The 104,950-nt window shown below is 50.8% G+C and overlaps 3 protein-coding genes across 3 annotated transcripts; 2 read left to right on the forward strand and 1 right to left on the reverse strand.

Annotated features, from left to right (window-relative positions):
* Positions 1-3,315: 3,315 nt before the first annotated feature.
* Ppp1cc (protein phosphatase 1 catalytic subunit gamma) lies at positions 3,316-19,842 on the forward strand. The gene is made up of 8 exons (XM_059249175.1): positions 3,316-3,514; positions 13,463-13,594; positions 14,285-14,515; positions 16,490-16,594; positions 17,362-17,585; positions 17,782-17,916; positions 18,645-18,705; positions 19,553-19,842. The coding sequence occupies exons 1-8, from the start codon at positions 3,460-3,462 to the stop codon at positions 19,621-19,623; spliced, it is 1,014 nt and encodes a 337-aa protein (XP_059105158.1). The 5' UTR covers positions 3,316-3,459; the 3' UTR covers positions 19,624-19,842.
* A 13,042-nt stretch (positions 19,843-32,884) lies between these two features.
* On the forward strand, positions 32,885-62,755 carry Hvcn1 (hydrogen voltage gated channel 1). The gene is made up of 7 exons (XM_059249078.1): positions 32,885-33,011; positions 38,572-38,715; positions 53,969-54,238; positions 58,649-58,753; positions 60,037-60,268; positions 62,145-62,257; positions 62,569-62,755. Exons 2-7 carry the CDS (start codon positions 38,695-38,697, stop codon positions 62,653-62,655), a joined length of 828 nt encoding a protein of 275 aa, XP_059105061.1. The 5' UTR covers positions 32,885-33,011; positions 38,572-38,694; the 3' UTR covers positions 62,656-62,755.
* On the reverse strand, positions 62,756-90,662 carry Tctn1 (tectonic family member 1). The gene is given in 15 exon segments (XM_059249079.1): positions 62,756-62,817; positions 63,645-63,808; positions 64,450-64,569; positions 67,980-68,142; positions 68,878-69,027; positions 69,918-70,003; positions 70,315-70,440; positions 71,293-71,427; positions 73,585-73,605; positions 74,176-74,285; positions 76,249-76,348; positions 78,158-78,309; positions 80,134-80,264; positions 86,359-86,479; positions 90,275-90,662. Coding segments are annotated over 14 exon segments (1,926 nt in total). The 5' UTR covers positions 90,642-90,662; the 3' UTR covers positions 62,756-62,817; positions 63,645-63,664.
* Positions 90,663-104,950: the final 14,288 nt, after the last annotated feature.

Genomic DNA, 104,950 nt, shown 5'->3' on the forward strand with positions numbered 1-104,950 from the left:
CAAGTGAGTTCCAGGAAAGGCGCAAAGCTACACAGAGAAACCCTGTCTCGAAAAACCAAAAAAAAAAAAAAAAAAAAAAGAAAGTATCAATCACGGCTTCCTCCTCCTGGGTGATTATAGCCTGAGACTGCCTCCAGTACAGAGACTTCCTACCTGGATTAGCTAACCTGCCTCCTCCTTCAGCTGTCTATAATAAACCCACCCCTTCCTCCTTCACCTGTCTATATTAAACTTACCCCCTCCTCATTCCGCGGTATATAATAAACAAGCTGAGTTTCTGAGCTGCTAGTGTGTCTCTATTGAAGCACATGCCCCACCCAATCCCAGCTTTTCTGATTAAAAACCTGTATTTTTAAGTAAAATTTCCTGAAGGGACTGTGATACGGCTCCGTTGGTAGAGTGGTCTCCTAGCATGGACTCTGTCTTCGGTACGGCATGGAGCAGGTTTGGCAGCTACTCCTGGAATTTCAACATTCTGGAGGCGGAGGCAGGAGGATGAGTAGCTGAATATCATCCTCCAACAGCTATGGGTTCCTGGATGCGGTTGGGGCTCTCAACTTGACCTTGGCCACTCTCAAGGGAGCCAGCTCTCTCTGAGGCAGGCCTGGTTATGGACTCTGGAGGGAGACTGTCCACTGAGGTTGCCTCATAGACAGAAACTCTCCCCTGTACCAGCTCGCCCTGTAACTTCCCTTCAGATATCACCACGTGGACTGCATGACCTACACACACCTACCATTTGGCAGCTAGAGAATTAGGACTGTGTGTGTAAACATTTAGATCATTCCATCGCTTTCCCCATGGTGATACATACAGCGTATGCCACAGTTTATTGGGCTCCCGAGGCCCCATTTGGGGATTTATAAAACAAAAGACTGTGGTTTCAGGCCGTCCCCAGTTCTAGCCCTGCCCTGGAACTTACCAGCTGTGTGAACCTTCAGCAGACAACCTAGCCTCTCTGTGCCTGACTTCATCTGTAAAATGGGCATGATGGGAATATACAATCTCCAGGGTTGTATTGGGGATTCAAGGGTGTGATTTTGTTTAGTTTAACATGGGTTTTGTTCTGGAGCCTTGGCCAGCCTGCAACTTACCTCAAACTTACAAAGATCTGCCTACCTCTGCCTCCCCAGTGCTGGGATTAAAGGCATATACAACCAACCATGCCTAGCCTTGACGTAGTTTTTTTCATTAAAATATTTTGTTACATTTTAATTTATCTTGTATATATGTCTGCTTGGAGGTCAGAGGACAACCTGAGGGCGTTTTCTCTCTTCCTCCATTAGGGTGTTGGGGCTGGAACTCAGATTGGCAGGCTTGGTGGCAATCACCTTCGCCCACAGAGCCGTTTAGCTGGCCCCCACAATGAGACAACTCCTACAGCTATGAATGCAGTGTGTTTATCTCTCCATCCCACTATATGAATCTCCCGGGAAAGAGAGGTTTTTCTGTCTTGCTCACCCTGCTCCACGCCTAGGAAATACTCAGGAACGGAGTAGGCAGTCTGTAAATATTTGCCTCCTGAGTGAACCTGTCATTCATATTCCTGCCCCCAAAGTGTCATAGGGAAGATACACCCTGCCCTGGAGGAGCCCAAGGTCCCAGAAACTCGGTGAGCGTCGCACACATAGATATTCACAGCAGGGCTTGGCACCCACCCCAGACGTCAAGATGTCTACTGAGCCAGGTGCCTTGGGCTGACGCATGACATTTGTGGGACTGGTGGGCAAAACCATAGCATGTGAGTGTGAGTTGGTGACTGAGCAAAGTGGAGCCGACAGCTGAGGGGAGCTGGGGTGAATCCTGAAGCTCCACCGTGGGCGCCAGCAGCAGGAAGGAGGCCAGAGATCCGGAAGGGTGCACGCCACGCCATGTTGCTGCGGCCTGGGAAGGCAACCAATTGCTTGCAGAAAATGAATCTCCAGATGGGGAAGACACCTTGCAAGGCACACATGGAAGAGAATCCCGGCATCCCTCTTGCTTGGAGAATCACAGGCTTCTGGAGTGGGGGTGGGGAAGAGAACTTTGTAAACTGTGAAGTGCGGCCTGGAGAGATCAATGGGTCAGGTGGGTGTGCATTTCCAGATCCAGTTAGCCTGCTGGGCGGCAGAGTTGGGGGCTCCCTGGGGAAGGGTGCTCTTGGGGAGGCGAGGAAGCCAGAGGCAAGCAGCGGCCGAGAATGTGCTGAATGAAGCCTGGCGCGCACAGCGGCCTCTAACCCACATTCCTCCGGCAAAATGTGCAAATTCCCATCTTATCTGCGGCCGCGCGCTCATTCAATCCAGCTTGGGCTAAATCCAGGGGAGAACGTCTCAGCTATTATATAACTTTCTGAGTTCAAGAAAGATCACTCCAAGGTAGGTGGCACCTTACAGAGTTCTCCCAACCTCCCCCTAAAATGTAAAATTGCAGAAGCGCACAGAAGAGGTACACAAGTTCCTGAAATAAGTGCCTCTCACAATGGATTAACGTTTTGGTTTATCTGGGGGGAGGCTTTCTTTTTTCAGATACTGGACCTCAGAGGCTTTATTGCAGTATTACGAAATCTTGGCAAGCGCTGGGGATTGAACCCAGGGCCTCACACATACGAGACAAGCGTTCTCACCACGGACCCATATATCTAGTTCTTCCTGTTCACCAGTATGAGCCAGCATAGTTGAACCGTCCACACTCCAAACCTCCTCCTCCTAATGATCCTTCCTCCATGGGCAACCCCAACCCAGATCGGTTCCGAGGGGTGACTGACTCCCTCGGCGGGCTCCCACCCCGCCAGGTCGGCCGACATCCGTCCCCGATGAGCGGGGACCGGGGAGGAGCTCTTGACCCTCGGCAGCGCGCGGCCGCCAGGACAATACCCCCAGCTCTAACTCGGCGCGCGCCAACTTTGCAACTTCACTCTCCCGCCGCGGCGGGTGTCCTATTTCCAACCCCCCCCCACCGCCCTCCCGCCCGTTTGGCGGAAGGATCCCGCGCGCGGGCCGCGGCGTCGCTCAACCGTCCCCGCCCGGGCCCCGCCCCCTGCGCGCCGCCGGCCCCGCCCCCCGGCCCGCCCACCGGCCCCGCCCCCGGCCCGCGCGCCCTTATGGGCCCGTAAAGAAGTCCCGGCCGGGCCGCTGCACTCCCGCGCGCGCAATCCGTGCGCCGCCCGAGGCTGGCCTGACGAGTCGGCGGCCATTTTGTTCTTCTCGTGGTTCCCGTGGCGAGAGGAGGAGGAGGAAGCCGGGAGCGGGGGCGGCTGGCGGGGGGTGGACCCGCCGCGGCTGCTGCTGCTGCTGCTGCTGCTGCCGCCGCCACCGCCGCCGCCGCCGCCGCCGCCGCTGCCGCTGCCACCGCTCGTGGGGCTCGCGGCGTGAGGAAGGAGGACGTGTGAGGCCCGGGCGCGAGCCGGCGGCGGCGCCGCTGCTGCTGCTGCTGCTGCTGCTGCTGCTGCTGCGGGAGGGGGCCGGCGGCGGGACGGCGATGGCGGATATCGATAAACTGAACATCGACAGCATCATCCAACGGCTGCTGGAAGGTGAGCGGCGCGGGGGCGGCCGGCGGGCCGGGCGGTCCTTCTCGGAAGCCGCGGGGATCTGGGGCGCGCACACAGCCAGCGCCTCCGGGTCTGGGGACTCCCGTCCTTTATTTTTTTTATTCCCCTTCCCTGCCCTTGCCTTTCCACATTCTCATAATCTGGAGTGCAAGGGACCCATCCGTGTGACTTGGCGGGGCGACGTCCCAGGGCGATGAGAGCCCGTCTCCTGCATTCTTCCCCCCCCCCCCCAAAAAAAAAGCCATCCTCTGTTTCCCCCTTGAACGTGCATCCTCTGCACACGGACCCAGCCCCGGCCCGGGTGACAGTGTGGCTCTCTGCTCATCCGATGGTTGGCCTGAGGATAGGGGCACGCCGCTGCATTCAGCGAGCGCCCTGCCAGGTAGGTGGTGCTGCTGTGGTAGCCTGGGAAGTGTCTCGCAGGAGAAACTTCAAAGACCTCGCTGGACCAAGGACGCAGCGAACAACGGTCAAGGGTTTTCAGACCCCCGGTAGCCAGGATCTAGAGAGAACCTGCTGCCTGCCGCTGCTCACCCCCGTGGGAGCGCAGGGCATGCCCAGTGGCCGAGGAAAGGTTAGGAAATAAAGCTTTGCCTTTGGTCCGACTTCAGACGGGCTCGGGTGGGCTGGGCGTGTGGCGGGGGGGGGGGGGGGGACGCTGCGGTGGGGTTCCTAGTTGTGAGAGATGAAAATCTTACGTTGAGACTCGGGATCCCGCTCCCCGCACATTTCCGAGCTAATGCCGAGGTGTTCCGAGCCCCCTTTTTGATTTGGGCTCTTAGGGTTAACTAGCCGGTTTTCACCGCTTCTGCCTAAAATACTGTTGGAGCGTAACGCTGTGAGTGCTGGAGAGCGGCCGCATAATGCTGCTGGTAGATGTTTTCAAGTAAGTCACTGAAGGAAAAGTAAAAAAGGCCTGTCTTTTAAAAATGTGTGCATTTTCTCCCTTTAATACTGTTTTGTTTAGATAGGGTCTCTTTTGTTTTTGGTTTTAGTGAGACACTGTCCTCCGGTCCTGGCTGTCCTGGAGCTAGTCTCAGACTCTCAGATCCGTCTGCCTCCCCTTCCTGGGTGCTCGGATAAAAGGCCCATATCACCATCCCCCTAGATAAAGCCTCACGGAGCCGGAGCTGGCCCTGAACTCCTTGATCCTTGTGCCTCCCCAGTACTAGAGTTTATAAGCCACCAAGCCTGGTTTATGAAGTCCTGGGGATTGAACCCAAGGCTTCTTACATGCTGAGTAAGCACTGCACCGTGACCTGGGCTGTATCCCCAGCCCAGCTTTTGATTATTATTATTTTTTTTTTAATGTTTACGACCTGTGCCGAAAGTTTTGGCAGTAAGGTTTGCTCATCTTTTGTTTTAAAATTTATTTACTTATTTTTTCCGTGTGGGATGTGTATGGGATTTGTGGAGGTGCACGCAGGGCACAGGTGGGGATTAGAGGACATTGAGGGGTAGTTGGCTCCTATCTTTGTGTACATTCTGGAGATCCAGCGGAGGTCAGGCTTGCCTCACCAGTTTCCCTTTCTCCCCTTTAAAAAAAGTTTCAGTTTTAGAAGCCGGGCGGTGGTGGCGCACGCCTTTAATCCCAGCACTTGGGAGGCAGAGGCAGGCGGATCTCTGTGAGTTCGAGGCCAGCCTAGTCTCCAAAGCGAGTTCCAGGAAAGGCGCAAAGCTACACAGAGAAACCCTGTCTCGAAAAACCAAAAAAAAAAAAAAAAAAAAAAAAAGTTTCGGTTTAGATTATACGTTTAAAGTTTTGACTGCATGTGTGTATGTGCATCGCCTCTGCCCAGAGGTCAGAAAGAGGCGTTGAGACCTCTGGAACTGGAGTTCCAGATGGTTGTGAGTTGGAAATGGAACCAGGATTGTCCCCAAAGAGCAGCAAGTACCCTTAGCTGCTGAACCACCACTTCAGCCTCCCCCCTCGCTTTTCTTTTCTTTTTTTCTTTCTTTTTTTTGGGGGGAGGGCAGTTCAAGACAGGGTTTCTCTGTGTAGACCAGGCTGGCCTTGAACTCGAGGTCTGCCTGCCTCTGCCCCCCCAAGTGCTGGGATTAGAGGTGTGCGCCACCACCATCTGTCCCCTACAGTTTCTTGACAGTTATTTTTAAAATTCTGAGACTTGAGTGTCACTACAAAGCAAAGGCTAGACTGAAATTCAGAGATCTGCCTGCCTCTGCCTCCTCAGTGTTGGAATTCCAGACTGTACCACTGTGTCCAGGCTGGTTTTTTATCTTCTCTTGAACTTAATAGAGTAAGGTACTGTATTTAATTGCGTTGAGAATAAGCTAGCTACACAGTACATGTTTCTTCTTATTTCTGTACATGAACTTAACAGAAACCACAGCCATCTGTTGAGGATGGGTGCACTTCTCCTTTAGAGAGAGTGGCATTGTGCTCTCTGTAACACCCTCGTCTCTAAACACGTAAGTAGTTCTCAGGCTGTAGAGACGGCTCTGCTGCTGATGGCTCTTGCCTTAACCCTGAAGACCTGATTGGATCCCTGGGACCCACACGGATGGAGAGGAGAGCCAGACTCCTGAAGTGTCCCACCTCCCCCACAAATGCTCCTGGCAGGTGTGTGCTTGTACACGTGCACACATAATAGAAGTGCTTTTTTAAAAAAGTTTAATTCTGGAAGGGGGAGGTAAAGATTTGTCACTTGAGGCATTTTTTTTCTCATGAATAATTGATCTTTTGTAGTCAGGGACACCTTGCTACCCCAACACTCTGGAGTCTGAGACATGAAAATCCAGATGTTCTAGGCCAGGCTCTGTTGGTTAGCAAGGGGTTTCTCATAAATGGAACCCTTCCCAAGAAATTCCAAACTTGAGGACTGTATGAACTAGTTGAGAAGGGGTTCTTTAGTAATAAAAGATGACATTGGGTGTGGTGTCACACACATTTAATCCCAGAACTGTGAGCTGGAAGGCCAGCCTGGTCTACAGACCAAATTTCACACCAGCCAGCTATACATAGTGAGACCCTGTCTCAAAAAAACAAGGGCTGGAGAGATGGTTAAGGGCATATATTACTCTTTCAGAGGATCCAACCTCAATTCCCAGCATACACCCCAGGCAGCTCAATGCCTACTACAGCTTTAGGGGATCAGACACCTGGCTTCTGAAGGCACACACATACATGTATGTATTTAAGCTGGGCATGGTGACACACACCTTTAATTCCAACACTGGGAAGCAGAGGCAGGGGATCTCTGAGTTCAAGGACAGCCTAATTTATAAAATAAGTTTCAGGCCACCAATGGCTAAATGGTGACATGGTATAGACCTATAGTCCCCTGGCACTTAGATGGAGTCAGGAGGTCAAGACTAGCCTCTGCTACATAATGAGTTTGTTAGAGGCCAGCTTGGACTACAGACCCTGTTTTTTTTTAAAAAAAAAAAAAAAACACACACACAGGAAATTGGGTTTGGATCAGAAGCACAACAGCTTTGCAGCACTCTCAAGTACAGTAGCTTTTCCCTGAGCCCAGTTCCCCTGTGTGGTCAGCCACTCTGATGGAAGAAGGTCTGTGTGGTGCTCCTTAGCACATTCTGATGTTAGCACATTGCTAGCTCCATGCTCAAGCAGAAGAGATTTAAATAGAAAATAGGCTAGCTGTGTTTGTTTGGACTTGGCCTCTTGCTCTGTTGTTTTGGTTTAAAAAAAAAAGGGGGGGTGGAGTTGGGGTGCTTTCTTCATGAAACTAGTGTTTTTCTTGATGAGTACCAAGTGATTGCAAGTAGCAAGTGATTGTAATTGCTTCACATCTTGGTGTTGCTGTAAAGGGATGTCATTGTCAGGGTGCATTAATATAGAGTGCTTCCCAGTTCTCATCTCTGAAGACTGTCTGAAGTCCTGAAAGTCTCTAAATCTGTGGCTTCTCAGTGCTCCTGCTCTAGAGGTTCCAGAAGGCTGTAGCTAAAAGATAAGTGTACAAAAGATAAGTGACGACCATGAGCTTGATGCAGATCTTCAAACTGAGCAGAGTGCACAAACAAGATCATTTTAACAAGGACATCCTGATTTAAAGCTTTGCTCTCCAGTGTGGACAGGTGTGTGTCCCCATACTTAACCTGGAAGGCAGGGCAGGGCTCCCTCATGATCTGCAGGTGCTTTGGGGCCTGTTTTAAAACCCCACTTTGGCAGGGATGACTCCCAGAGCCTTGACTGCCCCTTTGACTGGGGGAGGTGGGGCAGCAGGGCAGTCCTAGGCTTTCACTGACTTATGCTGGGGCTGCTGGAAACCCCACAGGCCCCTTAAAGTAAGGCAGATCCCATTTCCTTGAGCTGGAATTCTGGTCCATCCCCCCCCCCCCACCACACACACACACACACACACACACACACACAGGGTTTCTCTGTGTAGTTTTGGAGCCTGTCCTAGAACTCGCTCTGTAGACCAGGCTGGCCTCGAACTCACAGTGCCTTGTGCCACTACCACCCAGTGAGATGTTTTTCTAACATTTTTTTTTAAAGATTTACTTATTTATTATGTATACAATGTTTTGCCTGTATGTATGCCTGCATACCAGAAGAGGGCACCAGATCTCATTACAGATGGTTGTGAGCCACCATGTGGTTGCTGGGAATTGAACTCAGGACCTCTGGAAGAGCAGCCAGTGCTCTTAACCTCTAAGCCATTTCTCCAGCCCCCTTTTCTAACAATTTTTAAAATACTATGAAGTTAAAGAATTTTTTTTTTTTTTAAACAGGGTCTTACTATGTAGGTCAGGCTGACCTTGGACTCCCAGAGATCTGCCTGATCCTGCCTCCCAAGTGCTTGGCTGACTGCTGCTTGAGGAGGGCTGTCTTCAGACAGCAAGGGCCGCTGACTTGGTCCTTTTGGGCTGCTCTTGGTTTCCTGTGGCCTAGGCTGGCCTGGACACTTCTGTGTAGATGAAAATGACCTTAAGTTTCTGATTCTCGGTACCAAGTCCAGTTTTATGCAGGGGTGGACCCAGGGCTTGGTGCACTATGGGTATGGGTTTCACCAAACCTGTGGAGAAGGCTTTTCTAGCTGCAGTTATTCAGTGTCCTCCACCTCCTGTAATGCTGTTTCCTTTGCTTGTTGCTAGGCTGTGGAAAGTTACTGCTGTCTAGAGATGCTGGGGCTTCAAAGAACCATCATCAGCATCGCTTGATCTCGGGGTGTATCAGCTCCGGTTGGGCTTTTTGTTGACAGTGGGGGTTATGGTGAAACTTCTTTGATACACTGATGTTAGTGATGTTTGTTCTGGTAAGTAGTTTCTACAGAACAGCCTTTGCTGGCAGCTAGCAGCATGCCTAAATGTCCCCTCACTGGGAGGGACAGGCAGACACAGCAGCAGTGAGCTTGGAGCTAGAGCACCAAGCTAGGCAGACAGTAGGTCCCCCGGCTTAGCTTCGGGAAGAGTCATTCTCCTTGGGGACACAGAGAACTAAAGCAGATCTTGCTGATTTGGCAGCTTTTAGAACATACCCAGTGCTCACTGGGAATGCCTGGCAAAGCCCATTTTGAAGCGTGTAGTCCTGTGCATGTTGTGATTTGGGGAGCTTTTCAAGGTGGGGTTTTTCTGTGCTGGCCTTGGACTGCCTGCCTCTGCCTCCCAAGTGCTGGGATTAAAGGCGTGTCTCATGTTTTGATTCGAAGGTTTTTTTTGTTTTAAAGATTTATTTATTTATTATGTGTATAGCATGTGTGCCTGCAGGCCAGAAGAGGGCACCAGATCTCGTTACAGATGGTTGTGAGCCACCATGTGGTTGCTGGGAATTGAACTCAGGACCTCTGGAAGAGCAGTCAGTGCTCTTAACCTCTGAGCCATCTCTCCAGTCCCTGATTCGAAGGTTTTAAGTCAGCAGGAAAGATGGGTGAGATGTCCTACATCAGGTGTCCCAATGAGCAGGCCAACCAGACTGACCATTGGGGCTGGTTGGCAACCAGGTGTTGCCAGCAGTTCAAAAAGTGTGTGTTCTTGGAGCAGGGAGTGGCCTCTCCAGAAGTCTGGGCAGTCCTGGAACAAGAGCAGTTGTTATCAGCTGTGGAAGGTGCTGTGGCCGTGGATACTTTTAGAGTTTGTTTTCCCTTGAGTTACCTAGATGGAGTTAAGCTCTGAGGCCATGTGTAATGTGCACCAGTTTTCAGATAGAAATCTGTTATAAGATATGCATCTAATCTTTACATCAGAAGGAACAATACTCAACTCCTGTCCCATTCTGGTGGGGGTGGGGGGGGAGGAAAAGAAGGTGGAGGGGGTGAGGCTTCAGAAGAATTGTGAATTTCAGGGTTAGCCTGGGCTACATGGTAAGATCCTGTGTCAAGAATAACAACTGGTTGTGGTAGTATATATGCCTTTAATTCCAGCATTGCAGAGGCAGACACAGACAGATCTGAGTTTAAGATTGGCCAGGGCTACATAATAAGACCTTGACTCAAAAATCTTTAAAAAAAGAAAAGAGAGAGAGAGAGAGAGAGAGAGAGAGAGAGAGAGAGAGAGAGCGCGCGCGAGAGAGAGAGCGAGCTCATAAACTGTCTGAAGGTGGCGGTGGATGCTTTCAGAGTCAAGGAATATTAGCAACATCTGACTTTATCTAGTAGAATCCTGTAACAAAGCAAGCCTGTGGGCTGTACCAGGAGAAGCCAGATAATGGAGATCCTCATCAAAGACACAAGAATGGGTCACTCATTCACAAGTGTGGAGCTCCACTGAAGAAAATTCCTGTTGAAACCAGAAGCTTCCAGGAGTTTCCTCCTAACCAAAAATAAGTCTCCTGCTGGGCAGCCTGCCCAGATTTCTGCCCAGTAAGGCAGAGATCCCACCGTCTCTGCCCTGAGTGCTGCTTGTCTTGTCTGTGGCTCTGGTGGCGAAGGAAAGCTTTTGTGCTTGCCTGTTAACTCCTGCCCTCTCTCAAAGACTTAATGCTGGACTGCTTCCATCTCTCAAAATTGACCATGCCCGATGTGCATGCTAGCCTAGACTACACCAACATAGAAGGGACCGGTGACAGCTGGACAGTGGGTGAAAGGCCTTGTGTGGAAGCCTGGGGTCCTGAGTTCAGTCCCTGGAACTCCATGAAAGGGTGGAAGGAGAGAACCAGCCCGGCACATCTGTCCTCTGAGTCACACTCTCCCTCACCATAATAAAATTGGGGGGCGGGGCTGGGGAAGATGTCTCAGTGTAAAGATTGCTGCAGAAACGAGACCTGTGTTTGGCCCCACCAGAATCTACTTTTTTGTTTGTTTGGTTGTTTGGTTTGGTTTGGTTTTTCGAGACAGGATTTCTCTGTGTAGCTTTGTGCCTTTCCTGGCTCTTGCTCTGTAGACCAGGCTGGCCTCGAACTCACAAAGATCCGCCTGCCTCTGCCTCCTGAGTGCTGGGATTAAAGGCGTGCGCCACCACTGCCCAACCCAGCATCTGCTTTTTAAGGTTTCTGTAGCCTAGTACTTGGGGAGGCAGAGACAGGATTCTTGAGTCCTTCAGTATAGCCAAAAGTAAGGTAGAGAGTAGAGAAGGGAGGATCCCTGATGGCCTTGTCTTCAGTCCATCTCCATTGGGGTGGGGCGAAGCTGCACGTGGGTCCTCTCCCGACTGACCCCCTGCCCCTTCTCCTGTTGGTTTTGTTTTGTTTTTCTCCCTGCTTGGAGAGCTCACCCTCTCCTCATCTTTCCTTTGGTTATCCGAAAAAAAAAACTGATGCTGCTCTGCACACCATTCCGTTTCTGATCAGCTTGTTCCTTCAGAGGAGCGGGGGTGTCTGCAGCTCAGGCTGAAGGCCAGCTTCCCTGAGGCTCCGTTTTCTGAGCAGAGGTGCAGCCTTGAGTGGACTCCACTCTACATAGCAGGCCTCTTCCGGAGTGTCTGCTCTACTGCAGACCCAAAGCTACATAAGCCTTAGACTTTGTGCTGTTACTCAGCTATCAGGCCAAATGATTTTATGACTGGAAGACAAAGCCCGCAACTGAACAGAGTTTAAGCCAGTAAGATCATTCAGGTTTAGGGTTCTGCTAAAAAGAAGCCCGTTGACGCTGGCTTACGGTGGACAGGTGCAGCCTTAGCCTGCCTGAGGAACTAACTCAAGTGCCTGCTTCGGCAGTCTTCTGGACCAAAAAGCAGAGACTCAGATTCCAGCCCACGGAGGGGATCAGGCCCCTGGGCCAACCAGAGGTGCAGCAGGCGGGGCCTGTGGCAGCCCTTCCATGAACCGGAGAGTTGAGACCCTTGGCAGGTGAAGCTGTTTCTTCAGTCCACGTGACTGAGCTCTTGTCACTGGAACCCACACACCGTCCCCACTGCTGTCACGCTTGCCTCCTGCGGCATGGGCAGAGCTCAGGAGTCATGACTGGTGCTGGCCCAGAGTTGTTTTGGATGCCTGGGAAGAGACCTTTCTCTCAGCAGGTGCTGACATTTCTCATTGTGTGCAAGTTGACAGTGTGCACACCAGAGTAAACATGAGCAGTGTGTGGCATATTTTGGATATGGATACCAGAGGACAACCTCAGGGTTTATCGCATCATTCATTCAAGATAACCCCCTCCCTCATAGGATCTTTCACTGGCTTGCCAATTAGATTAGGTGGCTGCTACTGGTTGGCTGCCCAGTCCCAGAGCTGCCTCTTTCTACCCCTGCAGCCCTGGAATTGTGGATGTGGGCCATCAGGCATGGCTTTTCTGTGAGTTTGGGGCTCAAACCTGTCCTCATGCATTGCTTGCAAGGCAGGCTTTTTATTGACAGGGCCATCTACCTTCCTGGCTTCTAGTGCACTTTTTTTTTTTTTTTTTTTTCTTCGAGACAGGGTTTCTCTGTGTAGCTTTGCGCCTTTTTCCTGGAACTCACTTGGTAGCCCAGGCTGGCCTCGAACTCACAGAGATCCGCCTGGCTCTGCCTCCCGAGTGCTGGGATTAAAGGCATGCGCCACCACCGCCCGGCTCTAGTGCACTTTTTATAAGTTATTTTGTGTATGTGGTGGTTTTGCCTGCGTGTGTTTGGGCACTGAGTGCTTGTCTAGTGCCCTCGGAGGCCAGGAGATGGTGTTGGATCCCCTAGAACTGGAGTTACAGTTATAAACTGCCGTGTGGGTGTTGGGAATTGAACCTGGGTTCTCTGCAAGAGCAGCCATGCTCTTAACCAATGAACTCTGCAGCCCCTACTATGGCTGCAATGAAATGCAAATTACAAATTAAAATGAAATGCAACTAACACTCAGACCTCATAAATTAGAGACCATGGCATTGCACTTGATCCTGAGAAAGTAACAATGGGTAGATGATTCTGGACATTTCTGTTAAGTCAGGCTGCTCTGAGGACATGACAGGGTGACCTTTCCCACTGCAGAAAACTAGAGAGGCTTGGGAGTAGAAGGCACTGACTGTCATGATGTCTTGAATGTGGCACAGGGTAGGAGTGTGTTCAGGGGATCGCACTCTGACACATCAGATCCAGGCCCAGCCAGAGTGACCTTGAGACTACGCTAAAGGATTCCAATTGAGACCATCTAGGCCATCCAACTAATATCTGACAGGTGTTTAATTAACATTAAAAGGAAAATTATATCACACCACTCCTCCCTTCTCAAATTAAGTTTTGGTTTGGTTTGATTTTGGTTTTTCAAGACAGGGTTTCACTGTGTGGCCCTGGCTGTCCTGGAACTCCTTTGTAGTCCAGGCTGGTGGGGATCAAAGGTGTGCGCCACCAAGCCCAGCCTGGTTTTTAAGATTCTTTTTATTTTAACGCATGTGGACTGTGCATTTGAGTGTGGGTGCCAGCCAAGGCCAGAGACCTCTCTGGCCCCACAGATTTGGAGTTACAGGTAGTGATGAGTTGCCTGCTTGTGGGTAAAGGGACTGGAACTCGGGTCCTCGGCAAGAACAATAGAGGCTCTTGACCCCGAGGGCTGAGAATTAAATGTTTCTGTGTGAAGCTGTGTCCTGACTGCCGTTCTCTCCACAGTGAGGGGGTCCAAGCCAGGCAAGAATGTCCAGCTACAGGAGAACGAGATCCGAGGACTCTGCTTGAAGTCTCGGGAGATCTTCCTCAGTCAGCCTATCCTCCTAGAACTTGAAGCACCACTCAAGATATGTGGTGAGTGTGGCCGTCACTCAGCTGACCCTTGGTTGTGGCACCTTGATGGCCCTTAATGTTGAGTGAGGTTGTAGCTGTTGAAGAAGTTTTGAGTTTTAAAGTTGTTCTCTGAAGGATTATGGGTACTGCAGCGGGGATGGGGGTGGTAGCCTGGTCTAGTTTAGCTCACTGCTGTACGGAGCAGGTGCAGGTCATCCTGTAAAGCTGGGCAGTCTAGGTGGGTATGGGATGCATCTCTGACTCTGGATAAACCATGTGTGTTTAGAGTGAGCCGCCATTGGCTTTGATATGGCAGCAGTTAAAGATTGTGGCTGCGGCTGGTGCTTGGCTGCTAGTGTTGTGAGGGGCCAGGCTCACTGGACACTCAGAAGGAAGTGCTGACACAGGACCCTGAAACTGAGCCCAGTCTGAGAGGGACCCACAGTACTTGGCAGGAAGCTTCCTGAGACAAGATACTCTTTACTCTTTACCACAGATAAATTAATTAGTGTGTCTGTGGGGGGCTCTGGACATGTCAGTTTGCTTACCATGGTCACTTGAACTAAATATGCTACAAGGTTGGGAATTAGTGTTGGCTGTGAACTTGTTAGAGGCCATTGTCATGTGATGGATGTTTAAGGGGGTCTTGCCAAGGTTTTGTCAGTGAGCTGATGGCGTGCAGATGGCAGCACTGAGAGTTCTTGTCTCCAGGTGACATCCACGGGCAGTACTACGATTTGCTCCGGCTGTTTGAATATGGTGGCTTCCCGCCAGAAAGCAACTATTTGTTTCTCGGGGACTATGTGGACAGAGGCAAGCAGTCACTGGAGACGATCTGCCTCTTGCTGGCCTACAAAATCAAGTATCCGGAGAACTTTTTCCTTCTCCGGGGGAACCATGAGTGTGCCAGCATCAATAGGATCTACGGCTTTTACGATGAATGTAAGTATCTGTGAGTCCAAGGACAAGGGGTTGACGGGGCTGTGGTGGCAGAAGCTGGTGAGAGCGGAACTGCCTGCCTGCCCTTACCTGGTCTTGGGGAGTGCTGCCTGAACGCAGGTGCTGATGGGATTGGATGTGAAGAGCCACGGACTGTCTTGATGGCACACAAGGCTTTGTTCTTAGTGCAGCTCTGAGACTGTCCAAATGATCTGCTTTTCATGGCTCCGCTTAGATTGGTTCTGTCGAGCGTCTGTGGAAAGCATGTGAGTCAGTGACCTGTGAATTGAGAGCTGGACCACAGCCGCAGGTGATCCTCTGCTCTGTTGCTGGCTTGGCCTGCTAGAGGATGGTGTGTGGAAGTGGGGCTTGCCGTGAAACAGTTGGATTTGAAATGTATGTTGTGTTCTTTAAGCATACATCTTCAAGCATGTATTTAGGAAAGGGGCACTAACTTTTTTTGAAATGTGCTTAATGGAGAAAGAAATACTGTAAAAACTACATTTTGTGGGCCTGAAGAGATGGCTCAGCAGTTAAGAGCACTGTCTGCTCTTCGAGAGGACCCAGGTTCAATTCCCATCACCCACATGGCAGCTTACACCTGTCTGTAACTGTCTTACCTGTCTGTAACTCCAGTTCCAGTGGATCAAACCCCCTCACATAGACATACATGCGAGCAAAACACTAGTGCATGTAAAATAAAAATAAAGAAGTTGTTAGTTTTTTGTTTGTGTGTTTGATGTGGAGGGTGAGGAGGAATGGAGGAGGTCAGTTTGTGGAGTCGGTTGTCTCTACCTTTACTTGGGTTCCAGGCTTCAGCAGTGAGCATTTGACCCCTAGCCATCACACTGGCTCTCCATTTTATCTTAAAATAATATTTTGTGTATTTTCTGGTCCATTTTGGGTTATCTCATTTTACTTTGAGTTTTTTCTGGAATGTTCTTACTGAATAGCTCATGCTGGCCTCAGCCTTGTGGCTCCTGCTCCAGCTTTCTGACTGGGGGTCCTTCAGATGCCCACCCCACCCAGCTCTGCATTGTCTAGTGAGGCTGCACTTTAAGTTGGTCATTGACAAGTAAGATGCTTCCAGAGCCTTGAAAAGAACTGGTGTGGGAAAAAGAGACTGGTTTGGTGGAGGGTTTGGATTGTTTCACACAAACAGAATGTCAGTCTTGAGCCTTTGGTTGCACTGTCCTTTGGGCTGGAGTGGCAGGTGCTTGAGGGAGTCTGGTGGCTTAGCGCTTGGGAATGTATCACACAGTGCAGTGTTTGTAGTGAAGTCATGGGGGCTGTGGGCTGTGGAGGGCTGGCCGTGTGTCCTAGAAAGCTGCAGGCAGCTTGGGCACTCTCCTTCCAGGTGAGACTCTCCAAGAAGTGAGTCTGGGCCTTAGCTGTCCCTGTGTCCCATATAAAAGGCAGTCTTAGTGTGGGGACAGTACAAACATGGTCTTGAGTGTAGGATGGCCCAGGAGGCAGAGGTCCTTAGCCAATTAAGAGAACTAATCGGGTAGTTGCTAACTAAGGCGCCACACAGAAGGATGCTGAAGGGCAAGTGGAGGAGGGGCCAGAACCCTATATTCTTGCTTCTCCGGGGAGTTCTGAGTGTGCACCCATCCCCAGAGTCCCTAGACCTTCCAAATAGGGGTTCGGGTTCTGTCTGGTTGTCTGATTGGAGTGAGTGCCGGAGCTCAGCCCCTGTAGGAAGAGTGACGCACTTGAGGATGTGGTGATTGTCTTGAGCGTTGAGGTTCCCTCTAGGTGAAGATCAGACAGAGCAGCTGAGGCTTCAGGAGAATGGGTGCTGCCCACGAGCTATGGCGGTCTGAGGTGTCCCTGTCTAGAACTGTGGGGATGTGTTGTTGCCTCTCGATGGGCCAGCTCCAGGGGTCCTGCACCAGCCTCCTGAGGCTGCAGGGCCTCTTGATGCTGGCGTGTTTCAGGTATGGAACAGTGAGGTGACCTTCTGCATTCTCACAGGCAAAAGAAGATACAACATTAAGCTGTGGAAAACGTTCACAGACTGTTTTAACTGCTTACCGATAGCAGCCATCGTGGATGAGAAGATATTCTGCTGTCATGGAGGTATGTGGCTGCCTTCACCCAAGTAGTTTGTACCCCTTCTGAAAGGTAGACTGGGCATGATGGCCTCCCCCCGGCCACTGTGGTGCATGCTTTAGGGCTCGTCCGTGGTGACACAGCCAGTGTCGTTTGGGTCGAGTGTGAGGGAAGGTTGAGAGTAGAGCGTGTTTTTAATACCAAAGGAGTCCTAGTGCGTCTGCTCAGCTGTGTTTGCCTGGACCCTTCTGCCTGGGGCTCCTTCCAGAAGCGGTTTAGCTCTGCTTCATGGCCTTGCTGTGTGTGAGGTAGACAGAAATTGCAGAGATCTGGGGTTTGGGGTGACATTGGGAATGAAGCGGCTATCAAAACATACCAACTGCATTAAGGACAGTCTCTGCTCTGCCCTCATGAATAGGTACATGCAGTCACAGACTGTGTCGTGGCTGTTCCTGTCCACTTATGGTCTGTGGACAGCAGAGGCTCTGGAGCTGCCTCACCGCTGAGCCTTGTCCCTGGGCCTGCCTTTTCGTACTGATGGTGCACCTACCTGGTGTGTCCACCGGGCTGCCCTCTGTTGGGAGGCATGTGGAGTCGCAGTCACTGGGTGCTGACTCACCAGTGCGGCAGATTTCGGGCCTACTATTTGGTGGCGGGTTTTTGTTGCATTGTTTTCCCCGGAACCAAGTAAACAGAAGAGGCACAGGTTTGCCCGCAGCAGCGTTTGGCAGCAGCCTCTGCAGGCGGGAGGCTGCCGGTGTGCTCAGTGTTCTGTCCTCCCTCCCCCTTGATAGGTTTATCACCAGATCTTCAATCTATGGAGCAGATTCGGCGAATTATGAGACCAACTGATGTACCAGATCAAGGTCTTCTTTGTGATCTTTTGTGGTCTGACCCCGATAAAGATGTCTTAGGCTGGGGTGAAAATGACAGAGGAGTGTCCTTCACATTTGGTGCAGAAGTGGTTGCAAAATTTCTCCATAAGCATGATTTGGATCTTATATGTAGAGCCCATCAGGTATTGATTTTGAATTTTACATGTACACTTAGAGCATGTGTGTGAGCAGATTCTCCTTGTTGATTTTGGTGGGTAGGTATGGCTTGCCACACAGTGTGCCTCTGGGGAGAGCGAGCGGCAGGAGGCCAAGCTCAGTGGGGGACGAGTGGCATGGCCGGAGGTCACAGCCGCTCACACTGACGCTGTCTCTCCGCAGGTGGTTGAAGATGGGTATGAGTTTTTTGCAAAGAGGCAGTTAGTCACTCTGTTTTCTGCACCCAACTACTGCGGCGAGTTTGACAATGCAGGTGCCATGATGAGTGTGGATGAGACCCTCATGTGCTCCTTCCAGGTGAGACGGCGTTGCTGACTTCCAGGGAAACCGTTCTTGCGGTTGTTTCTGTGTTTGTCCATGGGGGTAACGTGTGGGGCCTTCCCCAGTGTTGAACTTGGTTGAATTAGTTGAATTCTTTAAGTAGGTGAAAGCAAATGATGGGTTGTATCATCACTTTACAGTTAGCGCTTTTGGAGAAGGGGTGGCTTTTTTGAAATAGTCTTTGTAGCCCTTGCTGGCCCAGAACTCCATGTGTAGGCCAGGCTGGTCTCTTAACTTAACAGAGCTCTGCCTGCCTCTGCCTCCTGTGTGCTGGGGTTAAAGGTGTGCACCATCACATGGGGCTCCTTTTCTCTGGCTCTTGGGCTGTTTCTCACACTTGCTCTGCGTAGTAGGCGTGATCCATTTCACATGTAGCCATGGAAGTCCTGAGGCACTCCTCAGCATCCCCGGAGATGGCAAACGCCTGTGCCTTCCACAGAACTCCCCAAGGTCGTGGGAGCTCTCTAGACTTTCTCATTTTACCCAGACAGGAACTTTTTTGCCAAGTCACATATTTTAGCCTTATGCCGTGCATGTCTCTACCACAGTACTCATGCACTAGGAGCTCTGAGGGTGGTGTGCTGGAGGGGTTTCTGAGTGTGGGGGTGGGGGCGGTGTTAGGCAGGAACTTCCGAGTGGAAGATGTGAAAAGACTGAGACCCCGAGTGTATTTCCTAAGGTGCCCGGTGTCTTCCTCTTTGCAGATTTTAAAGCCTGCAGAGAAAAAGAAGCCCAACGCCACAAGACCTGTCACACCACCAAGGGGTATGATCACAAAGCAAGCAAAGAAATAGATGTCACTGACACTGCCTAGCTGGGACTTGTAACATAGCGTACATAACCCTCCTTTTTAAACTGTAATGTGCTGGTCAGCCTGCCCGGGGGACCTGCTGGGCCTCCTCCATTTTGGTTACCGCTGGCACTTGCTGGTTATAGCAGCGAGTGAGAGGTACTTCATTCTCAAGAAAGCCTTTTGTTTTTAACCTGTTCCTTTGCAGACAACTGATGATGGTGTTAAGCTGTACACCTCGGCAGTTCACCTGTCCGAGGAGGAAGTGTACAATTGATCTTTTTTTAATTTAGTACAAATCATGAATAATGTAAATGCTTGTTTTCTTTAGGAGATAAAGAAAGCCCTAGGGTGCGTGAGTCTGTACATGTAATTGTCATAACTGCATTCTGTTGATACGAACCACTGTGAACCATTTTTTAAGTTTGTTTGAAAGGGACTGCTCTTCCTGTCTTGTCATGTACAATAATGTCGGCAGCGTCGGCCGCAGGAGTACCTGCCGCCGCCGCCCCACTGCCCAGACTGTCTGAAGCACACACACCCCCACCGCCCACCTAATGACGATTAAAGCCATTCTTTCCTTGTTTGTGACTCCTTCCTGAAGCCAAAGGTTCTGGTGGACTGTACTGGCACACCTTGGACACGAGGTGGCCAGGGCATCGAGGCTGCATGCACAGGCTGCCTCCATGGGGACTCAGAAGCAAGTTGTTTTTATTTTCAATAGCAGTAGTGATATAGTGCTGGGTAAGCTCTTAGTGATGGGAGTTAATGACACTTTGTACGGTTCCCAGATAGTCTATTCACTGAGTAATCTTTTCACAGTTGGATCAGGCCTGAACCCGTCCATTCAGAAAGCTTCAAATTATAGAAACAACACTGTCCTATACGAGTGACCGATAGCGCTTTCTTTGGCTACATTCTTTATTCTGCGGTGACGCTGAGGCTTATAAATCAAAAGGAACTAACTTGCCGTCCACCCGTTTATACAGAACTCACAGTATCTATGACTTTTTTAAACTACGACCTGTTAAAATGAATCTGTTCCACAGATGCCCGTGCACAATGCCATGTGCTGAGAATGACTTCAGACTTATTAAATGCAAGCTTGTTAATCTGTCCGTGTCTGTCTGTCTGGCGGCGGCCCCTCTGGGTCCACTCCTGTCTTCCCGTATGCGGTCAGTTTGGGTCAGGGTGGGCTGTGGTGGGGCCTGGCTCTGCCATGTAGCCTGGAAGAGGGAGGAGGGCTGCCCTGCGGAGCAGGTTAGTTTCTCACTGTCCTTTGATGGAGGGTGCTTTATCTCCCAGTTCTAGGGAATGAATGCTGTGTGCGTTAAGCTAGGTGCTTTGATTGAATTTGATTGAAGCTGGGTCCTTGTTGCTTGGGGACAACCTCTGGTCTCCTACTCTGCATGTGGTAGTGAGGGGGAGGGGAGGACCAGAAATGGGGGCTGGCCCTGGGTGCTTTTCTGTTACCCACCTACTCACCCTTGCATGCACTTTGGCTTTGTTGACTTGAACCTGATGTTCTGTAAGCCTCTCCTGAGCCATTGATTAGGTCAACGGCAGTTCAAGGGCATCAGACTGGGCCTTCTGACATAGGACCCTGAGCAGAGAAAAGAGCTTGAACTTGCTACAGGGTAACACACTTGAGGCTTTCCCCCTTTATCTGCATGCACCCTTGTCACCTAGAGAGAGTCCTGCTCCTCTCAACTCCAGCTGGCTACCTGGCCTTCACTGTCCTTTTTTTTTTTTTTTTTTTTGAGCTGAGGATCGAACCCAGGGCCTTGTGCTTGCTAGGCAAGTGCTCTACCACTGAGCTAAATCCCCAACCCCTTCACTGTCCTTTGAGGAAGCCGCAGTTGTGAGTGCGGGCATCCCTGCTGAGTAACACCTGCCGGACAGATATCAACTGTTCTGACACCCCCACAGAAAGGGAGCACAGAGGGAGGTCACGGTTCCCCCAGGTGGTGGAGTTGTGAATTCACAGCCTCTGTTGAAGCTGGTTTGGGCAGTATGCCATACTGCTCTCTATACAGTATGCCATAGACATAGAGCACACCTGTGTGGAGAAACCTGGGGTCAGGGACAAGTGCTAATCCAGGAGGGAAGGGCTGGCTTTAGACTTTGAGGAGGAAGCAGAGCCCCGTGTCCTAGTGGGGGCCAGCCAGGCAATTGAGAGAAGCCAAGGGTAAGCTGAGTATCATGGGCTCCATCCACAAGGGACTGAGGCAAGGGAAACTCGGGAGACAAGTGTGAGGGACTGTAGATCCAGTGTCAGATGGATTGGTAGGGAAAAGGCAAGGTGGGCCTCCTGAGGACAGGGATGGGATGTTGAGAATGCAGAGTTCAGGGGCAGAGACCAGCGGTGAGGTCCAGACCACCCATGTTAGGATGCACAGCTGCCCACAGCTCAGGCTCTAGGATTCCAACGCCCTCTTCTGGCCTCTGGTGCCCTACACACAAGACACATACCTAAATTTTTTATTTTTGACTGAAAAGGGCTCAAGTTGGCTTAGAATGCTGGTGGTTCATTTAGAAAATAGTTTTTTACTGGAAGGACCAACCAGCTGGTGTGTGGTTGGGGGGGGGGGGTGATGACTTTGAGAAACAGGGCTGAGTTCAGTTCTGCATGTCAGGTGTGTGGTTTCGGCAGACACCAGCCCAGACTAGCTTCCTGCCCCAGGCTGACAGAACAGCTGGAATATTCCCTGGCAGGATTAACTCAGAAAACTGGAGGCATGAGCACACAGAACAAGCAAACAGGCACCATCAGCCAGAGCAACAGCAGAGACCCCAAGATCCAAGTCAGTGATGTGGGTTAGGGGAAGCAGACAAGCAAAAGCCACTTTCCCGTAGTTCCCGGGAAAGGATGGCCCTGCGCAGGCTGCCACCTCGGTCCAGAGTGAACTGGAAAACATGCTTCCTGGGTTGCTGTCTCGTGCATGCCTGACCACAGGTCCCTCTGTCCCTTCAGAAGAGCACACCCACGGGCGTGGTGTTCGTATCGACTTCTGAGTGATTGCAAATATGGGTAGGTGTTTTCCCATGAGAGAATTCCATTTTTGTCAAAGTGAAGTACAAATATGTGACGGGTTCACTAAAACCTTCAACAGTTTAATGATCCAAAAGTCAGAAGGGCTGGGGAGACCCAGGTAAAGTGGCCGTACAAGCATGGACCTCCAGCATGACCCCCAGAACCGTTGTAAGAAAAGGCTGGTGTAGTGGCGTGTGCTTGTAGTCCCAACAGGGCGGGACAGGTCCTGGACGGCCTGCCCTCACTGGTGAGTGTGTTGCCGAGGAGAGGCCCTGTCAAAAAGGAGGGAAAAAGTCATGGCACAAACGACCAGCACCTGAGCAATGACCCCCAAGGTAGTCCTCTGGCCGCCACACGCATGCCCACCTGTGCTTGTACACAAAAAAGTTACGGGACGAGAAGGTTTGCAAGGATTTAATGAACTGCTAACCCAGACATTCAAGAAGTTTTAGCTTGAGCTAAATGAGATCTTACGTGGGGCTGGAGAGGTGGTTCAGCAGTTAAAACTGTCAGGTACTCAGGAGGCAGAGCCAGGCGGATCTCTGTGAGTTCGAGGTCAGCCTGGGCTACAGAGTGAGATCCAGGGCAGGCACCAAAGCCACACAAACCCTGTCTCGAAAAACAAAAAAAAGAGTTTAAAAATAAATTTTAACATGTATATTTTAATCCGAACACTCAGGAGACCGGTAGCTCTCTGAGTTCAAGGTCTACATAACAGTTCCAAACTAACCAGAGCTTCATAGAGAGATCCTGTCTTTAAAAACAAAGAAGAAATTAAGGGTACTGGGGCTGGGGAGATGGCTCAGCAGTTAAGGCCACTTGCTGTTCCTGCAGGGGACACGAGTTCATTTTCCAGTACCTATGTCAGGTGTCTCAACTACCTATAACTTCAGCTCCAGAGAGGGTCTGATGCCCTCTTCTGGCCTCTGGGCACCAGCATGCATGTAAATATATACACAGACCAACATACATGAAGTACATTATAATCCTATCATAAAAGATTTTGCCAAACCTTTAATCCCACCCAGCACTGGGGAGGCAGAGGCAGGCAGATCTCCATGAGTTCTAAGTAACCCTGGTCTACATAGCTCCAGGCCAACCAGAGCTGCATAATGAGACCCCGTCTCAAATGCCAGAAAGTAATTTTCAAGATAGAAGGCCTGCAGAATATTGGAAGTGGTTCTGTGGAAATAGCCAGGCGCTTCCGGGAATAGTCTGGAGGTATCATGGAGAGCTTAATGTCCAGGAGTTGAGGAGAGAGGTGAACATTCCCGGAGGTAGACAGTCCCCTTCATGGAGCACGGAGGAAGTTTGCTGTCCACCCCACCTACCACAGGAACTACTGACGAGACTAAGAAAATTTCTGCTGCCCGATGTCAAATGGGAAAAGCCTGGGACCCTAACACACAAGATAGCACAGATTTTTGAGGTAACTAAAACCTCAGATTCACCCTAGTACCTAAAACCAGTTCCCTGACTTAGGACCTCATAGTTTGTGTGTGTGTGTGTGTGTGTGTGTGTGTGTGTGTGTGTGTGTGTGTGTGTGTGATATGTGGGTGCACAGGTGGCGTGTGGAGGTCAGAGGACAATCCGTGTTGGTATCCTGTTCATTGCTGCATACTATTCATCCATCTTTTTTTTGAGACAGGGTTTCTCTGTGTAGCTTTGCGCCTTTCCTGGAACTTGCTTTGGAGACCAGGCTGGCCTCGAACTCACAGAGATCCGCCTGGCTCTGCCTCCCGAGTGCTGGGATCAAAGGCGTGCGCCACCATGGCCCGGCTTTTGTTTTGTTTTTTAAGACAGAGTTTCTCTGTGTAACAGCCCTAGCTGTCCTGGAACTCGATTTGTACATCAGGGTAGCCTTGAACTCACAGAGATCCACCTGCTTCTGCCTCCCGAGTGCTGGGATTAAAGGCGTGCGCCACCACCGCCCGGCCTATTCATCCATCTTTACATAGGAGCAAACCTTCCACCCACTGAGCCACACTCTCAGTCCACCTGTGTATCCCAGGTTAGCTTGGAGCTCACATCAGGCTTGCCTTGGACATGTGATCCTCCTGTCTTCTGTACCCCTTACCCTGCCCCGTCCAAGTTTGAAGGCATGTGACATGTTCCTGGGGACAGGTACTAATTTTAATACTCACTTGGCCAAGATGTAATTGGGAGGCAATTCAAGGTACCATTTAAAAACACTTCCTCCTTTTCTCTTTCAGCCGTCATCCAATTAACACAGTGGCAGATACTGTGTACCCAGTGAGGACCAGCCCACACACCAGTTGTTCAGGGCTCATGATCCAGTAAACCAATCATTATGCTCTTGGACAGCCTGGTGGCTTGGCCTTCCCAGCCCTTTCTCTTACCACGTACATGTGGTAGGGACAGTGGGTGGACTAGAAGGGCTTCTCGAGGCCCTGGCAGTGAATTTGCCATCTGCTGAGTTTAGCCATCAGCTCCTTGGTACTTGGGAGGAATCAGATTCTGAACCCGAACCCCAAGTCACTTCCTGCCAAGTATGGAGTTCCCTTACTCCCCCTCACAGCCATATAGCTTCCTTCTGGTCCCTGGTGCCAACACTGGAGATTAAGAGAGAGCTGAGTTTGACAGGCTGTGGACTCCATCCATCTCCCGGGTGAAGGGATTCGGAGCTGGGCAGTGTGATAAGATGCAGGCTCCACCATCCACTGGGTGGGTGGATGTAGCTGGGAGCCTGACTGGATAGGTTTCAGGTCTGTTGGATGTCTCCGGTTTGTGTGTATCTTAACTCTATGTCAAGGTGTGCACATGCGCAAGGTGTGTTTTAGTATTTTATACATTGCTCTGTTTTATCTTTGAAGGATTTTTTTTTTTAAAGAATTTTCATCATTTCCAAGTATGTATATAGGGGGTGGAGTTGTGGGCACATGAATGAATGCAGTTGCTGCAGAGACCAGAGGCTTTGGATCCTCTGGAGCTGGAGTTACAGGTGGTCTACAGCCAGCTAACTCCACAGACAGCGAATATGGCAGAATTCTGGGCACTTCTTACCTCCTCTCACAAGTTTACCAAAGACAGCATGTGAGCCACTACCCTCAGCTCCCAGCCCCCTTCACTGTGGTCAGGGGTTCCTCCTCAGCTAGCAGCACTGTGGGGTGTGAGTCCGACTCCCATCTCGTGGCTGTTAAGTGGGAGAATGTGTTTTTCCTTCTCCATCATTTTCCTCTCCACTCTTTTGTTTATTTTCTGAGACAAGGTTTCTCTGTGTAGCCCCTCCTGTCCTGAAACTCACTCTGTAGACCAGGCTGGTCTCGAACTCACAGAAATCCACCTGCCTCTGCCTCCCTGGTGCTGGGATTAAAGGCGTACGCCTTCATGACACCAATGTTGTAAAATGGCGCGTGAGAGGCCAGAGGGACACGGCAGAAAATTACTCACACCGTGGAAGCACGGCATCCTCATGGAAAGTTTTATTAAAGGGGAAAGGGAGAGGGGAAGGGAGGGAGGAGGAGAGAGAGAGAGAGCATGAAGGTGCACACCTGATGAGGATGGAGAGAGGGGGAGGGTTTTTCCCCTCTTAAAGGGGGCTTTACATAAGATGACATCAGAACGCTAGATGGGTCCCCAAGGAGCAGTTCAGAATGCTCACCACCACCACCCAGCTTCCTCTCTGCTTTTTGATGTGACATTCTTTCTGACTCCTCTTAGCGGTTGCCCAGACATTTTTTAAAGTGTTAATTAATTTGTGTGCGCACATACCACAGCATGCCTGTAGAGGTCAGAGGACAATTTGCAGGAGTCAGTTCTCTCCTGCCACCAGGTGGGTCCCAGGGATCGAACTCAGGTCATCAGGCTTGACTGCAGGCCCCTTTACCTGCTGAATCGAGAAAGAGCTATCAGTCTGTCAATCCTGTCCATGTCCGGGCCGGGTGAGGTTTCACCAGCCCTCTTTCCCACCATTGTCTCAACTGCTTTCCGGGACTGCTGGGATTTGACCAGGCTAGGGAGATGCCAGAAGCATTCAGCAGTGTCATGTTTGGGGGCTTACAAACACAGCAGCTTCCAATAAATGTCCCACCTTCGATCACTCCTGGGCTCCCTCTCCTGTCCCAACACCAGAGTAGAATCTGAAGCGGACGCTTCCAAAGGCGCCAAGCCCAGAGCCTTTGTGTGTTTACCTCTTCCTCCTAAGTTTTGGAACTGGCCTGTGGATTTGGGGTGGCTGAAGAGATGGCTCAGTTTTTAAGAGCACTGTCTGCTCTTCCAGAGGACCCGGGTTTGATTCCCAGCACCCACATGGCAGCTCACAACCCTCTGTAACTCCAGTTCTAGGGGATCTGTTCCCTCTTCTGGCCTCTATGGGCACTGCACACACATGGCACACAGACATACATGCAGCCAGAACACACACATAAAATAAAAACAAGTCTTTAAAAACATGGCCTTTGGGGGCTGGTACTGGAGATGGAACCACTAAGGGACAGCCTAGCCTTCTTTTTGGTTTTTGCAACAGGGTCACACTAAGTTGCCCAGGCTGGCTTTGAACTTGTGATCCCCTTGCCTTTACCTCCCAATGATCTGGATGACAGGCCTAGCTAGAAACAGGTTCTTCATCACTCAGCATTTCTGTTTTATTTATTTGTTTGTTTGTTTATTATTTATTTGGCTTTTTTGAGACAGGGTTTCTCTGTGTAGCCCTGGCTGGCCTCGAACTCACAGAGATCCGCCTGCCTCTGCCTCCCGAGTGCTGGGATTAAAGGCATGCACCATGACACCAGGCTATGCTCTGAGGCATCTCTCAGTATCTGCCATCCACCACACATCCAGCTGCTGTATTTGGTGGGGTGTGGAGTCGGACTTTCATCCACTGAAATGCTGGAGTCCAGGTGGCTGCGGATGTACCTCACACTCCTACTTCAAGTGTGACTTCTCCTTTACTCTCTACTGAACATGTGTAACGTCACCACCAGCAGGTCCTATGAAGCTTGGCTTGATGTGGGAGAGGCTTGGCTACTTCTCACTGCTCTGCGATTCTCTTCCTTTGAGAGTTTCTTTTTTCTTTTTTTTTTTTTTTTCTTTTTTTTCTTTTTTTGTTTTTTTCGAGACAGGATTTCTCTATGTAGTTTTGGTGCCTTTCCTGGAACTCACTCTGTAGACCAGGCTGGCCTCGAACTCACAGAGATCCTCCTGCCTCTGCCTCCCGAGTGCTAGGATTAAAGGTGTGTACCACCACCACCCACCGAGAGTTTCTTATGCGTTTGGATCCCACTCCAGAAAGTGAAGCTTCTGTAATGAAAGACTGTCAAGACTTACAGAGTCCATGGGGGCTGGGGATGTGGCTCAGCTGGGAGAGTACTTGCCTAGCATGCATGGGGCTCTGGGTTCGATTCCTAGCACTGAATAAACTAGGTTCACCTCTGTAATAGCAGCATTCAGGAGGTGGAGGGAGAAGAGTCAGAAGTTCAAGAATGGACCAGTGAGATGGCTTGTCACCAACCTGAGTGATGATGAGCCTGATGACCTGAATTGGACCCACAGGAACCTACATGGAAGAAGAGAACAGTCTCCTGAAAGTTATCTTCTGTTCTTCACCTGTGGTGGAACCTTCTCCCTCCTGGCCAGGCCAGGCCATGCCGTGCCAAGGACGGTCATTTCCACCCGTGACCAGCAGGTGGAATAAGGCAGAGCTGCTGGCTGCCAGTGTGGACTCTGTCCAGTGTGATACCCTGTCTGGAAGACCCCAAGGAGGCTCAGATCCCAACCTGTCCTGGCACATGCCTCCCCTCCCTCTAGAGGCCCTCCTAGCTTTCAGAGTCCTGTGTGCCCTGGGCTTTCCCTTCTACCTCTGCCTCCTCTCTTTTCCCGGCCACTCCTTCATCTTCTCCACCAGGCTCGGCCTCTGGTGAGCGCCCAGCCCAGCCCATGTGCTGTGGGATGTTCTGTATGGCAAATGTGTTGCTGATTGGTTAATAAATAAAACACTGATTGGCCATTGGCTAGGCAGGAAGTATAGGCGGGACAAGGAGGAGAATAAAGCTGGGAAGTGGAAGGCTGAGTCAGGAGCCACTGCCAGCCGCCATGATGAGAAACAGCGTGTGAAGATGCCGATAAGCCATGAGCCACGTGGCAAGGTATAGATTTATAGAAATGGATTAATTTAAGCTGTAAGAACAGTTAGCAATATAAGTCTCTGTGTTTACTTGGTTGGGTCTGAGCAGCTGCGGGACTGGCGGGTGAGAGAGATTTGTCCTGACTGTGGGCCAGGCAGGAAAACTCAAGCTACACCCATGTCTGCAAGACCTCCTGTGCACCAAGGATGCTCACACACCTTGACCGAGCTCCAGACATGGACCAACTGCCCAAGCGACATGTGGTGGCACATGCCTATAATCCTAGCACTTGGGAGGTAAAGGCAGAAAGATCAAGAGTTCAAGGACATCCTCAAGTACCTAGTAAGTTTGACGCTGGGCTACATGAAATGTCTCCACAACAGCAATAGAAATAGTTGGAGCGTAGTTCCGTTGGCAAACGCTGGCCATGAAAACAGGAGAACCTGAGTTCAATCCCCAGCAGCTGTATGAAATAGTCCAGGCATGGCGGTTCATGTTTGTGACCTCAGCGCTGGGGAGGCAGAGACAGGTAGAAGCCTGTCAGCCTAATCGGTGAGCTCCAGGCCCATGAGAGACCCTTCCTCAAAAAACAGTGTAGATGACTCTTGAGGAACAACACCCAAGGTTGGAGTCTCTTCTCCATTTCTCACACACACACACACACACACACACACACACACACACACACACACACATACACACACGCACACACACACAATCAAGCCTACTGCCTGCCTGACACCTGCCCATTGGCTGTTCAGATCATAGGATTGCACAGGTAAGCCAGCCCCTCACAGCCCCTCCGGGCTCACAGCCGCTCACAGCCGCTCACAGCCCCTCACAGCCCCTCACAGCCCCTCACAGCCCCTCACAGCCCCTCACAGCCCCTCACAGCCCCTCACAGCCCCTCGGGCTCCCCATGTCATGCATGCCACCGCTGAGCATACGGCCCTGTCTCCCCTCCACAGCCAGCCCCCAGCTGCCATCCAGCTGCTCTCTCCACACCCCTATTCCTGCCCATCTCCCCACAGGTCATCATCGACCTGCACCTGTGATCTTTACCTTCCACGAATCCCAATCCACCAAGCAACCAAAGCCAGCGTTGATGCTTTTGTTTAGAATTTAAAATTTGTATTTATTTGTGTGTGTATGTGGTGAGAGTGTAGGGATATGGGTGTGCCTCAGCGTGTGTGTGTGTGTGTGTGTGTGTGTGTGTGTGTGTGTGTGTGTGTGTATGTGGCAGTTAGAGGACAACTTGTAGGAATTTCAGCGTTCAAACTCAGGCCGTCAGACTTGGCAGCAAGCACCTTTACCCACTGAACCATTTCACCTGCCCCAACTATACATTTTATTTTATTATTATTTTTTTGTTTTTTGGTTTTTGGGTTTTTTTTCCGAGACAGGGTTTCCCTGTGTAGTTTTGGTGCCTGTCCTGGAACTCACTCTGTAGACCAGGCTGGCCTCGAACTCACAAAGATCCGCCTGCCTCTGCCTCCTGAGTGCTGGGATTAAAGAGGTGTGCCACTATACTTGACTCTTTTTTTTTTTTTTTGGACAGGGTCTCAGACTGTAGTCCTTCTGACCTGGAAATCTCTGTGTATTTCAGGCCAGCCATGAACTTACCATCCCCCTGCATCAGTGTTCTCAGGGTTAGGGCCGTAAGCACGTCCCGTCACAACCTGGCTCGTGTTCTGTATGTCTTACCACGCACATCACAATCAAACTGTGTCCCTCCCTGCTTCAAAGGTCCATGGCTTCTTGGTTCATCAGTCACCCTGGGTCCCCTTTGGTCTTAACCCAGCCTTTACCTACCTCAGGCCCCTTGCGACCGCTGTTTCCTCTGCTCCAAAGGTTCTCACTCATCTCAGGGTGGGTTCCACCTCATTTCCAGTAGCATTGAAATGTCACTTCCCTGAGAGACCTCTCTTGAACTCTGTGCCTCGATGGTCCTCACCTCCATCCCCACCTCTGCATGCTCGGCCAGGAGCTCCCTGCATCCTTCCTTTTACAATGCTCTTGCTGTGTCTCTCTGTACAGAGCAGGCTTGATGGAAGACACGTGGTACCCACTGGCCTCCGCTGTTTTGACACTCGGAGATTATTTGTTGAAAGATCGCTTGCCCGGCTAGCATGGGCAGGATGGAGGCAGGATTGAGCCCCACCCAGGCCTCCCTAAGGCCAACTGCTGCCCTGTTCCTCCGCAGCATTCTGAACAACAAAGCAGAAGTCAGTTGGCATCAGAGAATGGGGGTCACCCCACTCACTTTGGTGGTGCCAGGGATCGAACCCGGGGACCTCACATGCTAGGCAAGTGCTCTACCACCGAGCTCCATTCCCAGCCCCAGCCATGCTACATCATCCCACGCAGGTCCCCAGCTTCATGAAAACATGGTCATGGGGCTGTTACAGCTGGTAGTGAATCACATGGAGTGGGCCCCGACAACAGATGCAAGTCTGGGAAACCCAAACCCACCCCTGGCTGAAACCTCATCCACTTCTCTCTCTCTTCATTTTCTCATGTGCTCCCGGAGCTGGGACCTGGCTTGTGCTCTGGAAAGGGAAGTGGTGGATTGCCTCAACTGGAAGCACCGGAGACATGTGAACACTTAGAGACAGCCTTCTCTTCCCGCTGAGGGAGACGGAAGAGCTCTGAAGTGGAAACATCCTCCAAGGACTGAGTTCACATCTTCCTTGTGATGCTCTACGAGCATCAGGAGGAGGGAGGGCAGGACCACTAGAGAGAGCTACCGAGACCGTGGCTGACTCTTGAACTCCTCCTGTGGATGCAGGATGTTCCATCTTACCGATCAGTGGCCTTACCTCTCCACCCAACCCGAGTGAGAGTTCTACAGGGACTGAAGTTGTTCTATCGCTTCTGTCCACTGTCTGTGGGATTTTCCAGGCAGGGAATCACGGTGGTGTCAGAGGACAGCTTCTCTCTTTTTAATCTTCGGCCTTCCTTGTTTCTTGCCTTACTGCTTTGACTGGGATTTTTATTTGTTTGTTTTTTGAGACAGGGTTTCTCTGTGTAACTTTGGAGCCTGTCCTGGAACGTGCTCTGTAGACCAGGCTGGCCTTGAACTCACAGAGATCCGCCTGGCTCTGCCTCCCGAGTGCTGGGATTAAAGGCGTGCGCCACCACCGCCTGGAGGGACCTGAACCTTTTACAGTGCTGAATAGCAGTAGCAATCACAGGTTCAACACCCAGTTACTAATTTATACGGCATTCTAGTTTCATCTCTGTTTCTGTCACCAAGACCCTGACAAAAAACTCACAGTTCCAGTCACAGTCCACTGCAGTGGGGACATCAGGGCAGGAACTTAACGCCTCATGCCCGTAATCAAGAGTAGAGAGAGACTAACTCATGAATCCAGCTTGCTTCCTTGCCTCGGCTACCTTTCTCTTCTCTCATATGGCACAGGACCCCTGCCAAGGGGATGACGCCGCCCACAATGGGCTGGGTCTTCCCACACCAGCTAACAATTAAGAATCCCCTCCAGACAACCTGCTCTAGAAGTTTCCCCATCGAGACTCTCTGCCCAGGGGGATTCTAGGTCCTGTAAAGCTGAGAGCTAAAAGCTAAAGGGATTAAATACATCAGGGAGTCCGCCAGAGAGGCCAGAGCTGGAGGATGAGCAGCGGAAGCCACCTCCTGTCTGGACTGTTGGTAACTCCCAGCGGGACCCACTGCTGATGTCAGACACAGCTCTGAGGTGGTCCCTTAGACGAGGGTCCGAGAGTCTGGGGGGAGGTGGGGGAAGGCTAGCTCACAACCTACAGGTGCTTACAATGAAACAAGTGTTGTAGATGACCCGCTCAATTAGGCCGGATTGACATATTGGTTGTTTGAAGCTGAGGTCACGGGAACTGTAAGGGGAAAAAAAAAAAAAGGCTTTTAGGGTCTCATACGCAGGAGCCATGAAGGGCTGGAGCTCTGGAGAGCCTGGAGCATGGCTTCCGTTTAGGGCTGCAGTGAGTCGGAATAAGCATGTTAGGAAACCCACTCCTTCCTGAGCGTCACCCCCCAGACTCACATACATCTCTTAGTGATACCCCGTGCACCCCGCCCCCAGCCAGACTCACATACAACATCTCTCAGTGATACCCCGTTTACCCCGCCCCCAGCCCAGAGAGCATGGATGCCGTCATTCCTTCCCCAGCATATTTAATACGTTTCTCCTGGCCTGACTTTTCTTGGGACTGACTCCCTGGGCACAAAAACTTTTCTCTTTAATCTGCTCTTGTATCAATTTTTTTTCCCCCCTAAATCCAGCTAGGGAGTGCATCTCCTCCAGGAAGCACAGAGGCTTTGGAGGAGTGAGGGAGGACGTGGTCCTTGGGTCAGGGGAGCATGCAGTCAGTCACCTCAACAAAGCAAGGAGCCTGGCAGAAGAGTCCCAAGCCCTGTGCATACCCTGGTCTTTGTCACTGGAGAGCTGCTTCCGAGCTGGGGGCCTCTCAGCTGTGTGGGAGGGCACTGGTGGTGCCTCCATAGCCCGCCTCCCCTCCACCTCCCCTTTGGAGTTTGCAGCAAGTTAGAGCAGCTGTGGAAACTCCCGCCACACCACACCCCCAAGGACATGGGACCGCCCCCCTGGGCTCTGTGGAGCAGGGGTGTGCGTGTGTCTCTGCCCTGGAGAGAGAAGAGAGCTGAGCAGATTGCAAGTCAGGTAATGAGGATGGGGCTTGGGCAGGCCGGGGCTCCCCGCTTCCCTCCAGCCTCAGCCGCGTCTCAGGCTGAGGGTGTCCTGCCCTGCAAAAAGCGGCTGCTGCTTTTTGCAGACCGGCCTGGGGGCCTGCAGGGAGGGAGGAAGCCCTGGCCACCCTCCATCCTCGTGATTCATGATTCGCGGCTGCTCCTAGGCCAGACCTTTGTCCATCCTGGCTGGGGCCTGGCTGGGGGTGTTGGGGGGGAACCAGGCGCCGTGGGGGGGTAACTGAGGTCCCGTGCTGTTTTGTGGACTGTGACTGCCCACCCCGCTATCCTCCCTGGGGAATGGGGCACTGACAAGCACTTCCTCTCCTAGTGGGTGTTACCAGGATCCACCGCCCTAGCTCCGACACACAGCCACACACCGGTAGAGGAGGTAACAGTGTCCCCCCTCCTACAGGTGGACAGAGCCAGCCAAGGAGGCGCAGCCAACTCAGCAAGCCCTGCCAGCAGGTGGGTGTGAAGCCCCTGTGCCCTGTTCCCCATCCCAGAGTCCCCCACAGCCACTCCAGGGAGACAGCAGGAGGGAAGGGGGTCGGGCTAGTGAGCCAGCCCACTGGTGCATCCTAGCAGGAGGAATCCCAATTCAGCAGCGCCTGCTGGAAACAACTTGAACCCCCATCTGTTGCGTTCAGGGGTGCCAAGAATGGTGGGTGGGCTGAGGCCAGGGTATACACTATAAGACGGAGAACAGCCTGTATCACCTCCATGTCCCCCACCTTTACCTAGTACCTATGCCCACTGGGTGCAGGGCTCTAAACACCTTAGCTGTGGGACTGTGCCTCTCTGTGTCTTCGTGTCCTTTCCTGCCGCCATGGCATTCTGAGTGGTGCCTACCTCCCAGGACTGCTGAGATCATTGGGGATCCCCCACCCCATCTAGCATAGGGTCGCTTGGGAGCTCTAATGTGTCTCTACACTTCGCCTTGCCCCTCTGAAAGTACTTCTGCCTCCTGGTCACTTCACTTCAGGTCGGTGGGGACTCTCCAAGCTTTGCAGTGTTTCCTGACCGCCCACCAGCCGCTTGAGGTTTCTTGAGTAAGGCAGAGTCTGGGGACAGCAACTTCTGCCTCCAGGGTTCCCCTGGCAGAAAGTCTGGTCAAGGCAGGGTTTGAAAATCTCCACGTTAAGACTTACCCAATTCCAGAGCTTCCTTTGGCCCACCAGCCTCCCCTGGCTGTGGTTTAGCAAGAAGGAGGAAGCCCGGATTGTTCGTGTCCCCAGACTTCCTTTCCCGGCCTCTCCATCCTGTGGCTGGGGTTTCCATCATGTCTTCCTAACTCCCACTCCATCTAGGCCAGCCACAAGTTCTGTGACGCCCAAGTCCAGACCTCCATCCTCCTTGCTTCTCCCTGTGATGTCCCCCACTGTAACTCTTGTCCCCCCAACTCCTCAGCCTTTCTTACAAGCTGGGAGCCATAGTAGATCCCCCGCATCCCACCCTCCTTCCCACAATTTATCTTTTTTTGTTTTGTTTTGTTTTGTTTTTCAAAGAGATGGGGTTTCTCTGTGTCGTTTTGGTGCCTGTCCTTGATCTGTAGACCAGGCTGGCCTCGAACTCACAGAGATCCGCCTGCCTCTGCCTCCTGAGTGCTGGGATTAAAGGAGTGCGCCACCACTGCACGGCCCCACAATTTATCTTAATTTGTATCTCTCGCCCTGCTTCTCTGGCTCGGCCCACTCCCCACACTGTCCTCTTAAGTTCTTCCTGTCAAAGGACCTTCCTCTTAACGGGGACTCTTGTCCGGCCCCACAATCTTCTTGAAATTCAGGAGGTCCCTGTGTCACTTCCTCAGGAGCCCGGCCACTCCACCTGTAAGAGCCAGGCTTCTCCTCTTGTTCTTCTCTACTTTCCTCCTCCAGGGAGGCCAGGGAGTGTGGCCTCAGCACTGTATATTGTTCTTGGGGTGTCTGTCATCTCCAGGCTTCGTCCTTTTGTGCTCCCTGAACCCAGCCCCAGGGCCCAGCACGGAGGAAACGCTCAGATGGCCCCACATCTTTGCAAGCAACGAGCACAGACTTGGGTCACATTTATCAGTTCTGGTTGCTCAATGGCCTGCTTTCTCCACCTCTGCCCAGACCCTAGTGTGTCCTTCCTTCCCGTGTGCGCTTGTGTGTGGCTTTCAGCTTCTCCCATGCAGGTTTTTGGGGATCGGTCACACCATTCCCTGCGCTAGAACACTCTGCCCATGGATGTGCCAGGGAGTCCTTTGGGATAGTTTCGCAAACACAGTGATCAAGTCTAGGATGTAGCCTTTTGGAAGGTGCTGGTCCCTGTTACTAGATGTCTGTCTAGGTCATGTTTCTCCAGCTGTGGTTTCTCCATAGCCACTCAGGCATTAGGTTTTACTGTTTTTATTTGTTCGGGCTAGTTTATTGTGGATGACAGGGGAGTTTGAAACCCTCTGTCAGATCTGGAGAGATGGCTCAGAGGTTAAGACTCCTGGCTGCTCTTCCAGAGGTCCTGAGTTCAATTCCCAGCAACCACATGGTGGCTCACAACCATCTATAATAGGATCTGATGTTCTCTTCTGGCATGTAGGTATACATGCAGAACATTCATACATAAAATATAAATAAATACACTTAAAAAAAGAAACCCTCTGTCCTTAGTTGGTAAATTTAATGTTTTTGTGTATGTGAGTTAGTTTTGTTTCTTCAAAAACAAAGGAAATTTCAAGGGTTCTTTAGCTTCCCTTTGACCTACATGGGAGTTATTTGTGTGTTTTGTTCTTCCAGACAGAGTTTCTCTGTGTAACAGCCCTGCCTGGCTGTCCTGGAACTCACTCTGTAGACCAGGCTGGCCTCGAACTCACAGAAATCCACCTGTCTCTGCCTCCTGAGTGTTGGGATTAGAGGTGTGCGCCACCACGCCCAGCAGGTTTGTTTGTTTGACTACACTTGTGTGTGTGTGTGTGTGTGTGTGTGTGTGTGTGTGTGTTTGACACAGTGTACATGTGGTGGTCAGAGGACAACTTGCCCGAGTTGCTTTTTCTCCTGGGGATCCAACTCAGGTTCTCAGGCTTGGCGGCAAGGTCCTCTACTAGCTAACGCATCTCGCAGGCCCTTCACCTGCGGTTGTGAAGACTGAGCCCAGCTCCTGCCTGTGTGGGAGCACGTAGCTGAACTCCACTGTCACCAAAGCTGCTGCGACTCTTGACAGGACCGCAGAGCGCAGAAGAGAAGAAAAAGGATTCAGGGGAGAGTCAGTTTTTGGACGGGTTAAGTCTTCGAATATTTTTCTCAAACTGATGACGCTCTGTTTTTGTGGCTAGAAAAAATAACTCGGGGTGGTGAGGAGAGAGCTCAGTTGGCAAAGTGTTTGGCATGCCAGCTGAGGACCTGAGTCTGACCCCGGTTCTTACGTAAAAAGCTGTGGGTGATGCTACGTGTCTAGAATCCCAGCTCTGGGCGGCAGAGACAAGACAACCCGCAGGCTCATGAGCAGCCAGGCTCACTGAATTCCTTAGCTCCAAGTTCAGTGAGAGAGCTTGTCACAAAACAATCACGTGGAGAGAGATCAGGAAAGACGCCCGATATCGGCCTGGCTCTCATTCGGGAAAATGTACAGTCTCACACAATGTAGAGTTACCCAGCAGGGTTCTGGGATGGGAAGGGGATGCGAAACAGCCAATGTGCGAAACCAGCAGCCTCGCTGCATTCCCACAGTGGAGTACCGGGCATCAGAGTGAGCATCTCCGTCTAGAGTGAGCTGCCACAGTGTGGTCCCCCGGGACTGTGAGTGTCCTCGGTTTGTAGCAGGGACTATACATTTGGTGGTTTAAAAAAGTCCCGTCTATTATCTCACAGTTCTGTGGGTCACAAGCCCAAAGGCAGTTTCCATGGTCCAAACGGAGAGGCCTCCAAGCCCTTCCTCAGAGATCTGAGGGTCCTCGCCACTTTTTTTTTTTTTTTTTCCGAGACAGGGTTTTTCTATGTAACTTTGCGCCTTTCCTGGAGACCAGGCTGGCCTCGAACTCACAGAGATCTGCCTGGCTCTGCCTCCCGAGTGCTGGGATTAAAGGCGTACGCCACCACCGCCAGGCGCTCACCAGTTTTTACGAGTGCACACAGCGTACACAAGCCTCCATTGTGGCAGCCACTCAGCATCTTCAGGCTTCTCTCTGCTGGCCGCTCCGTCACGCTCACACCTCTGCTTCTTTTTTTTTTTTTTTTTTGGTTTTTCCGAGACAGGGTTTCTCTGTGTAGCTTTGCGCCTTTCCTGGGACTCACTTGGTAGCCCAGGCTGGCCTCGAACTCACAGAGATCCGCCTGCCTCTGCCTCCCGAGTGCTGGGATTAAAGGCGTGCGCCACCACCGCCCGGCACACCTCTGCTTCTTAGACAGACCCTCCTGATGACAGCAGGCCCACCTGGGCAGTCTCCTGTTGCACACTCCTGAGTGTAATCACGGTGCACACACACAAGTGACCAACTCCTGGGTTTGAGGGAAAAGAGCCTGGGTGCTCAAGGGGACATTCTGTCATCTACCTACTCCACCCTAAAAGGAAATAAGAACGGTTCTGAGAGAGGAGCACGTCACTCACTGTGTGGAAGAAAAGAGTGAAGGGGCGGTATGCACACCCCTTCCGTGCGAAGAAAGGTCACCTCCCAGGAGGCCACAGAGATGCTGGTCAGAGTGGATGCTTCTGGGAAGGCGGCGCAGGGTAGAGACAGGCTCACCAGCAGATAGCTGTCTGTAGGGTTTAAAGTTTTACTAGATGCCTCTGTCACCTACGTTAAAAATAATCTTGAAAAAATCACACATAGTCATTCCAGAACCAAAGAGAAAGCAAAGAGCTACCAATGCTCAAAGTTTTCCTTTAAAAGGCGGGCCAGGACCTGGAAAGATGGCTTAGAGCTAGAATGCATGCTACCCTTGCGGAAGACCTGACCTTGTTTCCCAGCATGCTGAGCAGCTGATGACCACACGGAACTGCAGTTTCAGGGGGACTTCTGTCTGGCCTGTGAGGGCACTTGCATTCACATGCACAATTACCCCCCCACACACACACACACACATGCTTTATAAGTCTTAGAAGAAAATTATTTGTTGGAGATGGTGGTGCACACCTTTAATTCTGTGCTAGGGAGGCAGAGGCAGGTGGCTCTCTGTGAGTTCGAGGCCAGCCTGGTCTCCAGAGCGAGATCCAGAACAGCCAGAGCTACATGTTACAAGCTTGTCTCAGAATTTCTCTTCAAAATGTGTGTGTGTGTGTGTGTGTGTGTGTGTGTGTGCGCGTGTGTGCGTGTGTGTGTGTGTGTGTGTGTGTGTGTCACAGCACATGTGTGGAGGCCAGAGGGTAAGCTGTGGAGTCTGTCCTCCTCTTCCACCATGTATGGTGGAAGGTCCCAGGGACCGAACTCAAATTGTCAGATATGGTGGCAAGCACTTTTATACCTGCTGACCCATCCCACCATCTCAGATTTTCCTTTTTTGTTTTGTTTATTTGTTTGTTTTTGGAGACAGGGTTTCTCCGTGTTGCTCTGGCTGTCCTGGAACTTGCTCTGTTCGAGGCGGGCCTCGAACTCACAGAGATCCGCCTGCCTCTGCCTCCAGAGTGCTGGGATTAAAGGCGTGGGCTACCACACTCAGCCCAATTTTCCTTTTTAATTTTGAGACAGGGCCTCACTATGCATTCCAGGCTAGCCTTGAACCCATAATCTCCCAGCCTCAGCCCCCTGAGTGCCAGGTTACAGGTATACCACCATGCCAGGCTCAGCATACAAGATGTTGAATTTAGCCGTCTGCCCTTAGTGTAGTGTTTTCAGGGCTCATCAACACTGTAGCAACTGTTAGTGTTTCCTTTTTGAAGGGTAGATAGTATTCCATTGTGTGGCTCTTTATCCATTCCCCCATGGATGGACAATGGTTGGTTCTCTTCACTGGCCACAGTGACTACGTCTCTCACAGATGCCCGAAAGTGGATCCAGCGCTCAAGCAGGTGTTCATTAATATTTTGTTTGTCTTCCCGGATCATACCCTTCCAACATGTTTTGTGACCTCCTTTTCAGACGCTGTTCACACTGACCTGTGCGGACAGATTGCGAACGAAGCCACACTCACACTCGGTGACAGCTGGGTGACACGCGTCCGCTGCCAGGCCTCTCATTGTTGGGTCCGGAGACGACAGGAAAATGACGTCCAATGACCAAAAGGTAAATCGTGTCTGAAGGTTCCCGCCGTGAGAGGAGAATCCTGCAGAAGTTTCTCGCAGGTCAGCGAGAAACCCCAGCGTAAGGTGTTGCGCCGTGCCTGCAGTCACGGAGGAGAAACTGCCACCGGGTTTCACAGAACCCAGTGTCAGCGGAGCCAGGCTCCACCATGCACACCCTGACTTCTAGTTGAAGAACCATGATGTCAGAGCCTGGCTGGGTGTGGTGGGGCAAACCTATAATCCCAGTACTCAGGAGGTCAAGTGAGAAGGTCAAGGTCAAGAGTTCAAAGTCACCCTTGGCTACACAGTGAGTTCGAGACCAGCCAGAACTGGTTCGATGAGGCAAGGCAAGGATTCCTAGATGTCCAGCTTCGAGAAAGCAGAGTCACAGACTCAGCACTGTGGGTACCCACAGCGAGGAGTGGGCTCGGTAACATTGCTGGGCTCTTGGGGAAGGTTCTTGGCCTCCAACGAGGCAGGGGTCTGCTACTTACAATTAGTGGGACGACGTTGTCCTCAGTCTTTGGTGATAGTGAAATGGGGGACATGAGGTGGCGGGAGGCAGGTGACATGGTGGGGGTGATGGCCACGCTGGCCCCGGGGTCTCGCTTTGGTTTGCTCATGTGTTTTTGGACTAATGACGGTGAGTGTTGATGTAGGCAGAGGTGTGGTCCAAGAGGAAGTAGCCAGGGCTGAAGCTAGGATGGGGATGTCCAGGGGGGTGAGTCTGGGGATCCGAGTGAAGCTGGACAGTTGCAGGGGTGAATTATAAGGTGCTGAAGACTTTGTCACCAGCCCATGTCAGGGTGTGGGGCCAGCAGGGGAAGTGGACTGGAATGCAGAACCCAGCTAGGACACACGTCGGGGGGAACCGGAGCCAGGTGGGGCATGCTGTGGCCACAGAGGGGCTGTCTCCATTGTTTGACGAGCTGGCTAGGACCCCTTGTGGCAGACTGGCCCTTGTCTGGTCAGATAGCTGAGCCTGGCCTGGGACACCCTGCTTTGGAATGCTTGCGTGAAGACTTTGCCTTTATGGCTTTGGACTTGTCCAAGGTTTGGTGGCAGGTGCTGTACCTGCTGAACCATGTTGCTGGCCCCTGGCCCTCCTAGGTTTTCAGAACACAGGCATGGGGGGCAGAAGGAGGGGGTGAATGCGCATCACTGCACAGACCTGATTGGCAGTTACCAGTTCTGTGGAGATGGGCTTGGCCACCTGTCTGGACACTGACCTGAGAGTCCCTTTTTCCTTCTTCCTTTCCCTGCTCCTCAGTTTCCCATTCTGGGAAATGGGGGCAATAACATTAGCCCACAGGGGTACAGTGAGGGTTATACCTAATGGGGGTCTGTGGCATTAGCCGGGTACCCGGGGACAGCTGCCACTTATGCCGCCGGCTGCTGACTCCGCGATGGGACAAGCAGGGGTTGCGACCCATCTGCTGACCTTCTTCCACAGTTCAGATGAATGCACGTGTCTGGCCCATCTGCAGGGCTCGGGAAGCCAGGTGTGCAGCGTCGGGGGTGGGGTACCCCACTGGCTCACTTCCTCTGGAGGCACTGAGCTTGGCTGTGGCCTGTGGCGCTCAGCCTCACTGCACTTACAGGGTGCTCAAGAGCTCTGAGCGTGTGACCACGGTGTGTGCCAGGTGATACCGGGTGTGGCTCAGTCGTGGAGGTTTGTCTGGTGGGCGTGAGGCCCTGGGTTCCATTCCCAGCACGGCAGGCATGTTTCCTGGTCATTCCAACATGCAGCTGGCCCTCTCTGTGGCACTGGGGGGACACAAGCCTTGAGGGCTCCCTTCCCTGTTGGGAAGCGCCACTCAGATAAAGCCAGCTCCTTGACCATGGCGTGGAGAAAAAATTCAGGGGCTGGGGATTTAGCTCAGTGGTAGAGAGCTTGCCTAGCAAGCACAAGGCCCTGGGTTCAGTCCTCAGCTCCGGAAAAAAAAAAAGAAAAATTTCAAGACAAGTCAGACTGAAACATAGGTAGTGAGTTTATTAAGTATTTAGACAGACAGACAGACGTATAGAAGGAGGACAGACACAGCCTTAAGGCATGGGCTTCAGCTCCTTGTGGGAGATGCACTTGGGTGTCTTTCATAGCTGCATATTAAAAAAAAGTGGGGCCGGGCGGTGGTGGTGCACGCCTTTAATCCCAGCACTCGGGAGGCAGAGCCAGGCGGATCTCTGTGAGTTCGAGGCCAGCCTGGGCTACCAAGTGAGTTCCAGGAAAGGCGCAAAGCTACACAGAGAAACCCTGTCTCGAAAAACCAAAAAAAAAAAATAAATAAAAATAAAAATAAAAATAAAAAATTGCAATTTAAAAAAAAAAAAAAAGTGGGGTGCGCTCTTTTAGCTGAGGGATGCGAGCAGGTGCTAATCCAGGAAGCTCGAAGTCACACACGCCCCGGCCCTGAGTGACCACAATTCACTTGTCCTTGATGTCACGGTCCAGGCGTCTTCAGGACAGCACACATTGTCCCTGTGGGTCATCTTTGCTCTGTTGTGTTGAAGTTCTTCTCAGGTAACTGGAGACACAGCCTGGATGACAGAGAACGCCTTATTTCCCTCTTGCATGTCCCCTCCGTGTTCCTTGGCTCATTCCAGAACGGGACAGCAAGGGGAGGGATCTGAGGCCTCTCCTCTGTGGACACCATGGGTGAAGCGTCACCCCACATTGGCCCCCCGTGACAGCACACGGCTTCTAGATGGAGAACTCGCCCTTTCTCTGTTTGTGATGCAGCCCAGCCTGGGGTACTGAGTGATGTGGTGTGGCTGGTGTATCGGGCTTTACATGTGTCTCCCATTCCCTACCATCCTCATCTCGGTCCTCTAGGGAGAGGAACAGGACACTTCCTGTTTGGACAGCGTGGCCATCAGCCCTTTAGAAATACAATGGAAAGGGTGGGCAGTAGGAGGGATCCCACCTAGGGTAATGCGTCAGGGTGTGCCAGGGGTAAGGTCTGACAATTCCTCTGTCTGGGGAACCTCTGTCCCAGGCCCCCACCAGCATGGGCTTCAGCAGCCCTGGGCCACATTCTCAATGGGTCATGTAGGAAGCAAGGGGCACTCCACCGGGCAGCTGGATTATAGTCCAGCTCTGTTTCTCCCTAGCTGTGTGACTTCTAGCAAGTCTCTTGGCCTCTCTGTTTTTGGTTTTGGCATAGATAAATGAGACCAAATTGGACCCATGTGGTACGGATGCGGCATTGTTCTGGGCAATTCTGTATAGAGATCCTGAGTTAGTGGATGTTCTAGAGTTGGGAAGGATGTGCCATCGTCCCATGCTTGTATGAAAGTCACTGTCCCATACAGCCCCCAAGCAGCTCATCCCTGACCCTCCAGGTGAAGGTAAGGTGAGTGAGGAGCATATAGCTCTAGACCTGGGTCACCAGTACCCCCCACCTGAGCCAGTCAGCCGCAGAGAGGTTGTTTTTGCAAACCTCAAACTTCCTCCCCACCCTCAAGAAGGAAAGATTTCAACGCCTATTTACAGACTTCCCTGATTTTATAAATAGGCATTCCTCAGAACACGGAGCCAGCGTGGGGGTGGGGCAGGTGGGCTCACAACAGCGCCCGGCCTCTCACCGGGAGACACTTGCTGCCCGGGTGTGTTCATGGTACTGTCCCTGAGTTTGGAGCCCGTGGTCCTGTCGGGCCTGGAAGGTAACGGTGTGAGCTGGCACCCATGCAGCCTGCACCCTGGGGTGTTCAGTCAGACGTGAGGGTGACAGAGGAGATGCAGGAGTGTATGATGGGGGGGGGCGGGCTGGCCAGTACCCCTGAGCTGGGACACTTGGAAAGGAACCTAAAAGAGGAAAGAAGAGCTAGAGGACAGTGTGAGAGAGGGGTTACGTATTCCAGGCCCGAGGAAGCCGCTTGTGCAGAGGCCCTGAGGCCAGACCAACCTGCCTAGTACAAAGGCTGCGTGGAGGCAGTATGGCTAAGCAAGAGGCGGCAGGTGAGACCAGCTAGGCGGGCAGAGCTGCAGCAGGAGGAAGAACGGGGAGCCCAGGGGAGGGGCTTGTTCTTCACCATTTAGAGTAGTAGGGAGCCAGAGACGTTTTAAGCCAAGGACTATGGCAGGGGTCCCCAATACCATCTCATGTTCGGCGCCTCGTTGGCCAGGCTGCAAGAAAGCGGACGTGAACCACAGGTTAAGCCAGCCAAGGGGGAGGCATTGGGCTGAGACGGCAGGAAGCTGGCCACACGCAACAGACTCCCCTCCCTGGGGTTACACAGGACACGCTGTTTCCTCCAGCAATGAGCTGTGGCAGGAGACGAGGTGTTCAGGACCGGAGAAGCCCGTTAGACACCAGACCACACCCACACAGGGGTTTTAGTGTTATGAGACAGGCTCTTGTCTGGAGTTTTCAATCCCCCTGCCTCTGTCTCCTGAGAGCAAGGATCCCAGGTGTGCATTAGCGGGCTCAGTCCTATGAGGAAGGTGGTCCCTTGGGGACCCCCCCCCGGGGGCCGGCAGTCACAAAGCCTCTGGCTAAAAGGACAGCAGGAGGTCACGTAAAGGAGGCTGCTTTCTATAGGAAGGAGGGATGGAATGCTCAAGTTCTGAGATGCCAGGAGACTGAAAAGGCGGGCAGGTCGTTTGAGGATAGCAACTGCCAGCCGCCTGAGCTCTCTGTGTTCTGTACAGAAGGAGGCAGGCTGTGTAGCCGTCTCGCTGCAGGTGGGGAAATGGGCATGGGGCTGGGGAGATGGCTCGGGTATGAGAAGCTGAGTTCCAGTCTAGAAGCCTCACAGCCAGCTGGCTGTGTTGGTGCATGCTGTAATCTCAGGGCTGGGAGGAAGCAGGAGAGGGCAGATTGCTGTGACTCGCTGGCCGGGCAGTCTAGCCTGTGCACTCTACGTTCAGCGAGAAAGCCTTTTGGGAGATGGAGTGAACAGTACTTGAGGAATGATGCCTCAGGTGGACCTCTGGCTTCCGTGTGTGTGTGTGTGTGTGTGTGTGTGTGTGTGTGTGTGTGGTGTGTGCACATGCACATATATGCAGGGTGGCAGCACAATGAGATCACATTAAAAAAAGGACTAAAGCCCAGCGGTGGTGGCACGCGCCTTTAATCCCAGCACTCGGGAGGCAGAGCCAGGTGGATCTCTGTGAGTTTGAGGCCAGCCTGGTCTACAGAGTGAGATCCAGGAAAGGTGCCAAACTACACAGAGAAACCCTGTCTCGGAAAACCAAAAAATTAAAAAAAAAAAAAAAAAAAAGGAAAAGACTAAAGAAACAGCGAGGTACCTCCTTCAAAGCATTCCTCTCCAGGGGCCCCTTTTCAACACCTGTCACCCACCACTGACTTGTGACCTATGACTATAGGCCAGTGTTCTTGTCTCCTCTGGCCTGTTTTGCCTCCTATGGAATGTAGAAATTGTTCCTCCTGACCTGCCTACTTCTCAGGATTATGTGAGAGCAAGTGGGGTGGCCTGCGTGTCCCAGCAGAAGGGAGTGGCTGGAGTTGGCTTCAGCTCCCCTTGGCTTGTGGAATCCCTGCCTCTGTCATCATGTGACCTGGTCCTCTGGGTCTCTTCTGCTCCTCAGGACACTGGCTGCTAACATCCAGAGTGATTCCATCTCAATATCTTAGTGATATTGTCAGCAGAGACCCAAATTCCAAAGAAGGCCACTTCCTGTTGCTCCAGAGGGGCCCCGAAGTTCAACCTATTAATGTTCTGGGCAGGGAACCACTAGCTGCCTGGGTTCTCTTGACCCTGTGTTCTGAGTTCACACAGCCCTGGGGCTGAGCCTGACTCTGTCATCTCCCCCACACTGAGACCCTCAATGCTAGCCTGGGCTACTATGGGAGGGAAAATCAAGTGTGGACTTGTGCTATATGTATATAAAACATAGTAAATGGGCGTGGATGATGGTGGATGCTGCTGCTGTAGGGTCTTGTGGAGTTCTGGGTCGAGGATTGTGGTCAATAAGCAAATCAAGGCCCCTAGAGTATGAGAGGGAACAGGGACATGGGGCAGGCCGTTGGGAACAGGGACTTGGGAGTTGGCCATGTTTCTTAAAAAGCACCCTTTTCTGTGGTGTTGGAGGCCATTCTGCAGGGAGGTAGGGACTTTCCGCTCCTCCAGGTGGCGGTTTGGCCCCTGTGAATACAGACAGCCTCAGGAGACATGTATAGGTCTCCGTTTACTTTTTCCCAGGTGAGTCATTTGTCTGGTGCGGCACCTGTCACGTGGTCATTACAGGGCCTTGGAGGGACAGCTCCCTGGTTCCATTATGTGCTTAATTTGTTCATTAAATATTTATGGAGCTCTTCCCCAGGGCACAGGGGCACAGCGAAGTGACACCATGTGGTAGCAGCTAGTGGTGGAGGGGACAGCTGGGGAAGGGACATCTAGGTCCAAGACTTAGATGATATTCAGGGTAAGGTCCCAGTCCTGAGCCAGTGAATTGTTTTTGTTGTTGTTGTTGTTGTTTTGGGTGTTTTTGTTTGTTTGTTTGTTTGTTTGTTTGTTTTCAAGACAGGGTTTCTCTGTGTAGTTTTGCACCTTTCCTGGATCTCACTCTGTAGACCAGGCTGGCTTAAAACTCACAGAGATCCTCCTGCCTCTGCCTCCCGAGTGCTGGGATTAAAGGCATGTGCCACCACTGCCCGGCTCAGTGAGTCATTCTTTAGGACTACAGGAGACCCTGGAGCTGGCGGCAAAAGCAGGGAGGAGAAAGGAGACCTAGAAAGCAAGATAACAATTCTTTTTTTTTTTTTTTTTTGGTTTTTCGAGACAGGGTTTCTCTGTGTAGCTTTGGAGCCTGTTCTGGAACTCACTCTGTAGACCAGGCTGGCCTCGAACTCACAGAGATCCACCTGGCTCTGCCTCCCGAGTGCTGGGATTAAAGGCGTGCGCCACCACCGCCCAGCGACAATTCTTCTGTAACCGTGTGGGTGGGACAGTGTAGAAGATGGGACCCAGCCCGGCTGTGCTGAGCGTGGGGACCTGCTGTGTGGGAGACACAGAGGATGAGTGAGGACTGTGGAGCAGGGCTAGGCCAGAGTCAGTGGCCGCAGCAGGGACCCACGAGCTGGGAGTTGTTAGGCGACATATCAGAATAAGGACGGTGGGAGGGAACCCAGCCGGATCTTCAGTTCTCAGCTTGGGCATGGTGGCGGTGATGCTGTGGCCCCAGAGGAACAGATTTGGTGAGGAAGTGAGCTGTGTTCGGGCCACGGCACGCACGCCACTGAGATGGCGGCAGCTCAGACCAGGCTGGGGACTTGAACAGGAGCAGCACTGAGCACTGGGCTGCGGAGACCACCGGAAGTGGAGGGACCACCGGAAGTGGAGAGGCCCCAGCCTGCCAAGGTCAGGGTTGGGCTGCCAAGGAAGCCAAGGCATGGGAGACTGAGCAAGGAGAGGAGAGGAGGGGAAGGGCTGTCAAGAGAAATGGGGTCAGCCGTCGGGGTAATGATTGACAGGTCAGAACCTGGTGGGCTGAACTTCTGTGAGTGTGTGTGTGTGTGTGTGTGTGTGTGTGTGTGTGTGTATACACTCTTACACAAGTGCAGGTAGAGGCCAGAGGTCAACCTTGGATGTTGCGTGCTGTTCCTCAGGAGCCATCCACCATTTATTTGTTTGTTTGTGAGCAAGAGCCTCTCACTGGCCTGGAACTCACCCTTTAGGACTATAGACTCATGCTGGCATGCCCAGCTTTTAATTTTTTTTTAGTATCTTATTCCTATTCTTAAAATTCTGTGTGTGTCTGTGGGTATGTGCACGTGAGTACAGGTGCCGGAAGAGGGTGTCAGATCCCCTGAGGCTGGAGCTACCAGCAGTTCTGAGCGGCCTGATTTGGGGGCTGGACATTGAGCCTTGCTCCCCTGCAAGAGCAGCCCTTGCTCTTAACTGGTGAGCCCTCTCTCTCCAGCGGCCGTGCCCAGCTTTTACGGGAGTGCTGGGTATCGAACTCAGGTCCTTACACTTGCACATCTCTGCAGCCCTGGCCTGGGCTTTGATACAGGAAGGTGACCTCAGGGTCAGGAACACCAGGTCAGAGAAGAATGTGGATAGCAGGGACTCCCGTGGAGACGTAGCTGCAGGGTGTCCACGCCAGTCAGTCTCTCCCCTGCAAAGTCCACAAGCCACAGTAGCACAGCCCTGGGCCCATGTGACAGGATCTTCAACTGCAGGGCACCAGGTGGAGCAGGGGAGAAATGATTTTCCACATTGGTGACACAGAGTTGCCATTAAGGTCCACAGGAGCCTGGCCTGGGCAGGTGTTCAGCGGGGGGTCCCAGAGCCCATCTTTCTAGGTTTGTGAGAGGCCGCCGGGGTGACAGAAAGGGCTGTGGTCGCAGCCCTTTTCTGAAACTTTCCTGCTTCTGACATGACAGTCTTGACTTGAAACCAGAATTCTTTTTTTGGCTCCGCTGGACACCACAAGCGTTTTCGTCCCAAGTCGCATCTTGACTGGTCAAAAGGTTTCCGAGCGAAAACTTGCCTCTCCTGTGACGTGTGGTTTTGGTAGGGCGCCTGAGCCTCAGTGGCTATTGCCTGAGGGCTGAGGTGTTTCAGGGCACCCAGCCCCTCCTTTGTGGTGCTTACAGGCTAAGGAGCGCAATAGTTAGGTACTGAGGGGAGGGTTCTGAGGGAGCACGGAGAGCGGAAGGAGAGGCTGTGGAACTGGGAGAGGAATCTGCCTTTGGCTCAGGGTCCGAGGAAGTAGCATTGCCGCCCATGAGGAAGAATAGACCAAAGTCAGGCGGAGGCCAGGAGCAGCCAGGTTGCAGGCCTCTGAGGGGGGGTCGTGTGAGGCTGCAGGGGTGAGGCGGGGCACGCTGCCGGAAGCAGAGAGGCTGGGCCACACGGGGCCGTGCCCACCACGGAAAGGGGCTTGGAGGTCCCCCCCCCCCAAGACTTTAGTTGGAGAGCACAAAGGAGCGGTTATGGGGGTGAAGAGGGCCGAGGTGAGACCTGCTCAGGCCTGGGTAGAGAAGGGGAAAGCCGAGCATCAGTAGGAGGCCAGGCAGCCTCCTGGGCCACAGAGGACAGAGGTGGAGACTAAGAAGATGGGGGAAGGAGAGGGGCTGGCCTCTGTGGCTGGGACAGGAGATGGGGCTGCTCCCAGGAGGCCACGCACTGTCTCAAGCTCTCTTTGGGCCTCCTGACCTTTGAAGACATCTGAAACCTGCGGCCCCTGAGGTACCCAGATAATGTGGGTGGTGGGGCGGTGAGGCAGCCTCGGCCTGCAGAGCCCCAGCTTCCACACTCCATGTCAGCTGAACCTCAGCTCTGACAGTGGGGCCTTCCCCCCAATCCCCCCCCCACTCCCCCACCCCACCCCCTACCCCTGCCCACAGCACTTAGCTAGAAAATGTTGGGGCCGTGGGAGGTGTTTGTTGACCCAATCTAGTGCCTGGAAACAAGACCACACAGAACCCAGGGCAGTGCGTGAACTGGGGCCAAGACATACCCCGTTTCCCCAGTCTGCTCGCCCATGCACAAGCTGTGTTGCTAAGGATAGAAGCCAGGGCCTAGAGGGCCGGGCAAGCACTCTAACCATTGTGCTTACATGCCCTTTGTCCATTCTCTTGTATGGCCCTCCTGTTTGGAGTCCATTGTGTTTCAGTCCACACGTCTATCCTATCAAAGGTTGACTATTTTTTTTCATCCATGTCAAATGTACCTTTTTATTTGTTGGTTGGTTTGTGTATGGGCCTGGGTGTGTGCGTGTGCCACAGCACACATGTGGAGGGCTCACAGGAGTTGGGTCCCTTCTTCCACCATGGGAATGCCAGGGATCGAACTTGGATCATCCGACTCGGGAACGAGCACCTTTGCTCACCAAGCCATGTTGCCAACCTTAGCCATTATTATTATTATTATTATTATTATTATTATTATTATTATTTTAATCTCCCTGTCATCTTTTGGTACCACAGGTGTCCCTACGGCAGAATACTTGTTAGCGTTCCCGAGGCTCCGTTGGTTCTTTGTACTTTCTGCCAACTGATACTTTTGCACTTAAATGTTTGTGTGTGTGTGTGTGTGTGTGTCTGTCGGGGTGAATGCGGGTGTATTCATACCACAGTGTGAATGGAGGCCAGAAGACAGCCTGCCGCCTCCTTCCTTGATACAGGGTCTCTGCTCCTCAGTGGGCACACCAAATTTCCAGGGACTGTCTCTACCCCTCCCCTTGTGGCAGGAATGTGGGGAGGCCCCACATGATGCCCTATGTGGCCTTAGGAGGGTTCTGGGAGTCTAAGCTCAGGTCCTCACGCTTACAGGGCAGGTGCTCAGAGAGAGACCACTGAGCCATGCCCCCAGTCCCCCCACTGGTATTTTCTGTTGCTCTGTCTTTAAGGTCACTGATCGTTCCTTCTTACATCTTGTTATTTTTGTCTTCATTTGATTTTTGGCAGGGTCTTGTATAGCTCATCCTGACTTAGAACTTGCTATGTAGCCAAGGCTGGCCTTGAACTCCTGATCTTCCTGCCTCTACCTCCCAAGTGCTGTATTGTAGCCATTGACTACTATACTGACTCTTAAGCCTGTTCATTGAGGTTTTTTTTCTTCATTTGTGTGTGTGTGTGTGTGTGTGTGTGTGTGTGTGTGTGTGTGCGTGCTACAGCTGATTTGGTGACCAGTTCCATAGTGTGTGTCCACTTTGTGAGTTTTGTTCAATGGTCATTTCTTTAACTGGGGATTGGCTGATTTTTTTTTCTTTAAGGGAAACATGTACTTTCTTGTCTTTTTTACATTTACTTATTTGTGTATGAGGGGACACACACATACCACAGCATACGTATGAAGGTCAAAGGATACCCTGTGGGGGTCAGTTCTCACCTTCTATCAGGTGGGTCCCGAGGATTGAACTTAGATCGTCAGGCTTAGGGGCAAGCGCCTTTACCCGCTGAGCCCTCTCGCTGGCCCCAGGTGATCTTTTCAAGGCTTGTTTCTGGCTTGTTTGTTGAGAAGAGTCTGTTGGATGCAGTTGGACCCCCCCAGAACTGGAATTATAGACGGTTGTGAGCCATTATGTGGGAAATGAGACTTGAACCCAGGTCCTCTGGAAGAACCACGAGTGCCTGTAACACTTGAGCCATGGCTCCAGCCCCAAAGAACTTCTTTAAAGTTACATGTGCATGTCTGTGTGTGGGTATGTGCTTGTGAGTGCAGGTACCTATGGAGTCCAGAAGAGGGCGTCAGATCCCCTGGAGCTGGAGTTACAGATGGTTATGTTGCTATATGAGTGCTGGGAACTGAACTCGGTCCTCTTCAAGAACAGCATTTGCGTTGACCACTAAGCCATTTCTCCATCTCCATTAGTTGGTCTTTGAGACAGAGTCTCACTCTATAGCCCCGGCTGGCCTCGAACTCACAGAGATCCACCTGCCTCTGCCTCTGAGTACTTGGATTAAAGGCATGTGCATCACACCTGGCCATTTCTCCATCTTTTATTTCCCCTAGCCTGCTAGGCATGGAACCCGGGGCCTTAGGCCTGCTGGGTAAACATGGTCCTACTGAATCACACCCCTTGCTACACTGAACAGATGTCTAAAGATCTGGTTGTGAACATGGGAGATGGCTCAGTGGGGCCCACGAGGACTTGAGTGTGAACCCCCAGCATCTGTAGAGAAGCAGTGTGGCCCTGGACACCTGTAATGCCAGTGCTGGTGGAGGCAGAGGCAGGAGATAACTGGAGCTTGCTGGCTGCCAGCCTAACTCGAGCTTGTGAGAGACCCTGTGTCCAGGAAATAAGGTGGAGACTGAAAGAGCAGGACAGTTGATACAGTGTGTGTGTGTGTGTGTGTGTGTGTGTGTGTGTGTGTGTGTGTGTGTATACACATAATACACATCACAGTTCTGGCCACATTTACAATTTTTATTTTTATTATTTTTATTTATGTGTGTGCGTGTGTGTGATATGTTTACACATGAGGACAGGTACCAGCATCAGATCCACCAGGAGCTGGAGTTATAGGCAGTTGTAAGTCTCCTGACATGGGTTCTGGGAACTAAAGCCAGGTCCTCTGGAAGAGCAGGAAGTGCTCTTAATTGCTGAGTGGATCTGGCCCTCTGGCCACATTTCTGTATCCACTTAGTCACCTAACAGACACCAGAGTGCTGCTGCGTGTACCATGGAGGAGGGGGCGGGGAGGGGCACTGTTCAAGGTACCGGACGTGCAGCTGTACAAGATGGCAGAAGTCTTACTTGTCCCAGAGCTGAGAGCAAAGTGGGACGGGGGGTGGGGGGGGCGCAGGCAGAGAATCCACAGGCAAGTGCCATGTCATCACGGTGTCTCAGCAGCAGGGAAACACAGCCCGACAGCAGCCAGAGAGTCCACCCCACCCCAACCAGGCATCTCCCCTCAGGCAAAGCCAGATAGGATGTAGTAGGAGACATCCCCAAATGAGCTTGAGCAAAGCAAATCCCAGCACTCGGGAGGCAGAGTCAGGCGGATCTCTGGGAGTTCGAGACCAGCCTGGTCTACAGAGCGAGTTCCAGGACAGCCAGGGCTACACAGAGAAACCCTGTCTCAAAAGCCAAATAAATAAACAAACAAACTTTAAGTTTAAAAGTTAACTTACTAATTTTCTTGAAGAATTCCCTTTTTTTTTAGTGGAACCGTAAGGTGATGTGTGGGAGTATGTGTGTGATATCTGTGGGTATCAGCATGCGTGTGTAGAGGTCAGAGGACAACCTGGGAATCAGTTCTCGCCTTCCACTGCTTCTGTACCTGCTGGGTGTGTCTACCTTGCTCAAAATCATAATAAGTTGAAGCTGGGCATGGTGGCTCATGTCTGTAATCCCAGCACTCAGAGGCAGAGGCAGGTGAGTTTCAGGACAGCCAGAAATACACAGAGAAACCCTGTCTCAAAAAAAGAAAGACCAAAGAAGAAAGGAGTCATAAGGTGATTTTGAGGTTCAGTGGAGAGTCCGGAATGAGTGAAGAGCGTTAATATGTTGGAACTCGGGGTCACAACATGTGGCCCAAAGTGAACACCGTTTTGTATTTTTTTAAAGGTTTATTTATTTATTATGTACACAGAAGAGGGTGCCAGATCTCACTATAGGTGGTTGTGAGCTACCATGTGGGTGCTGGGAATTGAACTCAGGACCTCTGGAAGAATAGTCGGTGCTCTTAACTTCTGAGCCATTTCTCCAGCCCCCCGTTTTGTATTCTTAACACTCTTTTTTGAAATGTCTTCAGGAAAGCATGTGTGCAGATGATCTTTGCTTTTGTGGGTGGCATTGAAGTCTCCCAAGGCGCAGTCAGCAGGAGAGGCAGCCTGGATCCCAGGGGGCGGGGCTTCTTTATCTTCTTATCTCCTATTCATTTCCTGCCTCTCTTTCCTGCCTCAACATAACTTCAATGATGCAATAAAGACACAGAAGCCAGGATGGGGAAGGAGTGGGGTCAGGGGATAAGCCGAGCCTCTCAGAAGAGGTGAGCTCGGAAAAGCCTCCCCAAGAGCATGAATGACGGGAAGGACACCAGCAAGAGGGACTCGGTGTGGTGGAGAACCACGGGAGAGCTTTTAGGCAAAGGATGCCACGGTCTCATTGTATGTTAGTTAGTTCTCTGAGGTTCCCTATAGAAGGGGGCGGTGGCAGGAGGCTGCTGCCGTACTGCAGGCAGAGATGGACGGGAACGATGTTGGGACTAGAGATGCCCGGAGTGGGTCCTGTTTGGATCGGAGTCTAGAGGCAGAACCTTCAGAACTGCCTGTGTGGACTATACGCTTTAGTGGTTAACTCCAAGTCACCAACGATGCCTCGATGTCACATTAAGGAAAGGAATAAAAGGACTTCCCCTTCGAGTCTTTTAGCCAGGAGTGAGTCCGGATTTGAATTCCTCCACTACATGTTCCTCTGCGGGAACCTGTGCCTGCCTGATGGAGGCTGTCTCGGGAGTTTGTCTGTGGGTGAGTGTGGCTGTGTGTAACGGCACCTTTTGTGTGTCTGTCGGGTGACTGTGTCTGTCTCCCACAAAGCGTCCCTCTGTCTTTATTGAGCAGCACTGGAAGCCATCACACAGGGGAGGGATGGGGTACTTGACAGGGATCTTACCCCAAACTCTGCAAGGATCACGTCACTGCCTTCAACTGATCCCGACTGACCCAGACAACTATAGTAATACAAACAATGGTTTAGCAACCGACTTCCATAAACCGATATCCATTTTAGAGGGTTGCTTCAACCTCTGTATTTGCTGCTTTCAGCAAGTGACACACACGCACTGTTCTGGGACAGGGTACATGATTTAAGATTACAGCTATGGCCGGGCAGAGGTGGCGCACGCTTTTAATCCCAGCACTCGGGAGGCAGAGCCAGGCGGATCTCTGTGAGTTCGAGGCCAGCCTGGTCTCCAAAGCAAGTTCCAGGAGAGGTGCAAAGCTACACAGAGAAACCCTGTCTCAAAAAACAAAAAACAAAAACAAAACAAAAAAAAATTACAGCTATGTGTTAGCTTAGGCGGTAAAAGTTGGTTACACAGGAAGTCCAAAGCAAATAAGGTTGGTTGCCACATTTTTTTTTTTCTTTCTCAAGACAGGGTTTCTCTGTGTAGCCCTGGCCATCCTGGAACTCTCTTTGTAGACCAGGCTGGCCTCAACTCAGAGAGATCTACCTGCCTCTGCCTCCTGAGTGCTGGGATTAAAGGCGTGCACCACCAACACCAACACCTGGCTCTCAACATTGTTCTCTTAGAGGTAGATTAAACAGGCTGAGTACACAGCGGGATAGCCTTATTCTTGGTTTTTTTTTGCGATAGGGTCTTACTATGTAGCCTGGGCTGGCCTTGAACTCCTCACCCTCCTTGCCTCTACCCCTCAAGGGCTGGGATTACAGGTGTGTGCCGTGCTGGCTAATCCTGGGAGAACTCCCCTTTCCACCGGCCTGGCCAGGACTGGCCTGCAGAGTGTAGGGTTGGCGTCTGTGAGTTCTCTGTGAAACTGGACTTTTACTTTTGGACGCTTCCTCCACGGCCCTCACCCGCTCTCAATTTCTCTGTGTGTGCAGGGCTCTTCTCGTATCTACACGTGGGCCTCCTGATGAGACTGGGCTGTAGTTGGTGACTGCCCGTCAGACCGCAAGGACATGTCTGGTGGGATTGGGGTTTCCTGTTGCCTCATATACAGAGATACTAGATTCTAAAAATAAGTGCCTCCCCCAACCTAACTTTTTTTGACCTGGGCTAGGGTACTCTGAGCACCCTAGGGCCTGGTTTGGGCCTCTGCTCCCCATCACAGCTATGGGAACCTCAAGTGCTTGCTCTGTCCCGCCCCTCCAGGTCACTCGCAGAGCCAAGGTGGCTCCTGCCAAGAGGATGAGCAGGTTCCTGAAGCACTTCACCGTGGTCGGGGACGACTACCACACGTGGAACATCAACTACAAGAAGTGGGAGAACGAGGAGGAGGAGGAGGAGCCGGCCCCCACCCCAGCGGAGGGGGAAGGCAGTACCGTGGGCACAGATGCTGAGGCTGGCCCTGTCCCCGCACCCAGGCCGACCCTGGACTTCAGGAACAGGCTGAGGAAGCTCTTCACTTCCCACAGGTTTCAGGTAGGAGGCTGACGTCACCGGGTCTCCAAGGTGGGAGCCCCCCTTCTGCCTTGGCCACCCACCCACCCGTGCATCCTACCACATGCCATGCTCTGTGGTCCGACCTGTATTGACAGTGGGGGAAGTGGGGTAATAAAGTGAAGGAAGGTTAAAGGTCCTTCCGTGGCCTGTCCCTCCCGATGGCAATGGCTTGGGCGTGACCAAGGAGGACATGTGGACACATGCTGCAACTTTGAAAATGGGACTTGAGTGATAGGCCAGACAGGAAAGGTCCCAATAGTATGTGTGATGCCAGGTAGCCGAACCATCCAGAATGCTCACAGCCGGGTGGACAGATGGGAGGCCGTGGGAGGGAGGAAAGAATGTCGGGGGTGGCTGCTTAAGAGAGATGGGATTTCCTCTTGGGGGTGGTGGTGGTGGTGGTGGTGGAAATACACTGGAACCAGCCCATGGTGGCGGCTGTACAGCCTGGCGACTGTACCCGCTGCACAGAGCTTTATGGCAACCTATGAATGGTTACTTCACACTAGTTATTTTCACGTTTGTGTGTATACTCCAAGTACACTATGGGAGAGGCATTCATTCTACAGAGCGCCCGCTTCTGGACAAGGACAAGTGGGTTCCCTGCCTCAAAATCTCAGCACCATGGGCCCTCAGACCCTTCCTTATGGAGCGGCAACGAAAACATGTGGGGCTGGGGAATGGGCTGGGCGAGTAAAGTGCTCGTTGTGAAGCACGAAGACCCGAGTTTGGTTCCCCAGCGCCCAGGGCATGGCAGTACATGCCAGTTATCCCAGCACTGGGAGGCAGAGACAGGCAGTTCCTTGGGGCTCACTGGCCACTTGGTGAGCCCCAGGTTCCATGAAGAGAATTAGATGGAGAGTAACTGAAGACACTAACATGGACCTCTGGCTTCCACGTGTGCGTGTATTTGTGTGTGCGCACGCACACACGTGCACACACACACACACTCCACACGTGCCTGGCTCTCACTGTTATGGCATCTCCAGATGCTGCCATAGGGGGAAGTAAGGAAGGGACTTCCTGGCTGAGCCCTGAGGGGACCATCTATCCCAACCTTGTGAAAGGCAATTTTTGAAAAAAAGATTTACTATTTTATTTACTTATGTGTGCGCCTCCATAAGTTTATGTCCACCATTCGTATGCAGGAGCTCTCAGAGGCTAGAGGGTGTCCGATCCCTGGAGCTGGAGTTACAGGTGATTGTGAGTCACCTGATATGGGTCCTAGGAACTGAACCTAGGTCCTCTGCAAGAGCAGCAAGCATTCTTTTTTTGTTTTTGGTTTTTCGAGACAGGGTTTCTCTGTGTAGTTTTGTGCCTGTCCTAGAACTCACTCTGTAGCCCAGGCTGGCCTTGAACTCACAGAGATCTACCTGCCTCTGCCTCCCAAATGCTGGGATTAAAGGCATGCGCCACCATCACCCTGAGGTAGCAAGCTGGTGTCTAGAAGCATGGCTGCTCCAGGAAAATGCAAGAGACCAGGGGCATAGGAACAACCACAGCTCCTGGTGGGTCCAGTACCACAGGGAGGCACTTTAGGGATGCCACTCTGGGCATCAGAGCTCAAGTCCCTGCTAGAAGCAGGGAGCAGCTCCACATTCATCCCCGACACTGTTCTCAGGCGGGGGTGGGGGTGGGGGTGGTGGTGGCGGGGTGGCGGTAGATTATATTGGTCTTTTTTCCCCACTTAAGGCAAGCCAACAACCCAGCATCCCTTGCGTTCTGCCTGCCCCTCTGTGGCTGCGGCAGGAAACATGGTATTATGTTGTTGGAGTTGAAATCCAAACCTGCAATTTCAGAGCAAACAGAGGGAGCCAGCTTCCTTCCAGCTGTAAAGGAAGTCCCAGACCTACCCCCTCTGGATGTCCCTGCCTCTGGAAGGGGCTCATCCCGCCACTCAGCCTGCCGGCCTTGGGTCTCACTCTCAGGCTGGAAAAAAAAGAGGACTACCATAAAGGCATCCCCTGAGGGGACAGTGTCTATGTATTGTAGATGGCAGCAAGCTGGATGTGACAGTCTGGAGTGGCGGGAATGTCAAATGCTGCTTAGCATGGCTACAGGTCCCCTGCAGGGAAGGGATGAGGTCTAAGAGTCTGGACAGAGACTGGGAGTCAAGAGGTTGATGGTGACTGTCACCTGACATTCAAGGTTGAACGCAGTAGGCCCCAGGGGTGGAAGGGCATGTTTCAGGCAGGGGACTGAGATGCTCAAGGGCCTGGGATGAAAGGAGACTGTGGCCTACCGAGTCCGGGAGTGGAGGAGGGGTACAAGGTTCCTGTGGATAAAGCAACAAGGTTTTTCAACAAGACGGGCTGCTGTGGACGGGCTGTGTGGGGGTGACATGACCAGATACGTGCAGGATTTTGGATGGAAGCCAGATGGGATGGGAGGAGGGGACAGCGGTTCAGGAGTCTCGCTCTCTGATGGTAGGATCTGCAAGACAGTGCCAGAGCGTGTCACATGAGATGGTATAATCAAGAGGGGACATGGATGAGTCAGCCTCCCGGGAAGGCGATGTGAGATGGGTCTGGCACTTTGACCTTGATCCAGGGGCGGCCAGAGCTGAGCCCTCTGCTCACCTGGCCGCATACGCCCATTGTCACTGGAGTGCAGTGTGTGGCCAGCTGAGGCTTTGGTTCCAGTGCACCCCACAGGGCAGGATCTGGGTTAGCAAAGGGATGTGGCTCCCCTCCCATAGAAAGCGACCAGGTAGAGGGGCAGATTTGAGGTTTGGGGCATCAGTTCATAGAGGCCAAGCATTAAGATCCATCTTTGTCTTTTCTTGGTCTCTCTCTTTCTCACTTCTAACTTCAGGTGACAGTCACGTGATACACAATTAATCTTTTTTTGTTTTGTTTTCTGAGACAAAGTTTCTCTGTGTAACAGTGCTAGCTGTCCTGGAACTCGCTCTGTAGACCAGGCTGGCTTTGAACTCACAGAGATCTGCCTGTCTCTGCCTCCTGAGCACTGGGATTAAAGGCTTGTGCCACCACTGCCCGGCTAAAATTAATCATTTTAAAGTGAGTATTTCTGTGATGTGTAGTACACAGAGTACTGTATAGCTCACCATTAGCCAGTTCAGATATTGTCACTGTCCATCCTGCCCTACTGCCACCCTGCAGTCTGCTCCCTGTGTTCTGTGATCACATCACGGGTGGCCTGAGGGGCTGTCTGCACGCAACACAGCATGTTCACAGCTCATCCACACAGTAGCAAAGATCCATGCTTCATGTCTTTTGGTGGTGTGTGTGGTGGGCCTGTCCTCAATGCAGTTGCGCTTTGGTTTTAGAGCATGCGACTTTGCTAATCCCTCTGGTTCTAAAATAAACAAGAATTTAAAAAAAAAATCCAGGCTGGGAAGATAGTTCTGTCAATAAAGTGCTTGCTTTCCAAGTAAGAGGACCCAAGTTCTGGGGTCCGGAACCCAGGCTTTTTATTTTTTTAAAGATTTATTTATTTATTTATTATGTACACAGAAGAGGGCACCAGATCTCATTACAGATGGCTGTGAGCCACCATGTGGGTGCTGGAAATTAAACTCAGGACCTCTGGAAGAGCAGTCAGTGCTCTTAACCTCTGAGCCACCTCTCCAGCCGGCTGGAACCTAGGCTTTAACAGAAGACAGAAGAACCTGGTGTGGTAGTGCTGAAGAGAGACAGGACTCCTGGGGCTTGCTGGCTGGTTAGTCTAGAAAGCCCACCCCAGTGAGAGACCCTGCCTCAAAACATAAGGTCAAGCTGGGCGGTGGTGCACGCCTTTAATCTCACTCAGCACTGTTAGGCAGAGGCAGGCAGATCTGTGAATTCCAGGCCAATCTGGTCTACAAAGAGAGTTCCAAGACAGGCAGGGCTACATAGAGAAACCTTGTCTTGAAAAAACAGAGTGGGACCCCTGAGTGCCCTGTGGGGAGCTTGGGAACTCCTCTCCCTTTGGGGTCCAGTCTTACTCCCTGTCCCTTGGTCACCCAGTCTGTTTCTCCAGTACCATCTCTCAAAGCAAATGCCAATCCTAACAGGCAAATAGGGTTTTGGTTTTAAGTTTCATTTTTTTCTTTCTCTGTGGTTTGCTGTTGCTGGGGTACACAGAGAGCAGATGCTCATAAGTTATTCAACACACCCCAGCCTTGGGACTCTGAGTTCCAGAAGGGGCCCCCCAAAGGCTGCCTGTTCTCAGGGACTGGGGTGACAGTGTGATCACCCAGTGGGTGAATCAAGCTGCTCCCAGAGTGTGACGGGCCCACGCTACATAGTCGGGGCAAGGGAGGAGAAGGCAGGGCTCCCTGGAGCATGGGAGGAGGGGGCAGGGGTCCCATTCTTAACCATTTCCCAGTGGTTCCTGAGAATGAAGTGGTCCCGTGCTGGTCTCACGTCCTCTGCTCCTCCCCACCAGGTCATCATCATCTGCCTGGTGATCCTGGATGCCCTCCTGGTACTTGCTGAGCTCCTCCTGGATCTGAAGATCATTGAGCCAGACAAGAAAGACTATGCGGTCAAGGTATGCACGTGGTTCGGGCGCACACGTGTACAGGCACACTCGTGTACAGGCACACCCGTGGTGCAGGTGCACACCAGTCCCACCCGAGCCATGCATGCACCCGGCTCAGGTCCACAGGCAGCCAGGGCATATACAGGGCACTGCGGATGGCGTCACTATCTGCAGGCAGGGAGGGTGCTGACCGGGTCACCTGATGCTGCTCGGTGCACGTGAATGAGCCCAACTTCCTCCTGCTCTTTCGTTTCCCGGGGGGCATGCCTTACTGTGGTGTGTTACAATCAATCTTACACCTTTTGTCCCCAGTGTGGTCACTGTGAGCCTCAGTAAGGCAGCTACATGTCCCTTTGACATGACCACGTGAGCTGGAGTATGCCCTTGCTTCCCAGCTTCCTTAGAAAGAAACTGGGAATTCTTCAGGTACCACTAGTCTTTTTTTTTTTGGGGGGGGGGGGAGCCGAGGACCGAACCCAGGACCTTGCGCTTGCTAGGCAAGCACTCTACCACTGAGCTAAATCCCCAACCCCATGTACCACTAGTCCTTATCAACCCCTCAGGGAGTATGTGACTCTCCCCCAGGCCCCAGCAGTGGAGTTACAGGAAGTGCCATTATCTGTCTAGCAGGTGCATTCATTCATTCATTCATTCATAGACAGGGTTTCTCTGTGTAGCCTTGGCCATCCTGGAATTCGATTTGTAGACCAGGCTGGCCTCAAACTCAGAGATCCGCGTGCCTCTGTCTCCCAAGTGCTGGGATTAAAGGCGTGTGCCTTTTATTGGACACTGACATTGTCCCCTCCACACAGTTCTGCCCATAGTACTGCAGTGACCGGCCAATGTGTCTGCCCATCCATAGGCTATGTTCCTCGCAGTGGGGTGGCTGGGCCAGAGGACACCGGAGGGCTGGGGTTGTTGTTCTCTCTGGCACTGGAAAGCAAAGCCCCGGCCTTGTGTTTGCTGTGAAAGCGCTCAGGACAGAGTGCGGCCGCAGCCCGTCTCTATGGCTAGTTTAGCCAGTTTCACTCTGTGGCCCAGGCAGGCCTTGAACCCTTGATCTTCCTGCCTCAGCTTCCCAAGCACTGGGTTGACAGCCAGGCCTGGCCAGGGATGTTCAATTCTGGCATTGCCTCATTATCCTCAACGGGTGGAAGCCTTGTCTGTGATGGGGACAGCTGTCTTTGGCACTGAGTCCTCTCTGGTACCAGGCAGGTATGCTTGGGGTTGGCAGTGGTGGCCAGTGACGGCCCCGTGACAGTCAGTGCTCCCGGCCCGCTCTGTCCCCACAGGCCTTCCACTACTTGAGTTTTGCCATCCTGGACTTCTTCATGTTGGAGATTTCCCTGAAGATCTTTGTCTTCCGCCTGGAGTTCTTCCACCACAAGTTTGAGATCCTGGACGCCATCGTGGTGGTGGTGTCCTTCATCCTCGACCTCATCCTCATCTTTAAAAAGCACCAGTTTGAAGCTCTTGGCCTGCTGATCCTGCTGCGGCTCTGGCGGGTGGCCCGGATCATCAACGGTGCGTCTCCCATGCTCCTAGGCTGCGTGGGGGTGGGGGTGGGCACTGTGGTGGGTACCAAGGTGGCAATACAGTCACCAGATGCCCGGGATCTCATACCCGGTTTCTGTCATGGCTGCTGCCTCCTTGGAATCTGGAGAAAGGTAGATAGTAATACTTGGTGACGAGCTGCCCCCTCTGGCTGCGGACCATGATTGCTCCAAAGTCGTCTCACACTCTGGCCATGTTTTCATGGTTACCAGGAGGTAGCTATGGACGTACGGGACTCTTGGCCCGGGCAGCACAGGAGGACAGCATCCTCCAGAAGGGAGGCAGGTGGCTGAGCGGTGCTCTGTGCTGACTGCCCTACCCCAGGGGCCCCTCATGGAGCTTCCAGTTTCCGTGAGTGACCACTGTTGCTGACACTTGTTACCATCCCCTGGCTTCTGGCTCTGGAGAGGACACTCGGGGAGATCTTGCTCTGCCAGGCACAAACGCGGCCCCTGGCATCTGGGTCTGAGGAGCAGCGCTTCTGCGGGGCCATGGCTGGCCGGCGGGTGAAGCTCTTCAGTCTTCTCAAGAATTACTGTAGTCACTTTCCAAGCTCTGTGCCCCTCAGCAGTTTTGCTGCCGAGAACCTGGGGTGTCCTCAGGGGATGAAGACAGTCAGCTAGGCTTGGGAAGGCTGAGGTGAGGGGGTGGCAGTGACCTCAGGGGCTCTGGCTGGTACCTCCTGTCCCACAGCCCACTCCGTTCCGCAGAGCTGCAGGTAAAGAGGGCTGCTGCAGCCTGGGATTGTAGGTGGTCACAGCTCAGCCAGCTTAGCTCTGGGCAGAAGAGAAAAGCATACGAGGAACACACCTTTGTGTCGTGTGGAGACGGAGGTGACAGGCTGGTGACACATGGGGTTTACACGAATTAATCAAAAAGACAGAGGTAAAAGGTTTATTAAATACAGCACAGCGCAGCCGCAGAGAGTGGGCTCCTGATGGGGCGCCCTGGCGGAGAGGGGCTGGAAGCCTCATGATGCGGCTGGGGCAGGTGACCTCATGGTACTCGTGGGCCTTATCTGGGTTTGTATCCGAGGGGCAGCACTGGTGTTTCTTGAGACTGGCCATGGGGTCAGGAGCCGTGGGTCACTGGAGCTGTGCAAGGCGTCCCAAGTTAGCAGGTCATGTGCCAACCAGTCAGGGCCAAGCTCCAGCACAGGGGTCCCTGCTTTAACTTTGGGCCTTTCATCTCCACACTCTGGACTCTGCCCAGGGAAGACAAGCAGCTTTCAGTTACTGCTGGGGACACTTGTCCTTGGGGAATGGGAACATAGGGGTCTGCAGAGACTGTGCCATGGGAGCCACAGGGAAATACTACCTAACTGCGTACTCTCTGGCTCAGAAATGACAATCTTGAACCGGGTGGTGGTAGTGCAGACCTTTAATCCCAGCACTCGGGAGGTAGAGGCAAGCGGATCTCTGTGAGTTCGAAGCCAGCCTGGGCTACAGAGTGAGATCCAGGACAGGCACCAAAACTACACAGACAAACCCTGTCTTGGAAAAAAAGAAATGGCAATCTTGCCCTCCTGGCTGAGGCTGCCAGTGACAGTTGTCCCTAGGGTCCCAAGTATATACAGGAATTAGCATACAAGTGTTGGGGCTGACAAAAGGACTCAGTCAGTAAAGACACTTGCCACTAAGCTTGATGACCTTAGTTCAAGCCCCAGGACCCACATGACGAAGGCAAAGAACTGACTCCCACAAGATGTCCTCTGATGTCCACGAGTACCCCCCCTTTCTCTTTCTGTCTCTCTGTCTCTGTCTCTGTCTCTGTCTCTGTCTCTCTCTCTTTCACACACACACAGTTAAAACAAGCTGTTGCACCACGACCCTCCCCTCCCTTCCAGGCATCATCATCTCGGTGAAGACGCGCTCGGAACGGCAGATCTTAAGGTTAAAGCAGATAAACATTCAACTGGCCACCAAGATCCAGCACCTGGAATTCAGCTGCTCTGAGAAGGTGAGGCGGCTCGGGGGACCGGTTCCACTGCCGTCCCCTCCAGCCCACGACTGCCCGTGCTCCTGTAGCCCACAGCCCTGCCTGACGCCCCCTCTTCCTAGGCTTTGTGGCTTATGCAGCGGCTCCTGGAGCCAGGCTCAGTCCCTCCTCAGGGCATCTTGTTCCTGTGGTCACTGCCCAGGGCCCCTCCTGGGAACGGCTCCCCTCAGCAGCCAGAATGCCACAGACTGGCTCTTAGCTCTCTGTAGGCCCAGGCCTGTGGGAATGTGGCTCAGAAGGTCATCACCGGTGTCTGTCTGCTTTTACAATAGGAACAAGAAATTGAGAGACTCAACAAGCTGTTGAGACAGAACGGACTTCTCGGGACGGGAACCAGCCTTCCTGAAGCTCTACCCTAGAGAAGCCGGGCGCTGGCCAGAGAGCAACTGTGTGCTGCCAAGTCCAGTCCTCATCTTTGCCTTGGCTTGCGCTCGCTGGATGCTGGGGACACATCTCTGTCAGCTCTGTCAGCTCCGCTGCCTCTTCGGTCTGACCCGGCGCCACCTGTCCACGCCCTCCTCCTGCAGCAAAGGAATCATGACCACCTTTTCTCAGCTGGACTCTGCTCGAAAATGGACACGGAAGTTGGGCTTGTAAAACCTAATGCCACTGCTTCCCTCCGTGTGTAGGGGACCGGCCCGCCCTTTCGTAAGCACATTCTGAAAGGAGGAGAAGCTGGCACCTTGCCCCAGCCCGGTCTAGAAAACCTTTCCTAGCGGTCCACAGCCTCTCCCGCTGCATCCCCTAGGGGAGCCATCCTAGTACCCAGCCCCTCCTCTGCAGCATCCAACTGTGTCAGCTTCAAACTGGCTCTGCACTCATCAGCATCCCTCTCAATTACTGTACAATTAATGTATAAAATAAGCGCCCTCTTTCTCCTGGGCCCGCCTACCACATTCTCTCCCGGGTGGCAGCCCACACCAGCCCACCAGTTACAGAGCTGGCTCACTGCAGGGGGGGCCCCAGACGGCCCTGTAATTAGCATCACCTTGGGGTACAGTGCCCTTGTGGGCACACGTTTTTATACAGCCTCTTACAGGTTTGTACTTCTCCAACGCTGATGGGCATTTTGAAGACAGCTCCCGAGAGATGAGGGGTAATGCACTGAGGAGGCTCTCCATGCATTGCTACGTCAGGCTCTGTCCCTCCCAGGTCTCCAGAGGCGACAAGGCCCGTGACCACCAGACCTGACCCCCTCGCCCAGCAGGGCAAAGTTTCTGAGAGGAAAAGACAGCAGAGATGGGCAGAGATGGTTTAAGGGGACGAGCACCTAGGTTAGGGTCCTCCCGAGCCTCGGGCCTGGGCGCCCACTGCTGCAGAAGGGAAGACCTTCAGGGTGGGTACTCACTCCTGCAGGGGCCTCCTGCATCACACAAATGGGAAGAAGAAGCTGAAGGGCAGCCTGGCGTTGATGGTGGGTGGGGCTCGGAAGCCTGCCTCCGCAGGGGCTGACACATCCACAAACGTCACTGTGGTGGAGATGACAACCGTCCTCTCGGGCCCTGGGAGGGGCTGTAATGGAAGACAGAATGGCACGGTCATCATCTTCCTCGCTCAGTTGGAGTCTGGCAGATCTGTGGAGTAGCTGAGGCCCGGCACAGCCGAGATGCACCACGCTCCAGGCTGATCCAGCAAGAGCAACCACAGTTCGGTGTTCACAAGAACTGTGACCACGAATAAAACCTGTCAGTGAGTTTTCCCCTCGCAGTACAAGTTAAAGGATGATGATGAAACTGTTTTAAGATTCAAAATTACAGTGAGGCACGATGGCACTTGCCCCTTATTACTCAGGAGGCTGACGCCAAGAGTCGCAAGTTTGAGACCAGCCTATGTCAAAATACCAAATTCCACCAGGCACAGCAGCACTAGCTTCCTGTCCCTGAACGTGGGAGCTGTGACATGAGGATTAACAGCTCAAGGCCAGCCTTGAGACCCTGTCTTAAAAAACCCTGAAATCTAAATAGAAATTATAACCCTTCACACCAAGTAATAAACTTTTCCTGTCACACCTGCTCTCACCTCGTCCTGTCTTCACCTGCTCCTCTTATTCTGTTTATTTCTTTCTGTGCAAGGTTGGGGGTTAGCCCAGGCTAATCCTGGGCCTACCATCAGGCCACACCCCAGCCCGTGGAGACCGTCGCCAGCAGGCCTACCTCTGGAATGGAGAAGAGCTGGGCAGTGACGTTCACTATCCTGGCTTGGGGGTTCAGCAGGGACCCATACTTAGTCCATTTCACTTCTATCCCCAAAGCCACGGGGAGCTGGCACGGGCCCTGCAGGAGAAAACTAGATTAAACCAGAATATTACACAACCGCAATCCGCAGCTGAGCACTTGAATTCTGTGTATAAGATGTTTGCCAATCACAAAACGTTCGGAACACAAGAGTGAACACACTATACGAGTTCAGGTACAAATAAGTTTCCAGAGCCTGAGTCGTTACAGCCCCCTCGGCTCCCACGACTGTACCACCCAGTGAGAGACAGGGTCCAGCCCCTCCCGTTCCCAAAGAAGGCCTCGTCACTGTGGAGGAGGCCAGTCCCGCTATCCAGTGGTGGGACCTTCAGGGCCTCGACCGGCCCACATCCACCTCAGAGGAGCTTCTGGAAACTGGCCAGAGGGACAGTAGCGGAGAGACGGACAGAATTCAACAGAGAAAGGGTGAATTTGATTGTAGCTCGGGTTCAAGTGCGAACAGAGGAAACAGAAGCACTTTTATCTAATTTCCTCCACTAGAAATGAAGATACACCTTGGGCTGGAGAGACGGCTCCTCAGCTCCGAGCACTGGATGCTCTTACAGGACCGCCTGGGTTCAGTCTCCAGCATCCACACAGCAGCTCACAACCACTTGTTACTTCAGTTCCAGGAGACCCACTACCCTCTTCTAGCCTCTGAAGGCCCTAGGCACCCATATGGTGCACATACATACATATGCTTATACACAGAATTTTTTCAATCTTAAAAAAAAAAAAAAAATAGGCTGGGCGGTGGTGGCGCACGTCTTTAATCCCAGCACTCGGGAGGCAGAGGCAGGCGGATCTCTGTGAGTTCGAGGCCAGCCTGGACTACCAAGTGAGTTCCAGGAAAGGCGCAAAGCTACACAGAGAAACCCTGTCTTGAAAAACCAAAAAAAAAAAAAAATGCTGGGCAGTGGTGGTGCACGCCTTTAATCCCAGCACTCGGGAGGCAGAGGCAGGTGAATCCCTGTGAGTTCGAGGCCAGCCTGGGCTACAGAGTGAGTTCCAGGAAAGGTGCCAAAGCTACACAGAGAAACCTTGTCTTGAAAAAAGAAACAAAACAAAAAAAGCTGGGCATGGTGGTATACACCTTTAATCTCAGCACCCAGAAGGCAGAGGCAGGCAGATCTCTGTGAATTCGAGGCCAGCCTGGTCTACAAAATTGAATTCTAGGGGATTGGGGATTTAGCTCAGTGGTAGAGTGCTTGCCTAGCAAGCGCAAGGCCCTGGGTTTGGTCCTCAGTTGCGGGGGGGTGGGGTGGGGGGGGGAATAAAATAAAATAATTGAATTCTAGGACAGTCAGGGATTATATACAGAGAAACCCTGTCTTGAACCCCTCTCCCCCGCCACAAAAACAAGACAAAACAGCGTGGGACAGAGTCAGTCAGTGTCTGTACGCTATGAAAGGTAATAGTGCAGGACAGGTGTGGTGGCGCACGCCTTTGATCCTGCCTCAGGAGGCAGAGGCAGGGGATCTCTGTGAGTTCAAGGCCAGCCTGGCTTACACAGGGAGTTCTAGGACAATCAGGGCTGTAGAGAAAGACCCTGTCTCAAACAAAAGAAAGGTAACAGTGCTTCATCTGCACTGCGGGGGGCCAGCATGGGCTACCCAAGCTAAGGCTGGATCCTGACTCTGTCCCAGGACCTTTGCTTGGACAGTCCCAAGGGAAATGGGCATTGGGCCCTCCAGACCATCCATCCTTTTGCTGATAACTGTGGAACTGCAGAAGCTACACAGTGGGTAGACGGGGAGCCCACGAAGCTATGGTACTTCCCATAGGTTTGACTTTCCACGTATATTTTCTGTAAATTATGTCCTGGCATTAAAAGCTAGCAGACCTGCTAAACTGGAGACCGTCAAAAGCAGTTAATGGGTTCTTTGGCTCACAAGAACCTTTAGAAACCTTATCACGGAACCGGCTTGCCAATATCCGGTTGCTAGGAGAAGCTGCAGGTGCAGCGGGTGTGAACAGCAGATGCCCTGGGCCTGCTGCCCTTGGCACTGAGGACTGGTGTCTTTACCCAGTGCCAGAAAGCTAAGAGTCATCCCCCAGGTTCACTGGTGGCTGAGCGCAGGAATTAGGCAATCCTCGGAGTGGGGGTCTGGTGAGGTTCTTCTCCCCATGGCACCACTCCTTATAAATATCCAAAGCAGATAATGAGAGGCCTGCCGCAGCTGTGACAAGAAATAGCTGGGCAATTAGGGGAGAATGGAGTGCACGCCTCCACTGGGGACAGCCCACACTTGGCTGCTAAGACAAAAGGAGGAGGTGGGCGGAGGAGTCACGTGTGACCAGGAAGCTATTTGTAGGATGTCAGCTTCCATTAAACTCTTTGGGGAACTTGGGAACTGAAAGAGCTCATGTGTGGGTGGGCTGCCATTATAGCCCCGAGGCATGGGATGGAAGTGGTGGAGACAGGAGGCCACATCCCATGTCCCTCCTGTCACCAAATGCCTGAGGAAGGCTTACTGCGTCACTGCTGTCCTGCCGACCATCCTGGGGTTTGGAATATTTGCATAGCTATGATGACTGAGAAATTCAGGAGGCTAGACAGGAAATCCATTGTTCATGTCCACCTCACCCAGTCAGTCTAGAAATAATGGTATTTCAGTGGGCCCAAGTTTTGACCATCGCCACCATGGTGGTGACATGTTGGCACCTAAAGTTTCAGATGTAGATGTCATTTTTTTGGATTAGGAGATTTATTTCTCAACCACAGTGACGGTGGTGGTCAATCGTGCTTCCAGTTTATGGAGTGACCATTTGTCCAGCCAACAGCCAAAAAACTTAGCCCTCTCCACAGCCCTGTGGGGTCAGTGATGTCGTTTCTGAAGGGCTCTGCCTTGCTAAACTGTTAGATCACATTCCTAAAGCTGGCCACCAAGGTCCATTCCCTTATCTGGCCACTCCCTCCTCCTTAGGCTGACCACCGAGGTCCGGCTATCAAAGTATTGAAGTCCAGTCATCAGAGCCCCCTTTGGCTACCCTAATAACATGCCCAATTAAAATGAAACACCTCATCCTAACATGGGGTTTCCCTTCTTCCCTTTTGCCTAGGGGTCACGTCTGTCTCCTCTATCCAGAGGCAGACCTTTGTCTCTCCAGAGCAAACATCCCTTCCCCTCCCCCTTGTCCTTTTCCCTTCTCTCTCTCTCTCCCTCCTGTCTTTGTCTCTCTTTCCCTGCCCTCTGTCCCTCCTTTGTGCTGAGAACCTGGTCTTGGGGTGTCTGGTGCCGACTCTGGTCCTTCCAGTTCCCATGTGCCGGGGAAGCAAACAGAGGCTGGACAATTGCTGACAGAGGCATTGTGAAGAAGGGCGGAGTTGGAAAGCCAAGCTTAGCCGCAGCCACCCCACTCCCTCCCCAGTGCCTCCCTCCCCACCTGTGACCCAGCTGGCAGAGGAGGGCACACTAGCAGGTGGCCAGCAGCCTCCCCCCCTTTACCTTCACGTTAGAGGAGTGGGTGACATAACGCACAGGCACCCAGTCCTGCACGTCCTGGGCCCGGGAATTCCCAAACGCAGCCACATAGTCGGGGAAGGCCTGGCCTCTCAGCAGGCCCTGAATCTTCTGTGCCAGGAGCCCACAGGGGATGGCACCTGTCAGTCTTTGGGAAGGAAAGAGAGGCCAACTCAGGGAGGCACTGACAACAGTCTCCCAACCTGTATTCCACCCCCTCTACGATGTGCCATGGCCAGAAGCCAGGCAACACAGTGGCTTTCCCATATCCTGTCCTCCTGAAGGATGCTGGCACACGCGAGTTCCACAGGAGGGAACCGGGGTTTATCTTGGGCTGCTGCCTCCTGGCATCCTGTGGGGAAGTGTTCCGTGGAACCCTCAAGAGGAACTACTGCTCTGAGATCAGAGCTAGCAATCATACTAATGACGGAGTCCCTCCAACCACGTGGGAAGGGCATGGGTGGAGACGGGAAATGAAGGGGCAAAGACGTGTGTTTGTACAGAGAGGGGATTCAGCCACAAATACACAGACCCAAAGATCCAGAAATGCCACTGCCGCACCCAGGAGGCTGAGCTATGCGGTAGGAGAATCAGTGGTTTGAGTCTAGCCTGAGCTATGTAGGGAGGCCTCATCTCCCATACCACATTCCAGTTTTCATTCAGTGGCTCTCCTGTGCTGTAAAGTTAAAATCCAGAAACAGGAAGGGCTTTCAAGGGAAATATGTTTGCTCAGAACTCAAAAGCTCTTAACCACAAAACACACACACAGCTCTGCGATCAGTCCTCTGCCGTGTTGGGGAATGGCAGGGCTACAGTGGTTTTGCTGGTGACTTGGTTAAAGTAGGGGAAGGGAGGATGCTCTCTTGGCCACAGCCACCCTCACCTGAGCTGACAGCCAGACTGCACGTTGTAGCCAAACAGCACGGGGTCCCGGAGCCCCTCGCTGGCAAGACAGTCCTGCGCGCCTGTGCTACGTAGAATAGTAAATTGGCCTTGTCTGTTCGTTGTCTGAATAATCCCAGACATTCACAGGCTGTTAAGGGAGGTAACAGTTCCAGAGCAGCCAGACTGTGCAGGAGGAAAATGGTTTCATGGTAGGACATGAGACATGAGCGAGGTGCAATCCCCTGCTCTGGGCCTCTGGGCTGTTCCCGGGAAAAAGACGCCAGTAAAACCTTTTCCTTGACTGGCGCACCTTCACAGTTAATTCCAGCCGGGTGTGGTGGCCGGGCTGATAATCAAGCTACTAAGAAGGCTAAGGAGGGTTGCACATGTGAGGATTCCCAAACTAGAGTGAGTTCAAGACTAGCCAGGGCAACTTGCCACAACCTTGTTTCTAAATGAAGGGTAAAGAAAGGGCTGAGGTAGAGCTCAGGGGCAGAGTGCTCTCCTAGTACGCTCAAGTCCCAAAGGAGGATCTGTGAGACTGAGGCTAGCCTGGTCTACACAGTGAGCTTCAGGACATAGAGATCTGTTTCAAAAAAACAAAAACAAAAGTGAAGGAATGAATGATTCCAACCCTCCTGCCTTTGGGTGTCCTTGGTGGTGGTGTTTCTTTCTTTTGTTTTTGTTTTTTTGTTTTTTGTTTTTCAAGACAAGGGTTTCTCTGTGTAGTCCTGGCTGTTTTAGAATTTGCTTTGTAGACCTTTGTAGATCCACCTGCCTCTGCCTCCTGAGTGCTGGGATTAAAGGTGTGCGCCACGACCGCCCGGCTTTGGCATCTTGTGAAATACACTGTCACCTTCTCCCAAATCTCTACTTACACCCAACTCCACCACATCTCACTGGCCCAGAGAAAGCTCTGGCCAGTCAGGTGCTTCCCTCCCACAGGCTGCCCACAGCATCCTCGGCAACAAATGGAAACACGGTCCATCCATGCAGACAGGGAAGGTGACCTTCTCCGCAGATTTAAACAAAGGATACCCCTTCTGAGGCTGAAAGCCAGCGGCCAGCGGGAGTCCCACTCTGTAACCAGGGTTGCCACTGCGAGGAACAGGCTTGCTGCCGTGCTGAAAGACAAGGGACGTCCTGTGCAACATTACTTAGGTGGCAGCGGGGGCAACACAGTGCTCCTTGTGGTAACATCTGGAAGACAGCTCCCCTGCTCTGAAGTATAAATGGATCCCGGAGAGAGTAGGAGGACAGCACTCTGTGAGCCCGTGAGGCACGGGACAGCACCAGCTTCCCGGCAAACCCCACACACCACTGCAAGTGCAGGCTGGGGAGCTGCTGGGTCATGCTTCTAGACTGTGCCTCCCCCAGAAGTCAGGCTCTCCTTCAACTTGGCAGCGGAATAATTGAAGAGAACACTGAAACTTACCTGAATAAAGTGAATCTCAAACTTCTGCTGCAGGAGAGTCACTGTGCTGCTGAATGTCCCCAGAACGAGGGAGAGGCTGGCTTCCCGGATCTGGCCTGTGGCTGTGTACAGCAGGCTGTACTTCACCTGGGACAGAACAGGGCTCATCCACCTCTGCCCACCACCGCTCAGCAGCCATGCTACCACCTCTGATGGGGCAGCCACAGAAAAGCCACAACCCCCGACTCTGCTGTCCAGTCACATCAGTGATGTCCCCTTAGCATCCCAGTAGACAGAGCCACCTCAGGCTCTCTGTGACCAATTTTTTGATCTTTCAGATCAGCCTACTCAAGCACAATTTGAACAGCCTACTTTGTAACTCTGCCTTCCTGCCTTGAGACACAGTCTCTGATGGAACCACAAGCTCTCTATATCAGCCAGGCTGGCCAGCCAGTGCATGCTTGGGATCTGCTTGTCTGTCCCCAATGCTGGGGTTACAGCCAGGTACAGTAGCCATGCTTGTTTTTAGTTTTTGTTTTTTGTTTTCGAGACAGGGTTTCTCTGTGTAGTTTTGGAGCCTGTCCTAGATCTCACTCTGTAGACCAGGCTGGCCTCGAACTCACAGAGATCTGCCTGTCTCTGCCTCCCAAGTGCTGGGATTAAAGGCGTGCACCACCACCACCTGGCTCCTCCCATGCTTGGCTTTTTACATGGGTGCTACGGATTCGAACTCAGGTCCTTATGCTTGTGGAACAAACATTCTTACTCCACTGAGCCATCTCCCCAGCCACTGACAAGAAAATTTTGCTGTATTCTTGTAAGGTGTTGGGTTTAGGGAGACATGTAAAGACGTGTCCTCTACTGAGACAGCAGAGCAGCAGCAGAAACAACTCAGAGTCTGGGCCAGAGTTCTCCCTGGAGGGGGTGCGGCTCCCCTGCAGGCCGACGGCTGGAGTCAGGCAGTCAGAGCAGAGCTGCAAAGGCACTCTGGACACCTACCTCGAGAACAACGTTGCTGCAGAGTCTGTCTTGCCCAGTGCTGACCAGAGACGGCCGTAAGACGCCATGGCCTTCTAACCGGGTCAGCGTGTGATTGAGAGACCGATACATGACAGATTGGATCTTGATGGAGACCTGGGAGGGAAGATAGCCTTGGTTATGAGGCTACTCCGGGCTACATATAGCACAGGAGACTGTTACGGCAACCAAAGTCTAAAATGAACCTTTAGTAACAATAATGCAAAGCAGAGGACATGCACACTGCCATGCACTGCACTGTGCATGCCGTGAACCCGCTTTTGCAAGAGTGCGGGTATTTCCATGAAAACACACATACATATACACACCTTCAGAGAAAAGTTGGAAAGCAGCGTTCTCAGATGTCTATTCATCCCAGAGATGGAAACAGCCCAACAGTCCATCTGCATAAGGAACGCTACTCACCATAAAAATCAAATCCCGGGCAGGAGAGATGGCTCAGCAGTTAAAAGCACTGGCTTCTCCTCCAAGGGACCCAGGTTCGAGTCCCAGCACCCACATGGTGGCTCACAGTGGCTGTAACTCCAGTTCCAGGGGATCTGACAGCCTCTTCTGGCCTCCAAGACTAGCAGGCATGCACATGGTGGACATACATACATCAAGCAAAACACCCATGCACATAAAATAAAAACTAAAAAAAAAAAAAAAAATCAAATCCCGAAACACGCTACAGCATGGGTGAGTCTTTTTTTTTTTTTTTTTTTTTTGGTTTTTTGAGACAGGGTTTCTCTGTGTAGCTTTGCGCCTTTCCTGGGACTCACGTGGGAGCCCAGGCTGGCCTCGAACTCACAGAGATCCGCCTGCCTCTACCTCCCGAGTGCTGGGATTAAAGGCGTGCGCCACCACCGCCCGGCGTGGGTGAGTCTTGAAGACGTCAAGTGAAAGAACTTGGACACCAAAGGTCACATATACTGCACATTCCACTAAACATGGAATGTCCACACAGGCAAAGCCACAGAAACCAAAATGGCCATCACAGACTGGAGCGAAACATAGAAGACAGCAGGGTGATGCCTGAGGGATACAGGGATGCTCGGATGATGAAAACATCCTGGGGACAGACTGCAGTGATGCTGGCGTGACCTTGTGATGACACTAAATGCCACAGAGTTGGGCAGAACCCCAGCTTCAGCAAACCCTTGCCTCAGGAGACGCACCCAGCCTTCACAGGCACCTCACGCTGGCACCTCACGCCAGGTAGGCAGCAGGTTTGAGGAAAGACAGAGCCTGACAAACTTTTTGTTTTTTGTTTTTTGGTTTTTTTCAAGGCAGGGTTTCTCCGTGTAGTTTTGGTGCCTGTCCTGGATCTCGCTCTGTAGCCCAGGCTGGCCTTGAACTCACAGAGATCCACCTGGCTCTGCCTCCTGAGTGCTGGGATTAAAGGCGTGCGCCACCACCGCCCGGCCAGACAAACTTTTTAAGGGACATTTGTCATTGTGACCAACACCAGAAGAGTGAAAAAGCAAGAAGCAATCCCCTAAGACATCCACGCTCCTTCTGTCAAGGGCTCTCCATTTGAGTTGTTGGAAGCCACTATCTGGGAAGGTGCCTAAAACACCTGCTCATTACACTGTCTTCAGTGAATGCGGAGCTGTTCATAACTTCACCTGGCAAGTGCTGGAGCCGTCACTCTGGAAACAGATGCAGTCTTTACACGCCTGCTCCCATGACCAAAGCAACCTACAACTGTCCTTCCAGGTTGAAATCACTTGCTCCCACGGGAACAGTGTGGGGACAAGAGTGATAGAAAAAAAAAGGCAATCTCCACAACGCTCTGCCTGCCAAGCTGCCCCAACAGCTTGAGTCAAGTGGGAACCCTGGGCTGTGTCTTACAGACACCATGTGGACCGGGCAAGTTTGGAACAGTAGAATCAAAGCACTTTCGAGCGGCTGGAAAAATGTCACAGAAAGGCCTGACATATGTTTTGTTTGAGAACAGGATCTCACTGTGTTGCCCTGGCTGGCCTGGAACTCTCTATGTAGACCACACTGGCCTTGAACTCACAGAGATCTGCCTGCCTCTGCCTCTCGAGTGCTGGGATTAAAGTCATCTGCTTCTACGCCTGGGTAAAAATAAGTCTTAAGAAAAAAAAAAGTGGATGACTTGTGGAATGTAATACTCATGGGTTGACCGTTGGCCAACAACATATGCACACACATGTAGGCACCCCTGCCATCCCTACCCCGAGAGAGAGAGAGAGAGAGAGAGAGAGAGAGAGAGAGAGAGAGAGAGAGAGAGAGAGATGCTTTTACCTGTGTTGTTGAATTGGGCACCTAGACAAAATAAACCACAGTAAACTTAGTTAGGCACAACAAACATGCATTTATAGTCTTTTCAGGCTTCAGCTAAGCCACTTCCATCCATTAGAGCCATCGCTAAGACAACAACAGGCCCCCCACTCAGGACTGGCCCTCTCGTGCTTCTAGCTATGCGCCAATCACTGTACTTCCCTCTACAACCTCGTCCTTCCCATCAGAAGCATCATTCCAGAGCCTGCCCGCTTTGGTGCCACTATTCCGAACCCCTCACGGCCCTGCTGTTTCTGAGAGGCCACCTCTGATGGTGGCGATAGGGCTGTTACCATCACAGCCATTTAAACACCAGATGATTTCTAAAGGTGTGAGCAGTCACTGAAGACCTGGCCTTGGTCAGCTGCTACTAAGGTGAATGAACAGAAACAAGGTCCACCTGGAGCCCATACAAACGTCCTAAAGATGACTCCGGCAGCCACCAACGCCACAGTGCTAGAGAACACAACCTCCCACCCAGGCCAGGCCCGTGCTGAGATCACTACATCTCTGTGCAAAGAACAGAGCACAGTCGTGCGTCCAGATGATCCTTACCCTCAGAATGGCAGGGCTGCTGTAATGAGCCATGCTGAGAGCCTCCATTCCTTCACACTCTTCTATGTCCACCCTTCGGCTGCATTCGAAGGCCTGGCTCACCAGGAATGCTGAACAGGGAACATCCCGGGTGGGGGAATACAGAACATGTTCAGCTAATGAATGGGAACTAAAGCAGTCATGTAAAAAAAGGCAAAATCTTCAACACAAATGCAGCGTGTTTCAAATGGGGCTTACAAACCGGGTCTCAACTAGGAAATGCACACACAAAATATTCTAAACTTAAAAGGCACAAAGGATACTGAACAGTGTCTCCCCCCAATTCTGTCCCCCACCCAGGTCCCTGCCCCAGAGAGAGCATCGTGACTAGCTGCTGAAGCTTTCAGAAACATTATGCAAATAAAATAAAACACATACGTAAAAGGTTGTTTTTTTTAAACAATTATTTTCCCCTTTTGGCCACAGATGCACGCACGATACTCTATACTGTGTATTTTTTTTCCACGAGCAATGTCTGCATCCTGAAGACTCTCTAGCAGCCGTGAAGGGATAATTAGTGTTCTCTTGTGGATGTAGCATAATTACTCCCCAGTTCCCTGCTAATGGCCACTGCACTTGTCTCTGCCTCGGCTACTGCTGTCACAGGCTGCATGGGGCGTTTGCACGTGGGCCAAGCCTTCCTGCAGGAGCTTGGGTAATGTGGATCCGTATGTTCCATCGCCCTTGGCAGGGTGGGACCAACTGTTCCACGAGCTACTACAGGAGAGTATCTGTCCCCCACGGCTTCAAACTCTGAACTTTGCCACTCTGAAAAGTGGAAACGGCTTCTTAGTCTGGCTTGTTTGCTTTTGGAGACAAGGTCTCGCTATGTAGCTCAGGCTGGCCTCAAACTGGTGGTCCTCCCTCCATCTCCCAAGAGCTAGGGTTTGAGGCCTGCCCACCTCACCAGGCTTCAGTTGGTTTTAACTGGCAGTGACCTACTATGTGCAGAAAGCTTCTTCTCAACAGAACCTAGTCGCTCACTACGGTCGCTCCCAGCTGGCTGAGGGTTAGACAGCCATGGCTTTAGCCTTCTGTTCTAGGCTAGCCCTAGGCCTCGACTCCTCGGCTCTCCTGGAAGAAGTGGGTCTTACCCAGGCACTCGAGCACAATTGTCTCAGTGTTCCCACTGTGAGACTCAGCTCAAGAATTCCTACAAAAGCAGGCATGGGGTACGCACGTGGGACCCCAGAACTGGGGAGACCAAGTTGGAAAGACCAGGGTGAGATACACTGGGAGACCCTGACTCAGAATCCAAGTGAGAGCCAGCCATGGTGGCATGTGACTTGACCGCCAGCCTTGGGAAGGCACAGGGAGGCACAGAGGCAGGTAGGTCTTTGGGAGCTCCAGGCCAGCCTGATCTATGTATTGAGTTCTGAGCCAGCTGGGGCCACATAGTGAGACACTGTCTCAAAAACTAAAAATAAATAAACAAATAAACAAAGCAAACAAATAGACAAAACAAGTGAAAAGAAACTGAAAGCCTCACCGGTCCACTTCTGAGGAAAAAAACCCAAAAAACTAGTGATGTTAGCTGACCCCAAGGGATACTGTGCAAACCATTTCAATTTTTTATTACATTTGACCTGTGGGTGGGTGGCCACACAAGAGATACAGCATGTGAGTGGAAGGCAGAGGGTAACCTATGGGAGTCGATTCCCTCCCTCCACTCCACGAGTCTCAGGGACAGAACTCCAGGTGCCAGGCTTGGCGGCAAGCACCTTTACCTGCTGAGCCGTGTCTCTGGCTGCCGGGTGAGGGTTAACCAGAGGAACCAGCCTCGTGCAGCATGGCAAGCAGCACACATAAGTGCTTAATCGAATGCTGCAGAGATCTGCAATCCCCGAAATGTCTGTCTACGCGTCACTGTTTGCCGGAGCTTACCGCAGTGTTCAGGCAGCCAGTGACCAGGGTAGAAAGGACCTCTTCAGGCAGGACCTTTGAGGCCTCTCTGCCTGACACGTCCTTAGGTTATAAAGCCTGTTTAACTGGCAAGCGTACGTGACTGACAGGAGGAGCAGGGCACGCTCTTACCAGCGGGGTTCTGATCTGTGCACAGAGATGACGTCAGAGGCGAGGGCAGTCTGAGAAACGAACCTGAAGACGCGCCTGCAGTCTGCAGAGGAACTCCGTACTGCAAACACAGAACCCACAGGTGAGACAAGGCATTCCTTCAGCATGCACTGGACACATGGCAGTGCCCATGGAGCTACGGGTTTGAGGACACGTGCTGAGCACAGTCCCTGCCACACAGGGCTCATTCTCAGCTGCCACCCACATCCACACACACCTTTTTCAAATAAATTTGAAGTTCGTGTGATAGTGCACAGCTTTAATCCCAGCACTCAGGAGGCAGAGGCAGATGGATCTTTATGAGTTTGAGGCCAGCCTGATCTACATAGTCTCAGGCCAGCCAGGGCTACACAGCCAAACCTGTTGTGTTACAGTTTCCTCCAAGATCAAATCATTCTACCCTTCAGGAAGCTCCGTAAGCAGGAAGGTAGACACCTCAAAGGAGCTTCAGGAAGTCCCTGAAACTGACCAGATTCACTAGGCTCCTCCCTGCTGGAGTAAGCAAGAAAAGCTGAGAGTCCCTTTGAGACAAGCTGAAGAGCTGCAAAGGAGACTCTCGGGCCAGCCAGCTGCCTAGTAGGAGCAGAGGCCAGCTGAGCTGCCAGGAAGAGGTGTAGATGAGTGGTTCTCAACGTGGGAGTTGAGTGACCCTTTCACAGGGGTCGCCCAAGACCATCCTCATGTCAAATATTGACATCACGATTCGTAACAGTAGCAAAATTACAGTTACGAAGTAGCAACGAAAATCAGTTTATGGTTGGGGGTCACCACAGCATGAGAAACTGTATTAAAGGGTCGCAGCCTTAGAAAAGTTGAGAACCACTGCTCTAGCCCCTTAATTAACTAATTTATTCATTTATTTATTTAGAGATGAGCTCTTACTTTGTTGCCCAGGCTGGTCTTGAACTCCTCTAGGGCTCAAGTGGTCCTCCTGCCTCAGCCTCCCAAATGATGGGATTAAATAGCACACGGGCCGGGCGGTGGTGGCGCACGCCTTTAATCCCAGCACTCGGGAGGCAGAGGCAGGCGGATCTTTGTGAGTTCGAGGCCAGCCTGGTCTACAGAGCGAGATCCAGGAAAGGCGCAAAGCTACACAGAGAAACCCTGTCTCGAAAAAGCAAAATAAATAAATAAATAAATAAATAAATAAATAAATAAATAGCACACGGTGCCGAGCAGTGGTGGTGCACACCTTTAATCCCAGCACTCAGGAGGCAGAGGCAGGCAGATTTCTGTGAGTTTGAGGCCAACCTGGGCTACAGAGCGAGTTCCAGGACAGGCACCAAAGCTACACAGAGAAACCCTGTCTTGGAAAAACAAAAAAATTAGCACACAGCTTTCTAATGTCCGTAAAACAGAAAATGACTCTGAGAGGACCTGGCATCCAGTTGGTCCACTCCTCGTGCCCAGAGGCAGGCTTCAATCATTTTGCTACACTCTCCTGTGCTGAAAAGAATAGAAAATTTTTCAGAGATAAAATTCAACTGCAGAGCCAGGCGGTGGTGGCACATGGCTTTAATCCTAGCACTCAGGAGGCAGAGACAGGCAGATCTCTGGGAGTTTGAGGCCAGCCTGGTCTATGAAGTGAGTGAGTTCCAGGACAGCCAGAGCTGTTACACAGAGAAACCCTGTCTCAAAAAATCAAACAAACAAAACAAAACAAAAAATCCAACTGCAGAAGTGACCTGAAATCCTGGGTTCAGAATTTGAACATCACTTGAATTCCCATGCTCTTTGAGAGGACAGCAGTGACTCTCTGGTGTCATCCATGTCCCAAGGGCTGGCAGTCTGGCTTTCTATGTTGATACTGAAATTAGCTTATAGAGTATTTCAGGACAGATGAGAGACTGCCCTCAAGCTGTTGGCTCACCTCGTACTTAGTGGGCTGTGGGGCATCTGATGGGGCCGTGGAAGGAACATCTGACTCGGCACTCAGTGTAAAACCACCTGATGCTTGCATCAGTCTGTCGAAATTGTTCTCGTTGGGCACTTCCGGATTAGCAAAGGACAGTGCAGGCTTGTCTGTTTTTAGACAAAGCGTTAAAAATCAGAAGAAATGTATGGAGTATGTGACATCTCAACTTTGGAAACCCCTTCTTAGTAGCAACGAGACTGATGTTAAGAGCCTGGCAGTGGTGGCACACACCTTTAATCCCAGCACTAAGGAGGCAGAGGCAGGTAGATCTCTGTGAGTTTGAGGCCAGCCCGGTCTACAGAGCGAGTTCAAGGACAGCCTGGGCTACACAGAGAAACCTTGTCTTGGAAAAAAAACAAAAAACAAACAAACAAAAAGACTGATATAAGAAAAGTTTTTCTGGGCTATCTAGATGGCTCAGTAGGTAAAGGCGCTTGCTGCCAGGCCCGGTAACCTGAGTTTGATCCCCAGGACCCACTTAGTGGAAAGAGAGAACTGACTCTAGAAAAGACACCCTCTAACCTATGCATGTGTGCACACACACAAATAAAGGTAATTTAAAATGATTTCTTGTTGGATGGTAGTGGCACATGCCTTTAATCCCAGCACAGGCAGAGGCAGGTGGGTCTCTGAGTTCAAGGTTTACATAGTGAGTTCCAGGACAGCTAGGTTACACAGAGAAACTCTGTCTCAAAAGAAAAAAAAAAAAAAAAGTTTTCTTGCATATTTGCCTCTCCTGGGATTTCTTGAGGCTTGTTAAGTGAACAGAATCCCTAATCATCATGAGTTCAAGACCATCCTGGTCTATATGGTGAGTTCCAGGCCAGCCAAGATACACGAGATCCTGTCTTGAGAAATCAATAAACAAACAGAATTAGTAGACCTGGCTGCATCTAACAGTGTGGTTGGTAGTGATTGCTTCGAAGGCCTGCAGGGAAACAACACAGCAGAAACCAAGAGACAGAGCTGGTCACTTTCTCCAGCACACAGACAAACGTCTGTTTCTGCCCACTTCCAGGGAACACTCTGGGGGGCAGTGGGAAGATAAGACTCATTCATCTCTTGGCAGCCACCTCTTGTGCTGGGTACAAAGGGAGAAGAAGAGGCAGGCTCCATGTCCACTGGGCTGCTGTTATGGCTTAGACAGTCATCGCCCCTGGGCGGTGGTGGCACACGCCTTTAATCCCAGCACTTGGGGGGCAGAGGTAGGCGGATCTCTGGGAGTTCGAGGCCAGCCTGGTCTACAAAGTGAGATCCAGGACAGGAACCAGTCATCGCCAGTTGTCACTGTGGATAAGTCACAGCACATCCCCCCAAGTCTTTAATCAGGAGGGAACACATCCCAAATACGGAAAGACTTTGGGATGAGACGATGAAGTTGAACTGCCAAAACCATGAGTGTGCCACTGCTCTTTGATATCCTGAGAACAGCACACACTCAGGAGCAGCACACTGCCTAGGCTGACTGCTCAGGTAAAAATAAAGATCCTGCATTCATGCAAATACTCTCAGTAAAAATAAAAAAGAAAAAGGAAATGGAAACCACAGGTAACATTTAAAGATGAAACTGATTTTCAATTATTACTCCAAGAGGAAATAAACGTGCATGCACACACATGCACATGTCTATGCGCGCGCGCGCGCGCGCGCACACACACACACACACACACCCCAGATTCCTATGTCTACAGCACATAAACTCTTTGAAGTCAAGCAGAAGATAAAGACAGCTAACAGCGTAAGGACTTGAAGACAGTGTGTGCCAAGGACCTATAAAGTTACTGTAAATTCAGCCTCCAGCCTTGAATGATTCACACAGCCCACACCCAGGATGGGTGCTTTAAATGGAACTGAATGAGGTGTTTTCCCCAAAAAGAAACTTTTAAAAGAAAGACAGGGCTTCACAACATCTGTCAAAGTCAAATACTTACAGTTTGAAATATGGACGCAGAAGACGGAGGGGTTGATCTGCTCAGTGAGTCTAAAGACGCGGTGAGGAGGGTCTGCCGTCAAGTTCATTGAGTAGACGGCTGCCTTCTGACTACAGAACTGCCCATCACCCCTGAGAGTCAAAGAAAACACAGCGGGTTGGCCGTGCACAGTCCACGCCAGGCCGTCTCGTCTCCAGATCCTTCACTACACTAACAAGAACCACAAGGACGCCGATGGAGTCGGACGTCACAACAGACGCCATTTGTGTTTATTTGCTGTTACAAGTGTGGCACTGAAGCGTTTATCTCTAACAGAAAGAAGACAGGCACAATAACTTTGGCCAGGCATGCTGGTGCACGCCTGTATTCCCAGCACCGGAGCGGTAGAGCCAAGTGGGTCTGTGAGTTCAGGTCTACACAGCAAGTTCCACGTCAGTCAGAGCTACACAGACCCTATCTCAACAATATATAATAATAACAACAACAACAACAACATTTGAGGGAAGGCTGCTGGGTGTGGAGTATAGTGCACTTTTCCATAAACTCGAACAGCATTAAGATTATGATATTTTGGGAGCTGGAGAGGTAGCTCAGTGGTTAAGCATTTACTGCCCTTACAGAGAACCTAGGTTCAGATCCCAGAACCCACATCAAGGCAGCTCATGCCTGTAACTCCAATTCCAGGGGATCTGACACTCTCTTCTGGATTCTGCGGGCACTACGTGTAACCAGCACACACAGCACACACACATATAAATAAAATAAATATAAAAGCATACCAGGAAGTTTTAAAAGTATTCTTATTATATTTGTTTGATATGTGTGTGTGTGTGTGTGTGTGTGTGTGTGTGTGAGAGAGAGAGAGAGAGAGAGAGAGAGAGAGAGAGAGAGAGAGAGCGAGCGAGCGAGCTGCTTTTCCCCGGCACACATGTGAAAGTCAGAGGACAATGTACATGGGTCAGTTCTCCTTTTACTATGCAGGTCCTAGAGCTCAAGCTCAGGTCAGCAGGCTTGGCAGGAAGCGCCTTTACCCACTGAGCCATCCTGCCCTGCTCTCTTCCCCATTCTTCTCTATCTCAGCTACCTGTTCGTTCAGCCAATATCACAGCCTAGAATGCTTGTCCCCCAACTTGTGCTTGAGACTCAGGACTCAGCACAGCTCGGACCGTCTTTTCTAGAAAGTCTTCCGCGCCTAGCTGAGGTAGACGGCATTCTCTGGGGTTCCTCAGGGCCTGCCTCATTCACCCCTCTCCCTCATGCAACAGTAAGCTCTTAAAAGCAGCAGGGCAAACTCAGCTCCATGTCTCTAGTGCTCGGAGGAGGTGCTCAAGAAGGCCCAGAAGGTGGCCAAGCGTAGAGTCCCTGCCTAGCCTGCGCCAGGCCCTGCTTCCGTCCTGCCCCCTCCTGCCCTACAAAGAAGGCCAGGAAGAGGCAGAGGCCACACGCCTCGGGCTTGGTGTCTGCCTGAAAGGTGACAACAGCAGAGGTCAAGCCAGAACTCTCTTACCCTAGTCAACTGGCCTGTGTCACCAGGAACCACACACCTAGAGCCTTGCACACGCTAGGCCAGCACTCCACCACTAAGTGGTATCCCTGCCGGTCAAGACAATTTAATGAAGGCCCGTTACATGGTATCAGCTGGGCAGGCACTGACAGCACCTACAATAAATACTCCTGTCCTCACGAAGGTTCCATCGGGTGGGGGACAGATTCACGCATCTGTCATACGACATACGACAGGAGTTGTTGGCAGTTAAACATAATGAAACCTTTATGAACTGGAGCCTATATAATGGGGCACTCTACAAATTAGCATTAGGGCTTTCGCTATTTTTTTTTTTCTTTCTTTTTTAGAGATAAGGTCTCCCTATAATTGCCCAGGCTATTTTCCAACACAGGAGCTCAAGTGATCCTCCTGCCCCAGGTCTCCCCAAGGAGCTGTGGCTACAGTAGCATGTAATTTGGTTCATAATTCTTTTTTGGGGGGGGGCAGATATCACAAACAAAACTAAGTTTTAAAAAACAGAAGTTGGGCTGGAGAGATGGCTCAGAGGCTCAGAGGTTAAGAGCACTGACTGCTCTTCCAGAGGTCCTGAGTTCAATTCCCAGCACCCACATGGTGGCTCACAACCATCTGTAATGAGATCTGGTGCCCTCTTCTGGCCTGCAGGGACACATGCAGGTAGAACACTGTATACATGATAAATAAATCTTTAAACAAACAAAAAACTCTTAAGTCTTTTCCTGAGAGATTTTGCCCTAAATCTTGTAGTTTGTTGGTTTTTTTTGTTTGTTTGTTTATTAATTTTTTAAATTCTTTTCAGGGGCCCACAACCCGGCTCCTAATAAATACACAGTGATTTATTCTTACTTACGAATGTCTGGCCTTAGCTTGGCTTGTTTCTAGCCAGCTTTTCTTAACTTAAATTATCCCGTCTACCTTTTGCCTCTGGGCTTTTACCTTTCTTTCTTTCTTTCTTTCTTTCTTTCTTTCTTTCTTTCTTTCTTTTTTTTTTTTTTTTTGGTTTTTTTGAGACAGTGTTTCTCTGTGTAGCTCTGCGCCTTTTCCTGGAACTCACTTGGTAGCCCAGGCTGGCTTCGAACTCACAGAGATCCGCCTGGCTCTGCCTCCCGAGTCTGGGATTAAAGGTGTGCGCCACCACCACCACTGGGCCCCTTTCTTTATTCTATATATCTTTCTTCCCTTCTTACTCTGTGGCTGGCCATGTGACTGACCCCTGACGACCTCCTCTCCTTCTCCTTTCCTCGCTCCTCCCTCTTCTCCTATTTGTTTTGCCTAGCAGCCCCGCCTATCCCTCTCCCCTGCCTGGCTATTGGCCGTTCATCTCTTGATTAGACCATCAGGTGTTTTAGGCAGGCAAAGTAACACAGCTTTACAGAATTTAACAAATGCAACATAAAAGAACACAACACATCTTTGCATCATTAAACAAATCTTCCACAGCATAAACAAATGTAACACACCTTAAACTAATATTCCACAACAGGCTCTCAAGTCCACAGAGGAGCTGTTTTTGTAAGATTTATAGACTACAGGCCCGCCTGCTCAGTCACACATCGGTGGCAGCTTTTGCTCAGCTGCAACAGACACTCACGTGACTCGTGAAGACTAACATGTTGCCCGGCTGGCCCTTTACAAAGGCTGCCATCCTCTGTTCTGAAAACTATAGTTCACATCTAGAATTACTGTATTTGGTGGCAAGATGGCTCATAAGGTAAAAGCACCTGCTGCCAAGCTGATGACGTGAGTTTGATCCCTGAGACCCACCTGTGCTGTGGGATGTTTTTCTATATGCTGTGAATATATGCTGCTCCCATTGGTTAATAAACAAAGCTATTTGGCCAATGGTGAGGCAGAAGAAGGTTAGGTGGTACATCCTAACTGAAGATGGAGAAGGAGAAGGGTAGAGAGTCAGAGGAGATGCTGCAAGCCGCCACCAGGAGAAGCAAGATGTGAGAGAGCAGACAATGCCACGAAGCCACGTGGCAAAACACAGATGAATAGGAATGGGTGGAGTCAAGATGTAAGAGCTAGCTAACAAGAAGCCTGAGCCATGGGCCATACGGTTTGTAATTAATATAAGCCTCTGGGTGATTATTTTATAAGCAGCTGTGAGAGCTCGGGTGGGAGAGATCCGTCTGGACCGTGGGTCTAGGAGGGACCAAGAAACTTCCACCTGGGCTGGAGAGATGGCTCAGAGGTTAAGAGCACCGACTACCCTTCCAAAGGTCCTGAGTTCAATTCCCAGCAACCACATGGTGGCTCCAACCATCTGTAATGAGATCTGTCACCCTCTCCTGTATATATAATAATAATAATAATAATAATAATAATAATAATAATAATAAATAAATCAATCTTAAAAAAAAGAAAGAAAGAAACTTCCACCTACACACATGATAGAAGGGGAAAATTGATTCCCTAAAGTTGTCCTCTGACCTCCACTTGGGCACCATAGTTTGAGCACACATATACACACAAATAAATAAATATGTAATTTAAAAAGGCTGCACAGGGGCTGGGTGTTACAATGCGTGTCTTTAATCCCTGTCCTCAAGAAGCAGAGGCAGGCAGTTCAATGCCAGGCTGGTCTACAAAGTGAGTTCCAGGACAGCCAGGGCTGCATAAAGAGACCCTGTCTCAAAAATTTAAGGGGGCCAGAGCTATGACTCATCGGTTAGTTAAAAGCGTGTACTGCTCTTGAAGAAGACCCAAGTTTGGTTCCCAGAACCTATGCTGGGTGGTTCCCAGTACCTATGCTGGGCGGCTCTCAAACTCCTATGACTCCAGGTCCAGGGAACCCAACACCCTCTTCTGGTCTCAGCAGGCAACTATACCCATGTGCATACCCTCCCCACACCCTGCCTAAGACACACATGCATACACATAATTAAAAATAAAAATAATAAAAGGTAGCTGGGTGGTGGTAGCACATGCCTTTATTCCCAGCACTCAGGAGGCAGAGGCAGGTAGATCTCTGAGTTCAAGGCCAGACTAGTCTACATAAGAAGTTCTAAGCCAGCTAGGGATATACAGTGAAACCCTGTCTCAAAAAAACTTAATTACTGTATTTTAATAAATGGCACTCCAATTCAAAAATTATATTCTCCCCCCCCCGCCCCCCCAGCTGAGGATTGAACCCAGGGCCTTGGGCTTGCTAGGCAAACGCTCTACCACTGAGCTAAATCCCCAGCCCCAAAAATGACATTCTTACAGGGCTGGTGGTATATGCTTACAGACCCAAGACAAGAGCAGACTTATTTTCAAGGAAGGCTAAACCATGCTCTAGTCCTGGAAGCCAGAAAAGGACCCCCTCCAGCAACCTGCTCTCCAAGCTTCTTCACAACGTTTGAGGGGGATTCGGTTTCTCTGATGGGTTGATAAAAGGATTTCCCATGGCAAGAGTCCACTGTGTTTCCAAAAGGACTAAGCCTGCCATGTGGCTCTCACTGAATTCCAGTCAGCTCTCTCTGCAGTAAGCTGGTCCCACCCTGAATGCATGAACCTTTTCAAAGGCCCACTATTTTTTGCAAAACCCTCTGACACAGGAGACGAGATTACTCAGAACTGATCACTTCTTCATCTTGCATTCCCATGAGAACGTCTCTCTCATCATTTCCCAGGCACTGTGAACTGAAAATCCTTGCTTTGTTTATAACCAGAGGGGTGCACACCAAGTATCCCAACTAACTAGTTAGTGTCCACAGAAAGAGCTGGGAAAGACAGGGGCTGGGAAGGTGGCTCAGAGGGTAAAGCACTCAACTCAGAAGCATGAGGGCCTGAGTTCGGTTCCCAGCATGGATAAAAGCCAGGCACTGGTGGGTATCTGCATCAGGGCACTGGGCAGGGGAGGAGACAAGCCGTCAGCCAGCCAGTCTGGCCAAAAAAACAAAAAAGAGCTCCATGTTCAGTGTGAAGACCCATCTCAAAAATGAAGGTGGAGCTGGGTGGTGCTGCTATAGGCCTTTAATCCCAGCACTAGGGAGGCCAGCCTGGTCTAGAGTGAGTTCCTGGACAGCCAGGGCTACACAGAGAAACACTGTCTTGAAACAAAATTAAGGTGGAAAGCAATAGATGACGAGACCCATGTTGACCTCTGGCCAACTCCCATGACTACAGAGATAAGCACACCCATACTTATACTATACATGCACACCCATGCATATACTATACACACACACAAAGGTGCACGCACACACACCTAGGCTGTATGAGACGAATTCACAGGTACAAACTGGTGACACATTATCTCTGCACAGCTCAAATATTAATCTACAAACACGGAGAGTCTTACTTCATAACACTCCAGAGCAGTGGTTCTCAACCTTCCTGATGCTGTGACCCTTTAATACAGTTCCTCATGCTGTGGTGACCCCCTACCATAAAATTATTTCGTTGCTACTTCATAACTGTCATTTTTTCTGGTTATGAATGGCAATGTAACTATCTGATATACAGGATATCTGATATGTGACCCCCAAAGGTCACGACCCCACAGGCTGAGAACCGCTCCTCTAGAGGTAACTAACACACGTGCCCTTCCATTGCCCACACTGTTGTGGGGTTGCATGCAGACAAGCAACTGCTTCTGACACACAGGGCTTTGCACAGCAGGGCTTCTGCATAGTGAGGAACACGCTTTGTGTCCACAAATTTTATCGTCCTGGCCAGGTTGCCATCAGAACTCCCTGTCGTGTGCTTACGTGACAACTGGGACTGAGCAGGCAGAGAAGACGCTGAAATCCATGGTGCTGCAGTCAGGGTCACAACAGCAGTTGACATCGCACTGTGCTGGAAGCAGGTCACAGACACACAGAGCAGCAACTGAAAAATAAAGATGGGGGTGGGGGGTGGTGTTCAGAGGGTCAGAGGGTAGGTTGTTACTGCTCCCTGCCACCAAAGGACCCCAGAAGTCAATGTCACAAAATATCTAGTTTCTATGGTGCTTGGGGGAAAGAAAGCTACATCAGTCACTGAGTACCCCACATCAGGGTCTCCCTGAGGTGGCTGCAGATGCCTGCACTCCTTCAGAGTAGATTCCAAGGAAGGGTTGTTGGGCAATTCATCCCTTTCCTCACACACCTCGGGTGTTTTTTATTTTCATTTTTTTTTTTTCAAGAAAGGGTTTCTCTGCCTTGGCTGTCTTGGAACTCACTCTGTAGCCCAGGCTGGCCTCAAACCTGGAGATCCCCCTGCCTCTGCCTCCTGAGTGCTGGGATTAACCATTGGGATTAAAGGCTTTTTCAGCTGGTTGCTTTGAAACTGAACTCCTAGTCATAAGATCCTGACCAATAAGCAAATGTTCCTATTTTGGCTTAAAATGTCCTTTTTTCTTTTCTTTTAAAGACAAGGTTTCTCTGTGTAGCCCTGGCTGTCCTGAAATTCACTCTGTAGACCAGGCTGGCCTCGAATTCAGAAATCTGCCTGCCTCTGCCTCCCGAGTTCTAGGATTAAAGGTGTGCACCACCACTGCCCAGCCAAAATGTTCTTTTTTTTTTTTTTTTAATTTTAAAATTTACAATACAGGGTAATAAATTTATGGCAGAATAATACAGCATGGAGGAAAAGTAGGAACCCCACTCCTCACTCTGGTAGCAACTCTGACCTTATCCACCCTGCCGGTCATCTTGACTCTTCAGCACTCCACTGTTAGCCCTCCTTCACAGACGGAGAAGCTCCACATGAGCAGAGAGAGCCTCCTCCAACAGTCTCCGAGAGCTCTGGGCACTGAGTATTTGACTATACTGTTTCAATTCATTACTAACGTTACTGCCCTACTCATTCATTCTCTGTCAAACAGAGAAAAACCCTTTGAAAGAAATAACAGAGAGCCTGGGGGCTGGGCGGGTCAGAGCACTGGCTGCTCTTGCAATGGATCTAACTTTGGTTCCTAGAACCCACATGACAGCACATAGCCATCTGTAACTCCGGTTCCAGGGGATCTGATGCCCTCTTCTGGCCTCTGCAGGTACCAGGCACCCTTAGAGTACACAGATATACATGCAGGCAAAACAGCCATCCACAGAAGATAAAAATGAATAAATCTTTTTTTGGAAAACAATCTCAAGCTACAAACACAGGAAAGGATTTTAGTAAAATGCTTATAGGATGTCACAATGACATTCTTGAATGTCTGAATGAATGGTTTCACATTGAAAAATAGCTCTAGAGACAGGAGGCCAACACCTGTGCCTCCCAGTCAAGAAGGTATGCAGGTTATAGGCCAGTCTGGTCAACTTAGCAAAACTGTCAGGAAGGGAGCTAGGCAGGAAGGAGAAGACGGGACACTGGAAGGGTTTTAGAGCAGGCTGGAGATATGGTTCAGGAGTTAAGAGCACATACTGCAGGCTGGAGAGATGGCCCAGTGGTTAAGGGCACTGGCTGCTCTTCCAGACGTGAGTTCAATTCCCAGCAACCACATGGTGGCTCACAACCATCTGTAATGAGATCTGGTGCCCTCTTCTGGCCTGCAGGCATACATTCATGCAGAACACTGTATATATAATAAATAAATCTTAAAAAAACAAAACAAAACAAAACACATACTGCTCATGCACAGGACCCAAGTTCTATTCCCAGCACCCAAGTCAGGCAGCTCACAATCACTGAATCCAGCTCTAAGGGCTTTGAGGCCCTCTTCTGACCTCCGAGGGCACCAGTACTCATGTGCACAACTCACACACAGATATGCAAATATGCACACATAATTTAAAATAAAATTTAAGTTTTAGAAAAATACCCCCCAATGGTATAACATGCTCTAGAGAAGCATGAAGAGAAAGTAAAGTTTATTGATAAATGCATAAAGCTTTCTTAGTCCAAGAGACAAATGTGCTCCCTCTAAGAGAAGATTCTCTTTAGCCAAGGACTCCTGTGTATGCTCACTAAAATAATACTGAAATTCCTGAACTGGGGCTGGAAAATAAAGGGAGCAATTAGGCCCACCGCCTCACGTGTTTAAAATTGTAACACGATTTGTTGTCAAAGCTTCAGGCCCTGCTAAGTAACTAGATAAGGATTAGACACATGATGGGGTTGTTGTGAGGATTAAATGAATTACCTCACAGTAAAATACTTGGCAGGGTGCCTGCCACACAGTAGACAATTAATAAGTGAGTTCTACTCAGTGAAGAACTGTCCTTTAAAAGGATGAAGTGTAAGGCCGGGCGGTGGTAGCAGCGCACACCTTTGGTCCCAGCACTCGGGAGGCGGAGGCAGGTGGATCTCTGTGAGTTCGGAGGCCAGCTTGGTCTACAGAGTGAGTTCCAGGACAGCTAGGGCTACACAGAGAAATCCTGCCTCTAAAAAAAATAAACCAACACCCCCTCAAAGAAAAACCTTATGGAGTTTCAGACACAAAATACCTGGCTATATTGTCCCCACATATAATGATTTGACTTCTCTGCTAATTCACAAGTCAGCAAGTTAAACACAAAGCAGAGAGTCTGGTTTATATATTCAAGTATCAAATGTATTTCTCATTTGTTTCCCCGTTTGGTGTTGGAGATTGAACCCACAGCCTCCTACATGCTAAGTGAACACCCAACCACTGAACCACACCACCCACTAGCCTTTGTATTTTTTTTTTCTCATAAACTACTCATAGTTTTCAAAGGAGGCCTCCAAGAAGAATAAGCTGAAATTAACTCGAAGAGTTCAGGATAAGCAGACAAAGACAATTCTTTTGAGTTATCTATACGCTTAGCCTTACTGGGTGAAAGATCTTTTTCTCTCAAACAGTGATAAAAATCACACACAAACACACACTGCTACTCTCAATCCAGACAAGACTGTCTGAAATTCTTTTTCTGAAGTCACAGCTCCACTGAGAACCTAATGACTGCTACAAACCCTCACCCTAGGAAAAAATGCGGTTACAAAATTTCACAAACGCAAAGGGTCACAGAGCCCCTGAAGTCACAGGTGTAAAGTCAGATTATCAAATATTCACTAAATGTGTAACTGCAAGAATAAAAGATCAGTTTCTCAGCTGGTGATATGGTACAGATAAAGGCACTTGCCAACAGGCCAGGCACCCACTTGGTTTGGGAGGAGCAAATTTCAAGCTGTCCTATGACCTCCACATGGCCGTGGTATCTCGTGCCCAAATACATAAATAAGTAAATGCAATATTTTTTTTTAAGTAAGACCAGTTTCTGAGACACATTCATTATCCATAAACACAAACCCTCATATCTGGGCCTAAGCCCTGACCTTACACTTTCCCTCTTCCCACTCAACACTGGAGGCAAGCCGAAATCAACAGAGAAAGGCCTTCCCCATTCATTCTAAGTGAGCTACACCTTTGGCGTCTGAAATGTACTCATTGAAAAGTTCAACAGAGCCTATGCGTTCATTTCCTCCACGTTCCAGAAACTAATTTCATCTTCAGCTGCGCGAATTTATTCATTATGAACTTTGGCATGAACATTGCCGGGGACTACTGAAGTTTTCCAAGATCTGAGAGTGTCCCACTTAGGCCCCGCTTTCCGCGCTCCGTTCTCCCTCTCTGGGTGATGACAGGGAGCCTGAGAAGGATGGAACTTGGAGCGGTTATCATTTTTCGTACGTTCTCACTAGTCTTCTACTCGCTCCAGGGAGTTAACACTTTGTACCCACCATCTGTCACCGGGGTGGGCCTGGGGCCAGAGAGCTCCGGAGCCCTGGGAGTCCCCGGGGTCCTAGGCGACGAGGAGGGCTTGAGAGTGGCTGGGGTGGCCTCGGTGGAGTTGAGGTCCTCCTTCGTCATGGTCGGAGTGCCCACAGCCGGGGTAGCTGCAGCCGGGGTGCCCACAGCCGGGGTAGCTGCAGCCGGGGTGGCCACAGCTGGGGTAGCCGCAGCCGGAGTGGCCACGGCCGGGGTAGCCGCAGCCGGGGTGGCCACAGCTGGGGTAGCCACGGCCTGGGTGCTCGCAGAAGCGCAGCAGCTCAGCAGCACCAGCAGGAGCAGCGGGAAGCCCCGCGGCCCCATGGCCGAGCAGAGCATCCCGGGCCCGGGACTCAGGCCTGTGAGTTGCCAGGCAACAAACACAGCCGAGCGCAAGGTATCATGGGAAAGGGCGCCCGAGGCCGCCATAGTATGAAGGAGGAGGTGGAGCCTGGAGCCAGGCCTGTGGGGATAGGCTTAAGGCCCGACAATCACGACGGGGGCGGGGCTAGGGGCGGAGACTACGCCAGGCTTGTAAGGTCCGGACTGAGTGGGCACTGCAGGGGCGGGGACTGACCAAAAGAGGAGGGCGGGGCCAGGACCTGCGGGGGCGGAGCCTGAGGCTGCTCTTTCTGGTTGTGACAGCCTGCGTGCGGTCTTTCGGGCGGTTTCAAAAATGTAGATTCCAAGCTACAGCCTCATGGTATTTGGAGTCAGTCGAGTCTAGGACAGAGCTTAGAAGTGAGTATTTCTAATAAAAAGACCCGCAGCTGACGGGTGGAGGGAAATTTAGAAGCGATTCGGGTCCTTTGAAGGAATATGGAGTTCAGTCACATCTCCACCATCTTTGAATTCCCTATCTCAGATCACTGGCTTTGCCTCCTTTGCCTTTAGATACATCGCAGGAGGTCGCCAGACGACTTCTACCCACAGTATTTATGATGAGAAAAAAAAAAAACAACAACCCACCTTAATTAAACAGGATCTCACTGTGTGGCCCAGACTGACCTCAAACTCAGGGCAGTCCTGCCTCAGTCTCCAAAGACAGGCGAGCGCCACCGCGTCCAGCCTCCATTTCTGCCTTTATGATTATATGACTTCGGGAGGTTTTTTTCAAGTCTTTTTTTTTTTTCCAAAAGGTTTATTTGTTTATATGTTTTATGTATATAGGTGTTTTGTTTGTATGCATGCACACCAGAAGAGGGCACCAGATCTCATTACAGATGGTTGTGAGCCACCATGTGGGTGCTGGGAACTGAACTCAGGACCTCTGGAAGAGCAGCCAGTGCTCTTAACAGCTGACTCATCTCTCCAGCCCCTCCTGAAGTCTTATAGTCCCAAGCTTCCAACCATTTTGTGAAAAGTCCTCCAAGTCCTCTTGTCCAGTTGCAATCCCTGATGAACCCAGTGTAATTGTTTGACCTTTGACTTCTGTAAAAGTCAAAATGTGGCCAGGCAGTGGTGGTGCACACCTTTAATCCCAACACTTGGGAGGCAGAGGCAGGCAGATCTCTGTGAGTCTGAGCCTGGTCTACAGAGGAAGTTCCAGGACAGGCTCTGAAGCTACCCAGAGAAACCCTGAGTCAAAAAAAAAAAAAAAAAAAAAGGAACCAGTACATCCATCTATGCTGGAGTTTCTTCCCAGCCAACATTTTTATTGGCAACAAGTATCCCCAAACTGAATATATTGCAGATGTTCATCCATTTACTGGGCAGTAGAATTTGGTTTGTTTCCAGTGATTTTTGTTTGTTTCTTGTTTTAAGATTTATTTATTATGTACACAGAAGAGGGCGCCAGATCTCATTGCAGATGGTTGTGAGCCACCATGTGGGTGCTGGGAATTGAACTCAGGACCTCTGAAAGAACAGTCAGTGCTCTTAACCTCTAAGCCATCTCTGCAGCCCACAGTTTCCAGTGATTTTTATAAAGCCACTTTGACCGGTTTGCTATGGACTTCAAGTGGGCGTGTGTTTTCATTTCTCCTGTATGCCCTTCCTAGGAGTGTGTCCTACGGTCCTGTGTGTTCGTAAGTTTATAGGAAACTGCCTAACGTTCCTCCAGAGCGACTTTCCAGCTTTGTTTTCCCCACCAATAATTTCTTAGCTCCAGTTTCACAAGCTCTTGAAACACTGGGAGTTTAGGTATACTCAATTTTATTTCCATTTTTGGTTTTGGCTAACTTGAAAGGCCTTTGTTGGTATCTCACTGTTGGTTAATTAGTTAGCTGTTGTTGTTGTTTTTAGATGTTGTTGTTGTTTTTAAGACAGGGTCTCTCATGTGGCACAGGCTGGCCTAAAACTCTGTATGTAAATAAGAATGACATTGGACTTCTGGTCTTCCTCCCAAGTGGATGGGGATGGCAGGTACCTATCACCATACCCAGTGTATATGACACCAGAGATAAACCTGGGAGTTCATTCCTACTAGATAAGCATTCTACCAACTGAACCATATTCCCAGCTGTTTGCTTGTTTGCTCTGTGTGTGTGTGTGTGTGTGTGTGTGTGTGTGTGTGTGTGTGTGTGTGTGTGTTTGAGACAAAATCTTACTGTGTAGCCTCCATCCAGTCTTCCAAATGATGGAAGTGCGGGTGTGTGCATCCTCAACCTAGTTGGCTCTTAATCCCACTGATGTGAAGTGACACATTGACTTCGTAGTTTAATTCTGAGATATTAAAAGCACCCAGAGTCTGAGCCCAGGTGTCGTGACTCCCTTGGAAGGCTCAGGCAGGAGGATAGTCCCAACTTCAAGGCCACCCTGAGCTGCATGGAAAAATCGTGTCTGAAAGAAAGAAAAACAGAAAGGAAAGCAGATGCATATTGTAGTGGGAATTCTAAGTGGTCTTGATAATAAAAACCCGAAGTCAGATATCATGGTAAATGCTGAAAGATCAGAGGGACAAAGGAGCAAGCCACAGCCACTTCTTCCTTCTAGGAATCCGCAGACTGAAAAGGGGCTGAGCTCCTGTCTCCTCCCGCCTTATATTCCTCTCTCCACCTATCATATCACTTCCTGTCTCCACTCACTAGTGGATGGATTAATAATGTCTGCCACTGGTGCAGGGAGCCACAGTGGTTGGTCTGCTGTGAACCAACAGGTTTTTACCCTATATGTAGGGAAAGTGGGGCTCACCTGGAGTCAGGGTTGGTTCCCCGCATCTCCGATACTGTTCTCTAGAGTTCTTAAAACTGGCAGGGTCTAAGCATAGAATAGCAACAAGAGTTCTCTTGAGGATCTTTGAGAAACTCAGTTTCTATAGCATAGACATGGTTTTGGATACAACACAGAATGGTGAAATTCATATTGTTGACTCAAGTATTTAACATTTTGTTCTGTTTGGGGACCTTACCACACTGGGGGTTTTTCCAGTGATGGACATAGTCTAGGACAAGTACTCCCCCCACACACACACACTCTGACCCAAAGGGGACACAGCACACGCCCAGTATAGGGGTCCCCATAGTCATAGGCTATCCTAAGGAACTACAAGCAACATCAAAGCTGGTTTCTTTCAGCCACTTTGACCAGGTGGTTGATGGAAGTTGGACCATTGTCATAGGAGCAGGAGATAATTTGAAGTGATGACTTTCACCTGTGCTCGGTCAGACCTAGCCAGAAAAGTGAGCAGGTGGTGGCTTTTGGGGGACTTAAAGGCAGCTGCCCCCTGAGGCAGGATGTGTGGTTTATAACACTGTTAGTGTTCATGGCCCCACTACAGAAAGAGCTTGATTAGTCTATTTGAGCATCCTCAGTCTCCAAATCTCAAGTGCAGCTGACAGCTCTGGATACTGTAGACCTGTCCCCTCAGCTCCAAGGTAGGTAAGCCAAGAACGTGTGAGAAAAGGCAGCACAGCTTCTCCCACACCGTGAGACTTCCAACCCAGTGTGCATGCCCTTGTGTATGTCAAGAACACGGCCAGAACTGGGCACAACTCTCTAGAATTGTTGTGTTACAAAGCAGAAAGGTTGGCTCGGGGAAGATGGCCCCACTTTTAGCAGGGCCCTGGTTAAGTTGGGAGTTTGACTTTTAGACTCAGAAGTCAGATTCAGAACAGTAAGGGTTCAGTGGCTCATCACTGTTGGCTTGAAGATTAGCTGAGCTCTGTGAGGTAGGAGGCTCAGGGGCTGGGGCGGTAGCCATACTAACGAGCCAAAGACATCAATCCCTCATACCCAGGACTGAATTATAAATGTGAGTTTAGATTTGCCAGGGGGGAGGGGGGGGCAAAGGCTCAGTTTAACACATGAATCTCTGTTCAGATTAGAGGGGACCCTCGGTTAGTCTTTAAGACTAGAATATCGCCGGGCGGTGGTGGCGCACGCCTTTAATCCCAACACTTGGGAGGCAGAGGCAGGCGGATCTCTGTGAGTTCGACGCCATCCTGGACTACAGAATGAGTTCCAGGAAAGGCGCAAAGCTACACAGAGAAACCCTGTCTCGAAAAACCAAAAATAAATAAATAAATAAATAAAATTCGAGGTACAGCATATAATTCCCGCACTTAGAAGGGGAAGGCAGGAAAATCAGGAGTTCAAGGTCAGCCTCAGCTGCACAATAAGGTCAAAGCTAAGCCTGGGCTACATGAGACCCTGTCTAAGAAAAAAATACAAAGAGCCTCAAAAAATGGGTTAGAGCTACCTTGTTATTCCCCTGAGATCTGCTGCTCTTTCCTCCCCAACTTCTATTTGGGGTTCTATGTTGTAAACATGTTTTCATCCTTGTACTGGGGGACCTGCAGGAAGTCCCTCATTTGGTTCCACCCGTGACCCCAAATTTAATGGGAAGAATGGACAGATTTAAATGCAAAATCGAGGCTGGAGAGATGGCTATGTGGTTAAGATTGTTTACTGCCCTTTGCAGAAGACTGGGATTCGGTCCCTAGCACCCACTCCAGGCAGCTCACAACTGCTTGTTAGTCTAACTCTAAGGGACAGGCTCCCTCTTCTGGCCTCTTTGGGCATCTGCATTCACATGCACATATACACACACCCAGACACACATCATTAATAAATCCTTAAAGAAATCATATAAAATGCATTATTAATGGGCCACTGTGTGGTTTATTAAAAGCCAGGCATGGCAGTAAGCACCTGTCATCCCAGCACTCAGGACCCTAAGGCAGGCAAGTTCAAGGCCAGTGTGGACCATATAGTGAGACACTCCCCGACATCTCCAAGACAAACAGGCACAAATCCTCCAGAACCCTGAACCAAATGAACTTCTTTACAAATCAGAGAGAAAAATAAAAAAAGCAAATACAAGACAGGATAATAAATCTTTGGCTCCTGAGTTTTGGTCCCCTTCTAACCCTAGGAGCCTTTCTGGTGTTCTTCAGCTCCATCTAGCTGCCTTGCTATTCCGCAATTCCCTCAGCAAGGCTTGGGGTTCTCCCACTCAGCCAGACCGTGGGTCCTGTCTTTCAGGAAGTACCTGGGACGTCTGCTGAGCAGTGTGTCTCCCAATTGTCTCTGGGTGTACACCTTTTGATCCCTTTATCATCACTTCAGGAGCGTGTCTGTGGAGACTGACAACTGTGGACTTGTCTAGCATGTTTCTGTGTTTTAGGGAACATCCTGTGTCAGGCGTGGACAGGCAGGAAAAAGATGAAAAGAGACACATTCTCTGAGGAGCAGCATAGCACGTGGCTGAGGCACGGGGATGTATGGCAAAAATCTCTCTACCGTCAAGTTTTGCTGTTAATCTAAATTGCCCTTTAAAATGTTGAAAATCAGAGGCTGGTGAGGTGACTCCATGGTTAAGAGCACTGGCTGCTCTTCCAGAGGACCAGGGTTCAATTTCCAGCACCCACATGGCAGCTCACAACTGTCTAAAACTCAAGTTCTAGTGGATCCGACTCCCTCACAAAGACATGCAGGTCAAACACCAATGGATATAAAAATAAAAAAGAAATCTGAAAATGTTAAAGATCAGACACAGGCCAGGCATGGACACACTCCTTTAATCCTAGCACTCAGGGCTGGAAGGCAGAGGCTGGTTTTGTGAATTTTAGGTCAACATTATCTACATAGAGAAATACAAGTCAGTCCAGGTTACATAGCGAGACAACATCTCAAAAACAAATCCAAATGCAAACACCACACACACACACACACACACACACACACACACACACACACACAGCCATCCTGATGAAGGCTCATTGGGTATAGTATAGGCACTTGCTGCTAAGCCTGATAACCTGAGTTTGATCCCTGGGACCCACATGGTAGAAAGAGAGAACTTCCTTAAATTGTCCTCTGACTTCCTTACACGCCCTAGCATATGCAGCCACACATGGTAGGGCCCAAGTTCAGTTCCCAGCGCCAATGGTCTGGCGGCTCACAACTGTGTGTAACCCCAGTGCTAGGAATGTGATGCCCCCTGCTGGCCTCCACAGACATTGCACCTATGTGGCACACATATGCACATAAAAAATTAAAAAGTCAAAGTTTAGAACACATCTCAGAGCAGTGTTTGGGTTCAACTCCCCCCACCCCCACTTCTAACACCTGCTAGTCATGTGACTGTGGATTTGTTCTGTGTGCTCAGATTCCTATAAGAAAGGGTGGCAGTGGTAAAATGTGAGGTGGCATGGCACTGGCCGTTTACTAAGCTCTCAAAGGGGCTTGAAAACATTACCCGGGAAGGGGCAGAGTTCCACATATGGAGATGATGGGCGCAGGCTGATCCAGCACACATAAAACTAAAGAAAATGTAACATTGCCTTGACGTTGACCCAACCTGCCTGAAGGTTTCCAAACTCTGCTGTTCTGAACATGGCAGTTGCACCTTCTACCTGCAGGTGGCAGCATTTGTCATTAAAACTCTCCCTCTCCAAGCGTGGGGAAGAAAGACTATTTTTTCATTGGCTCCTGGTTATTCCATGAATGTTAGAGTGTTAACTGAGCACCTACTAGGTGTGGAGAACCAGTGAGGCCACAGTAGTTGGGAAGACACTCAGGGTCAGGGAAATGGCTCAGGGGGGTCAAAGTGCTTCTCGTCAGGCCTGACAGCCTGGTTCCAGACCCAAGACCCACAAGGTAGATGGCGAGAACCGAATCCGGCAAGTTGTCCTCTGACCTCCACTCACACACCACACACACCCCAAAATACAGAAAAAATAAGAGTTTTTAAAGACACTTAGAACTTACCATGGGCATGGGCTCTAGAACCTTCTTTCAGAGAAGTTGAGGGATCTCCCAGAAAAATTATTCAGTTGTGTATTGTTAGTTTGAGGCAGAGACTTACTGGGTTCTCCCTCAGAAATAAAATGCCTTTTTTTTTTTTTTCATAAGCACACATTTAAAAAAAAAAAAATCTGTAAACGACATTATTTACTATGACTTTTGTGGATTTTGGTGTTTTGTTTTGAGGCAGGGTCTCTCTACAGCTCTAGCTGTCCTGGAACTCACTCTGTAGACCAGTCTGGCATTGAACTCACAGAGATCCACCTTTCTCTGCCTCCTGAGTGCTAGGACTAAAGGTGTTCAAAACCATGCCTTTTATTTATTTATTTTTTTGGGGGGGGGAAGCCTACTCACATTTTGAAAGTAGTTCAGTTGGGCATAGTGACCCACAACTGTAAACCCAGCACTTGGGAGGTGGAGACAAAGGATCATGAGTTCAAGGTCATCCTGTGTTTCATAGTGAGTTCAAGCCAGCCTGAACTACGGGACACACTATTTCAGAAAACAAACAAATAAAACCTAAAGTGTAAGAACATACCAAAAAAAAAAAAATCTAAGAAAGAGTTTAATAAGGTTTCAAAATGTCTACCTTCAGAGGAAAATGTTGAAATACCAGAAGACATTGAGATGGTCACCAGGGTAAAAAGAGGCCGGGGAGGGGAGAAGGGTGGGGACATGGGAAGATACAGGCATTGGAGGTCAGAGAACTAACACTAGAAAGTGCTGCCAGCACTGAAAGCCAAACTTATTTCCAAAATTTGGAAATAAGACCAAGAGATAACAGTCCCCTCTGTGCCTGGTATCCGGCTCCGATTACCACCTGGGGGAGTTTTGAATGATTTCTCAGCAGTGGAGGAGGGGCAAATGAAAACCCAGTAGGTTTAACACCTTCGTTACCCTGCAGGAGGTTAACGAGTTTGGTGTCTGTTAGACTGAGTGTCCTGCTTCCTCAGGTTGCCCTCTGAAGTGGCTTCATTATCTTTTGTTTTGTTTTTGAGACCAGGCTGGCCTCAGGGTTCCACCTGCCTCGGCCTTCTGAGTGCCGGGATCAAAGGTCCACCACCACCACCACCACGCCTGGCTAGCGTCACCAACATTAACTGTTCCGTCTTTGGCAAGCTAAATACCTTCCTGCAGGGCGTTTGGATGAGTCAGGTGTTCATTTTTGACGTCCTGGCCGCTCACTCTTCTCTGTCCCCGGTAATTAACTGTAAAGCCTGGTAACTGACGAAGAACGGTGTGGGGGTGACCGAGAGAGGCATTTGAGAATTGCTTCCCAGTGCCGTGAGAAAAAGAAACTCCGGGTGGCGGGAACAGAGGCAAGGACCAAAAGGAAGGCCATGTGACTTCTCCCCACACTGCATTACTCCACACCCCAAATAGGCCGAATTCTTTCTGTAACCCCCAAATGACCCGTGGGAGAAGTCCCTTCATCTTGCCCAACTTCACCAAGGTTTTACTTCCGCATTTCAGCGTTGAACTTCTGGCCCCCTGGAACCCACCCACCCCCAACCTGGAGACAGGGTTTTCCTTTTGTGTTGTGTGAGACTTCCTGGGGATATGTGAATAAACATTGACTCATCCTAGAGAAGGAACCCAGGACAGACCAAAGTCCAACTTGGGGAACCAGTGGGTTTTATTTGGGTTGTCAACAGGAATATGGGCGACAGGTTACTTACAGAAACAGAAGTGACTCACAGACAGCTGCATCACTAAAGCCCAACCCAGCATGGCTGACAGCTCACAATACCTGGAACCCTGGAGCGCTGCACAGCCTGTGGGTCACTCCACAGACTAGAGAGTAGAGGATCTTCCAGGAAACTCAGTTGGTTTAGAATGACCCACAACAGTCCTTCCTAGTTATATATGCTTGGGGGAGGGGGAGCACTAGTGAATCTGGTCAGTTTTAGGGACTTCCTGAAGCTATTTTGAGTGGCTTACTTCCTGTCTAATGAGCTTCCCTGCAGGATGAAATGTTTCAGCTTAGACCATCCTGTTATTTGACACACTGCCCCCCCCCCCCACTAAATAGTCCAGGCCAGCCTCAAACTCTCAGCAATTCTCCTGTCTCAGCTTCCTGAGTATTGGGGTTATAGGCATGAGTCAACGTGCTGTATCCTCCAGGATATTGAAAGGCTGGTTGTTGTCTGTGTGTGTGTGTGTGTGTGTGTGTGTGTGTGTGTGTGTGATCCTTTGTTGTTGTTCCTCAGGTGCTGCCCATCTTTTTTCTTTTTTTTCTCAGACAGGGTTTCTCTGTGTAGTTATGGTGCCTGTCCTGTATCTCACTCTGTAGACCAGGCTGGCCTCGAACTCACAGAGATCCGCCTGCCTCTGCCTCCCAAGTGCTGGGATAAAAGGCGTGTGCCACCACCGCCCGGCCCATCTTCTTTTTTGAGACAGGTCCTCTCATTGGCCTGGCGCTTGCCATGCAGGCTAGGAGGCCGGGCCAGGGAGGCTCAGGGATCTGCCTGTCTCAGGGACTGCCAACAACTCAACCACCAAATCTAGACATCTAGTGTCGATCAGGTGGGCTCTGAGGCTCGAACTCAGGTCCTTACGTTGTGCAGCCTTCTAGAATCGGAATTCAATTCCTGAACCCCACATGGTAGAAGGAGAAAATGAACACACACCCACAAACTCACATGTGAGTGCACATGTATATACCCACTAATCATGAAAATGTAATCATCAATAATCTGTTTCTAACAAATGAACCGTCAGATGGGCTAATTGGGAAGAGCATGCCAGACAAGCTCTGTAATTGGAGTTGGATCCCTGGGACCCACATAAAAGTGGGGAGAGAACCAATCCCACAAAGTTGTCCTCTGACCTCCACACACACACACACACACACCCATACACATTATACACACACATAGTAATAGATAAAAATTTAAATAATAAATGATTGAAAATTTGCTTTTACTGGGGGCTGGAGAGATGGCTCAGCGGTTAAGAGCACCAGCTGCTTTTCCAGAGGACCCGGGTTCAATTCCCAGCACCCACATGGCAGCTCACAGCTGTCTGTAACTCCTGTTCTAGGGGATCTGATGCCCTCATATAGATATACCTGCAGGCAAAACACCAATGTGAATAAGATAAAAATAAATTATTTAAAAAAATTACTTTTACTGCCTGGAGTTATTTTTTTTTCTTTATTTCTTTATTTTGTAGAATTTGTTTTTTGGTTTTGGTTGTTTTTTGGTTTTTTTTTCTACCAAGACAGGGTTTCTCTGTGGTTAGCCCTGGCTGTCCTGGAACTCACTCTGTAGACCAAGCTGGCCTCGAACTCACAGACATCCGCCTGCCTCTGCCTCCCGAGTGCCGGGATTAAAAAGCATGTGCCACCACCATTAGGCTCATTTTATGGAATTTGTGTATGAAGTCAGGGATCAAATTCACTTTTATTTTGACACAGAGTCTCCATATGTAGTTCAGGCTGGCTTTGAACTCTCTGTGAAAAAAAAAAAAAATTAACATTTTTTTTTTTTTTTGTGTGTGTGTGTGTGTGTGTGTGTTTACACAGGTGCCATAGTGCAGATACGGAGACCAGAGGACAACTTGCAGGTTCCAAGGATCGAACTTGGGTCATCAGGCTTGGTGGCGAGTACCTTTTTCCGTGCTGAGCCATTTCTTAACCCTGGCCTTGAACTTTTGATCTTTCTACTTTAGATCTCCATACAGGCTTAAACCACAAAACCCAGCTGCCAGTTTAAATCTTCCCAGAGGGATGACTAATCTTGAGCCACACTTAAGGGGGGAAAAAACAAAACAAAACAAAACAACCTACCTCAGCTCCTTCTCGGGTTTCCTAAGACTTGTGGGTCTTTTTTTCCCTCTTAAAGCCTCTCAGGGCGTCTTAAAAAGCTTCCATCCCTCTCACACCTGCTGGGTCTGTTTCCTAGGCGATTCCAGCCTGAACATCTGCTTCCAGCCTAGGCCTCTGCTCTCTCCGCTCCAGGCTTTGTCCTGGCAGGTGACTGGGGCATATTTTCTAGAACAATGCAGCCCTCCTTGATGTCAGAAGCAAGCCTGTTTCCATCTGCCTGAGGCTCTCAGGCACTGGCCTCCCCCACCCCTCTCACAGCTTGGCTTTGGGGCTTTCATTTTCTGCTTGGTGTGGAAAGACAAGGACCTACCTTCACCAGTCTTCCCTATGTATTTTACTCATTGATGGTCTCAGCATGTAGCCCCGGCTGGCCTGGAGCTCTCTACGTAGACCAGGCTGGCCTTAAAAGATTTACTTATTTATGCAGATGAGTGCTCTATTTGCTTGTATAGAAATGGTACCAGATTGGGGTTGGGGATTTAGCTCAGTGGTAGAGCACTTGCCTAGCAAGTGCGAAGCCCTGGGTTCGATCCTCAGCTCTAGGGGAAAAAAATGGCACCAGACATAAGTGGGCATCACATCCCATTGTAGATGGTTGTGAGCCACCACGTGGAGGCTGGGAATTGAACTCAGGACCTCTGAAGAGCAACCCTTAACCGATGAGCCATCTCTCCAGCCCCCAGGCTGGCCTTGAATCCACAGAGCTCTGACTGCCTCTGCCTCTCTAGTGCTGGGATTAGAAGTACTACCACCACCCCGCCCCGCCCCTTTTTACTTTTTAAATTTCAAAATTTTGATAATTATTTTGAGGCAGAAAGAGCTAGGGGTAGTACAGGGGCAGTGCTCGCCTAGCATTCAGGAGGCCGTGAGTTCAATCCCCAACACCACCCCAAAAAGGGGAGCGGGGCTGGTGAGATAGCTCAGCAAATAAGAGTGCCTGCTGCCAAGCCTGATAACTCCAGTTTGATGCCAGAGAGCCACATAGTAAGAATTAACCTGGCAGGGGGAAATGAAAGAGTGAAAACTGAGATCCACCTTAAGAGCCCAACTCACCGCCATGCTGGCTGAGGGCAGCTTTTGTAATTTAGAGTAGGAAGGGGAGGTAGGTGGGCATGGCTTCCCTGATCCAGAAGCCGGTTTGCTGGATTTAACGACTTTTCGAAGATGTGTCCAATTGCCTGTTTTTGCAATCTCTGGGTATGTGAGTCCGGTTAACCGTGATCCAGGACTTTCACAGGCGGCAGACTTCCTGTACTTTGGGCCTGTGTTAGGACCCTGTTTTAGAGGGTGGGGGAATTTTTCTTTATACATAGTGGAAGGAGAGAGCTGACTCCTGCAGGTTGTCCTCTGACCACTGTACACAGGCCATGGCATGTGAATGCACACATCCATGCAATTAATGAATGTAAAAAAAAAAAAAAATGTTCAGGCAGGCTCTCACCGTGTCGCCCAGGCTGGCCTCAAATTTGCCATCTTCCTGCCATGGCCTTCCTGAGTGATAATGTTACAGCACGGTCACCCCACCTCCCTCATTTGTTTTCATTAATAAAAAACGTACTAATATGCAAAGCTCAAATACTCCTATATCCATGGCTAGGGTTATGCGGCTTGTCTAGAATACGGTTGCAGGCAGTGAAATCTCTGTCCACCGGCACCTAGCAGTTTCAGTCAGGTCCACCAGCACCTAGCAGTTTTAGTCAGGTCTCCTCTGGGACAAATAGGCTTTTCTCCAATCATCTAGTCCCAGCCTCAGCTGCTTGCTGAGGACGAATGCTGAGCTGCCATGGGTGAGGTCAAGGCCAGCCCCAGAGGCCCTCGTCCTTAGATCTTTGGCAGTTACAACCCAATAGAACAACTTCAAACCACCTAGACCCGGAATCCAGTTAAATTACCTTTAAACCCAAGACCCCAATTGCACCAAAAATCTGGTGTTATTTTAGCCCCCTAGGGTTGGTCCTCGTGTCTGCCTCTCGAAGCTCTCCAAAAGAGAGACATCAGTGAACACGTTGGGTTTTGCGGGGAGACAGGTACTGGTAACATTGCTGTGCAAATCAGGTCGCTAGAATTCTAGAAATCTAAGCTCTGTGTGCAAATCTCACAGGAGACCCAGCTTGGTCAGACACAGCTTCCCTCGGGATCAAACTGACTTTGCTAGTCCCAGGCTGGGTTACTTCAGGGACTAGGTATCTACAGGTTCCACGGGTATCCACAGAAGGCATGTGTCTGAGGGTCAGGACAGCCCAAGAAAGAAAAAGGAAGAAGGGACAGGCTACACACCCAGCATCTTGTCCAAGCCCTCCAATCAGATGCTTGCCGGAAGTCAGAAGTTTCCTTCAGTGGTTTCTCGGCTGAGAGGCACCTGTTCCCCTCCTGTACGCAAATGAGCGGAGATGCTCCCTCCTCACAGCCGCCTTTGTTGTGGGAACTTTGTTCTTGACTCTGTTAGGGTAGCCATGGGAGCTGGTCACGTGGTGTGTCTGTCAGGACGCTTTGTTTTGCAAGTCAAAGCCGGGGACTTACATCCAAGGCGGACCTCCTGTGATTTGCGATTGAGCCTCCCTTGAGTGAGGCTGGGTTTCTGAAGGGCCTTCAGTGAATGCCACAGTTGGTTCCTCCCGAGAAGCCGGAAGTGGCAGCCCTCAGAGTTCCAAGCTGGCACCATATTTGCTCATTGGGCATCGATTCCTTTTACTTTCTACACAATCTCAAAATGGATTTCATTGGTTCGACGCTGGTCAGGTGCTTCCTCTTTCCATCAGTGACTATGACCAAGAGAATACGATGTGCTGATTGGCCAGAGCTGGGTCATGCCTCCAAGTTGACACATTCCCGAGTACGTGTGCCCTGGTGCAAGTGTGCCCTGGTGCAAGTGTGTGCGTGCACATGCACCTCTGTGGGCAGAAGCCAGAGGTTGATGTTGGACGTCTTTCTCAATGGCTCTCCACCTTAGTTTTCGAGTTAGTATCTCTCACTAAACCTGGAGCTCACCAGTGAGCACCAGGGATCCTGTCTCTGCCTCCCCAGCACCAGGATTGTAGGGGCACAACTACTGAACCTGGCTTTTTATGTAGGTGCTTGGGATTCGAACTCAGCTCCTCATGCTTCTCAGCCAAGCCACCTCTCCAGTCCCAAGGTGTCTACTCCTGGAATGTCGGTCCAAGTGCACAAATCTCAGAGATGGTGGATTGTTCTCCCTCCATGAGAACAAAATTTTGTTATCAGAGAATGGAGAGGAGGCTATGGGTTTCAGGAGGGGAAAACACGACCACCTCATTCCAGCAAAGCAATATGAGCCAATTATAGAGAACTGATAGCCTCCAGGAGGAGCCTAGACACCTCTCCAGGTCTCCAGTTTAGACCAGTAACCATCAACCACCCATTGGCTTCTTATGGAGTTTTTGGGGATTTGTTTACTTTTTTTTTTTTTCAAGTCAGGGTTTCTCTGTGTAGCTCTGGCTGTCCTGAATTTCACTGTATAGACCAGGCTGGCCTCGAACTCACAGAGATCCACCTGCCTCTGCCTTCTGGGTGTTGGGATTAAAAGCATGTACCAGCAGACTCAGCTTTTTTTTAAAATTTTTTAAATTTTTTTTTTTTTTATTTAAACAAAGTCTTACCATGTAGCCCTGGC

This window comes from Peromyscus eremicus, chromosome 23 (assembly GCF_949786415.1).
Source record: "Peromyscus eremicus chromosome 23, PerEre_H2_v1, whole genome shotgun sequence".
Lineage (NCBI taxonomy): Eukaryota > Metazoa > Chordata > Mammalia > Rodentia > Cricetidae > Peromyscus > Peromyscus eremicus.

Bases quoted from the DNA above. Each gene is read 5' to 3' on its own strand.
- Ppp1cc (XM_059249175.1), top strand. From the start codon at position 3,460: ATGGCGGATATCGATAAACTGAACATCGACAGCATCATCCAACGGCTG. The intron at 3,515-13,462 runs GTGAGCGGCGCG...TTCTCTCCACAG, and splicing joins CATCCAACGGCTGCTGGAAG to TGAGGGGGTCCAAGCCAGGC. The intron at 16,595-17,361 runs GTATGTGGCTGC...CCCCCTTGATAG, and splicing joins GATATTCTGCTGTCATGGAG to GTTTATCACCAGATCTTCAA.
- Hvcn1 (XM_059249078.1), top strand. From the start codon at position 38,695: ATGACGTCCAATGACCAAAAG. The intron at 58,754-60,036 runs GTATGCACGTGG...CTGTCCCCACAG, and splicing joins AGAAAGACTATGCGGTCAAG to GCCTTCCACTACTTGAGTTT. The intron at 62,258-62,568 runs GTGAGGCGGCTC...CTTTTACAATAG, and splicing joins AATTCAGCTGCTCTGAGAAG to GAACAAGAAATTGAGAGACT.